The 116,884-nt window shown below is 37.5% G+C and overlaps 2 protein-coding genes and 1 long non-coding RNA gene across 5 annotated transcripts; 1 reads left to right on the top strand and 2 right to left on the bottom strand.

Annotated features, from left to right (window-relative positions):
* The first annotated feature begins 45,637 nt into the window (after window positions 1–45,637).
* RASA1 (RAS p21 protein activator 1) lies at window positions 45,638–93,753 on the top strand. Of its 3 annotated transcripts, none has more exons than XM_063181501.1 (25): window positions 45,638–46,017; window positions 54,648–54,797; window positions 56,050–56,185; window positions 56,951–57,021; window positions 59,752–59,869; window positions 60,734–60,765; window positions 62,227–62,279; window positions 62,907–63,057; window positions 66,011–66,089; window positions 68,976–69,096; window positions 74,335–74,491; window positions 75,307–75,394; window positions 77,496–77,573; window positions 78,640–78,797; window positions 79,083–79,159; window positions 83,017–83,189; window positions 83,438–83,597; window positions 83,780–83,922; window positions 84,663–84,778; window positions 85,885–85,971; window positions 88,327–88,394; window positions 89,979–90,067; window positions 90,877–90,954; window positions 92,072–92,206; window positions 92,871–93,753. In XM_063181501.1, exons 1-25 carry the CDS (start codon window positions 45,638–45,640, stop codon window positions 92,952–92,954), a joined length of 2,982 nt encoding a protein of 993 aa, XP_063037571.1. In that variant the 3' UTR covers window positions 92,955–93,753. The 3 variants fall into 3 exon arrangements, with proteins under 3 accessions (XP_063037571.1, XP_063037573.1, XP_063037572.1); XM_063181503.1 differs by having other exon boundaries at window positions 45,642–45,659; XM_063181502.1 differs by lacking the exon at window positions 45,638–46,017 and having other exon boundaries at window positions 54,648–54,748.
* Window positions 69,373–81,418, bottom strand: LOC134432616 (uncharacterized). Its single transcript, XR_010031371.1, has 3 exons — window positions 80,946–81,418; window positions 75,584–75,735; window positions 69,373–73,257 (listed from the first exon to the last, which is right to left on the bottom strand). It is a non-coding gene; the product is annotated as an uncharacterized LOC134432616 (long non-coding RNA).
* On the bottom strand, window positions 93,556–103,966 carry CCNH (cyclin H). The gene is made up of 9 exons (XM_063181504.1): window positions 103,835–103,966; window positions 103,631–103,753; window positions 102,453–102,526; window positions 102,012–102,222; window positions 101,549–101,712; window positions 99,784–99,854; window positions 97,218–97,329; window positions 96,629–96,689; window positions 93,556–95,263 (listed from the first exon to the last, which is right to left on the bottom strand). Exons 1-9 carry the CDS (start codon window positions 103,949–103,951, stop codon window positions 95,219–95,221), a joined length of 978 nt encoding a protein of 325 aa, XP_063037574.1. The 5' UTR covers window positions 103,952–103,966; the 3' UTR covers window positions 93,556–95,218.
* Window positions 103,967–116,884: the final 12,918 nt, after the last annotated feature.

The raw sequence follows: 116,884 nt of genomic DNA, 5'->3' as shown, positions 1-116,884 counted from the left end.
AACAACAACAAAAACCAAACAAACCAAACAACCAAACTAAAAACATCAACCAAAATCAAGTAAATAAAATAAAAATGCCACTAGCAGGAGGATGCCTACATTTCTGCTTGCTTGCCCTGCCTGTGTGAACTGCCAAGCACATTGTTGTGCCATGCCCTTAGAACTGTGCCACGCCCCTGTTGGCCCGCTTCTGTTAGCTGTGCTCTCTAGAGCCTTTTTTAATTGCACTTCTGATGGCTGGAGGAAGCCTCACCCCGCACCTGAATGGCTAGAGAGAACATCCCACTCAGCTTTAGTGTCATCCCACCTGCTTTAGTGTCAGAAAATTCTACAATCAGGGCTTGGTGGCAGAAACCTGTAAGAGAGAGGCAGGAGAGATAAGCTGCATCACTTCGTAAGTTCACAGTGAGTGCCGCACAACCCCCTCCTTCCCATGGCCAATTGTCTGACTGCTTGGCTGGGACTGGTTTCAGTGGCCTCCTTCTAGTGTTGTGGAATAAGGACTTCACAATTAATATTGTAAAGCAAGTATGTTTTATTCCAGCTGGGATGCATGAGGGATATTTCCACTACACATGAATACCTAGTCAAGACAGGTTTCAGGTTCAAGTATACATTGATCCCCCAAGCCCACAGCTCCCTGCCCCACCCATTCCCAGCCCATTCTCTGCCTCCTTGCGCTTCACTTTATAATTAGTCTTCTGTGGCCCCATGCCCCCTGAGGGTTATCGCAGGGGTTCTTCTGATGAAATAAGTCTTCCTCAGATATTTCCTACTTGACCTTGTCTCTGGGCAAGCACAGCAGATGTTTGCCTAACTCCCAGGTCAGTTTGTTCTGGCCAAAACCAGGAGCCTGGTTCTTGCTGGTTTGGATTCTGCTTTATGGATTTTAACAATACCTAAGTCTTGCTTTACTGAGCTTAGACAATATATTTTTATCACTTTTACCTAGCAACTAAATTCCTGCGTGTTCTCTTACAAATTGTTTCTACCTAACAAATAACATTCCTGTTACAAGCTGTATTCTGTACTTCTGCAAACTTGGTAAATAAGCTATATATTTCTGCTTCTCTCCACCCAGTACATTATGCTTCTAAAATTCTGAATAATCATAGACATACATGTTTCCCATATCACTTAATGTATAGTTTAGGAGAAGTTTAGGAGAAGAACCCTCTGGAATTAATGTTTCCTCTAACAAAAAATGAGGCCCCAACAATCCCTCTCTGCCAATGAGAAAATGAATACTAGTGGATGAAAGTGAAAAAACCCCAGCCATTTATTGACAGAGTGTCAAAATGGTACAGGGAAAAAAATGAACAAATGATGGATGTTGAATTATCAGAACCTCACCCGCCACCCACCGTCCCGACCTCCTTTCTCCAAATACACACACACCCACACTGAAACCAAAAAAACAAAAAAACCCAAAAAACAAAACAAAACAAAACAAAAAACCACAAAAAAACCCACAAAAAAAAACCCACAAAGAAAAAAAAAATAAAACCAAAAAAAACCCCAACAAACCAAAACCCACCAAAACAAAAAAAAACCCCACCCCAAAATACCACAGAAAGAAAAAAAAAAACAACAGCCAAGCACATCTCAAGGAGGAGGGGGAAATAAATGGTGACAGGTTTTGTCTCAGGAAGGAAAAAATAACCAAAAGTTTCACACACCAGTTGAGGAAAAAAATCAGATGGGAAACCTGGTAGATCTCTGTTGTTGGTCTCCTCTTCACAGCCACTAGATGAAGCTTGTGGTTTTAGGGTCTTTTCTTTCAATGGGTCAGCTTTTCCGAGGTCTGGGGCTAGGATGGAGTGGCTGCTTGGGTCCCCACCAGTCCCCTGCTTATCCCATCATTAATCTTCTTGACTTCACACCAAACTGAACAGTTCAGGAAAAAAACAAAGGCTGTCAAAGGATTGTTGTCACAGTCTGCAAGGCCAGGGAAAGGGAAAAAAATATTTTGCCTAAGCTAACAAAAAACTAAGCTAGCTAAGCAACAAAGAGAGCCCAGTCCACCCATACCATGGACACCTTTTGAAAAGGCTTTGAAAAGGCCTCCACAAGAGCCCCAAGGTTCCCCCTTGCCCTGGGCCCATTTTAAAGCTACCGCAACCATTTCTGAGCATAGAGCAGATGATCATAGGGATAAAAAACCACCCCAAGACGCTCCACCACCATTTCCTCCTGCCCAACATCATTCTACTTTAGTATTTTTACAAGCAGGTAAAATGAAATGGATTCTCAAGGCATATAAATGGATTCTCAAAGCATAAGACAGAAATGCAGGACAGATATGAGGATGGAGCAGCTCTCATCTGAAGAAAGGCCAAGAGAGCTTGTTCAGCCTGCAAAGGAGCAGGCCCTGGGGAAAATTTATTTCCACCCTTAAAGACAACATTGGACTGTGAGGGAAGCCACCTAGATAAGATAAAGGGGACACTTGTTCAATCATCTCAGGTCTAGGGAGAAGCAAACAAGGCAGAGGGAAAGGAATGCATCCACAAGAAAGCCAAGCACAGCAGAAAACCCTCCCTTGACAGAGACCACAGCCAACAGAGCTGTGGTTTACACAGTCATCCCCCTGAAACGCGGAGGGGGCAGAGGTTTCAAGTGTGTGGTGTAACCTCTGGTCAGAGGCACGGAACACCCATCCTCCCTTACAGAAACTGGCCCATCTGTGAAGCCCAAACCCTGGAAGGCCACATCAGTGGGACGTTCACATGGGAGGCAACTGATGGTGTGTAATAATCTAATAATCCATCAAAGCCTCCCCCCGGCTCCCCTGCAAGTACTCCTCAGACTCATTCCTGAGGCCTTGCACCACAGCGCTGCTCATGACTCAGGAGGCAAAGTAATGTCACCAACCCAGAGTCTGCTGCAGGGCAGTGTCAAACTGCATACCCCCGCACCCCACCCCCTCCAGGGGAGGTACCTGGGCATTCTCATCTGGCCTGAGCATATATTAATCCATTAGCTCCTATGCTTTTCGGGGGGACCCTCACCACCAAGAAGACCACCTGGAGAGGATCATCGGGATGCCAGTGAGATCCATGGAGTGGTGATATTTCCTTTAATCTGTCTCTGTCACTCTCTTTCTGTTCCCCCAGCCTCTCTTCTATTTTTCTCTCTCTCTTCCTTTTACTCTCCTTTTCTTGTTCTCTCTCATATTCATTACTAAATAAAACTTATACTATTGATGTTATCATATGGTTGCATTTGCACATTAATTCAGGCAGAGGTATTTCTAATAACTTTAAAAACTGGACCATGACACTCTTGTGATGGATGTGAGTTCCAATAGCTTCAGTTTGACCAGGTTGAACAGTGTATAGAACTGCAATTTGCATGAGTTGTTAGTATGAATGAAAATTTCTCTAAAGGTTATGGGCATTCCTGTATGAATTTGAACTTGGATAGTCAGAAAGGTAAGAGAGGCTAAGAACAGAACTCATTGCCATAAAGAAATCGTGATGAAATCTGAAAAAGTGAGAAGGTGATAAGTAAGCCATTTCACCATGTTATCCTCTATACCATGGTTAAAGAGTTTTTACTCAGATGAAAACTGGCTACATCCACTATGACAGCGAATGGTGATTTTTGGTTTCAAGACTTTCAAAACTTGGTGCATTTGTCTATTACAGCCTCTTTCAAGCATGTAAAAGCACATTCTGTATGCACCACTATAGTTTTTCTGAACTAGAATAGGTGGGAGATTTATTATTAAAGTGGTGGTAGTTTCTTCGTCCTTTCAGAGATGCTGGTATCTGATGCTCTAGGGAATCCATGGACCTCAGTAGACAAAAATTAACACATTTACTAGGGAAGACTTTTTCCCTTAATGTTCCTATACTTACAATGCTCTCTATGAAGTAACTTATTTTGCAGATTATGACAGGTGCAGATTATGCCCCAGTTCAGACTGACCAGTCTGTGCTATTCAGACACAGTCAGATACATATTTTTAGAATAAAATGCTGACACAGCCTGTTTCTGTTAAATGACTCATACAATTTTTATCATATTAGAGATTGTCTCTAATTTTAATATATAATTACCTCTTCACAGATTAATATCAGAGAAATTGAAGGAGTGAGCCATTTTTCATTGTAATTTTGTCACTTAGCAGAAGAATATAAGCTTTTCATTCATCTCTATTTAAATAGTTTGTAAGATAAGAATAAGAAAACAAAATACTCTGTAATAGAGTATTCATAATTATAAATGAAATATCAGTAAATGATTTTTTTTTCTACCTGGAAAACTATTTTTAAAAAATGGTTTGCAGATGGAGATTTTGTCAAAACTTGAGAAGTGGCTGGGCATCAGTTACTTAGTGGTGTGCAATTGTTTTTTGTGCATCACTGCTTCATCTTGTGTTTGGTGTTGTCTTGGGTTTTTCCCCCCAATTATTACTTACCTTAAGCCACAGGTTTTTGTACTTTTTGTCCTTCTGATTCTCTTGTCCATCCTTTTGGGTACAGTGATCAAGCTGTTCTGATGTTTATCAACAAAATGCTTTATCGGGAGAGCTGTGACTGTCCAAAAGTATTGTATTTAGAAGGTCAATGATCTTCCAAACCAAGAAAACGGCAGGGTTGGGCATAGTGAAAAGACATTTTCAGTTGACTGTTGTTATGATTAAAGGTAAAAAATATTAGGGATTGCTTTTAACATAGGCAATATAGGAATCACTACTCTCTGGAACTGTTGTTCCAGTTGAACATACTGTTGTCTTGTTGCAAACTTAGTAATCACAAAAGTTTGCATACCTAATAGAATACAGTATTTTTTAGAATATAATTTTTTGTTTCTGTATATAATTGCATATGTAGATTTAATGCAGTATCTTCTTCATATATTGGAAAATTTCATTTCCTTCTCAGTGAATTTGTCAGCTTATACCAAAAATACTGCAAAGGTGAAAATTTTGAGGTTTATATGTATAATGAGGTCCTATTTTAAAAACAAAATATAACTCTAATGAAAATCTAACTTTCTGGCCAGAAAAAAAACCCAAATAATTTTTTCATGTTTAATTTAATTTTACTGTAAACTAAATAGTACACAACTGGTACCTTTATACAAAACCTATTCATCAGTTAATGTCTTTCCTTGTTAAGAGACAAGAGCATGATTTAAAAAAAAAAAAAAAAAAAAGTGGAAAAATGGGCCCTTTTTGTTAGCCAAAACATGGTGTCAAAGGAAATACAACTGTGAGGGGAGTTCCAATTACTGTACTACTGTACCACCTACCACACATTTTAATTTTGAAACAGAATTTTTAATACCTTATCCATACCTCTGGCAATTCGCAGACTTTTGATGAAGCAGAATGGGCAGGAAAGCTGACCAATGGAAATATGATTACAGTTTCCACCACATTAGAGTGAGTGAGAGATAGCCAAGTAAGACTAGGGATGCCATAGAGACTTCATCCTCAACAATATTTGAAATTGAACAAAGCACTGAGCAGCCTCATTAACCTTGAGGCCTGTGCTGGTATTAGTGAGAGCAAGGCTTGATTAACACTGGAGGTGTTCTCCCACCTCTTCTTGACTCTCACTAAAGCTGCTTGCAAGCACATTGAACACAGAAGAGCAAGCACATTGAACACAGAAGAGCAATCTGTAATGAGTTTGTTGGTAAAAATACAAAATTCGAAAGAATGAAAATGGGTTTTAAAACCAAGCTTAAAATATTGATCAGAAACCAAAATAGTCAAAAAGGTTTGTTTTTTCTTTTATTCAGGAAGGCTACAAGTCCAAATGTTTTATTCAGTCAATTATTTAGACAAAATCATTAGTTCTCTTTAGCTGTGAAATAGGAATAACAGTAATTTCCCCTCTCTTTGGTGAAACTGATCCATAAGGCAAATCCCAGGTAGAAAACATGGGATTTCTGTTTGTGCACTCAGTATGTGAGGTATCCAGTCAGTTGTGGATGGTTGCTTTTGGCTGGCAGGTCTGATTCTGTGCTCTACTCTGACTACATCTCATTTTCTATAAAATGATCTGACCTTTGGTGCTATGGCTTTTTCAGAAGAAATCTGGGTAGATCTCTTACTATTAGCCAGCTTTAGTCCCAAGAGAGGAACACATGTCTGAGGCAGCACACATGAGACAGGAGTTGAGCAGCGAGAGCTAAAGGGGCAACCAGGACAGTCACACTAAACTCTGTTTCTTACAAGTAATTATCTGCATGAGAAATCGTTGCTTCACTTCAGTAGAAATTCTAGTAATCAATTACTTAGTTCAGTAATTCTTATTTCATTTATCCAGTGTACCACAGAAGACTGAATCTTCCAGTTAAACACTGCCTTTTGATTTAATTTTGATTACAGGAGTTGAAAATGCTTTCTTAAATGTAAGAAGTCAAAAATGTCCCAGAGTTGAAGAAAAACATTGCTTATTGGAAATAACATTTCCTTGTGACAAATGGTATAAATTGAAGCAATGCTTGCAACAGCATAACACTCATTTGGAAGAAATAGGCATGTTCAAAGGAAGATATGCTCTGTGCCAGGAACTTTACCTCACCACTCTGCCTCAGGTAGGATTGTGTGGTGCCATGTACTAGGAGGAAAAAAAAAAAAAGAGAGAGAGAGAGTGCTGAATACTAAGAAATGAAGTTTGGAATATATTCTTATGCCTTGCTGTGTGTTACATTGATTATTTTATCCGCAAATTATATCATTAAAAATTCTTAGACGTGTCTATTACATTTAATCCTTTTTTTTATTTAAAAGGAATTAAATAGTTTGAACTTCTACTGTTTTTAAATCCTATTCTAACAAACCAGTTGTTTTAGAAGTCAAACTACAAGAGGAGCCATTCTCTAAATACAGAGGAGTCATTCTTAAAGAAGTATAATAAAACAACCCTGGGAAAGCACTCACTTGCCTGAAGGAGAGTCCTGGTGTGTTCTGGCAAGAAGATGCTGGCTGCATCACTGTGTCATGCTCCACAGACTTTTAACACCTTGTCAGACACTGTTAACACTGTCCTCTCTTACCTTCCTCCCAGAACACCTGTCCAACCTGTCTTTTGTCTCTTATTGTTCATTTCACAGTTTTAAGATATCAACACTAATAATTAGGTTCAGGGTGCTGCATTTTTTAACAGAATGAAAAAACATGAGGAAGAACACATTCTGATTAGACATAACCAATGTTTATAATGAGCAATAACAATTATTTATAATATTAGACAAAATAATGATTTATAATATGCAATTATTTATCTGGGGTGATCTATGGGCAAGAACAAGACCTTGCTTTATTTTGGATCTTCTACTGTATTGCACTTTCTTTTTAAAGTTAGCTCATTCTCTCTTTAATATATAATGTGCAGTTTTCAGCATAGCTGCAGGATTCTGTAGCCCTCACCTGCACTGCTCCACATAATATGATGGGATTGGGTGTTGCCCCTAGTCCCACTAAATACTGAAATTTGGCCTTGTAGTGGTCAAGAAAAATGCACAGTTGAATAAATAGTTTCACATATAAAACAAGGTTTATTTGTGAGCTTAATTGGACAATAGTTCTGCAGTTAAGAGCTGTACCTGATACATCACTACAACTGTGCATGCCAAAAACTCCTCCTAATTCTTAGGAATGAGACAAATGTGCCAGTGCAGGAGGACTGGGGTGAAACCCAAAGAGCTTTTCCTGAATGATTACTTAATGTATTTGTTTGCCCATCATGTTTTTATACATATCCCACGTTGGCTTGCATCTGAAAACAACCTGAAATAATGTTGCATACTATGAATTGTAGAAATGGTACAATGTACCCTTTCTTTACAATCTTATGGCTCTCCTCCTTCACTTACCTTCCCTGACAGGCTGCTCCAGGATAGACCAATGCATGCAGTACCTCCCCATATCAAGTACTGTTAGGATGTACTGCCAGGAGACTGTAAAGTTATTGCAAGCACAAAGATTTCAATTGTTTTATTATCTTACAATAATTCCTTCTGAAAAATGCTCCTTGCCATGAGAAAACCTTTTCCTAGTGTTTGGAAATTCCTCATTTAGAATCAAAGAATCATAGAATCCTTAAGGTTGGAAAAGACCACCAAGATCATAAAGTCCAGTCTTTGACTAAACAACACAATCTCAGTTAAATCATAGCACTAAGTGCCACATCCAATCATTTCATAAACACCTCCAGGTATGGTGATTGTTCATATGTTCATAGAAAAAAATTGATCTCTACCATATGTAACTGAGAAGGAAGAGATTGCATGTCCATATATTTTTCTTTTCCTTGTTTTTTTTTTTGTTCTCTTAAGTATCCAAAATGATATTCAGCTGTTAAAACTGGGGAGGAAAGAATGTAAACAGGGTAAGCCACCAATTCCAGTTTTTTCCTTTAAAAATGGAAATTTAACTGGAACTTTAAATTTCCAGTTATTTCCTTATACCAGATGGTCACTGAGATGGTAGGCCCTGTTGAGCCCAGGCAGATGCTGAGTGAAGCCGGAGCCAGCTGATTCCTTGTCCCATAGCAGCACTGGGTGGCTGTGCATCCTCAGTGTGGCTGCAAACACCAGCATCGAGCTTGGGATGCAGGACGGCTCCTGGCTTTTCCATACCAACCAGTTTGGAAAAACGGTGTGAATGCTCTTTGATTTATGAAATATATTAGATTGGTGCCTGACTTCTTGCACATCCTAGCAGGGTGGAGGATTGTCTCTAGCGAGGCTTCTTGCAAATGGCCTCTTCAGTGGCATCAGGTCTCAGGGTAAGCACTGCTGGAAGCACTGGCTTCTGCATTCTCGAGGCTCAGGAAGGTGCTTGAGTCACCTTGCTGCAACCCAAGTGTCACCTCCATAAGAACGGTTCTATGTTAAGTGGCTGTGAACCAGAGCTTGTGGGATCACCTGGAGGGCACCCTGTTAGATGGCAGGGTCTCAATAGATTCAAAATGTGCCAAGCCCTTACCATGACAAGGTAAGGGCTGATACAGAAGGTGCCTGGGAGACTGGGATCCTGTTCTTTCCTAAGCTCCAGCTCAGAACGGTGGAGGAAGGACAGTATGTCCTCCAGCAGCTGCTCCCTCGTGCAGGGACACAGCAGGTTTGTGGAGAGAAGGAATGATACTATGCAGGTAGGCTTTCCTTGAGTGTTCAGCTGCAGTTGGAAGGAGAGCCCACAGCAGGGATTTAGGGGCACCAAGCAGGTGGTAGGCAGAGACAGCACCATCCATACAAGGACAATGTCTTTCCTGTTGAGAGGAGCCCAAAAGAAGCCAGGATTTGAGCTGCAGCCTCACCAAGTGCCCCCTACAGGGGGCAATCACTTCCTTGGTGTTGATGTTCACACTATTCTGATACAGGCCTGGAGGCCATTGGCCTTTCTGGCCACCTGGGCACATGCTGTTGACCAGCACTGCCAGGTCCTTTTCCACTGGGCAGCCTTCCTGACGTATTTTCCACAACTGGAGCATTGCCTAGGGCTGCTGTGAGTTGTGGCTGAGCATCTGATAGGGCAGGCAGGGGAACCACACTTGTTCAGGTCTTTATGTTACTGGTGGTGGGAATGCTGACAGGATATTAAATGGATTCTGGTCTTCAGCATGCTTAGAACATAATGGGTGTCTCAGTAGCTGACAGGGCAGGTACAGGAACCTCAGTTGTGAGGGTACTTGTGATGTTACATGTGGCACAGTTCCTCATGGTGCATACAAGGGAGCTCGTGCTGGTGTTTAGGTCACTGGTGGATGAAACATTGATCAGGTACTAAACAGAACTTAGTCATGCTGGTGCTTGATATCACACTTGGCAGAGGAACTGATGGAGAAAGTGAGGGAACAGCTGCACTTCACTTCTTGCCATACTTCACTTTGGGCTCATTAAAGAGCAACAAACATCATGTCCTTATGGTGTACCTGTGAACTGGAAAACCCCATCTCACATTCAAGAGAGTGAAGGTGCCTTGAAAAATAATTTGAAAAGTGATTTTGAAACAAAAAAAGTGATTTTGGTTATCTTGAAATACAAGATAACCAAAGTAAAGGACAAGACAATAGTACTAAAATGAAATCGGCCTTGCCTGTACTACTGATTAGCAGCCAACTACTTAATTCTAAAAATATCACCATCAGGACAAGCCCAGTCTGAGTTGTCCCCAAACCGCATCTGTACTGCATGCCCACTCCACTCTCTCCTTGAGCTGGAATGCCTCTTAAGTTTAGAAACACTTTACCTGAGATGGAGAGATTGTTCCTTATCCAAGGCAGAAAGATTCTTTACCCTTGACAAATCCTCAATAAGTGACTGATAGCATGTTGGATGCATGTTGGATAACTACTATGAAAAATTACTAATCCATTTATCTACTCAAAACTATAATAAACTTTGTATGGATAATTTCATCAGGCATAAATCATTGTCCAGATCTGAGACTGATTGCACCTAACTGCACCAAGGTTCCTTAAGGAGTTGAAAAAGCAAGAGGATCCACCATGAGCAAGAAGATCCCTTGTGACTCAATGGGAATTTACTCCTTACTCTTTTTGTCTGTGGTCTCTGTGTGAATCATTCTAGCTCAATTCTAGTGGCTGATTTTGAAGTTCCATACATCCTCATTTATTTAGCTAAACAACTTAAAATTCAGGTGCTTTGTCAGCCCTTACTGAATTTCCCTACTTTACTCCAATTCATTGTTTTTCATTCTGCTCACTCCAGGAATTTTAAAGCTTCAACTCTACATTGTCTCAAGGTGTTCCTCCCTGCTTCTGTACTATGATCCCATTTTAGGATGGCCATCTTTGTCTATGCTCCTGGATTGCATAGCCCATCTGCAGTTAACCTTTGATTATGTTCCTGGATTCATATACATATCCAGAGCAAGCATTGATTCAAGCAATTGTTGGAAATCTGCCCAAGTTGGATCATATGGTCTGAGAATACCCCAGAATGTCTACCCCAGAATGGACTACCTTTTTGCAGTCATCTCTGAGCCAAATATTTGTTGTTGCCATAAAAATAAATCATTATGGCTAAAAGGTACAGGAACAGTTCTGGAAGTCAGATGTGGGAGCAAATAAGGCCTTGACACTGTGTGCTCATTGTTCAGCTATAGCTCAAACAGTGTTGTGCTAGTGACACTGGTTTGGTCACAAATCCAAAACTTGGGTTGTGACCCAAAGGGAGGTCCTGCACTTCATCTTAATTGAACCTCATATGATTGACCTCGGCCCATCAATCCAGATCCCTCTAGAGACCTTTCAAACCCTCTAGCAGATCAACACTCCCACCCTTGATGGCATCTGCTAATTTACTGAGGGTGCATGCAATCTTCTCATCCAGGTTGCTGATAAAGATATTAAAAACAGGACTGGCCCACCTACTGAGTGCTGGGGAACACCACTAGTGACTGGCCACCAACTAGATGTCGCCTCCATTCACCACTAGTCTCTGGGATCAACCATCCAGAGGCAGTGTTTTAATCAGGGAAGAGTGCAGTTACCTGCCATGAGCAGCCAGTCTGTCCAGGAGAATGCTGTGGGAAACTGTCAAAATCTTGATTAAACTCCAGGTAGAAACATTCACATTTACATTTCCGTTATCCAATAGGCAGGTTACCTTGTCATAGAAAATCACGACCTGCCTTTTCTAAACCCTTGCTGCCTGGAACTGGTAGTCCTGTAGGTGCCTTGTGATCACACTCTGTGATAGATAGGTATGATTCGTGCTGATAAAAATTGAATCAGTAATCAATATTGATACAGTAATTAATATTTGAGAATAATAAAATAGTTAATAGTTAAAAGTTGTAATGCCAAGGAGGAGAGGGGGAGGAGGGGCTCCACCCCCACCTTCCCAGCAGATGTTCTTCAAGGACCACAGGAAAGAAGCTGAAGATACAGTTGCTAAAAATGACCAAGAACCTGGTTCGGTCCCAGAAAATGCTGATTATAAGGGATTTATTGCCTTGATATGTAGATGCAGTGATACTTTAGTCTTGGCTTACATTGTACTGGCTTGGTGCACATGTGTAACCCAAAGGTGAATTAAAGAACAACAAAGAAGACTACAGGGCCTTCATCAGTGACGACCCCCAAAGACTTGGGCGACCACCAAACCGAGTGGCGGTGCGTGCATGGTAAAGGTGGTGAGGAGGGCAGAGACAGAAAAATGATGAACCGAAAATGGGAGGAGATGGTATTGACATATGGCATATAAGGGGTGATTTTCACTTGGCAAGCTTGTACGTGAAGTGGCAAGGGTCATTGAACTCTGCCCTCCGTACCCCGCGGTTGCTTTTGCTTATGCGCTATTACTTGAACCAAATTATCCCTTATTTATACATTTTCTAAACTATTAAATTAAAATTGTTACTACTTTAATATTGTTTGGTTTTTTTATGATGGGATAATTGGGAAAACATAACAGCTCCATAACCTTACACTGCACTGAGGTCAGGCTGACAGGCCTGTAGTTCCCCATATTCTGCTTCCAGCCCTCTTGTAAATAGGCATCACATTTACCAACCTTCGGTCAACTGGGACTTCCATGGGTAGCTCCAGATAGTAAATGATGAAAAGGTCCTCATAGAGGACTTCTGCCATCTCCTTCACTACCTGATTCCACCAGGTCCTATAGACTTGTGTGTTTCTAACTGGTAGAACATCACTGACCATTAGCATTCATTGTATTGGTTTCATCATCCCTTTTTATTATGGTGATTGATTTTCTTACAGGGTTGTTGCCCTTTTTCTCAGAGTTGTGTTATACAAGACCTTAGTTGTAATGTGTGTTCCCTCTTGGGTGTTTTTCTGTTCTTTCCTTATTACTTGTGGAATTTCTTCTCATTGAGTTGCTGAGAAGCACTGATGGCTGGGTGCTTGAGAGAGGCAGTCAGGGGGACCTCCTTTGGTTTTTGGGAGTTTCTGTCGGGGGTGGGGGGACAAGTGGGAGTGGGGCAAAGATACTGTGACAACGGGAGCGGGTAAAAAGATATGGGGCTGGGGACAGCTGCTCTCTTGCTGCTGGGCTTTGTAGGAAGATGGTTGGACTTGCGGCTTGGGGAAAGTGAAATGGAGGTTTAGGGACATGGGGCGTTTGCTTAAGTTAGCAATATGAATTATGCATTTAAATTTCAGCTTGCAGAATTGTGTGTTGAATTTTAACCTTTTACTAAAGAAAGCTCTGCCATGGCACAAAGTGCATAGGAAAATGCAACTTTCTGAAACTTGCATTAAAAAACAATATCAGGAGACAAAGGAATGCAAGAAACCCGGAAAAAGGGGCTTCTCTGGTCTCCAAGCTGATCAAAATCGACAGACTTACTCAGATAAGCACTAAGGGACCATAGTGCATGCACAAAGAAGAAAAGTTCAAAAGTTCAACCATGAGGAAGCCCGGGGGAGGGTGGAAGGGGGGGGGGGGGGTGAGAAGGGCCTGGGCAGGGGTTGAATATGCATGAAAAGGTTGTGCATTTGGAGCACCTTTGTGAATAAAGATGTGGCTCAGACCAGGGCTTGGAGCCCAAGTTTTCATGAGAGCTATCTCACTTGTGCCCGGCACTGACAATACATACCCACCTCATAACTACATCAGGTTGTGGAGTCTATTTATTCCATGTATTGCTTCAAAAGGAGTGAGCTGCCACCACCATAACTCAGTGTGGACCTTTTCGTCTGCTGCTGAGCCCAACATCCCCCTGCCCTACCAGGATACCCTGCAGATTCCAGCTATTGCTGTGGAGTTTTACTACATTCTCCTCCCCGGAATTTCTGCTCATCCCTGCCGTTCCAGGCTCCTTCTTCTGAGAGAATCGCTAGGGGCACTGGGATTAGCTGTCTCAGGATTTTCTGAAGCAAAGCCTCTCTTCCATCCCTCCCTGGCATGGCTGAACCGCCATCACCACTTCCTCCCTGAGCCCGTGCTAGAGCGCCCCCTGCAGCCACGTGGGGATCACCGCACCTGCCCTGCCCTGCCCACCAGGAGTCTGCCAGCACCCCTGCTGGCTGTGACTGTAATTGCACCAAAGGGGAAAGTGATGCAGCTGAAAAGGCTGGGACTGGGTGCCTGGTTCTGTTTGTTGTTAATGCTGTGGGAAACAACTGCTCACTTTGCAAATTTAAAAAGGTTTATTAAACCTTGACAAAAATAGAACAAAAGGACTACATAAGGAAAAGGTTGCAGCATTGAGAACTGCTCTCGTGAATACCATGTCACCAGTTCACCTTCAGGATGAATGTTCTGTCTTTTATACCCCTGGGGGGGGGGGGGGGGGTGCATCAGCTAACTCTGGCCCCTCCCAAAGTCTGTCAGTCAGCTTTCTTTGCTATTTATTGGTGGAGACTGCTTTATTGTAACTTGATTGGAGGTCAGGTGTTGCCATGCTGCACCCCCTAAGCAGCCAGCTTTTCCATTCCCAGCTGCCCCAGGTAAGGGACACAAGTTGCGTGCCTGATTTTTTACCTGTCTTGGACAACCCAGGCTGTCTAATGGCAACAATACAGAGCAGGAAATGGGAACTATGGGAAGAACAGAGGACATCTAAACTATAATAACATAACTATACACCACTAAAGCCTTTCTTAATATTCACACAATAGTCATCCCTTAATTGCAAGAGCTAATAATCTCATTAACCAACTATACTTTAACACCTGACCAAAAAGACATAAATTGAGAATGAATGTTCCTGCTAACCTAACACAAAAGGTACCTAAACATGAGGTATAGTATTTATTTATGAGATGCTTAAATTCTTGTTTATGAAACATCAGGCTATTAGGGGAAATTATAGGGATTAAACAGTGTGAGAGAATTATTTCCAGAAGGCTTTTTCTTTCTGCTGCTGTAGCTGCTGGTGCTGGCATTTACACTTTTCCAGTTCAGTTGTTTTCTAGTACCCCCTAGTACAGTTAACAACAGAAATATTTTAAAGGGTTGCAATGCAGACTAAGATTGAGAATTAGTCACTCAAGCTAAAGGAGAATTTGGTAGGATATATTGGGTGTTTCAATCTCAGAAAGAAATAGGTTGTAGAACTAATATGAAACTAAAACAGGACTTTAAGAGTGAGAGAATTTTACAAACTGAGCCAGAACCAGCCAGGACACAGAGGAAAGCAATTCTTCAATACAGCATACAATACTTCCCTAATGATGAGGTTAATTTAATTATCTTAAAGTCTTTTTTTATATGTAACATTTGGCTCTGCTTTTCTTCTTCCTCAGTGGACTTCTTTGCAGACTCAAATGCATCAATGAGTTTTGAATATACTTTCTGACATGAAATCCTTTCATAATGATAAATTTACATTTCCAAGTAGAAGAATAAGGTATGTGTAGCACTTATTAACCATTGCAACATTGCCTACACCAGAAACATCAGAAACCATTAAAGAAAATTAAAAAATGAAAAGTAACTGAAAGGCCAGACCCAGCTAGAACAAGAGATGACATTCAGATGGATGAGATGTGGCAGATCTCAGCTTGTTCCTGCTGCTGTTCTATGTTTAGAAACTGGGGGTGGCTAGTTTCTAAAAGGAAAACTACAGACATAAATTAATTTCCTGGAATCTCCTACTCTTACTAGCTACTTTCACCATAAATATAAAGCCACTAGCTGCCACACATTTAATGTTGATGTCAGATGTGGAATAAAGGGATTTGTTTTACATTATTTCTAAGCAGAGGTCTGTTGAATCTGTTGGCTCTTCATCTTCATTTTCTTCCCACATGACGTTTTTCTGTGCTTTTTTCCTATCTTTTAGTCTCTGCTAGAAGGCTATAAAGAAGTCTTCTAGGAGGATGTAAAGAAGTCATCAACTTATCCCTGTTAAAGTTTTTTTTATCAGGATGTTGAGAAAATAATGCTTTGCCTGATCATCTAGAAAAATCTTAATTTGCTTTTGCATGTCTTACCCATGCCTGACACTTTCAAAATGTACACACCACTTTCTTGCAGTGTTTTCTTGCACACTAGTAAAGCTATTTGAGAAAAGTAACCCAAAGAAAATCTCTTAGATTTTTTTGTTGGGAACACAAAGCAGAAGTCTTCAGAACAAATGGACTCAGATCTTTAAGGCTGGACAAAAGATATTTTAGCTGAGCTGAAAAGAGTCACATGAGATGAAAACACAAATGGGAATGATAGATCATGTATGTTAGACACACTATATAATTAGTCACGAATTGTAAGACTGTTTACAGACATTAAGTCTGTAATTTACAAACTAATTTACTAATTTGCTATTAGTACACCTACTGTATCTCAGGACAGATCTGTTAACTGGAGAATTAGGGTAGAAATGTTTTTCAAACTAGTTTTCAGAGCTTAAACTGGAATTTATATCACTTCCCTTCTCAGCAGAAAAAAGAAATATTGCCATTCAGGCTTTATTTTCAAATTTCAGATGTTAACCTTAGATATTCGTCTGTGCAAAAGACTAAGTTCTCAATTTAAATGAATTCCATCCCTATTTTTTCGCTGTTGTACATAGCTGCATTTCTCAGCAGTTTGCCAACTTTTTTAGCTTAACCCTTTCTCTTAGCACATAAACTTTTCCTTATAATGGCACTTTGGATTTTTTCCTGGAAGAAGTAAATACCTCATTTTTATTGTTTATTTCTAATATTCTAGTAATCAACATTGAGCAGAGTGTTCCAGACAAGAAGGTGGCTCAAAAAGTGATCTTCTATGGCACTCTCTTTGCTTTATTTTTTGGCTTAAATGACCATAATATTTTATTGGATGTTCTTAATGACACAATTGTTTTGCCAAACCTATAGCTTGCATCTATGTGAATATATTAAAAATTACTTGGGCCTCTTCCTTCTGCAGTAAATTATGCCTGCATTGCAGCAATGCTGAATCCCATTTTTTAAAGCCTTCTGTTTAATGTGTGTGACATGAAAAGTGATTTTGGTTATAAGTACTAGGAAATATGATTGGAAATAAATAATTCAGTCTTGGAAAATATTTTCTCACGTAGTGCCTGTTAGCTGAAGTCATGTTTTGCAGCTTCACTTCCTCTTAGGTTCCTCACGCTCATGTTTCAAATTCATCCTAAAATAAAGCAGGTATAATTTTTTTAGTTGAATCAACCAGTATATAATTTGAGGTTTATGTTCCTTTGAGGTCCTTTTGTAGTATTCCTCTTTTTAAAAATCTTCCTGGCTTAGTAAAAAATAAGCACATTTCCTTAATGTGTTGTTTGTTCCCCTTTCTGGAAACCTAATGAAGTGAATGAATAAGACCATACCTTTTACTAATGACTAGTATCCACAGCTTGCCTGTCTGCAGAAATTAGTGTGTTGTGAACAAAGGTGTGAATTAACTTATTGATAATTGTTTTATATCCTTCTCTAGACAGATGTTGTGGATGCAAAGCAATGATGTATTTTGCTGATTTCTAGATCAGGGTTTGGCTGCTATTCTGAACACATCCTTCCTTACTTTCTCCACAGTTTGTAGCTAAACACAATGCCTGCAGACTGTTTTTTACAGGATATTTTTAGAATAAACAATTGAGAATTGTTGGATTGCTCCAACTTGTTGCCTACACCTCTAGCATGCATAGGAAATAATGGAGACAAAATGGGATGATCATCTCAGAAATGGAGTTACCAATCTGCCTAATATTCTCTGGTGGTTATGGGTCAGGTTGAACTGCTGTAGGGAACCAATAGCATATTGCTTTAAATTATGTTCAAAGAGAGAGAAATTGACTTTAAATATGTATAAAGAGAATGAAGAAACAACTTTTAAATTTTAGATTGAAATCTTTACAGTTTGTCTGAACATATTCTGTATGTAAAATAGTGGAAAAGTTAACATAAAAGCTGGATAGCTTGCATCCAGTCACAGCAGGTTCCTGAAAAACACTTGGTGTGCTACCTTGACTACTCACTTTACAGTCTAGGTAATGGTGGCATTGTAAATTCTGTGTATTAGCCTGTGTGAGCAGACTTTGCTAAGAAACAAAAAATATTCTGCTATTAGAGTGGAACTCCAAATGTTTGCAAGAAGAAGGGTTCCAGTGTCAATTCCAGTGGTGGAAGACCTGGCTATTTGATATCTTTAGGTCAGACCTAACCACAGTCAATGTTTGCATCACTGGAGACTCTGTCCCACAGTAGAATTTTCCATTATCTAACACTGGTCTCTGTGATGCCATGATGGTATCTTCCAAATAAATGAAACTGGCAGAATCAGAATCAGACCTGATTCTGATTCAGACACTGAAGTAAGTATCAGTCTGTGGGAGGATATTTTAAAACTTTCCCCAGCTGCTATTAAGAGAATCCTTAAGTAATTTGATTGCTTATTAATACATGTTTCTTTTGGGGCAATCCCAGCATAGAGACATTGTTCACAGTAAATGTGGGACTGTGGAGTAGGGCTTCAACAAAAGATCCATCTCATCATACAGGTGGCACTTCTCACCTATTTGAGTGAGACCCATTGATCTCAGTGTCCTTCAGTCTCAGAACTGCTCATTCATCTTATGACTAGTATTGAATCTTTCTGTGGCCTGAGGTTTGGAGCAATTTTGAACAATAGAAATGTGCACTGTGAACAAAGATGTTTGGTAAATTTAATCCAAATATGTGAATATTTCCCATCAGCCTGAACCAACAAACTGTAGAGAGCATTGAAAGACCAGTAATGAAAAAAAAAAAATACAGCTTTATTGACAAGCCACAGCTCTTCTGAGCTGAAAAGACAAGTAAGTATACCTTGCTGGTACATGACAGTATAATTTTTCCAATTTATTAGGCTGACAGTAGGTTACTTTTGTCAAATAAATAAAAAAAATCAGTAGTGAAAGCCCTTGGAGACTATACGCTAGGAAAGGTCGTGACATAATACAATGCACACGTCCACAGTGCAGAAACACAGAACCTTTCCCCTAGAAATAAACTTCAACAGGAAACACGGAGGACTTTTACTGCATTTTGTGTAGCAATATCAGACCAGTAGCTTGAAGAATATCAAATAATTGCCTATATTACTGCCTGGTGAATGAAAATTCTATCAAACCTAATGCATAATTTTTGATTCTGGTAAGACTGCTAACTTAAAAGAATTTTTTCCAGTTGAAAAGAAGGTAAAGTATTAGCAGAGCAGAATATTAACAGTAGCTATTGAAGCAAACACAACAAGCTTATATAAAAGTATTCTCAAACCCAAATAGAAAGTCTTCCATGGGTGTGGTTAACCAGTTGCTTTGGCTGCCATGCAGGAACCCATTTAAGCAGAGAAGATGAAAACAAGAGCTGTATGCATCTAGAGGTTACTCTTGCTGGGGATTTATTGACTGTGCACTGGAGAATGACATGCGGATGTTTGTTATGTATATGTAAAATACCCATAATTTTATATAATTGTGGATTGTTTATTTTTCTGCAGTATAATTTTGATTTATTTTATTATTATTTTATTATGTTCAATTAGGACTTGTAGAAATTTCAGCATAAAGATAATATTTAAATAGATCACCCACATAGAAATAAAACCCATCAATCTTTGTGTTATTTGCAAGAGACATTGTTCCAGTCATTACTTCGCCAAAAAGCCCTTTGTATTTTCATCACATCCAAACAAAACACCAGAACTTAGAATACTAAGCATAAATGTCTTCAGTATCTTTACTGTTCCTTTTATATCAATGAATTTCCTCTTCATGCTAGAAACATAATTGAGGACCACAAATGGCATTCCTTTTCAGACAAAAACCATAGCAATAATGTTTATTTTGAAGGCAGCCTATGATGGTTGTAGAGTTTTCAGTCCAGACACACAAACAAAATGAAAATTATCTGGTTACCCTAAAAAGGGTACACTCAAGTCCTATGAAATGACCATTAAAAATGGGTGGAATAAACGCTCCTTGGGGAACTAAAACCTGGCCTTTGGGAGCTGTAGAAATCTGTGTGCTAATGTAAAGTCTGAACACCTGTGAAATGACAAATCAAAACCCAAACAGGGAGTTAAATCCTAGTAAAAAAAGGGCAGTCTGCTACCATTATTTCTATAGAGAATATTTAAAGGAAAGGGAATTCAAATATCAGTACATGTGAAACAGAGCGCTTTTGCTTCTGAGTGGTTTAGATAGAGCCTGAGACCATTAGTCAGTGTAATTATCAGCATACTCTTTGAGAAGACATCTTCAAAGGCTTGAAAACAATTTCCCATTCAGGAATTTTAAGACCACCTTTTTTTCTGAAATAAGTATATTACTTGAAGGAGGGATATAAAATTTTGATTGGTAATGTGTGTAACCCTTCAATTTAATAACAGCAACAACATAAAATTGCTGTCCATTCAAACTTACGAGCTATTTCTAATTTAAATGGTATAATTCATCATTCTGTGACATTCTATTGCCTTCATGGATGCTCATTTGAATATTTAAATACTTGTTCTTTGGGGAGAAAAAATAAAGAAATTGTTATTCCAGGCACATTTCCAACAACTACAGTCTATAAATAAACAATTAAAGGTATATCAAGGTTCCACCCCAAGCATCCTAACAAATGATATTCTTTTTACAAAATGGTTAGCTGTGAACTAAAACCACAAAACTGCAATAATTTTGGAACCAGGGCAGTTGTGCTAACTCATTATGCAAGTCCCAGACACCTGCCTTCTCAAATAAAAGATTACAAATTGTAATTGTCATCTGCTGTCATTCTCATTGAATAGCATGTGTGTAGCAGGTATATTGCAGTTAGTGATAGAATGCACCAAGCCAGGCGTATCAGATTTGTATTCTTCTAAATATGACCAGTGTGAACACAGAAATTCCCAAGGCAACTTCCACCAATATGTTCTGAGACAAAACCAACAGAGCCAAAAATATTGCATAACCACACAAGAGATTATGTGTTATTTAATATAATTAAACAGAGGACAACACTGACTTTTTCTATCAAGGATATACAAGAGTCTTCTCTGTAATTATTTCCACCTTTAATAAGATCACAGATAATAAGGAATGTCACTGGGAATAAAGATGGCGATAGGCTGGCTTTAATACTGCTCCACTCAGCATGTTAATGAGGATTACAGAACAGATCCGTCTGGAGGGGACCTCAAGAGATCACTTCATCTAACCTTTCATGGAAAAGGATGAGATTGTCTAGCACCCTGTCTACATCTGAAAAACCTCTAGTGATGGAGACTCTTCAGTCTTACCTCCTTCTCCAACCCTTTGACACATCATGGCTTAGCTCACGTGCACCAAGCAGCGCAGCAAAGGCAAGGTGTCTGAAGGCAAGACAGTCCCGTTAGTGACACTAATATCATCCTTTGATTACAAGCCTGGGCATTTAGGGGGTTGATAGAACACCACAGATGTTCTATCAACTGAGATTCATATCTTTGAAAATTAAATATATGTAAACTGTTACCTTTTATGGCTCTAGAGTTGTTACCCCATGGCTCTAGGGATTCTGTTCAGTGTATGGACATTCAGAGGCTGCAAATACTCAGCACAAATTTTTTGAGCAGTAACTTTTAACAGTGAAAGCTCATCCTACCTATTAACTGGTTGAGGTTTCAGAACAGGACAAGGGAAAACAGAGGAATGCATTTCAGAAATGTGTGCAGAAGATAAAATACTCATGTCCTGATTTTTTTGAAATTTGTTGGATTATGCCCTTTTTTGACTTAGAGATGGGATAACTGAGAGGTGTTTTAAAAACTTATATTTTCAATCTCCTATGATGAGTGAGACAATACAAGTGTTATAATTCACGCTATTACAATTAGAAGCTAACTATTTTCTTATTACAATACATTATAAGTGTTTCTTAACTTATCAGCTTTTACTACATTATACTGTAAATGTCTTAAAGCTAGTAAGTTAAAATTATCCCTCATAAGTCTTACTACAATGTATCTTTCATAGTTTTATTTTTCTAAAGTATTTAGTCTTATTTATAAAACCATTCTTTAAAACTTGTTTCTAGTTCCATTTCTCTTTCAATAATATCTTATTCCATAACATTTCTAAATTAACATTTATCTCAAAGTTTATATACAAATACATACTATATAAGCCTTCTATCAAACTTTAAAAATTCTCCATAAATCCATTTCCCACAAAACTAAGCAGATATTCATGTATTCTTTGCGGTTTACTTTGGTAACTCAGCTCTTATCATGTGGGTGGATTTAATACTTACACTAGCATTGCTATGTTCACATAACTCTCAAAGCAAGTCCTGCTGCACAGTTCAACTGGAATATCCAACATATCATCAGAAACCACATTATTTCCCCTTCTTACATAAATACCTAAACAGAAAGAACTCCTCTTATTTTTTTAAAACTTTTTTTGTGTCTTGTGAGGGAATTCAAATGTTTCCAAAAGGACTCAAGAGTTGTCTATACTGAATCCAGACTTTAATTCCTTCTTGCTTAAAAGCAGCTTTGTAAATTGGGAAAAATGAGATTTTCCTCTCCACATATGAAACACAATAAACCAAGAAATATTTCTCAATTATTGCAACTTGTAGCATCAGGAACTGAGGTTGTGAATATATACGTGTACATGTGAATGTATCTAACTTGAAAATTTCACTTCATTTGCAATTTACTAATAAAGCAAACTGCTGTGTACAGCAAACTGCTGTATTGGGATAACAAACATACATATAAAATCTTTCATAGATGATAGATTTATCAGCTCTCACGTAAATAAAAAGCAGTTATAACTTTTCTTCACTTAAAGACCACAATGACTTCCTTCTCAGGGTCAGTAATGAATGGAACAATAAAAAAGGATAGAAAAATATTTCTATTTTTTTTTTCCTGAGGTTCTGACTGGATTCCAGATAGAATTAAAAAAAGATGAAAAATACTACAAATTTTAAACATCTAGGTCCTTCAAACAAGGAAAACTCTAGGTTGAGCATTGTAAATTTACTGTTTGAATGAATAGTAATTAAAAGCATCTGCTGTTTGAATAGAAATAATTACATTGGGGCTTTGAAGTGGCTTTCAAGTCTTAGAATTAGATTTTTCCTAATTTTCCATTGCCTTCGACTCTGTTCTTCAAATTTCTGACATTCAGCACTGAAAGACACTTATCTTTCATTGAGAAGCCATAATACTGCTAGTTGGAAAAACTTAAAGTATAAAAAATACTTAAACATATATAAAATCTCATAAAGCTGAATCAGATGAATTTTCATGAAAGTTTAAAATTTTAAGTTATCAATTGTCCCTAGGTTAGCAATCAGGATGTTTTTGTAATATCCTTCAACTCTGATATCAGCACCTGTGGACCTTGCACAAAATTTAAATTGGATTACAATATAAAGCTATGATTTAACTTTACACCGAATAAATTACACCTTATCCTAAACATTTTCCCTCTGTGCTATTTATATACTTCTTGGTATGCATTTTTATTTAGAGTTTTGAGGGATTTTGTGTGTGTTTTTTCTTTAAAATAATACATTGCTTTTATCTCACCTTGGAGTAACTAATAAAGATAACTAATTTGACAAGCATCCTCTTGCAAAAGTAATGAACTTGCTTTGCAATTTATTCCTCCTCACTATTAAGAAAATTACTTTTTTTCAGAAGAAATAAAGATTTGCTGAAATCTTCCACAAAAAGATAGTACTTTCAGCTGCCCCACAGAAAGTGGATGGAATATTTTTCATTATTTAAAAACAATTAAATGGCACATCACTAAAAAGAAATTGTAGGGCTCTACATAAAGTTTCCTCTTCTCTCCTATAGTAAGTGATTTTTCACTATTACTGATTGGACTGGATCTGGCTGGGATGGAGATCATTATCTCCACAGCAACCCATAAAGTCATGTGCTTTGGATTTCAGGCTAAAGAAGCTTTGACAGCAGATCAGTGTCAACAGTGCTCACAGTGCACTCATGTTTTCTCTGTTTACCCCTCTGCACCACAACAAACAAGCTGGGATGGGACACTGCCAGCACAGCTGACCCAATGTGACCAAAGTGATACCTCCCTACCATATGACATCATGACAGCATTAAAAATGCTTTAGCTGAGGCAAGAGAGAATGCTTTCTGAGATGGTTCCATGTCTGAAAACATGACTGATCCTAATCACTTAGCCCTACTGATCCCCTTCAAATAAACATTTTGTAGAAAAGCAGAGGGTAGACATTTGGGTCTACCAATTATTTCACTAATTTGTTTTGCTAAATATGATCCAGACTACACTAAATAAATAAAGGGAGGAAGATAAAGACAGGCAGAGCTTTAATATTAAAAAATGTTAAGATGTGGAAAGTAATGCCCTTTAGAAGAATAAGATCAAGTTAACCACAAGAATTCACTTTTAGTTGATGACTTTGATAGCTTCAGGAATACCTTGAGAGGGATCCATAGAGGACAAATGTTGAATCAGCAAAATCACTACAAGAGGCAGATTTTTTTGAGGTTAATAAATAAATAGTGGAAGCCAAAGCCTGAGAAGAAATGATTACTGAAATATTAGGAAAGCAAGGGGTGCCTGAAGAAAGAAAACTTAATCTCAATAACTGCTAAATAACACTTCAGAGTGAAGAAAATGCCCGAAAGGTCAAGCACCATCCAATGAGCTTGTAGAATTTTTTCTCTACTTGATTACAGAAGATGATTCCAGAGATACTTGCATTTGAAAGGGGAGTGAGGAAAAAAAGGTTGAATGAATCTGTTACTTGTTTCGTCAGAGCTGCATGCAGGCAGGGTATTTAAATGCCAAGGTGTTACTTCCTGCCAGTCTTGTAAAATAAACAGTATTGTAAATCAATATCAATGTGAATATATAGTCACATGAATGTCTGCTACATTCCAACTTAAGGCTTCATATCTTGTTTTGAAAGCAGAACCCAAAACTCAGAATTGTAAGGAGCAATGACAGCCGAAACATCTCGCAGCCAGTCCCAGAAGCACTGCTATAGTAAGCCCAATGGGGTTTACTTGCCGTCCTAAAAATAAAAACAAAACCAAAAAAGAATCCAAAACCACAACTATCCCAAAGTCCTTATCCAAATAAATCTCTTATATAACTCAGAATTTGGTTGAGTGATAAAGTATTGATAAACCAAATTTACAATAATAATAGCATCACAGAGAAGAAAGAAGTCTTTTGGTTGTTCGTTCAGTTTTTTTTTACTGTGTTATATTAGAGCCAGTCTAGAAATATTATTGATTCTTCTACAGAAAAAAAAATCCACAAGGGCTACAGGACTAGCAGATAGTTATGGCTCTGAAGAGTCACCCAGGCTGAAGAAGCAAAGGGGTAAATGAGTTATGCATATATGATGCAAATGTGCAAGGAAAAAAGGTCAGATTTCATAGAATAGGTTGGGTTGAAGGGACCTTAAAGATGATTTTTTTCCAAACCATATGTCATGGTAAGGGAAACCTTCCACTAGGTGTTTATTTATTTTCAGTAAGTATGAAATAAATAAAATTTAATTCATACCATAATTCTACATTGTGAAAGACACTGAGTATGAGAGGCTGAATCTAACAGCATTACTAAAAGGTATGCAAGGCTGCATGTCAGGCTTGGAGCAAAGAAAAACACTTTCATTTTAGAAGAAGATGGAACAGATCTTAAGAAACCAGGCTGCATACCTAAGGGATGTTAGTGTCTGCTTCTTGGCTTTGGTTCTTTTTAAAATATAAGTATTTCTATGTCTTTACAAAACAAGCAAAGGAAGGATTACTTGCTTTACATTTATTACTGTACTGTACACAGACAGTTCCTCAGTGACTAACAGACATGATTTTATTTAGCTTCACCCAGAGGAACATTTCCTCTTTTGCCGGAATATGACATTCCTCTGTTCAACCAGTCTCACAAAGCCTAAAACATAAAGTCTCAGAGACAGATGATCTGATGAGAAGAAGCATTCACAAATCTTGTGTATGAGTGCTAGTACTTGACAGTGTCAATACATCTATGCATATGGTGAACTCCCTTGATAAAATCTGAAGACAAGATTCAAAGTCTGCTGAAGTCAATGTACATATTTCCTTTTTCTGCATTTTGTTGGGGTTATAAAATCCTAATTAATATTTTTTTTAAAAAAGTTGCTTTTTCTCTTTTCCTATCATCAACACATCTTGGCAATAAGTGGTTTAGTGCTTCTGAATGAAAACAAATGAAGTTCATATTAGAGCAATCTAGAAGTTGACTTAGTTTACATTACAGTGGTGCCCTGTATTGTCACTAAATAATCTCCAAAGGATGATTCACCCCCTCTTTAAGATCTATCTCATGACACAGTGGAGGTCCTTATGAACCTCTATTGATTTTATAAAGAATTTCCCCAACTGCAATGGACAGGATAACAGTCTTATCTTTTCTGTCATTTAATTACAATATCATCTGTATACTAATGTTTTAAATACATGTGTGATTACAATCTATGATCTTTCTATCAGAGAACATAAGGGTGCAAAAGTCATATATATGTGAAAGTTGCATATTCTGGTGTAGCACATGGGATGAACAAAACCTGGACACTGCTCACAACTAGTTTATGGGAATTTTACTCTGGCCACTCTGATGCAAGTAGTTCTGCAGGTTATCTTGCAAGTTTTAAATTAATGATATACTTTTAAGTCTTCTAACATACACTGTGCATTTGAATATTGATGATTTAAAATATGTAAATAGAAACAGCTGAATGAAAGCCACCAGAGAAACATCAACCACGAGAACTCTGTTGCATAAAAATTAGGTATATGAAGGGCATAGCTTTTTTTACTATAAATGAAATCAGTTGCTTTGAACAAATACAAATAGGCAAGAGTAATTACAAAGTAATTAATTAAATAGTGGCTTAAAAGTGAAAGTCACATAGCACTACTGCATCTGACACCCTTCCACAAGCTGGAGACTAAAAGAGCATTATTTCAGTTTTTAAAGAAATCATGAATGGTCTAGAGCAGTTGGTTCATTCTCATAATAAAGAGAGGTGACATCATGCACATAGTGCTTCAATCTTCAGGTATTTTTTAACCAAAAGAATCGATTAATATATTATTGCATTGCTCTAATACCACCTGATTTTCTTCTTATTTCTTCTTCTTCATCTTAATTCATAAGTGATAGATGTGTGGATCACAACAAGCTCTGTTGTTCACAGGCAATCTCTCTGAGTGCTAATGCCCTTATGAATAGGAAAAAGCAATAAAAAGAAATTAATGCATCTTTTTGCAAAACCCAAAAAGGCATAAATAAAAGGAGACTGCCAGCATATGTGGTCTCCCAGAAATGTCCTAGAAGGCAGGGGAGGACAGAGATCATCCTTCAGTTACAACTGTCTGAAATGGCTGCTGTATGGGAAATCAGAAGCTGAATGGGATGCTAGCTTGAAGTTTGTATTAAACTGACAGGGTGTAGGTTTGCATCAAATATTAGGACAAAGTTCTTCCCTGTGAGGGTGTTAAGACCCTGCCACAGGTTGCCAAGAAAAGCTGTGTCTGCCCCATCCTTTGAACTGTTGAGGACCAGGCTGGACAGGGCTTAGAGCAACATGGTCTAGTGGAAGTTATCCTGTGGCAGGTGGGTGAGCTGGATAATCTGTAAGAACCCTTCCAACCCAAATCAGTCCATGATTTCATGCACACAAAACACTGAAATAGGAGTTCTGACATGAATCAGATAAAGAACTACACTACTGAAAGATGCTAACACAGTTTCCAAGATTCAAACAAAAGGACTTCCCTTCAAGGTCTGTTAGATATGGTGGTGGTCAAAGATACATGATGAAAGATGGACATATACTTGTATGAATACACACACATACGGAGTGGGGCTCATTTTATTTAGTTGTAGCTATTGATGACAGGGCATGTACATCTTCCAGTAGACCAGGTTGCTCCAAACCTCATCCAACTGGTCTTGAACACTTCAGTATAACTCAATACACCACTGATGCAAAATACTATGTAAAATGGACAAATCAAAACACCAGTTATTGTACTTTTTTTACACAGACTCTGGATATATCTAAAGGCTTGAATGTTTTTACCTATGCACTCAAAACACAAAAACAGTAGCCAGGACATGCTAATGATTACTGCTGTCATGTATTTATAAAAGCTTAAAGGCTTGTTAGTAAAATACTTGTTTCCTATGACTATAGGTGAACTGAAACTCCATATGAGCTGAGAGTAATTAGAGCTTAAGGTATCTGATGGAAACTCTGGCAGCTGTCCAGCTTTCTAGGATTTGAAAAGCAGCAAAACTTTCTTTCACCTGTAACAAAGAAAAAAATACCATCACTGAAGTATATGAGAGAAAAAGTGGGGAGGAGTGCCACACACAGTCCTGGAATAACAAAATACAAAAAAAACCCCAGTACTTCAAGAATATTTCATACAAGAAGAAAGGGTAAACTAACTTCATTTCAGCACAAGTGGCAGGAAGAAATTATTTCTTTGTTCTTCCTTATCTTTTCTATTTCAGAAAAGGTAAATAAACTGAGAACAAATTATTCAGGCTTCAAGCTCTAACTCATTAACTGTAACAAAAAAACCTCAGATAATAGATGATTAAAAAAAAATATAAATAGGACCAGTTACATGTTAGTCTTAGAGATCTTGACCTGACAGTGGCAAGAAGGGGAACAATTAAATTAATTTTTTAATTTGTGTGTTATATTTGGTCCCATTATTAAAGCAATTTCATAGGAAAGCCTAAATATGAGTGCCATAACTTATATTTATAAAAAAATCCCAGACTTTACAGTGTACCACACACAGAGATTTGGTATTTAGTAAAATAGAAAAAATATTTTTATATTTATATAAAATGTAAAACATATAAAATATTCCTTCAGCCTCTCCCCTCTCCCCCCCCAAAAAAAAAAAAAAAAAAAAAGAAAAAAGGGGAAAAAAAGAAAAAAAAAGAAAAAAATGGAAAAAAAGAGAAAAATAAGAAAAAAAGAGAAAAGCATTCTATTAATTTCAGGAAGTTATCACTAAGATTATCTTTACTCGATATAATCAAATGCTATGTAAGCTGGGTTTTTTCTTCTCTCTGAATGCCATTAATAGAGTTTGAAATATGTTTTCATTGTACAGCAGCTGTATCAACTCTTTGTTCTTTTGGTGTACTGTTCCTACATTTGAGGATTGCGAGTAAAAACATTAATGAAGTAAACAGAGTGCAATGAGTTCCATTGTGCTTCACAAACAAATGAGCTGCTGTATTTAATTCTTTGAGATTGTTCCAGGAATTTGTTCTGCGGAACATATACCTCTGGAAATTGCTTCCACAGATTTTCAGCAGAGGTACTGTGCCTAAGTTTAGCTACTTGTGTTAAGGAATACAATACTATGGAGAATCATTTACTTATGGAGATCGAACATGTTTGTTTCACAGTGGAATTACTCTTTCACTCTTTGATGCACTGCACCACCTTCTGCTGCCTTCAGAAGTCTATTACATTTCCAGATCTTGATTCTAAGTTTCTAGGTTTAGCTACAGTTTTTACCTGTCCCAAATCTGTCTTAAAATGAGTGCGTGGTCATGGGATATGTGCCTCAATGGCAGAGAGTCTATACTTACACTTCTTATAACTTAAGGCTAAAAAATTTAAGGTAATACTGTAACTATTGGGGAGTTATGCATTCAAAAATATTCTCTTGCAATGTTATCTTGCACAGAAAATATGTCAATATAATTATACAATATACAATATAATATACAAACTGAAATAACTTTAACATCTGTTAACTGGTAGATGGGCAAATATTTAAGTAAAACACGAGATAAGGATCGGATATTAAGCAGCTGAGTTAGGTGAGAAAGTGCAAAACACTTTCCTAGAAGAAGTAGTTATATACCTAAATGAAAGGGAGGGCAGGAAGTAATAGAGAGAATTCAAAGGCTGCACTACTTGTTTGTTTAATTGTTTTGGGCCTTTGATATAAAAAAGACAGTGAAGACACTGAATACATGATAGGAGAAGGAAGAGAAAGGTTACTGGAGGAAATTAAAAGCAGTTTGGTACTACTAAGGCACATGTAATATTTAATACATAAATAATAATAATTATTATTATTATTTAATAATCTATTCTATAGTTTTTAATAATGATGATGATGAGATGATGATGATGATAGTGATGATGATTATGTTGTCAATAGTAAAGAAGTTTAACTGGTAGTGCTAATTAAATCTATTTAACATGAAATTATGCTAGCTGATTTGCTCAGTAGGTTTCTTGGATTATTTAAGATTACCTTTACTCTTGTCGTAGAGAACAGCCTCATCCTCACAAATCATTGGTGAGAAAGCCAGATGACAATACTGGAGAGTGGAGGAACAGGGGAAGAGAATAATTCATAATATGTTATATTGAGTTTGGTCACATCCTGAATATTATGCTCACTTCTGATCTCCAGAGTACAAGAAAGACAAGTAATTACTGGAGAGGGTCCAGATGGGCCAACGCAAAGGTGATGAGGGGTCTGAAGCATGTCTCATGGGGAGAGATTGTAGGACCTGAGCTTGTTTAGTCTAAAGAGAAAACTGAGAGGGAATCTTGTTAATGAACATAAACATCCTGAGGTCATGTGCCAAGAGGAAGGAGCCAGACCCTTTTCAGTGATGCCCAGCAACAGGATGAGGAATAATGGCCATAAAATAAAACCCAAGAAGTCTCATCTCAACATAAGGAAGAACTTCTTTACCATGCGGGTGGCAGAGCACTGGAACAGGTTGCCCAATAAAGATGTAGAGTCTCTGGAGATATTCAAAACCCACCATTGCCTTGGCGTGGGAGAAGGGTTGGATCTGCAGAGATCCCTTCCAACCCTAACTATTCTGTGATTTTATGGTATTTTGTTTCAAAATATTAGCTACTTTTTTTCCTCTAGAGATTATAAGGACATGAATATAAAACTGAAGAAAGTTAGAGTAGATAACTCATATGTTAGGCAAACTACAAAAACAGCAACATGGTGGAAATAGCACTCTGAGACAGACCCTTAATGACTCAGATATTCTGAATTACTTTTAAAAAGGGACTGGTTAATTCTGTACTGGGAGAAAAGATATCAACTGTTGCACTGTGATTCTGCGATGATACTTCACTGTACTTGTACTCAGGGCTCTAATGAATCACCTATGGCTGCCTAAATATAAGCACAAAGTACTTAACACACTTCTCAATACTGCCATTACAGGAGTGGGAGAAAAACCCTTTAAATTTAATCTAATCTTAGTTCTCCTGCAACAGAGACATTATATCTTCCATTGTTTGTTTGGCACTGGCCCTCAAAGTCAGAAAGTACTGGCTTTAGAAAAGAAGTGCCAAACTCTTCTGATGAGAGATAATTCTTCCCCCTAACCATTTGCCTTAGAGAAAACCAGGATCAATGGATACATCAATGGGGCAGTGTTTACCTTGTCCGGTTGAATCTCCAGCCTGATGGGTTTCAGATGTTTAAGCTTACAGTTTCAAATTAGATGGAGGACTTGCTGAGTTCTCTTTTGCACATAGACTTGGAGAAGAAAAGTCAGGCTTTCACTCTCTATCATCGGACTGTGAAGGAAGACCATAGTACGGTAATATTATTATACAATTTTGTACATCAGACGTTTGTAAAATATTTTGCTCTTTGTAAAGTTTGTACATCAATAATTTTACATACAAACATCTTGTTAAACCAACCATTTGTTATTATTCTTATATGACTCTATTTTTATGCCTGACTTCTTGTAAGAACAGGTAGTAACTCATTAATTCAGTGCTTTCCTACCATCAAATCACATGACACGAGATTAAATATTTGCAAACAGGTTGGTGATAGAAAGTGCACCCTCAGTTTTCTGCTGATATTGCAATGGCAGATATTAGGCAGATATTAGGAGGAGTGGGTGATATGCCAGAGGTTTGTGCTGTCATCCAGAGGGATGGAGAAATGGGTTGACATAAAGATTACCTAGTTCAAGAAATGCAAACTCCTGAAGCTGGGAACAAGCCCAGGCATCAGCGTTTACTGGGACCACCCAGCTGGAAAGCAGCTCTGCTAGAAGTCCGGTTGGATTAGATGGTAATCTTCCGTAAGGTTGCTAAAGTAAGCATCCAAGAGTAATAAAATGGTAAAATGGCAGAATTTGGAGTAATAGTCTGTGACAGTGTTCACAGGGGTCCAAGGAAGAGGGACGACACGAGGATCTGACTCCATGTTTCAGAAGGCTTGATTTATTATTTTATGATACATATTATATTAAAACTATCTAAAAGAATAGAAGAAAGGATTTCATCAGAAGGCTAGCTAAGAATAGAAAAAGAAGGAATGAATAACAAAAGCTTGTGTCTCGGACAGATAGTCCAAGCCAGATGACTGTGATTGGCCATTAATTAGAAACAGCCCTATGAGACCAATTACCACCTGTTGCATTCCACAGTAGCAGATAACCATTGTTTACATTTTGCTCCTGAGGCCTTTCACCTTCTCTGAGGCCTTTCACCTTCTCAGGAGAAAAAATCCTAAGGAAAGGATTTTTCAGAAAATATCATGGCTACAATGGTCCAAACTTTTAAATTTCTTTTGGGGGGCAGGGTGTGTGCATGTGTGTGTATATGATATGAGATTGGTATTATTAAATACATTACAGAGTTTCTTCCCTACCCCTTCTGGAATTTTATACATGAAAAATACCTTGCGGCATTTTGTTCAGATTTGTAAATCTGCTGGTAACATTTGAAATAAAGAAAAGCTTTAATGTTTATAATGTATTTATATGAAAGTATTTATAATGACTTATAAACACATATCTCTAAATACAAGAAACTATAGGATTAGTCTTACAAACAGAATAAATACAACCTCCTTTAATGCTACAGTACTTAGGCATTTTTTATTCCCTTGACAGCTCTTTCCTTTTTAGGTTAATCTCCCAAAACAGTCAGACAACTGGGTCCTCTGTGTATTTCATTAGAAGCATTAGGTTTTCCCTTGCATTTATTAAAAGCTGGATATATTTCACTGAGAATGACTAGATTTACTATTTGTAGGAACTGATATTTCAAAATTGTAAAACAAAACTCAAGGTTGAAATATGTACTTAGGAAAGTACATGTTATCCTCATAAAAACTTCAAGACAGGAGAGAGGACCTGCTTTTCTACTTCTTTTTGCTTTTTCTTTAAAAAGTAATGAGATAGATCAAACCAAACCCATGAAAGACAAAAAATGGAAAGAAAAATTCCTATATTGTTAGATCAGCAATCAGGTATATTCCGAAGTATATGCGTGAACAAATCTCTCCCTTTTCTATAGTACTAGATTTTATTGAACAAAGAAATGCTTAAGTGATAATCCAGTATTATAGTAAATGTAAAATATAGACAAACACATAAAGCTGTGGTCTTTCATGGGTAAATATTAAACCTTTACAGTTTAGAACTAAATGGGAGAGAAAACTTTGAATACAAAACCCACTAATTCTCTCATCAGTGAGACACAGTGGCATTTTTCTGGAAGATAAGCATAACAAAAAAAAGTTACTGAGGTTTTCAGTGAAAAATAGTGCCTTTGTTCAATGGCATAATAGCTGACAAATGACAGTTATGTAGAACATCAAGAATACTTTGTGTTTTTAGTGAAAATTACAAAGCTGATTTAAGAGTACTCCCAAATAAGGGAATGAGCTAATACATTAACTTTACTGATGGTTTCCTCTACCGATAGACAGTGTGGGATATGGTTCTGTCAGACAAATGCCAGAGGGGCAGCAGAAAAAAGTCTTAAACACTTTTATATCAGTCTAGTTTTCAGTCCACTCACTTTCTACACAAGAAAACTTCACATGCTTCCCCATTTTAACTTCAGTGGAGTAGTTACATTGAGGTATAACCAAGTATGAGTAGATATATGAAATGTGTATATATGTATAGACATACAATGTATAGACATGTATAAACATGAAGTATGTATAGCCAAGAGCTAAAGAGAACAGATACAATCTTTCTTTGGTGTAATGTGATTTTGTCTGAGTCAGAATGCTTAAAATACAATTCCGTGTATCTGTTGTCATCTATTTTAAGAAATTGCAATAACACTTTTTAATTAAAAAATTTATTCCCACCTTTCAATGATTAAACATGAAGTATTGCTCCTCTTACGTGTGGTAACTCAGCATATTCCTCTGGATGTCCAGACTTGCCGAGGACCCCATCGGAGGGGCTCGGAGATCCTGGCAATTCTGCCTGGAACACCTGGTGGCTTGATTTTGATCCTTCCAATGAATTGCCAGCTTGGCATGAGGATGTGAAAGCCACACAGGTTTGAATGGAGTAAAAACAAGGTGTTCACAGGGTGTAAATGCAGGTTTTAGGATTTTTTGGTAGGGGGGTTATGGGGACAAGATGGAGGAATCAGGGTGTGTCTAGTCCTTCTTCTTTCTTCTTCTTGTTCTCCATTTTCTGCTGTGATATTGGCACTTGGGGATTGGTTTAGAATAGAAGTGCACTGTTTAACATAGGTGATGGGTATTGGGAATTAAAAGTAAATATGATGTACGTAGTTCGTAGTATAAAAAGACGACAGCGCCTCAGGGGTGGTCAGAGTGCCTGTGGCTGCCTTGCTGAGCAGATCTCGGCTGGGCAAAAAGAAAATTTTTGTAGATAAGAAATAATAAACAACCTGAAGACCGAAAAAGCGAAGAGTTCAGACTCGTTCTTCAAAAGCGCGGGCTGCCTCAGAACCATCCCACACATCTCGGGGCAGAGACAGACAGCTGACCCGAGACTTATGCAACGAGAATCAAGTATTAACTGCCAAGAGCAGAAAATTAACTTGCTATTAATAATTCAAGATATATAATTTTGCTGTTGTTGTACTTCTAATAGGAGGACATAGATTTAAAGCACTTTATCCAGTCTCTTCTTCATCTTCCTCAGTTACCTCCTTTTTATATTCATCTCACAGCTATTCAAATAACCACTGTTTTACATACTGGTTTTAGAGAATCTAGCCTGCTCTTAGAGGAACATTTCAATAGATTTAGTGCCATGTTTCACTGCACAGGATTTGAATGTTTTTGCATAAATTAGTTGGGGGTTTTGTTTGTTTGCTTGTTTTTTTAAATAGGTACTTGCACTGAAATAATTCAGTTCTTTTAAAGGAAAGATTGCAATATGGAGCAATGTTCAGATGGAGCATTTGTAAAATTTTTCTTCTAGGCAGTATTTAGGATTATTTCAATATCTGCTTTTACAACTATCTCTTCTATTATTTCTATGTAAATGCCAGTAGATATGACATGTGGGGAGATACATTCATGGCATACTATCACGCAGTTTTCATACTCTGAATAAGAGACACACTGATCTTCATTGAAAAAAAAAAACCCAACCAAAACCAAAAAGCATAATTATACATTCAGAGGGCATTAGCAATTCTGCAACACGTCCTCTCTAACTATGAGTCAAATTGCATGTGGTTTTCACTACAGAAAGCCTGTAGTAAATCAGATCCTATTTGAAACCAATTGTGAAAGCAGCTTATATCAGGGTGAGACTATAACGCCATTTTATTGAGTGGAAATCTGAAAAGGTTGAAATGTTTCTTAAACACATAGAGGCTTTGGTATTTGGCTTTGCTCTGTGTTAACTTCTCAAAATATCTGAAAAAGAAAATTCAAGGGACTGAATTCACCTTTTTAATTATGACAAAATATTATACTTATGTGCAACATGAAAATCAGAACAGAACTAAACTATTTCAAATTAACATAAACATTTATTTTCCAAAGCAAGAGAATCTTAAGCAATCAAAACAATGGTGAGTTGACATTCCTTCATTGTTCCAGATCTTGAAAATATGATGGTCCCACAAGCTTTTAAAATAGTTCAGTATTGACTTCTTTGCATTACTCTGATGTTCCATTGAAATGACTCTTCTAAACTGAGCAGGTCTATACAGTCATACTGTTAGCAGGCTTTGCTCCTTATCTTACCTAAACAGGTTTTAAGGAATGACACATTCCATCTGGATTTCTTAGGTTTCTTTCACCCTTCATTCTCCATTTCTATGAGCAGAGGGAATCTGTTCCTGAAAAATAAAATTATTTAGAATAGGTAAAAAAAAATTATCTGTCCCCTCTGCTTTGCTTTCTGCTTATCTGTCCCCTGCCTGTAGTGCTGTGTTCAGCACTAGGGTCCTGATTATAAAAAGGATCTAGATTTGTTGGAGCAAGTCCAGAGGAGGCCACAATGTGGGTCAGAGAGCCACAGCTCCTCTGCTATGGAAACAGGCTGAGAGAGTTGAGGGTGTTTAGCCTGGAAAAGTGGCTCTGAGGAAACCTTAGAGCCCCTTCCAGCACCTAAAGGGGCTCACAAGAACTAGAGAGGAACTGTTGGCAAGGGCATGGAGTGACAGGATGAGGAGGAATGGCTTTAAATTGTCAGAAGGCAGGGTTAGATTAAATATTAGGAAAATATTCTTCAGTGCAAGGGTGGTGAGACCCTGGCACAGGATACCCAGGGAAGCTGTGGTTGCACCATTCTTGGCATTGTTAAAGGCCAGGTTGAATAGGCCTTGGAGCAACGTGGGATACTGGACTATGTCCTTGCCCATGGCAAAGGGGTGGAATTAGATCTTTGAGTTCCCTTTTAACTCCAACCATTTTGTTGTTCTATGATTCCATGAACTGCTGAGTTAACTTTCCATGTTCTTGACAATTTTCAGAATTTCTGTTAGCCTTTTTTTTTTTTTTTTTTTTTTAACAAAATAAAGCAATGAAAGCAGTTAACATCAGTGACTTTCTGGATTTGGAGAAGAGTCTGCAATATCAAATTTCTGTAACACTAAAACCTCTGGAGAATGTTAGTACAATTTCTGTTTTCCCAGAATGCAATTTGTGGTTAGTTATTTGAGGTATATATATATATTTAAATATTTGAAGTATATCCCTTTCTACCTCTCTTTCTGTCTTCTTTAAAACATGCTGTGGAACAATCCATCTCGGAGACACCTCCATTAGCAGAGTACAGCCTATGTGCCATATTGGATACACATGATTATAGGTGAGCTGTTCTTCCTTTAAAATAAAGGTACATAAAGATGGCATAGGTCTCTTGGTGCTATCTTTCAATTAAAAATAATCACAGCATGGTATTGATTTAAGAGAAAGTTTCCTTTTGAGGCCTGTTTAATTCATCATTATACATGATTCTTAATATCGAAAGATATTTTGCTAATCTGTGCAACAAAACAGCAAAGGAAAATGTAACTCTTTATGAAGGCAGAGGAAGACATGACAAAAAATACAACTGAAGGTACAAAGTATACAAGCAAAGGTACAAAAAAACCCCTAAGAGAACAGTGTTTCCCATCTCCCTTCTTCCCCTTCCATTGGAAGAAAGTGTGATAATGGGTTTCATGACACATCTAAGTAACTCTCCTTCTAGGCGTGGGTGTGTCTTGGCCCTTCATACCAATTGCTATCACCCTGGAAGGTATTTGAGAAAGCAAGATGGAGACAGGCAGTTCCTACTGCTTTAATATAGTAATTTTTACATCTGAAACGTGGTATTTTGTACCCTGTGGCTGGATTAAAGCCTATGATAACAGGATTGCTGTTTTTCAATTAGTCTCAGCAATTTGAGATCTTAAGCAGCTGGCAATGTGCAAAACTCTTGATGTGACATTGATTATAAGGTTTTCATACTGCTGCTTATGGAATTGTTGGTACAGTACTCTCATTATAGCACTGCATAGCAATTAATCTGAGACCTTACTTCTCCACATACATCCTACTACTCTCAAATATGCCATATTTTCTGTACCTGACAGGTAGGATTTACTTTAATTTCTTCCTAGAGTCTGATATCCATGATCTTAAGTTAGGTGATAAGGTCTGGTAAAGCTCTAACAAAAATAGTGTATATTTTTGCTATGCTGGCATCCAAACAGAGGGATAGAAAAAGGCAGAATATGGCCAAATGCTGGTATTCACACAAGGAGGTAATGTCAAGCATTCCTGTTGTTCAGGTACTCTATTCCCTGGGAAACAAAGGTGATGCCAATAGGCGGATTGGCCTGTTAGGACAGTAGAGTGGAAGGGTGAGAAAGCAAAGGAGGAAGGAAAATGCAGAATTAATAGATAGTTTGGCAGATGTAACTAAACAAATTTATGTCAATGCAAATTTTCATTCCCACAAGAATACATTATCTGAGTTACAGATATGTGAGTTCAGTTGTAGACTGGAATAGTATCATGTGCACTGCTGTAAATCACATACACAAGCCCATAACTCCTTCAATTATTATCTGCTTTAACTGAGGCATGAAATAGCCAGGCTTTCAAAGGCAAGCCCAATTAAGAGTAGTACCACAGGAGGTGATCTGTCAGTCCTCCACTCCCCTGCTAATACACAAAACCTCAGAAGCACCAATACTAAGAAGCATCCTTTCTGAGTGAGATGGGGTACTGTCTTCTCTTGTGCAGATGTAACATGAGCTAATCTGCTGCTATAGAGAGATCTCTCCCTACAGTGAAAACCAGATTTAAAACATGGAGCAGTAGGCTCAAATACGTACATTGTGAAGACCAGTGAAGACCACTGCCAGCTATAAATCCATCAGAAAGGGACTGTAACCTTGTCTGAAATCTGCCAGTCTGAATTTGTTCCTCTGGGAATTGCTGACCACCATCTGGCATGAATTTCAGCAGAAGCCAGAACCCTTTATTCCCCTCATGGTGCCCCTATGCCCACCTCTTGCAGGGACTAAATGTGCCTATTCCTTGTGTATGCCAAGGCAGCTCCTTGTTTATTTTTACCATGTACACTGCAATTTCTCATTAGTTAGAAGAATACCAGTATTTAGCCTTTCCTAATTTTCTATTCACTGTGCTAAACCCTTGTTCCGGATTGCAATGCAAGATGTATACCATTACCATCTGTATGGTAGATTATCTTTTGTCAAGTGGGCAGCTTGCCTTATCTCTCTCTTTGAGTGACCACAATCACTCCTCCATCAGGAGGGGACATCTGTTGATAACAGGCTATTGAATGTCACTGCATGACTGATAAGAACTATAACATCCCATTGTGAGATGCTCCACTCAGAGGGAGGAGCCAAGCATTACTACCCAGATATAAGCCAGAGGTTTTGAGACACCAGCACGGCTTTCTCCACTGGATTTCTCAGAGGAACAGCAGCTGCCTCTTCTTCCACTGGATCTTCGGAGGAAGAATACATCCTTCTCTACAGGACCCCCTGCTCCAACAGAACCACCCCTGACATTTCAGGAGGACTGCAGCTGCATTTTCACTTGGACTGCTACCAACACTGTGACCCACAGGGTGTCAGGTTGGGTTCTGACTCTGTCAGTTTTGTTCCAGTGTACTGCATTGTTTATTTTATCCTTTTAATTTTCTTCCCTATTAAAGAATTGTTATTTCCTGCTCCCCTATTTTTTTGCCTGAGAGCCCCTTAATTTACAATGTATAGCAATTCGGAGGGGTAGGGAGGGTTTGCATTCTCCATTTCAGGGGAGGCTCCTGCCTTCCTTAGCAGACTCTTCCCAAACCAAGACAACCCTGCTACTTTTATAAGCACATATACTGCTGTTTACACAGTACAATTTCCAAAATACAGCCAAAGCCTCATATATTCAGATTATATATTCTGTGATTGATATACTTCTCCAAACAGCTCATCTTTCACTGTTTTACAGAAATAAAGTTAGAAAAATCAAAGTGTCATTGCTCCTTATGAGGAAATGGATATTGCTACAAATTGTGCAATATCAGTGAAGGTTGCAAAGCTATTCATGGGCACCAAAAAAGCAGCAAATGAACAACTATATACCAGCATATCTTGGAAAACCTTAGATTAAATTTCATCAGTGTTAATGAGTTACCAATTCAATGTCAAATTAAACTACTATTATTTGTAGCTAAGTACTGCTACAGTAATTGCCCCCATATAACAGGTGCCACACATGCAATGTTTGAACTTCCCCTTTTTCCTAACAATCATGAATCTCATATCGAAGCATATACATAAGACCTCTATACCTTTCAAAGTATTATCACCATTAAATCTTTAGGTACCTCTGATTTAAATATAACAGTGAAATGACAGGTAGTTTAATTGTTTAATACCTTTTAGAATTCAATCCACAGTAAGTTAAAATTGAATAATCACTGTGAGAGTATGTTTAGGTTATTCTAGAATGAGTTACTCCTTAAAAATATAGACGACGTATGTTCCTACTCCTAGTAGTTTCATGCTCTGGAACTGATTTAAAAGTCAACAACAGAAATACAACCAGCTTAAACAAATTGTTTCATACAAGTAAATTCTTACAAGTAAATTCTATCACAAGCAATCAACACAATAGTAATGGAAAAAGTGATAAGTAGACTATGTGAGAAGTAAATGTTTAGATTAACACATAATAAGGTCAAGAAGTTTAGGTGTCTGGGCAGTTACATAATATAAATCACAGCATTTTACCTATTAATCTTGCAGTTAGATTAGTGTCCTAAGCCATGGAATTCTAAAAAAATAGCTAAGAATTGGAGTTACCATATGGGATTTTAACAATCAAATTAAGAAACATATCTTAATGGAAAATTTCACCCCATGATGGAAGACATACAGAAATCAAACTGTAAGTAGAACAATAGGACACCTAAACTATCCCAGTGTAACATATGAGGGAACTTTTTCCACGTGAGTATATACAGAAGGAAATAGGAATCTTCATATACAGAATGGATGGTTTAGATGTGTAAATATTACCTTAGAAAGTCACTAATTTTGCAAATACATTTTATAAGTCTCACATGCAAATAATAGTTTCTGTACAGTTAGTAAGTGCATACAGAAGATTTGATGGCACCACATGAGCAGACATTTTAAAACTTAATTGGCTTCATATAGATCTGATGTCCAGGAAATTAGATCTGGCTACACCTTAGATAAAGAAACATCTGTTGCATGAATCAGCATTTTTTCTCCTTACTTTTCAGTTTTCAATGACACAATTCATGGAAACATTAATTTAAAAATATAATTTAAAAAGATTTTTTCCTGGTAACTTACACGAAAATTTTAAATTCAAAATAACTTCCACTATTATTATTTTGTAAGCTTCATTATATAAACATTCCTTGAGAAGACCAATCTATAGCTTATATATTACACTAAATTATATTACAGCTACATCTAGAGTTTTATTCTTTAATTGTTCTATTAAGCAAGACATAAATTTCTATCATCAAGGCAGAATATGATTAATACATGCATTAAAGAATTTTATTGATTTTTATACGCTATACATATAGCTATACCTGACAGAAATATCCTTTGTTTAAATACAAAATATAGGTAGGTGTTTTATATTAAGCCATTGGAACTAATAACCACAAACTGAAAATTTTTTTTATTGAAATGAGTGAGAATGATGCATTCCTCAATGGTGTTATTAACCCTTTATTTAAAAAGTTTCAAGTAAACAGCACAAAAATTAGCCAAATTTGTAATGAAAGACAGTCCTCCATGCAACAGCTGGGTTTATCCTGTGCAGTTACATCACTGTTCTCAGAGGAAGTTCTGTAGGTATTAAGAGTATAGTTATATTTTCCTGTTTGTTCATGCTTATCACCTTTTTTCCTTCCCCTAACTGCTGTATAAGCACTACCCCAAGGATCCCTAAGCAGCTGCAGTAATACTAAGATGTCTGTCAACATGTAACTTCTGTTCATCAACAGCCAGAGATATACTGTAGAAACCTAAGCTCCATCATTACTGAGAACCTTTATGGAAGTTAGATGCAATTAACTGAGCCCAGAAATTATTACATGCAAATACTGTCATGTTTAAAATGGAAAAAAAAAAGCTATCCTTTGCAACTCAGTTTTTCATTTCTTCCTATGGAAAAAACTCAATAACTAACAAATCAGCTTCCAAAGATGAGGATAATTTTAGTGTTTCTTAAAACATAACATAATTGTTCAGTGTATCTGTATTTGGAGTCGGTATATACAGGCTCATGGGAGAATGCAAACATGCTTTCTATGAAGGCATAAATTATAAATACAGGTAAGTATAAATAGTAAGGTTTCTCTTGCATTTAAACACAGACAATAATATGCAATTTTAATAAGAGGATCACAGTGACTAAGCAAGACTGATAGAGCAGTCATGTAGCACTTTTTTGTATACTACTACAGTTAAAGAGATGTCATGGTTTAAAAACCCTGCCAGAGGCCAAGCCCCAGGGAGCTGCTTGCTTACTGCCCCACCAGTAGGACTGGGAAGAGGATTGAAATGGTAAAAGCCAGAAAACTCATGGGCTGAGATACAGACAGTTTAAGAGGGAAAGCAAAACCCATGCTCACAGGCAAAACAAGGAATCAATCCACTGCTTCCCAAGGGAATGCAGGTGTTCAGACATCTCCAGGAGAGAGGGCCCCATCACCTGTAATGGTGACTTGGGAAAAAAAAATGTTATCACTCCGAATGTTTTCATTCGTCCTCTTTCTTATCTCTACTTTATACATTGAGCATGATGTCATATGGTCTGGAACACCCTTCTAGACAGTTGGGGTCACCTGTCCTGGTTGTGTCTCCTCCCAGCCCCCATGCACCCACAACTTCCTTGCTAGCATGGCAAGTGTATGAAAAGCAGAAAAGCAATATATGTAGCATGACAGCTATGCAGGTAGGGAGAAGCAACACTCTGTAAAGGTTCATTTTATACTTGTGGCAGTACAAGGGGAAGAACTGGAATAGTTGGAGCATTCCAGGTTCTTCATTACAGGAAAGCTGCTTTCTTATGACTCTGTCCTATGACAGAAAGACTGAAAATTCCCCTACTGCTATTAATTTCTGAAATGGGATAAAACTTTAGAAAGGCAGAAACTGTGCTCAAGCAAATAGAGAGAGGCAGGAAATAAGGAGTGAAAGGGAATGTTTGTGGTATTTGTATCTACTATAAAAGTAATACCTTCCCTTTTAATAACTGAAAGCCACTTTATGTGGCTTTTCACCCTAATAATTAGGATGTTTACCAGCTTTCAAATTTTGTAAAAAACCCTAATTGATTCTCTGACATATATGTGAAATAGCTTCTTACTTTACTGATGGAGAAAGAATAACCTTGCTCAAATTACTTGCCCAATGCCATACAACTCAGTGACTCCAGCCTGAACACCTGAGCTCCTAATAAGGCATACATCTGCCTGGAACACTCCCCCCTGCCACTGTTCTCAAAATATGTACTATTACATTAGCTCAAAATAGGGAACATGCAAATGTACTTTTCACGGAATCTAGCCTGACACCATTCTGACACAGCAGGGATGAAGGACTGACTATCCTAGTGTAAATTATACCAGGGATTTCAGAATAGACATATTTGCAGAAGCTCAAGAAATATCAAGAAAAATATTATTACACTTGCCCTAGCATCCAAAAACATCCATTTATAAAAAAGTTCCACGAAGGCTTGTAGCTGTAGTTTTGAGTGGTCCTGAGAGGAACAGGGAGTTGGACTCAATCCTTATAGAACACTTCCAATCTGAGATATTTCATGATTCTAAAGAGGCAGTCAAGTTGATGTGTAGTACCTCGAGCACCAACTAACTCAGGATGGCAGCTTTGCCTGCGAAGTGAACAGAAGAGGTGTGTCGGGTGCACAGAGAGGTAATAGCTCAGCTGACATTACTAGGAGCTCTTTCTCCACAGAATCCTTTTAAAATTTAAAACTGTTCTCACCAAAATAAACTTCCTGAAAGTGTGTTGTACACAATTACCCCCTCCTGAGTGAAAATCTTAGCACAGCTGTCCTTCCAACCCCCATGCACATGCTGCTGCCCTTGAAGGCACTTAGAAAATCTTTTATCATAAAGGGAATCTTTAAAATATTTACACTGTATTTCTGTATTTTGGCTTATTGCTACTGCTACAGTGACAAGGTTAAAATTATTTTGTTTAGAAATCTGTGAAAAAAAGCAAGAAGCAGTAAAGGGAAAGCCACAGAGAGAGCAGCAGCATGTGTGTGCCTACAATATTCCTTGAAACTACAATTTCTTAAAGCAGAAAACCAGCAGTAAATGGGTGTATTACAATGATATAGACTGAGGGCTAAAGCCAGCTTCTCTTTTCACTGTGACCCTAGGCACAAAACCAGCATAATTCCCCATGTCATAGTAGTGTAAGTTGGAAGCAGAGTTTGCCCTCAGAAGGAAAGATATGAAACAATTTCAGCAGATAAACAGAGCTTGAGAGCTCTGAAAGTGGGAGCAATAGTTTGTTTTAGTTGCCTCAGGAAAAATTCACTTAATACTTTTGGGTAATGCAAAGCTTTGAAAACCTGAATGTTTAGATGCCTTTTGAGAACTGTAGAGAAACATGCAAGTGTAAACGTGCTGCTATTTGTAAGCTCTTTTAACACTGGGAGAAAAATACAAAATCTAAAGATATCTACATACTGCACTGACTGGTAATGGTAATCACATGACGTCTTCTTGATCCCAGAGGTATTTAGTTGTGAACTGAAGCTGATGTACCAAATAATCCACTTTAGGGAGAAAAATGGTTGATGGTGAAGGTAGGTATAGATTTGCATAAAGTGGGATTGAGAGCTTGCAAGCTTCAGTAACAAGACAAAAGACAGTTTCAGGGAAGTACAGAGTAAACTAGACAAGGAGTCACAGTTCTTACAAGGTAAACAGTACCACTAGGATGTATTTTTAAATACTGTTAGAATTGAATCTGAATCATTAAGGCTGGAAAATATCACCAAGATCATCGAGTCTAACCATCAACCTAACACTGACAGGTCCACCATGAAACTATGTCCTCATGCACCATATCCACATGGTTTTTGAATACTTTCAAAGATGGCAAATCCACTGTTGCCCCAGGACTCTGTTCCAGTGCTTGACGACCCTTTCAGTGAAATATTTTTTCCTAATATCCAGTGTAATGCTCCCTTGACAAAAACATTTCCACTTGGTTTATAAATACTTGAAGGGAGGGCATAGTGAGGTGGGGACTGGTCTCTTCTATTGTATCTGCAATGGCAGGACCAGTCAAAACGGCTTCAAACCCAGATAGAGGAGACTCAGATTACAGAATAAGCTGATTGGAAGACACTCAATAGCGTTTCTTCACTGTTAGGGTGGTCAAGCATTGGAACGCCTTGCCTAGGGAGGTAATGAAGTCATCATCCCTGTAGGTGTTCAAAAGGCATGGCTCTGGTCCTGGATCATACGGGTTCAGAGCTGTGTTGTGCTCACGTTGTGTTAAACTAGTGAATCACCCTACTACCACACGCTCCCACCCCTCGGCCGCGGAACGAAACCTGTCCCCCTGGCCCGGCCGGGCCGCGCAGCCCGCGCAAGCGCAGAGATGCCGCGCAAGCGCGGAGCTCCCCGGGCGGGCGGCGCTTCCCTGGGGCGGCTGCGGGCCGAGGCAGCCGCGTAGGGCCCTGTGGAGCGGTCCAGCCCCCGCCCAGCCGGGCATTGTTCCCGGCCGTCTCTGCCGGGAAGTTTCAGCCGCGTCCCAGTCCACTGCCTGCCGGGTCGGGGGGGGGGGGGGGCGTGGTGGGGGCAGGGGCCCGGAGCCCGGAGCCCCTTTGTCGCCTCCTCCCCGGTGTAAAGCTGCCGGTGAGGCTCAACATGATGGCGGCCGAGGCCACGGGTGAGGAGGGCGGCTCGGGTGCTGTGGCCGGGACGGCGGGAGCCGCCGCGGCCGGTGAGCTGGGGCACTGCCCCGCCTTGTGCCGCGGTCGGGCGCCGGAGCCGCAAGGCTCCTTCCTTGTCGGCGGCGGCCCCCCAGGCGGGCCGGATTTGTGCTCAGTTCTGGAGCTACTGGAGCTGGGCGTGGGGCCAGCCCTTCCAGCGGCCGCTGCGGCTGCTGATCCCGGCTTCCCCCCGCTGCCGCCCCCCCCAGCGTTGGCCGGGGGGCTGGGGACAGTGGACGAGGGAGACTCACTGGACGGGCCGGAGTACGAGGAAGAGGAGGTGGCCATTCCGCTCAACGCGCCCCCCACCAATCAGTGAGTACCCGCCGCCCCCGCCTCAATCCTTGTGGGGAGTGGGTACCGCGCCCCCTGGCCCCCACCGCTGGCCGGGGAGACAGTGTGTCAAACTCGGCTGGCAGTCTCGCAGAAGTTTTGCGTCCCACCTCTTCACTTTCCCTCCCTCCTGCTGTTCCGTTCCAGCAGGAAGTTTGCTTCACGGGGACACTGCCCGTGGTCTATGGAGCGCAGCCCACCCGCAAGTCAGGAGACTGAACGGCGGCAACAGGGAGGTCGGACTCCTTCCCCTTCACGGGGAGCTGGTCCTCCGGTACTGAGTGGCATCAGCTCACGGGAAAAAGGCGGCTGAATTAGTTTTTAGCAAGTTTTCATAGCAGTACTGCAGAGGCTGCCAGGAAGAGTGAGTTATTCTGGTTATCGTTTAAACTACCTGTTGGGGAGACGTTTCCAGTCACTGGTAGCCCCTTCACGGTAGAGTAATAAACTTAATTTCTGTAAATAGTGTAAAAAAACCCCATCCATGGTATAAAAGACCTAATTTGCCATGTCATCATTTTGTGTTGCATTGCTTTCTGTTAAAAAAAAAAAAAAGAAGATAACTTATATTTTCCATTTCATATAGAAACAGCCAAAGTAATGCCCACTTGTTGGATCTTTTTAAAAATTCAGGCAGTCTTGAGTCATGGACTTAAAAGGAATTAAAATAATTTTCAATTTTAAAAGTGTTAACAGAGAGATTATTTTTTTAAATGTTTTAACTGCCTTGCTGCTCAGCCAATTTAAAGTTGTTTTCATAAAGGTTATGCTTGGAGAGAGGAGACATTTGGAATAAACTATAAACTTATAATTAAATTTTACTGTATTTATCCGTACATCACTTTAATTTGGATTCCTTTAGTGCTGGTACTAGAAAGAATCTTCCACTAGAGGCAGACTAGTTCTTTGTTTAAGTTGTGTGAAATATAAGATCAGATAATGTTATATAGAGTCCATGTAATTAGTAAATACTCTTAATACAACCTTTGGATTTCACTATAGAAAATCTGCAGGTTTACTCAAAGCACTTCCAAGGTGTGTGTTAGAATAGAAAATAAGCATTTTCTTCCATATCCTTATCATATTCTCCCCAAACTAAAATGGTTTCAGAGGCTTGCATTTTTTCATTAGTATAATTTCTATAAATGTGTTGTTTTTGTAGTTCTTGCGTATAGTGGATAATTTAGGGAATAACATACAGTTGTATTTTAAGAGACATATTTAGATAGGTAGAAAGTTAACTAATAATCTGTGTGAAATTTTGGATTTCTTCTTTATATTCTGTCATAACTTGACTAGCAGAGTTAACTTTGGGATTATGTTACGTACTCTTACGATTTCAGGAGCCATTTTCATTTTAAGTAGGACATAAAATTATAATAGCCTTTATAACAAGCTTCTATGAGCTTGTTTTGCAGATTAAAAAAACAAGCACAAAGCAAACAAAAAGGCTCAAACACAAACCAGACACAATATGAGTTCCTAGTCTTCCAATTTTAGGCTATAAAGATGTTACAAATGCTTTTTTAAACATGAGTATGCTTTGAAATAGTGTAGATTTGGCATTCTTGCTTTTGTAGTAACTAGTACAGAGACATGGGAAATGAAGCACCTGCAGGTTCTGCACTTCCCATGAGGATGCTGTAAATATGGTTTGCTCAGGGAGATCTGGGGAATATAGCATATAAGACCTTCTCTTTATTCGCAAACTCAGAATCTCACAGTAGTTGATTTTTTTAATCTTTGATCTGGAGTGAAGCTAATTTGAGGCTTGTCTATTCAGTATGTGTGTGTGTGTGTGTGTGTGCGCTTTCATTTTTAGAGAGCACAGCAGTCGTGTGTTTCTGTTGCAGCTTAATGCCAGGTGGGATGAACAGGATACTAGGGAATAAAGGTAATGCTGAGTTTGTTTAGGTCATCTTTCCCCTTGCTTTCTGCCCCATTTGCAGACCTCAGACAGAGGCTCAAATAGCATAAGGAAGTGCCTTGGGATTTAATGAATGAATGAATGCTGATTTTTTTATGTATTTGATTTAAAATTATTTTCTGTCCTAGCATTGCATTAATGTGGCAGGAGCCATTCCAGTATTGCTGCAAAACTTGCATTTTCATATAGTGTTTTTTGAGCAGTGCTTATCAGTTTGAAATGGAAATCAGTTGAAATCTGAAAGTGATCAACCACGCAAAATGAAATAGACTGTCAAAATACTCTTTGGTTAAAACAAATCTTGCCCAAAGCAGATATATTCTTACAGTCACTCTTGGAGTTTGTTCAGGCAGCATAATAAGAAAAAACTGAAGATGAAGACTGAGAAATACGAATAAGAATGGATTTCATTAAAGTAGACCATTTTCCTCATCATACAGTGAAGTTCTAGTATCTTCACATGAGTATTCGAGGTGGCAAGCTGAAAGTTCTGCATTTGTTTCAGTAACTCAAGAAAAAAATTTTTCTGAATAATTGCAGAAGGCCTTTTTCCAGACTAATGAAGGAATCTGTTGCACTATAAATTATCAGGAAATAATGTTGGTGTGTTTAGTTAGGTACCTGTATAAAGAAAATGAAATGGGATGTCAATAGATTTTAGCGTGTGAGGTTTCTTTGTTTACAGTTAATGTAGTTAGCATAGAATATTGTCTTTATTAGATAATGATTTTCTTCAGTAGTTCCTGTTGTGCATGGAAGACAACACCTTGTTTTTCAAAAGTCGGTGGGTAGTGTATTCTGGGCTGCTTCCGGTGAGCTGTGTGGTGTTAGAAGTAGTCTTAAATGAGTGGTTAAACACAGTGAAACAATATTGTACCTAACCTACTGCAGGAAGTGAAGCAGTAAGTAAACTGAGTGTGTTAGTTCATAAGTAAATGAAAACTTTAGATAAATAAAACCAGAAGTAGGACAGCATTTGAAGCCAGAAGTTTGAGGATGATTTTTCAGTAGTTTAGTCAGTATTTCTAGTTAACATTGGAGAATATAATTTTGTTTAAACAGTAACCAGAATGTCTTTACATGCTCTTTATTTAGTTTTTATTTTGTGTCATTGATTGAGTCCCATAATACCAGTGTGGGACTTTGGCAGTTCTTTTACTAGCCTACCCCATTGAGAAGTGTAATACTGTACTGTGTTTTTTCAAGTTTTTTTGTCTATATGTTCTGTGGTTGTGAAGGAAGGGTGAACACAGATTTTCTAGTGAGGGCTTAGGTCTCTTCAGAATAGGACTCCGTATTTTGGTTCAAGCATAAATCTGCAAAATTCCCATAGTAGTTTTCCAGTTTCTTTCATATCTTTCTCCCCAGAAAAATAAGCATATTGTAATATGTCTTGCTGGTAGGCATAGTGGAAGAGAGGAGAAGACATCTTGTTTTAACATAGTCTTTGTACTGCACATAAGTATTGCAGGGTTGGTTCCTCAGTGTCCCTCCAGTGTATGGTCAGTACTAGTAAAATGTTCAGAGCTTGACAGAGTTTATACACTTGACCTGCTTTATTTACTTTTATGCACTATTTAAAGACTGAAGGTGGTCTTGAATAGTTTTTATTTTTATATAAAATGTTTTCTCTATCAGTCTTGTTAGTGATGCAACAGAAAAAGGTTTCTGTTATTAAATTTTAATATATTTAATATATAATATATTTAAATGCTATTATCTTTTAATCATATTTTGTGCTGAAGGTGGTGAGAAGTAATCAGCATGGATTTATAATAGGAAAATTGTGCTTAATCAACCTAAGAGCTTTCTGTGATGTAGTCATTGACTTGGGGGAGAAAGGGAGAGAGTTTTCCATAACTTACTAAGGCTTTTGACACTGTCTTCCGTAGTCTTCTTGCAGGCAGACTGATGGAGTATAACTTAGGTTAAATGACATGAGGTGCATTGAAAACAGGTTGAATGACTAGGAACAGAGCATGGTGATCAGCAGCTTGAAGTCCAGATAGAAGCAAATTACTGGGAGTATTCCCTAGGGTGCCTTCATGGGCCAGTACTGTGACCTGCTTAGATAGAGTGCATGCACCCTTAGCAAGTTCACAGATAATGCAAAATTGAAAGAGGAGAAGCTGAAACATCAGGTAGCTGTGCTGACATCCAGGGTGATATGGACAGGCTGGAGAATTGGGCTGCGGGACAGCTTGTGTAGTTGGACAAAGGAAACACAGAGCTCTGGCACTAGGGAGTAGTAACACTAAGCACGTGGTGGGGCTAAACAGCTGGAAAGCAGCTCTGCAGAGAAGCATGTGGGCGTGAGGATGTGAACAAAGTCAGCAGTGTACCTGTGTGGCAAAACTTCACACGTGCTTTTCCCACATGTAAAAAGGAAATATGTAAATAAAGATTGGTTGTACAGTGTGACATGCTTCTACATGTAATACCAGCTGCCTCCTTCCATATAGTAAATTCACCATCTACTGCCTTTTTGTGAATGGCTTGTTCCTTGCACGGGTCTTGTGGTGGTGGGGGCCAGAAGCCATATAGCTATACTGCGAACTTGATAAATGCATCCCTCCTGACAGTAGAAATGGCTGGCTGGGCCTAATGGGGCTGGTGTGACTACCCAACATCTTCCATGTAGCTTGGGAAAATACAGGGATCTCTTGTTTGTGTGTGGACCAGAGGTCGCAGCTCTGACTGCAGTGCAGATCATTCCATGAGGTTCATGACTTGACCTATGGATGTCAGCCACTCAGTGTGGCGGTGGTATAGGCACCATTCTGTGCACCTGTATGTTGCATGTGTGGATATAGAGGCTCTTTGTGATATTGTGTCTTTGTCTGCATGTTGTAATTGAATTGTGATAGATAGAGTTGGAGTTCTGAACATGTTGTTTTTGAAATAAACTGGCAGATGGGAGTATTTTCATGCACAGTTTTGACAATTTTCTGAAACATGGAAGCCTTTTACTGGTATTCTTGTAGAAGCAAAATAAAGAACAATTACACAGGTTTCTTAAAGCAGGCAAGTTAAACAGGTAGTCACAGAAAAAAACACCTTAATTGCAGTCTATATTTGATAGGACATTTTATAGTTGAATAATTTTATAACATATGCTTGCAAGGCTACTTATACTTACTCTCTTTCAATGCATGTTATAACAGTAACTGCATTGTTAGAGTACTAGCTGTGATTCAGAATGTCATTGAATTATGTTTGCTCAAAACACAGTGAAAGGAGTGGATTGTCAGCATTTAAAAAAAATGCAAAGGTAATTTTAGAAATACAGAAGTGTTCCTAGGTAGGGTCAGGCAAACAAGCAGAGATGACTGATGAGAAATTATAGGGATCTTGTCTTTGGCAATGATGGAGGATGTACATCTAAGTAGTAGTGCGTTAGAATTTTGAGTGTAAGAACTTGTAAGTCACAGTCATTTGGCAACTTATTTATGATAAGCTAGGCAGGTTTTTAATGTGATACTTTCACATCCAAAATTTAATTCCTTTCATGAGACTTATAGTAGACCATACATAGCAATTCCTTTTGCATCCAGTAAGAATCTCTATGGTTGGCTTTGCTTTGGACTGAAAACAATAAATTTGAAATTGTTTTGATTGCAAAATATTGAAGTTGTAAATCTTGAGGTAGAAAACTCAGAGGGAGAGGTGGTTTCCTGTGATGTATTTTTGCCGAAATACTCAGGCTTCACTCAACTACCTGATTGGAGCTTAAAACGAAAGGATCTGGGAGTCACTTTATTTCATTTCAGAAATGATGGTAGCCTGTTTATTTCCATCAGAGTGTTCTGTGTTCTATTCTCTTAGTTAGGAGTATGGCTAGCTCTGTAGTTTACTCATTTCTGTTCTACTTTCTTTGGATAAAACTGACTATTGGATGGATCTTTCTTTGTAGTGCAGCATAAGAGATGTTAAAATCTTTCATTAGTGCTCATTGGATTAGTCAAAACCCTTAAATGAGATTGAGTACTGCAGTTTTGTAAAACAGTGTTTACTGTTTGCTATCAAAGTCCTTGAAGATTATGATGGGAAGTTGCAGAATGTATTTTTCTATAATACTGAAAACTGGTGATAGCAGGATGGGTTATATGACATTGATTCTGACAGTGATGTCTTTCAGTGCTCCTGGATTATGTATTATGTGAATAAACTGTTTTTATGTATTGATGAAACTGCTCTTTGAAAAAATGTAGTTATTTCTTGACAACCGTTTTGCATACTCTAAAGGTATTATACAAGTTTGCACTTAAATGTGTATCCTATTTTTTTAAAGATATGTAAAATCTACAAGGTTTCCTGAGTATATCACTTGAGCTGTTTTCTCATGTCATTGCTCAATATTGACTGCTTTACTGTCATTTGTATTAAATTTAGTGTTATGCTTATTTCTGTGACTAGTACTATACTGTAATTTGGTACATTACACTAATGCCGTGTGAGCTGTAAATACAGTGGTTTTTTGCATCAGAAGTTAACATTTTATATGTGAGTTCAGTGACACTGAATGTAATTGCACTCAGAAGTTAACTTAATATTTTTATTTCCAAAACCAAACTTTTCCTTAAATGTTTTACCAGGTATTAAATGTCTCCTGGTACACTTGATATAAAAGTGTTGAATGGGACAAAGTATAGCCTGTTCAGTGTTAAAGGATGTGGCATATAACAATATATGTATATTGCCATCACCAGCAACAAGGGTGTCTTTTTTGTTTGAAGCTCCTGAACTGAGAATTGGGGCACCTAAATTTGTGCTGTTGTTGTTAGAAATCCTGATCCTTTACAGAAAAATTCTTCTATCTGCTCCTGCCTTTCTGTTTATTCTGTAAAATTTTTTGTGTAATTTGCATTCTTATTGAGACTCTCACTTCTTCATTTTGAAATTGTGCCTTTCTTTAAATTTGGCATTTTAATGCAATGGGTCTCTCAATAGAATTAAGATTATTTTCCTCAAGTGTGTGATAAATAGGAGCAAATAAAAACTCAATTAATCTGTTATTAGTCTAGAATAGAAATGGAATGTTGAGGAGTTATATACTTCATGAAAGTCAGTCTGTCCAGGAAAGCAATGCCAGTTGCAACGTGCTGGGAGCAAACTCACTCAGGTTTCAGCTGCGCTGGGCACACTGACACACAGAATATTTAATCTTAATCTTACCTGATAATCAGCTGTCTTTGTTTTGCTTCATTTCCTAAAAGACTCTCCTTGTCGAGAAGGCATGACCATTTCTTTGTGTCTGTCTCTGAATGACAGATTTCTGCTCATGAATGAAGCTGCTTTGCTCTGGAATGGAATGACACAGGCTCTTGCTGATTTAACTAGGTCTGCAGTAGTTGCAAGTTTTAAATGTTGTACAGACACAACAGTGCTTCTACTGGTTTAGCTTGTTTTGATCAGGATGAGGAAGAGAAGCAAGGGGGAGCAATACTAGCAAGCACCCAGGTTGGTCAGGTTAAACAGTATTTATACTTGTGCTGCTCCAACTGGTGAAATGGTGTTTTTTGGTTTGGTTTATCAAGGTTTTGTTCTGATGAAAGCTCTCAAAGCTTTTTTTTTCCATTTCGTAGAAAAAAATTGCTTTTGTTCAGATTTTATCAACAGCTCAACTTTTAATTTTTTAAAATTTTGAAGCTGTCTGCTGTGAAGTATTTGATATTTTTGCATATATTGATTCAAGAGATCATTTACATATCTTCTAAACTGCATGTTTGTGAATCTTACAAAACAATCTGAAGTTTTAGAGCTAAATGGTATGTGATCTGAAGGGGTGAAGGATTTTAATTGTCTAAAACACTGGCTGTTTTGAAGCTGACAGTTTCTGAGTGTAAAAATTAAAGGTTTGATCAAGCAAAATTAGGTGGAGGAGCTAATGAATTATTGCAATATATAGCTCTGGACCATGCTGTGGCTTGGTGAAGGTAATGAGAAGAATGGCTGTCTTTGAAAACTGCTCTATATCACTACTTTCTTGAAAGAAGAACAAGTTAATCTTGATCATTTGAAGTAGAACAAGTGTTCTGACACAGGCTGTATAAATAAACTGAGAAAGGTGATTGAATGCTTGAATGGCAGCAGTAGATTAAAGATTTCCTTTGTCATATTTTGCAGTCTGTGATTGCCATGTATCAGCACTCACTTTTGATTGAGAGAGTGCACATTGTGATTAGAAAAGTTGATTTTGGGGCTGGATGGTGGCCTGGTGACTGCTGTCCAATTCTTTACTGGCTTTGCTGCAGCAGCATCACTGTCAGCTGAGGAACAGTCTGGTAGAATTCACTTCTGCGTTTGTGCTTTTGGGATACTGAGCCTGAACTGACATCTTCGTAGGCTTAAAATACAGTAATTCCAAGCCAGGTCAGTCACCTCAGTTTCTGTTTTTTAAAAGTAAACAAATTAAGGAGGAGATAAAAACTATGATATGTGTAGAGTCTCTGCCTCTTAGGGTTGTTCCTTGGGGAAAGTAGGTTATCTGGAAAACTCTGCTATGTTAAAAATACTGTTTTTGGAAATGAGTCATCTAGGAGGTTGAACTTGTAACAATGTGATTCACAAAGTTTTGGAGTTATATGGGTTTTGACTGAAAGATTTTCTTCCTTTCACAGGTCTATTTTCTGAAAGTAAACAAAACCCTTAAGTTCTAAGGATGCCCATTGTTACTCTTTTTCAGATGGTATCATGGAAAACTTGACAGAACAATTGCAGAAGAACGTCTTCGACAAGCGGGAAAACCTGGAAGTTACCTTATTCGAGAGAGTGATCGGAGACCAGGTTCATTTGTGCTTTCATTCCTTAGTAAAACAAATGTCAATCATTTTAGGTGAGAATTAAGTGTTTTATTTTGATCTATTTACTTTTTGTTTCAGAACACAATGAAGTGAACAATGATTGCATTATAATGCAGTATTTTTGGCTCTTAAAGCTTTAATTGTACAGCTTTTTACTTGTGTTTGGTTGTTTTAAATCATGCTACTTTAAAATTACTTTGTAGGGTGAAGAACCGAAGTGTGAGGAAACCAAAAATATCTGGATAGAGAAGCTTGCCTAAAGTGGTTTGAGTAGACTTAAAGCACCCTGCAGGTTTCATTAGTCAGTGAAAGAGATTGTTTTGTGTCTGTTCCATAGTAATCATTGTAGTTATCATAGTTAAAGTGTTAGCACGCCTTGTTGCTTCCTTAATTTTGAGGGGAAAAAACACACCCCAAACAAACAAACACTTCCCAAAACAAACAAAAAAACCTCAAACAAGCAAAAAAAAGCCCAAAGCAAAAGCCACAAATAGATTATATGTTTAGTAATTGAAAGGTTTGCTGGAAACAGCTTTCAGCATATGTCCTGAGCGTTGTTTTCTGACTTCTGTTGCAGTGTTATATGCTTATGAGCTTGGACTTAATATCTGAAGATTCATCTTTGTATGCATTTTACATTACTTCTTGGAAGAAACAGCTTAATTCAGATTATGCATTAACTACTGAAATGGTTGTGTGAGCTTTTTCCCATTAGATATAAATTTTTTAAATTGAGTTTCAGGAGATACTTTGATTATTCCAAAATAAATTTTTAACATTTAATATGGATGCTAAACTAACTGTAACGAAATGACTAATTTTTGATGGTGTTTGTTTTCCGCATTGTGTAGTTTTGAGGTGTAGTAATTTTTTGTTAAAGTACTTTGCTACTTTGTTCATTTTGTGCCTATTATAAAAGGTGTTTGTTGTGCATGATACAAGTAATAATGCTGTTGTGTAGTAGTGCATTATTTCAGTTTTCCAGGATGTTCACGCTTACTTTTTTTTATTTCATTTAGTTCTGACAAATGTGCTGTCTTTTTCTGTGAATCAGCACTTTCTTTAGATAAAAAACTGGTGGCTTATAAAATATATGTATGAATATTTTTGATAAAATATTCATTAGGTTTTTTTTACATGTTTACAGAGGGTATGTAATACTGTATTTTGCTGAATGTAGGCGCTGTTTTAAGAATTAAACGTGATGCTAATCTCCTTTTCTTAAAAAAAAAATTGGTAGCAAAATTTTTTCTAATGTCAAGCTTCTGTTTTTTTTATTAACAGGATTATTGCCATGTGTGGAGACTACTACATTGGTGGACGTCGCTTTGCTTCACTCTCAGACCTGATCGGTTATTACAGTCATGTGTCCTGCTTGCTGAAAGGGGAAAAGCTCTTATTTCCAGTAGCACCTCCAGAGGCAAGTAAAAAAAATTCCTGAAGACCAACTTACTAAAACGTTTGTAACTTTAATCACAATTCAAAATTTTCTTTGGGAAAAAAATTTTAGAAAGTTTCCTGTTGTTTGGCATAGGCATACGTGGGACTATAGGGAGTATAAAAATGCATTTTTACTGATACAAAGTAATGATGAAAAAAATTGCTATTTAATAAAAATACATAATGAGGAAGATATAGGTATTGCAGTTATTGCACAGTGTAGTAACATCATTTTAAGTAGACAGAGAAAACAAGACAATACTTGTTATCTTGTAATAAAGTTCAGTTCTTGTAATAAAGAGCACTGTTACTCTGTAACTATCACTATTCTGTCACATTTTGGATATCTAGCAATAGTTTCAAAATGCATCCTGTAGATAACCAAGGTTTCTTTCACATGCCCATCCTTAAAACAACAAAAGTAATTAAAATGATAAAAAACCACTGCAAAATATCCCCTGTAACAAAACCCGAAACCTGAATAAAGATGTTTCTGAATTTTAAAATTCGGGATGTTATTTCCACTCTAAGTGAAAAAAAATTTTAAGTAAGTGCTCTTAGTTCAACAAATTATATGTTTCTAGTTGACAGTGGTTTTGAGCTTTGGAAATAAAAAACTGGCAAGGTGGATATAAGTTCTGTTCTTTGCCTCAGAATAGCATAAGGCTGGGGAAAAAGATTCTACAGTATAGAATATACAGTACAGAGTAAAGAGAAAAAAACATTGCTCTTTTTTAAACTGTAGCCTGTGGAAGACAGAAGGCGAGTTCGAGCAATTCTGCCTTACACCAAAGTGCCAGAAACTGATGAAATAAGGTATGTTTGAGTAACAGCAGTAGCTGTGAAATTCTCAAGAGTATTCATAAATAGTTATAATTTACGTAGGTGTTTGTATGCAAATATTTTCCAGTTGCATCTTAAACTTGATGTGGTTAGATTAACAGATTATATCTCTCTGTTCTTTGGTTTGAAATAAGAGTAAGACATTTTGTTCTTGGTATATTTGTTTGCATTAATTGAATGGAAGGTACGTAAAGGTATATAGAATTAAAATCTTATAATTTTGAAATATGTTTATAAAGCCCTAGATTTTTACCAAAAGGACAAATTTATGTGTCAAAGAATTCTGTATGGAAATGCCTTATCTGAGTGTGTGAAAGAAATGAGCTAGGTTTTTTTCTAAACTGACACAGAACTATTAGATGTGTAGCTGAGGGAAACAATTCAGATTACTAGAAAGAGAAAGTGGGCCTTGGCTACTTACAAATTTAAGAATGGAAGAAGTGAGTATTTCAGTAGAAGACCATTTTCTGCTTACTTGGGATTGATACTGCTTTTTTGAGATAATTTTTTTCCTGCTGAAAAAATAGGAGGATTTGAAAATGATTTGTGGTGGTTTCTGATCTCTCTAATGCAACAGATTTCATAAACTGATGTAGTACACCAGTTGAATTGGGAATTTTCTTAGGTTTAAGATTATTATCGTATGAGAGCTTTATATCCTCATTTGGATGGAAATTTAGTCCAGGACTCACAGTCCAGTCTGATCCTTTAAAGGATGATATGAGGATATTTGTTTTTGTAATTATGTGTTTTACTAAGGTAATAGACTGGGAACGGGCTCTCTAATGCCACATTGCAACTAAGGCTTCCTACTGTGTGGGAGAACAACAAAAAATAATCTTTTACATGTCTTATTGCACCTGTCAGCTTCATAACAAAAATTATAGGCAATTAAACATTTTCTTCCTCTTTTAGGACAGAGCTGAAATGCAGAGTTGGTGTTTTGATGTCTACATGGCTAAAATAGTTCAGTTCATGGCATAGCTGAGACCAGAGTTCTCAAGTTTGTTCTAGATTGAATTAATATACTCTTGAAGTAATTATGTATTTCAGAGAATTTTGACTTAGAATTTTAATATCATAATAAATATTTCTTAAGTTTGAAGTATTACTGAGTTAATTTCAACATGTCTTCCATGCAGTAACTATGCAGTGATGGAGGGTGCTTTTGTTGTTTGTTACCTGTTAAAGCTGAATAGTTGAATTTATTCTTTGTTTTCAATAGTGGTTTGTTTTTTCTGTTAGCCTACTTCATATGAGAGCCATGCCACAGACATTTGCTATGAAATTTTTAATTGCAATGGTAGTTAATGAGCTTCACTCTTTATTGGTTTTCCTGTACCTCAATGCATCATGAAACATGGTTAAAAGTTCTGTGCTGCAGTGAAAGGTTTTCATGTGACCTGAGTTTGTGTTCCTAATATTTAAGGAGTAACTTACACAAGTCTCCAGAAATTAAAACTCCCTTAGACCAGGTGCTGGGTCCTGCACTTTGGCCACAGTAAACTCTCTGCAGGCCTAGACAGCTGCCCAGTGGAAATGGACCTGTGGGTGTTGTTCAGCAGCTCGCTGAGGATGAGCCAGCTGTGCCCCGGTGGCCAAGAGAGTCAAGGGCATCCTGACTTGGATCAGCAGTGCTGTAGCTAGTAGGACTAAGAAGGTCATTCTTTCCCTGTGCTCAACACTGGTGAGGCCACACCTTGAGAACCATGTCCAGTTTTGGGCCATTCAAGGAAAGACATTGAGGTCCTGAAGTGTGTCCAGAGAAGGGTAATAAATATCTGGTAAAATATCTGGAGTACAAGTCCTATTAGGAGCAGCTGCAGGGCCTCAGTCTGGAGAAAAGGAGTCTCAAGGGAGATCTCATTGCTCTCTACAACTCCCTAAAAGAAGCATGTAGCCAGATAGGGTTCAGTCTCTTCTGCCAGGCAACAGGTGGCAGGATAAGAGAACATAATCTTAAATTCCCCTTTAGTCTACAGGGTTGCTTTAGGTTGGTCATTAGGGGAAAATTTTTCACAGAAAGGGTGATGAGACATTGAAATGCTGCTCATGGAGGTGGTGGAATCACTGTCTCGGAAGATTATGGATGTTGCACTTAGTGCCATTATCTGGTTGACATGTGGTATTTGGTAGTCGGTTGGACTCAGTAATATCAGAGGTAATTTCCAACCCATTTGATTCTGTGATTCTCTGATTCTGAATGTTAATGCCTCTTATGCTTGTAGCTAATTGCATGGCATCTCTGGCAACTGCTCTGTATTCTCTTTGCATCACTTGTCTTCATATGTGAGAACATAATGAATAGGTATTCTACAACTTGCATTATGCAAGGTAATTTTTCAATGAAAGGAACATTACTTTCTTATAGACTGCTAAGGGTTATTTTACTTGTGTTGCATATTTGATCTCTCGATAAAAAAACAGTATTACTGTGTTTTAGCTATTTTTGTTTTATCCGTTAGCACATTTTGAAGTTGAGAGCACTGAAATATATGTTAGATACTAAACATAAATCAAAAGTATGAAAACTTGTATATGTGGCTACTTAACTGTGAGGAAAAATACCATGTGCTTGTAATATCAGTTCCTGCATTTTTTACGAATAGGTTTTCCCAAATATTTTATGGAAATTCATTGTGTTCTTTAAACTTTAAATTATGATTGTATCTCTGATTTAAATCTTGCTGTAACCTTCTTCAGTTTCCTTAAAGGAGACATGTTTATTGTCCATAATGAATTGGAAGATGGCTGGATGTGGGTTACAAACCTGCGGACAGATGAACAAGGTCTTATTGTGGAAGACCTGGTAGAAGAAGTGGTAAGTAATTTTTGTATTCAGATTTCTTAAATGAATGGGATTTTTTTATAAAATAATACTGAACAAAAACTAGTGGCATTTAATTGCCTGTTTTCTAATTGTGTAGTTTTCTGAATCTAGTAAATTCATCTAGTAGTTCTAAAAAACTAAAACAAAGTTTTAAACATAGTTTATTATCAGAAAATGTTTATTCATGTTGTCCAAAGATAAGTGCAAATAAATAGTACTGTAAATTTACTGGGCATTTCCCTAAAATCTACTGTCCTGGTGAAGAATCATTCAATTGTGTTTATTTTTACAATTGCCATGAAAAGTTCGCTAACTCAGCAGAATGTAATTTTGCATTGTGGTAGATCTTTCTCTTTATTCTAGGATGAAATTTGGGTTAAAAATTTATTGGTGAGAAGAAAAAAAAGAAAAAAAAAAGATTTTTTTATAATATCTTCTTACACAGCATGTGTGTTTTGCCAATAGCAATGTTACTTGAGATGCTTCTCATTGATGCCTGTGTCCGGATGTGAATAGCTAAACTGAAGTGACAATACTAGACTTTTGATCTGTGGACTGATAGGTCAGTGGTAATTTAACGCTAGGAAGGCTGAGAAGGTAGAAACTTTCTAAAAAGTTACCGCCTCTAAAGGACTTGAATCATGAATGAAGTAATCATCAGAAATAACATTTTTGCTGAATTTTCACCTAATGAATGAAGAGGGAAGCTTTTCATAGAGCTGCAGCAAGTCTTTTAGGTAAAAAATGCCTCAGATATCTAAAGGTAATTTTTTTTTATACAGGAGGTCTTACGACTTTTTTTTTTAAAGTGAGTTGTACTGTTGTCATTCACTTGATATGTTAATTTTCTCATAGGGAAGAGAAGAAGATCCCCATGAAGGCAAAATGTAAGGATTTTTTTTTTTTTTGTCGTTTGAAAGCAATCATAACTGTTTGTCAAGTTCCACTGTGAGATTTCTAAGTTTTTGAGAAAGTGACCAAAGAGATTTTTTTTTTCAATCTCAAGACTTCTTTATATACTAGCTGCTGCAGTTGCAGGGATAACTAATGTGAAAAAGTCCTGTAATGGACTTTTGGTAGAATTACCATCTCTGGATAGATTTAGAAGGTGTGTAGCTGTGGTACTTGGTGACATTGGTTTGGTGATGGCCTTGGCAGTCCTATGTTAAGGATTGGATGTGATGATCAACGGTATTTTCCAATGCAAAGGATTCTGTGTTCTGTACAGTTCTGTGATTCTTATAATGCTTAAAGTTTGAAGAAAAAATCACAGGACTGTGACTGTTCTTCCTTCTATTACTTAAATACTTAAAAAAATTTAAAAATTAAACTTAGAATCAGTAGTGTGTTGATATGTCTTTTAATAGATTACTTTCACAAGTGAAGATGAGTGGCAGATAGTTGTGAAAAATGTCTAGTGTCTTGATAACTGATCTGATGACCTCATTTGTTTGTCATATTTGTGCTTGCTGTTTTTTTGCTGTTTCCCACTTTCCAAGAGGCTGGTGGCAGAAGGAGACATTTCAGTGGTCTATTTGGTTTATTGAGTTCTGCTAGTCAATTTGGCAGTATGGATGTCTTCAAATGTGAAAATTTCGTATTTGGAAAGTAGCTTGTAGGGGATATGTGGAGCTTTGGTTCTGTCTTTCAGCTCTTGTTTACCTTTCATCGGAATCTATATTAATATCTGAAGATAGTATAGAAAGAAAGTCAGAAATTCGAGTCTTTTCTTATAAAAGCACCGTATCTTTAGCTTTCCTTTAAATACAGATTATTAAGTTGTAGTGTGTCAGGCTTTTTTAAATAGTGGTAAGTATCATGCCAAAACTAGGCAGAGGCTGTGAACTTTTGTGGGCTACTACTCTGACACAAGACTCCGGGAAGGTGCAAGGTGTGAGATCAAAGCAGTTTGTATTCATTAATCTAACAAACCTAGGTTTTGTTTCCACAGCTCTCGCAAATTTGAGTTTGAGGTTTTCTGTGTATAACTTCTTGTTTGAGCTTCAGATTTCATGATGCTAGTACATTGCTGTATGACTTCAAATAATGCCTATGAAATTACCTACTTTTTGGACAATTCATATCAATCTCTAAACTCACTTGTATTTGAACATCAGCTCCAAGTGTTTTATTGAAGTAATTTATTTATATACATATTAGTGTTAGTCTTTCATGTTGTTGGGAGGAGAGAATCATTAAATAGCATGGACATTGATTGTCTCATCCGTATATATTGGGTCTTTTAAAATAAAGATTAATTCATGGGTGCCAGAGTCTTGGATGTCAGCATAACCAAAAAAGAGAGAGGGTAGTCTTGCTTTCTAATTTTTCTCTTCATCTTTGTTAAGATGGTTCCATGGGAAGATCTCCAAACAAGAAGCTTACAATTTGCTGATGACAGGTATGTGTATTTCTGATGTGAAATACAGTGATAGTGAAATGACACAAAGCAATCCTGTTAATATTAAACTATGGCAAAACTTCTTTCTATATATAAGCATAAATGAGTGTTTTAGATTCTCCAATCCCTCTGGGTGCTACCTCAGTAGAATACTACATTGGACGAAAACTTTCATGGCTGTCAGTACTGAGTATGTTCTCAAGTAAAGTTAATCTAAGTTTTTTTTATTTAATTAATTTTTTAGATTGTTTTATGTGGAATCAATTATTTCACTTTCATAAAGCAAGTATTTTTTTAGTTGAAAACAGTACTTCTGACTCATTTTGTTTAATACCCTACTTTAAATATTGGCACAGAGATTTGAAAATGTTATCAAGCTTTTTTTTGTATGATGTTTTAAAGAGATGGCAAAGATATGGCTAGGTTGCAGCCTACAGTGGAACCGTTTTTCATTAATTCTGGTGGTTTAGTACTAGTTCTTCTAGTTTGAGATCACTACTGTAATTTACCTTTATAGGGTTTGTATCTCTTCAGGTGTGCAGTTCTTTCTAATTTATGTAGAAATAGATTTTCTAAGGGTTTACATATATCACTAAGAAAAATAACACTGTTATGATGTTTTTTCAGTTGGTCAGGTGTGCAGTTTTCTTGTGAGGCCTTCAGATAATACTCCTGGTGATTATTCACTTTATTTCCGGACCAGTGAAAATATTCAGCGTTTTAAAATATGTCCAACATCAAACAATCAATTTATGATGGGAGGCCGATACTATAATAGGTGAGTTTTTGTGGCAAAAGGAATTGTGCGTATTTTGTGCTTGCATAATTTGCTCCTGGTAATTATTTACTACTATGATTTTAAGACTGTAGTTTCCTTTATACTAAATATTTTCTCTAATTTCCGTAGTAGTTACTACTAACTGAGTAGATTCTTACAGCTTAAATAACCTAAGTGTAACTTGTTTCTCTTGAAGTATTTGTGCTTGTTCTGCCAAACAGTTGCTTCACTCTGTAAATTGTAGTTTGAATGGATCATGTGGATCCATAAATTGTGTATCTTTAATTAAGAGATTACTCTATTTGAAGCAGCTTGGAAGCTTCTACATGAGTTCTTGTCTATTTGAAAAGGGGAAAATAAAAATGCTAATTTTATCTGAGACAATCAATAGAGTTTTCAAATAATAGAAATTGGTATTTACAAGAAAGGTGATAAATCCCTTTGTTGTTGAAAAAATTACTAAATTACATTGAAGTATGTGCTTGGTACTTGGAGCAGAAATATTGATCAGTTCATTTAGAGTGAACAAACTTAAGATGTATTTCTTTTGCCATTGAGGCAAAAAAATAGTAATTTGTACAAAACAGAAAGAGAAATAATGAAGTCTTTCCCCTTTTATGGGAGAAACTATCAATACACCTTGGTCTTTCATAGTATTTTTTTAGAGTTGCTGTATCTGGAAGTATTTTCAGTAGTGAGAACTCACCTTCCTCCTTAAAAAGAGGTCACTGTCTGCCTTAAAAAAATCAGCATTTTTCCTGACCTGCTCACGTAGAACAAGGGCATTCTTACCCCAATAGAGAATTTCTGTCACTTCTGATTGGGTAGAGGTTTTTAGCAGCTGTGTGTGAGAAAATATCAAGGTCTCCTCATGAAGTTCAGTGGACTTTTTTATAAGACTTCACTCACATGATGCTGTGAGGCTAAATAATTGGATCCTTAGGAACCTATGCCAATTTCACACATAGGCTGCTGGAATACCTTCTTCATTAATCAATCTGGCCTTCAGCCATCCTTACTGAAAACTAAGCTAGCTGCAGGGTCAGCCTTTCATGGAAGTAAATGCCAATTTGTAGTTGCATGACTTAGGATGAGGATGATAGGCCCCGAGCCCCCCATCCTTGGTGATGCCAAATTAATCATCAAGTTAGTGAACTCTTATTAGTCTCAAATGGGTTTGTAGCAATAAATAATACACTTTCAGAAAAATACTACCTTGTTATTGCTTCAGATTACTTTATAATGCAGTGCTGGATTCACTTGGTGTGTAGATTATATTTGTCTGAAAGAGATCTATGCAGCCAAACAGAAAACAAGATTTTAAAGTTAAGCAGCAATAAATTATGACAAAGTGCTTTAAGAATTTCTTTTAGTATTTTGATATGTAGTTTTCTAGAGATCGTCCTTAATGTCAAAGGAAAATCTTTGTTTTTGTTGTATGTTTGGGAGAATTACCACTATACTCTTAAGGTGATATTCAGTTCAAATTTCTGTGTGTATAAGGTTGATAAATTTGCTGGAAGTTCAAACATATAATGAAAAACACAGCCCTTGGGTGCTTCATCAAGGCTTGGAATTCCTAGTCTAAACGTTAATCCAACTCCAGAAAGAGTTTTTAAATACAACTGACTTTATTCTTTGGCCTGTATTACAAAATTGCAGAAATTTTGCAGGCACCTGCTCCTTACATTGAGGAACTCCTAATGGCATTTTTAATCAAGGAAGTAGATGCTGCATTGAAGGTCAAGGTATTCCTAATTTGATGAGTCAGAAAGTTCATGTAATGCTGTTTGATCGATTAGCAAATGTTGGTAGTAGCTATTCAACCTGTCAAATGTAATGACTGAGTCATTGTGGTTTTTAGTGTGACACAGTTGCAATTCTTATGTAGAAAACAGCATATACAGACAGTATCTCAGTAAAAATTGAAATTAACTAGTTGATTTCATTAAAACGGAAAGAAACATTAACCTCATTTTACATATCTGAAAAATAAAACTGCTTGTGGGATGGTTATTTTATCAAGTTCATAGCTTCCGAATAAAATAGGAAAGCCAACCAAGATACCTTGATATAGCTTTATTTAAAAGTTTTTGAGATTTTTTACAGTATAAGCTATTGTTCCTGCATTGCACACATGCCTTATTTGTATCTTTGCGCACACAGCTGAGTATGCATGAACTGAGAAGTCACACTGAGTATATTTTTATCTATTTAATTACTTAGCTGTTTTTCTAGATGGATATTTGCATGTAAATGATTATATTCTGTTGATGTCCCTGTTGCTATTCTTTATTACAATGTGAATTTCAGTAGTGTGAAAATAAATTAGAGCAACTTAAATGCCTTGAATTTCAGCTTGTATCTGTCACTACGTCTCTCCTGAGCCTTCCAAATGCGATTGCAGTCTCAATCTGATGACTAGAATCAGTGCATCCCTGTAAAGGAGTGCTACTGACATGAGTATTTGAAAGAATAGCTCAGTGATGTCCAGTCGTAATCTGTATAAGCCCTACTACCAACCTTTTCTGTTTTCTATTCCTGTTCTTCTAGAAGGGGATTGCACTTCCCTCAGAATATGTCCCATTCCACTTATCTAATTATTCTAGGACTTGGAAAATTATTGCCAATGAAATAGTAATTTTTCAACTTGGTTGGAAAGCAGGTAATGCACATGTACTACCTGAATGTGGAAAGTGCAGTGTCCTAATGTGACATTTTAAGCAAGTCATTAAAATATTTTGCAGAGTTTAGGTTAATACATTCTGAATACAGTTTTATGAACTTTCTTGACTTCAGTATATTCCTGTCAAATAAGATTATGATGATTAACACTTGATTTTATTAAAACTTTGAGGGAACATTTTTTGTGGTTTTATGGAAAAGCAGATTCTCAAACGGTGGAAAAATTAATGTGTTTAACATTTCAATATTCTTTTTCTTATTGGAACAGTATTGCTGACATCATTGAGCACTACAGAAAAGAACAGATTGTTGAAGGATATTACTTAAAAGATCCTGTTCCAATGCAGGTAGGATTTAATCTCTGAGCCTTTGATGTTGAAGTCACACACTGAATCAACATCAAATCAATTTATGAACTAAATTACAGCAGAGATACAGTGGTAGTTAAACAGCATAATCTCCAGTAGTCAATCATCAACAACTTCAATGTTTTCAGCTCATCTGTTTCTTTTATTTTATCCTCAAATACATACACTTACTGAAGACTGGGTTATAGTAAACAGAAAGTATGGTAAGTTCTGTTTATGTTGTGAGGTGTTCGACCTCTACTCTGCACCCCTAGTTCCTGGGCTCATGCTTTGATTTAGTCCCATATTAAGGGGAGCCAGTCTGCCCTCTCTTCAGTGTCTGGGTTTTTTCCCCTGTCACAGGAAACCTATACACACCAAAAAGCTTCAGGAGTGATTGCGGGGCTGGGACTGCAGCACTTGTTCTGCAGCACACTTGCCCCATAGCAGAAATTGATTCTAAGAGATCACCAGTGATAAGCATACTACATCATTACCTTTTCATGAGCTTGTAACTAGTTGTAAAATTTACGTACCTGTTCTTTTCTTTTTCTGTTCTCGAGTTTTCCTGTTTCAGTGGAAATCAGAAATTTGCTCTTCCTGTCCCTAAAGAGAGTTGAAGGCAATTCATACCCCTTTGTGGCATCTTTTTTTATTAATCTGAGAGCATTTCTTCTGTTCACGAAGCTAAGCACACAGAAGCTGATCCTGTCTCTTTGTAATGTTTTCATAGTTGTCTTGCTGCTACCAATTTTGGTGTGAACTCAGCTTTCTTGAACATGTACCAGAACAATTTAGAGTAGTACCGTGTTATGCATAATTCCCTTTCCCTCTGGAAAGCACTTAACGAATATACATGTAATTTGCTGTGGTGGGTTGACCCTAGTGACTGCTAACCACCTGTACCTTTGTTTGCTCATTCTCTATTCTTGTGGAATGGGGCAAAAGCAAAAAGCTCCTGGGTTAAGATAAATACTGTTTTATAAGCAAAGGAAAGGGTGATACAAAGGCAACACTCAGCACCTCTCACAAGTAGGCTAATGCCCAGATGTTCTCTGAGACCTCCGTGTGCCCCCATGCTTATTGCTGATCATGATGTTACATGACAGGGAGTATCTCTCTAATAAATTGGCATCGCCTGTCCTGGCTATCTCTGTTCCCAGCATATTGTCTAGCAAGCCATCTTACTGAGGAAGGGGGCAGAGAGGGAAATGGAGAAAGTCTTGAGGCTATACAGGTACTGATCAACAAAAGCCAGAACACTATGCTATGTTACCAATACCATTACAGTCACAAAACCAAAACACAGCACCTTAGGCACTGCCATGGCAGAAGTTAAGTCCATCCGTGTGGGACGAGTATGTTAGCATAGCCAACTGTTCACAGCCCAGTCCTCCAATGAATGACTCAGCTGTTCACATCTCATTTTCTGTAAGTATCAACAGGTGTAACTGGTGTGTTTCACTAAGAGATACATTCCTTGTTATTGCAATCTTTCCTATTGTGTTGTGTCCTTGGTGCTTCCCCATTCTTTCCTGCTGTTAACTTGTGCTGAGTAATGTGCTTGGGTCAGAAAGCGAGTAAGAATTCTGAGACTGCTCCTTGGAAAATTTAATTACTAACTTTTTTTATTTTTTCTCTTAATAATGGCAATAAGTCTTCATTTTAGCTTTTCACATACATGAAACTTACAGTTTCTATATTAATCAACTCTTTATTGACTCATTTTCCATGTGAGAGTACTTCAGATTCTTTTAACCTAGCCAGATGCACTTGTGACTTTATTTGAAAATGTAGTGCTCAGTGGTGCAGTTAATGTTCAGCTTCACCTCCCTTCCATACTCTGTGCTTTTGAGGGGGAGAAAAGAATTCAAGAGTTTTGCATCATTTCAAAGTCAATCTGGTGGAATTCCTGTGTCTGATATGCTGTTTACTTAAAAGTATTTGCCACTAGATGTCTTCTTTTGTGCACTACTCCTTGTGCACTTAAGTTAAAAACATTATCTTGATAGATAATCATGTTATGTTATGTTATCATCTCATAACATATGGATATAGCTTCCTTTGTAGGTCCTGTAATTCCTATTAGTATTACCAAATTATTTTTCATCTTGCTGTTGTTTTGATCAAAATAATAATTCTTACAGATATATGCACAGGAAGAAATGTAGAATATTATGTAAGAATCAGTGCATATGTCTTTTCATCTCAGCGATGTCCTTACTACTTTATAGTCTTGCTTTTCTTGGGTTTTTTTATGGCTAAAGAACTTTTGTTCATCAGCTTACTTAGTAAAGTCAGACCTGGCTTGGTCATATTTATTACTTGCATTTCTAGATACTACCCTTTATTGTGTGAATTTATCAGTTTTTCTATTTCCTGTTTCTTCCTTTCTTCTCTTGTCCTGAATTCTGCTCAGTTACAACATGTGAGTTGTAAAGAGATTAATGGGGGACTGTGCCACTTTGAGTCGGTTTTAATTATGATCTGCACCATTTTTGTTGCTTCAGAGTTTATCCATGATATGTCAGGCCTCTGAGCTTTGGTAGAAGACAGTTACAAGCTAGATAAATCTTCAATGACTAGCATAAGTTTTAACACAGTGAAATCACCGTGAAACATCATGTTTTTTGTTTTTACATGGAGAAGACTTACTTTGTAGAAGATTGTCTGTATTGAAAACCCCTATTTTCTTTCAGTTTGGAAAATATGGAGAGTTATAATACATTTCTAGCATGTGTATTGTATGAAAAATGAATGCTTTAGTTAAATGCATGAGAGAACAATAGTAATGAGTTAGGTAGCATTCAGTAAGATGATCCTGATTGCAACTTCATAGTTGGCAATTTCTGAACTTAAAGTATGTTTTTCTGACATGTTTTCTAGCACCAAGAACAAGTGCTTAATGATACAGTGGACGGAAAAGAAATCTACAATACAATTCGTCGGAAAACAAAGGATGCTTTTTATAAAAATATTGTCAAAAAAGGTTATCTTCTGAAAAAAAGTGAGTTATGTTTGCCTCTATTATTCCTTTAAAGGAAAACAAAAAGCAAATGAGGATCATAGAATCATGCAGTATCTTAAACTGGCCGGGAGTCATAAAGATCATGCGCAGGTCTGCTGAAAACTAAACCACATGACTAAGAGCATTATCTGGACACTCCTTAAACCCTGACAGGCTGTGAGCATTTCCTGCATACCCTTTTCTAAGGACCAGCTTTTGCTGTCAGCAAACTATTTACAAGCACGAACGGAGACAGGACAATCTGAACCAGTGTTGTGAGCTGTTTATTTCACACATCAGTCTCAGTACATTGTTAGGACAATGGAGACAGTACGTTCACAGCTCTGTGATTCAAATGGAATGCTAAAGAAACATCACGTTACACGGTAGCATAAAGCCATCTCACCTTAGGTTTCAGCTAATCACACATAGAGCAAAACATATTGATAATAATTCTATCCAATCATGAAACACACGTAAGGGTAGTTAACACAATAGGGACTTGTTTTCTAACACAATAGCTCGTTGATGAGAGACAAAGCACAGAAACTCATTCATACTAACCTTCTAAAGATATACATTAAATAACCTTGTTGCAACCTATAAGGACAGATCCCAGGAGCTTATTGTTCTACTTCTCACGTGTGCTCTACTGCTTAGAAAACTTTTCCCTGTATTAGCAGTGTTTACCAGTCTGCTGTCTGAGGCCTGCTTTTTTAACCACTTTCTCAAAACTCTTTAATTTTATAAATCCAAACAATTCCCCCTCTCTGTTGACAATTCCCCCTCTCTGTCTGACTTCGCCGCACACACTGAAGTATGCAGGGTATTACTATCAATATCAATACTAGAACACTTAATACATAAAGACTTATCTTGCAAAGTTGCTTTAGCTAAGGTGCAAAGCTCCATTCTTGAAACAAATCATCTAGCTAGGAACTGTCATCTTGTTTAATTTGAGCTGTCAAATCTTTCAGTTTTTGTATGCTTTTGTGAATGGATTCAGAATGGTCAGACAAATTCATACAACACAGTCCTTCAAATTCTTCACAACTATGCCTTTGTGCCAGTAAAAGAAAATCAGTTGTTACTCTGTTTTGAAGAGTAGCATGTCTAACACTATCAAACTCGGTTAACATATCATTAATTGCAGAGGATGTGGCATTAGCTTGCTTGTTCAGCCAGCATCTAACTCGATCTAATTGTTTCAATGCCACTGCAGAAGCTAATTGGGGTAAAAACAAACCTGCTGAAACTCTTCTGGCAGCTTTCTAAGGCTAAAATCACTCTGACAGTTCTCTTCATAATGAGGAACAGCTTTCCTTCTCTTTTGTTTCTTTTTCATAACTGCTTTGGCAGTGGGTGCAATTATAGTGAGCATTCTAATGCTTCAAGGGCCACCTTCAAGGTGTGCTGGAATGCCTTGCTAAGATCTATCTCTACAAATGAACCAGTCCTTTTTTGGCAATTGCCGTAGATATTGATCAACCTCAGAAAGCACATCTCAACTGTTTGAAAAATTACACTAAAAACTCAAATTTCTATATGCGAAATAATGGGTAGTAACATTGTACTTTGGGGGATCACCTTTTTGCTAGGCACTAGCTATGGAAGTAAAGCAAAAATCTATGGTTAGAGAGCTAAAGATTTCTAATTGTTGAGGTTCAGATGCTGCCTTGGGAAATTTTTTGGACCAAACATTCCAATTCAATGAGGTATTGTTTTCATTGTCAATTCTACTTGGCTTACCATTGGATTGTTTTTGACAGAAGGCAGTTCTTTTACTGGCACACCAACAAGACAGGTTGAAAAAGGCTTTTCTGGTTCTGAGTTAGACAAACATATAGTATCTGAGCCGGCTGCCTTGGCTAAGGTCACTCACACATTTGTTTTTGGTTGTTCCACAGGCAAATCTGCATGACAAAAAACAATTAAAATCCACCAATACTAACATACAACTTGCATTTGCTCTATCTTTTTCATGAAAGTAGACTCTAAGTCAGTTTTTACTGTCTTTGCTTGTACAATTTTAGAACACACAGTTTCTTTATCACAAAACTTCTTTTAATCTCTCTTTTCTATGCATCTTACACTCTCTTCCAAACAAATTTCAAAAATTTTCACATTCTTGGAACATAATGAAAAGTCTGAACAGGCTCCTTGACACTGCAAGAGTTTATTTTTACTCGGAGGGACGGAAGGCTGTTTTCAACTGCAGGGATGCTGGAAGGCTTGGAAGACATAGAGGATGCAACACTGTCTACAGAGTCTGGAGATACACCCAATAAATTCTCTGAGAGGGACGCAGACTCTATTTTACTTGGATTTAAAGAGTCTGGGCAGGATACTTTGTTTTGTGAGTTAGAACTGTCTTGGTTAGTATCAGTTTGTGTAAAACACTCCATCAAAGCTCTGGAGGCAGGTATAAGTACATTTAGACTTTCATCTTTTTTGAGGGAGAACAAGTTAGAGATTTTGTAGTTTATCTGATCTTAAAAATCAAAGGTAAAAGCAGACTGTAAATTTATATTTTGAGTATTTGCTTTCACTCAGATGAGTAAATTTTTAAGCTCAGTTTTTGAGATGTCTGAATGCCCTTTTTCCTGTAACATTGTCTCAAGCTGGTAAAAGACGTTTCATTCTGTTTTAGATAGATGATTTCTTATTTTCGTCACTTAGGTGCTCTCTAGAAAAGGATTACTTACAAACACATCAGCTGCAGGCTACGAGGGGGATGGTATAGTCTTCTTGATTAATACCTGGGTCTCCGGCGGCTGAGATTTTCCACGATTTTCTTTTTTATTCTAGTCTACTTTCCTCACACGGGGCACCATTTTGCTGTCAGCAAACTATTTACAAGCACGAACGGAGATGGGACAATCTGAATCAGTGTCGTGAGCTGTTTATTTCACACATCAGTCTCAGTACATTGTTAGGACAATGGAGACAGTACGTTCGCAGCTCTATGATTCAAATGGAATGCTAAAGAAACATCACGTTACACGGTAGCATAAAGCCATCTCACCTTAGGTTTCAGCTAATCACACATAGAGCAAAACATATTGACAATAATTCTATCCAATCATATGAAACACACGTAAGGGTAGTTAACACAATAGGGACTTGTTTTCTAACACAATAGCTCGTTGATGAGAGACAAAGCACAGAAACTCATTCATACTAACCTTCTAAAGATATACATTAAATAACCTTGTTTCAACCTATAAAGACAAATCACAAGAGCTTATTGTTCTATTTCTCACTTGTGCTCTACTGCTTAGAAAACTTTTCCCTGTATTAGTGTTCACAAGTCTGCTGTCTGAGGCCTGCTTTTTTAACCTCTTTCTCAAAACTCTCTAATTTTATAAATCCCAACAATAGCCATCTCCTCAGTGAAGAACTTTTTCCTAAGGTCTAATCTGAAATTTCCCTGCATCAACTTTGTTCCATTTCCTTGTGCCCAAGTGTTGGTCACTAGAGGGCAGAGATCAACACCTTCTAGCTGAGTTTAATGAATTTAGCAGTACTAGAAAGGGAGAAATTGAAGCGGGCAAAAGGTTCTAGAAAGTGTGTAAGGAGTGTGAAGGATCTCTTTCCTTAAGTAGTAGATGAGTAGGACAGTGCGATACATGAAATTACATGCAGTATGAAAATTTAGGTTGAAAGTTCTGAAAAAATCAGCACAGCATAGAAACTAGGCATCCTTGTCAAAGGTAGCATTCAAAATCATGAAATGAAATATATTTTCATAAAGTGCTTGTATTTAATGTTGAAGTCACTAAGTTCTAGCTGATAGAGGTTTGAGAGAGCTAGAATAGTGTAAATCTGTACATTCACTGCAGAAAACAGTTGGTTTAGTTTTGTTATTCCAAGTCAGGTTGTATGTTTTCAATCTTAAATTTAATATGCGCAGTCTGCCATACAAAGGTTATAGTGACTTTTTAGGGTTCTAATGCTAACACAGCATAGCATGCAATAAGCACATTAAAAGCTGACAGCTTGACTTATTTCAGTGTAACCTTCAGTATTACCTTGAAGAGTTTCCATTGAACAAGTCTTTGAAGTTTTGAGGAAGCTGGTCCCTTGCCGAGTGTTATATTTCTACTTTTTGGAAAAATCAGCATTAATGGATGCAGAAAAACGGTATCAATAACAAGATTTCTGCAAATGACAAGAAGGATAATTTACAGGTGGTAATCTGGATAGTGACCAAATGCAAGAAAGAAGGTATGAGTTTACATATAGCCTAATACAAGAGACATTAAAAAACCCCAAACCACTCCAAACTATACCGTCTGAACCGAAAAAGGGAAGCATCTCATTTATTGAGAAGGTTTATTCTGAGAGGTGTAGAGAGATGCAATGGAATAAGGAATGAAAGGGGAATGGCTTGGAAAAAATAGGCTAAAAGAGGCAAATTAGAATACAGTCTTGTAGAAGGATGCACATAGTGTTAATGGACTAAATGGAATAAAATCACTCTTCCACCTAGGAGTCATAGTATAATAAATGAGTGTTAAATTTGTATTTTGAAATCAATTTTGCTACTAGTTTATTGAGACCCCAGTGGATTTATGATGATTGAAATGTGAAATAAAGGCTGAAAGTTTTTTCTAAACGGTGCTCTGATTTAAGCATTAATTTGTTGCAGAATGTTCCTAATCCACTGTAATTCAAAGAACCTTTCTCTGCAGCAAGTGGAACCTGCCAAATTCTTACATATGGTTGTGCTTGCAGGTTGATTCTGATTTAAGTTTGCATATAAAATATTTCCATTTCTGTTCTTCAGCTGTATGTTGTAAGGTATTGTAATGCAATCAATGGTCAGAGTTTAGGAGCAGCTTTCTAATGTTGAGTCCATTTTTTAAAAAAAAAATCTAATGAATGGGGTCCACATTGTCGCTATTTGCAATCTGTATAGATACAGGCATAACACTGAGAGGAGCTCATTGTTGGGGCAACTCATATGCGCTTTCATAATATTGTTGAAAACACTGAGGATGTTTGAAGAATCTTTTGCAACTCTACCTGCATCTGTGAAGAGGATCTGGTTTTAGTTACATGTTGTATAAAACAGAATGCGTATACTGATGTTATAACTCAAGTGTGATTATCTGTACATTGTTCTTCTCTTTGGAATTTGACAGAAGCTTTACTGCCCTCTTCTGTTTTCTTAATTTACAAAATTTACATGTTGTTTTAGACAGTATTATAACTATTTGCTTGATTCTTGTGCAGGTAAAGGAAAGAGATGGAAAAACTTGTACTTTATATTAGAGGGAAATGATGCCCAGCTTATTTATTTTGAAAGTGAAAAACGAGCCACAAAACCCAAAGGACTAATAGACCTTAGTGTGTGTTCTGTCTATGGAGTACATGACAGTTTATTTGGCAGGTAGGACATTGGGGTTTTTTTAATCCTATTGCACCAAGAGTTAATGAGATAAAGAATTTTTGTAAATTCGAAAAGTTCTACATTATTTTGGTAAGTATTTGAAAGCTAACTTTGTTAGAAGTCTGTGGGTTCTTTTCTGTTTAAAAACAAGTACTTTGTTTGTATTATACTACTTCATATAAGTAAACATCCTCAAAGATTGTTTTTGCACAATTACTATACTCAGAGTTACTTACACACTCAAGTGTTTTGAGTATGATCTAGTACACATCTTACTGGTCATAAGAGCTGTGGGACACATTCATATAGGGGATTCCTTAGGTTAATACTGTTTCTTGAAAGAAAAATCCTTTATGTATGATTAACTGGTTGTGAAAAAATGCTGAACTTCCACTGCTTTTAAACTCTCTAGGAATAGAGAGTTCACAAGTGTTTTGAGATGGCTGTTTTTTTTGCCTTAACTGTAAGCCAGCATACGTGCTTGTTCAGTACACACCATTCTAAAAATGTGTCAGTGTTCTGAAGCAGGTTGCATGTACTGTAGTTTTCTTAAAATGACACAATACATTCAAAACCAAAATGCAGTTTTTGAAGATCTGATAAATCTTGTTGGAAGTCTTTCTCTTTCCATTTGTGATGGTAACATGTAGATGAACAAACATTGATGCAGTTATTCAATGCATCTTACAGACAAACAGGAGAAATCTGTTACTTCAGTGTAAACTTTGTTTTGGCACAGATTAAGTGAAGGTGTCTGTTAATGTGTGAAGATTAATTAAACTTAATTTTTGTTTTTCTTTTTTTTTATTTTTAAGGCCAAACTGTTTTCAGATAGTAGTTCAGCACTTTAGTGAAGAGCATTACATCTTTTACTTTGCAGGCGAAACTCCAGAGCAAGCACAGGTGAGAGCTTTTATTTGCTACGTGTAAAAAAAGTAACTTTAAATCTTGTGTTGTTCAGTGATGTTCCCTTCTGAAGCAGGAAGCAAATATATCTCAAATATTTAGTCGTTACACAGCAGGTGTTAAAATTAACTGGTAGCAGATCTCTGAGGGGGAAGGTTGGTGCTGAAAATCCAGCACCTGTATTACCTGTTCTTCAGGGTTTTGGTTTTGACAAATTCCAGTCAGGCCCCATGTGCAGAACTTCCATTACTTTCTGTTACCTCTTTCTGGAGAACATACATGGTTTTTGACATAGTTCAATTCAGAAGAAAAAATTTACTCTCCAGGTCTTTTCCATGCTATAAAACACAGTACAGTAAGTTAGAGTTTTACTTCAGAGTGAAATAAATAAAATGCTAATGCATGTATGTGTGACCAAAGTGCATAGAACTGTCTTTTCCAGTCATTTGCCATGTATATAAACTGGTAGTTGTACATAGTCTTTGGCCCTGATGGTGCACAGAGTAAGATTTTCTGGGTTTATGTGGTGTCTTTAGTTACTAGCTCTCTTAACAGTTATGTTCACTGATTAGGAATTGTGGGATAGAAGCTTACTTCAGAGAAATTATTTTACCAGTAGATTGTATCTAAAATGATAGAGTGTTCTTGTTTAAGTTTTAAGCTCTGCAAGTTCACAGCTCTGATGTATGCATTGCATTAGAAGTTAAGGTTTGCATTTGATGTTATTTGAATGACATGAAAGCTTTTTAGAGCACTCATAACAGACTGTATTCACCAGAGCATGAAGTCTATATATTATTTTTTATGTTCTGTGTATAAAGGAAAGCACAGATTTTCTTTTTAAATTAATGCCAATTATTAAAAATTGTTAATGCAAATTGTTAAATTTGGAGAGATGACATAAGAATTATGTAGTGGAATTCATCATACAATTGTCAGTGTATTGACTTTGAGAGACAGTATGCTGTATCATAATTGAGAATATATAAATTAAATTCCATGCTTCTTAATTTTTGTCATATCTGTAAAATCTTTTGTTTTCAAAAAAGTAAAGTAATTAAGAATGTGTAGAAGATAGAATGTCCTGTTTTGTTTCCTGAACATTTGGTTTAATTTGATTTTGAAACTGCTTAACAAGCTGTTCACTGTGTTTATACAGAACACAGTTGTTTCAGATTTCTTTATAATATGGTTTTGGCCCAGAAAACTTTACAAAGAGATAACAAAGCTGAGAAAACTCAGCTTTCTTTACTTCTATCATTTCATAGAAAAATAGAACCTTGGTGGGGTGTAGCTGAAAGCTTTTCCTTGGAAGGAGTTGAAAACTGAAGCCTAACTCACAAAACTGAGAATAGATGCAGTACGTATTTCTGTATTTTTAAGATGCGGAAGATGCTGTGAAGAATGAGTGAAGCAGTATTGTGGGGGTTTTAACGACATTGTTAAACAGTACTTTGAGAGTAGATAGCATATCTTTGAGGTACTGACTGAAGAGAAGACTGTTGGTCAAAATCTAAATTTTGTGCTTTGCAAGAAATGTACAGGATTTAATGGTTGGGAAGACAGTAACTAGTGAATGAGGCTATAATACGTCTTCCACCTTCCGAAGACAAACTGGCGAATGTTGAATATATGCTCTGTATTTCTCTGTTAATTGTTCAGTCTTTGTTTGAAGTATACAGTGTTATGACTGCCATATGGGACTACTGGAGAGAATAATCAGACCTGTTTGGCTTGTTGAATGCAATTTTCTCAGAAGTAAACAACTTTTTCTTAATTTTATATACAATTTGTAACTTCTTGTAGTATCACTGCACTGGGAAATTGGCAAAGGTCACACTGTATATCCATTAGTAATGCTTGATAATACTGAAAGAGAAGATGGTTCAGATTTGCAAATTCTTTATGACGTTTTGCTTAGTAATGATAATAAATTTGCTTTAATATTCAGTCTTTCATACTGTGGAATTACAGAAAACTTAGGTTATGCCAAGCTAAAGGGAAAATTCAGATACTTTATACAGATATGTCTGTTCCACTGCAAGAAGCTGTATCTGACTTGGTTTTCGTTACATTCTTCTGCATCCTTCTCTCTTAGGATTGGATGAAAGCTCTGCAGGTGTTTTGCAGTTTAAGAAAATCCAGTCCAGGAACATCAAATAAACGTCTGCGTCAGGTGAAGCTGATATTGTGGGGTTGGAGGTGCATGTGGAGGAGTATTTTGCCTCCTCTGTGCAAAATGATATTAATAAGTCTCAGGATTTTTCCATTCAACAGTAGCAAATCCTAAATAAAAGTCTAAAGAAGTCAGCAGCTTTTTGAATATGCCTCACATGGGAAATTAAAAAAATTCATACAACATGTGAACAAAAAATGTGAAAAAAAATTATATTACACATACATAAAATACCCATTATTTACATTTTAGTTACATGTAAATACATGTTATTTAACTAATGATACTCATTTTATGTAACAAATACATGCTGAGCCAAGCTTGTGTCTTAATTTCTCTTGGTGTCTTGAAAATACATGCCAGAATTTCTTCAGAGAGAGAGGCCAATCTGTCTTAAATAGCTATGTCTGTAATGATTGGAGCATAACAGGGAAATACTTTAAGAATTTCTGATATTATTTAATCTAAGGAGCATTGAATGTCGTTGCTTGTTACAGGCAGTAGAGAATGGAATAAAACGGTGAGTAAAAAGTAATAAACCACAACTGTTTGGTTGTGAACATTAAAGAAATTTGGATACTTCTAAATAAATGAACTAAATTAGGTGAATTTACAGATAAAGTGACAGGTGCAGTTGGGAGCTTCAGGGTGCAAAAGCCAAACAAAAAGGGAATTCTTTTCTTCAAGAAGCAAAGACAGTGTTTATCTGCATAGAAGAATACAATATAATGTGTTGCACAAGAGAATTTCTGTTGGGAAAGCACCAAACAATAATCCACGGTATTTGGAATTGTTCATGGTTCTTACTCAAAGTGCCAGTCTTCCATTTCAGTAACTCCAAGATGTCTTAAAAACATGGGCCTGAATATTTGTTTTCACTAGTTATTTGAGTTAGTCTTACTTTGTTCCTTGTGCTTCTTAAAATGTTCCAATACATTTGGTCTGTACTGTTCTAATAAGGAGTTTGGTATTCAGTATTCACATTAGCCTCTGCATAGAGGATTAAAATAATTCATTAATGTGCTTTGTATTTCAGCAACAAAAAATAAATTTTTGTTTTTTTCAGGTCAGCAGTCTCATTTTGCATGTAGAAGAAGCTCATACACTCCCAGTAAAGCATTTTACAAATCCATATTGTAACATCTACCTGAACAGTGTCCAAGTAGCAAAAACACACATCAGGGAAGGACAGAACCCTGTGTGGTCTGAAGAATTTGTCTTTGAGTAAGTTTTAATTATCTTGAATTAGTGAATTTCACTTTCAGTTTGTGTTGGATTTAAGATTCTTAACACTTGTTTATAATTTTACAGTATTTTAAAAAATACTGTATATGTGCTTATACAGCAGCAATTTCAGACAAATTCTGCATGGGCAGAATTTTCTGTAGGTACTTATGTTTGCTTATTTAAGTCACTGATAATGATAACTGGGGATTGAAATGAAATTAGGAAAAGCTTAAATGCCAGCCATGTATAGTATTAATTAAGGCTCTCTCTCTTTACTCCTAGTGATCTTTCATCTGATATTAATAGATTTGAGATAAGTCTTAGTAACAAAACAAAGAAAAGTAAAGATCCAGATATATGTAAGTATTTTTTGGTAAAAGATGCTTATACATTACAACAATGGATACTTTGTGTGGTTATCATTGCTTTTGTTAAGGGTTGTCACAAGAGAATTAAGTAGGCTTTTATGTTCACCATGCTGCCTGTGTATGTTTTTGATGTCTGGTACTGGTTTTCCATTAATGTTTTTATAATGAGAACTTTCACTGATTTTAGTCATAAAATGCACTGTCCTGTATGGCTGACATAGTTTTGCTGCTATGGTAACTACTGCTAGATAATGAATGTGCTTATCAAAAAGCAAGAGCAAAGAGAAATTTTCTTTATTAGTCTGCTCCATAAAATGTTAAGTTCCATGGAATCTGACTACATGGAATTTCTTTTCAGGTTTTTGATTGCTTCCTGTGAGACAGGGAAAGATGCAATTCTTTATTAAAAAAATTTATCTTGGCAGCTTCTGAAGAAGCCTTTCCTTTTTTTCTTTCCATTTTACCGCATCTGTTTTTTTCCCTTATTACCACACTTTGGCTTAAATCTGAGGTTATCTTAGTATCACTTTGAATGGAAAAGGATCTGTATTTTCTTCTTGTATTAGCCAGATCAGTGCTTCTTTAATGTGGCTTTCTGTTCCAGTAAAAAAAGAAGAGTTTGAAGAGTGTGAATTTGAAGCTGTTAGGTAGAATTTTTTTCTAGGTCAGGTGTCTTCCTACACAATAATTTTAGGTTTCTTTTTCTTTTTTTGTAGTTTCCCCCCCCTCCCCCTTTCACTGTATCTTGTTTCCCAATATACTTGTTCTGGTGCAGATTCAGCCCTGTGCCCCCTGTTTGCTCCTTGCAGGGCAGGATGGCTCTCCATGTCCTCTTGACATTTGTTCCAGGATTTTTTTCTATTATGTTCCAAGCTGTCTGTTCCAAGTCAGTCAGAGTATATATAATCTAGTGCAATTGTTTTCACTTTGCATATATTGTGTTACTGGTCTGTAACTTACACCAGAGCTAATTTACTGATTTTTGGTTTTCTGGGGTTTATTAAGATCTGTAGGGAAACCTTAGCCAAAGTAGGTATTTACAACTCATTTTGCATGGTCTTGCAGAACCTGATTCAATTTCAGATCTCTTTCTCCTTCTCTCACTAGAAAAGTTTCTGCATAGCAGGAGGAATAAAGGTACATTCTCTCTGACAGACTAAGGAGCTATAAATGCAGTTGTGGACTTGGTCTTGAATTCATTTGAGCTGGAAAACTGATTACCTGTCTAAGCCTTGGCTAGGAAAAGAACCTTAAAAGGGTAGTTCTTGAGAGGGATACTTCAGTAGTTTCTTTGAAAGTATTTTTGTAGTTTCCTCCTTTCTGTCCTGATTAAGGAGATGCTGTTAGTTTTGTGCATTCAGGTGATGGAAGGCTTCGTGTTCTAGTTCAGGAGCAGGATTGGCTGAATTTCTTTACTGCAGTTATCTACACTCTTACAGCATAAGCATAATCCAGCATAACTCTTTCATTTTGATATAAAGATTACACTAAATCAACTTGAATGAACATACACCTCTGCTTACATCCTGAGCCCTATGAAGTATGTGAAATTCATTGGGGTAAAATGAGTTAAACCACATTTTCTCTGACATACATTGTGTTGCACTGCCAGAATAAACCTGTAACTCTTCAAAAGCAAGATAACTGGTTCCTTTCCTTAACCAATCATCTTTCCTTTCCTTTTCAGCCACAGATGTTACTTGTGGAATGCTATGAAGTGGCAGTCCTGTACAGCTGATGCTATTCATCTTGCCAGTTATTAATTGGGTTAACTCACCTTTTCTGCTTGCTTTTCCTTCCATCTAATGCAGATTAAAGGTCCAAAATGTAATTGTTGGATTCACTGCTTTGTTCCTTCATTGTAACACACAAAACCTAAATACCAAAGTAACACATGAATGAAGACTATCTTTTTCAGTATTTTAAAATATTTCCTGAGTTTTCTGGTCATTACATTGAAGTTTGTCTATTATGAATGTTCTGTAGTTACTTTGGATTTTTTTAAGCATTCCACATAGTCAGAAATTATACTAAACAGTTCAGCAACAATTGCATCAATTATATTAACTTTTTTTTTTCTGTTTCTCTAACTGTAAATTACTTAAGGACTTACTCAAATAAATATATAATATGGCTTGAAAAATCCAAAGTCCTAGAATTTACTAGTAGACTTTCGTCTGTTACTATTGACAGTTGAATTTGTAGGTTTCAAAGGACAATACCATAAGGTGTTGACCTGGAGATTCTGGTTTGGTTTTGCACTGCGGTGGTTAATTTCAAATTAATTCATATTGATAGAAATCTCTTACTGAAAGGGGCCTACCAATTCAATGTAACATTATAAACAGGAAAAAAGTCTTCCTACTTCAAAGTAATTTAATATAAATTTTGATAATTATTCTGCAGTCCTTGTACAGATATTTGGTATGATTTTTTTTTAAATCAAAGTCAAGTCATATTATTTATATTATAGCTATGAAGTGCTAGAATAACCACAGGGAAAAACTAAATCATCAGCTTATTCTAGTAGTTCATTCACCATTTGTCTGACTGTGGTACATTGTGCTTTATATGTGCAAGCAAATAAGAAGAAGAGCACATTGCTTAGTTGTGGATACTGAGTTTTGATGCCAGGGAGAAGTATGATAAGAAAGTAAATTTATTATGTAGGCTTATCACATTCCATCTGCACTGGTGATAAATAGCAGGTGGTGATGGGTTGTTTTTCATGCTGACTGATATAAATGCATGAACTTTTATTAGTTCATCAGCTCCAAAGACTATGAAATAGGCAGCAGGATTGTCCTGAATGAGGCATTATAAATATAATCTACTTCTGTTCCAGTATTAAATATTATCCTGCTATGTATTGCAACACTGGGACAATCTGCTGGAACTGTGGACGGTGTGTACTGGCTTTGCAGAAATGTAAAAAAAATAAGCTCTTGGTTTTATGGACTTTTTTGTTTTTTTCATGTGTGGAAAGTAAAAGCAAATAACCTTTCTCATGGAAAGAGAAGGTGTTTGACTGAGAGGGGCAGACTGGTAGGCTAAATGTAAAACTACTTGTGGACTCCTCTTGGAGCATGGTGAGTGTTTCAGAGGCACATTGTTGTGCCTGCCTCTGCAAGTGCCTGGCCCTTTCTTTGTGGGTAACACCCCTCCACTAGGGAGCACATTCCTGCTCTTGATGGGCCTGTCTTCCCCCCCAGCTGCTGTAGCTGGCTAGCCAGCTGCTGCACCAGACTTCTGCTGCAGTACAGGTCATTGCTTGGCAATTTTAGTGTAGCATCATCACCAGTTAATGATTTGGCTATTCTTGAGCTGACTTTCATTATCTAGTCAGCAAGTACTTGGGAACACTTTTTTTAACGTAATATGCATAAACTGTTACTTAGAGTAGAGTTATTATAAAAGTAAAACATATGTCAGTGTTTGGGAATACTATAGGAGCACTCTTAATCATAAACAGGAGCAGATCCTGATCATGGTGTCAGTGCAAGGCTGGAAAGGGAGTAGTGAACTCTAAAGATTTAACCTGTATTTTAGTTTCTGCTATCTGGATTTGCATCCTACTTGGGTGTTACAAGGAAAGCCATGTCAGTATTCATGTGGCATTTTTTTACAGATTGCCATGTATTTTTTCTTCAGCTTACAGGACACTGTTAAGCCATTGAAGAGAGAATGAATCCATTCATATATTGATAAAAAACTTTTTGTTTACTCTTGCTGGTATTTTTTTCCTGAAATAAGATGATATGTTAAAAATAAAACCATTTTTTATTTAATAGTAGCATTTATTTTGGTGGAGATAACCTACCTGAACAATGCTTCTTTTTTCTTTTAAGTGTTCATGCGTTGCCAATTAAGCCGATTACAAAAAGGACATGCAACAGATGAGTGGTTTCAACTCAGTTCCTATGTACCATTAAAGGGTATTGAGCCAGGATCTTTGCGCGTTCGAGCGCGATATTCCATGGAGAAGATCATGCCAGAAGAAGAATACAGTGAGTTTAAAGAGGTATGAACTTAAGTTTAACCATCCATTTATCTGGTTTATCTGTCAAAACTAGTATTTTTCAGTAGTTGAGAGGGATCTCAGTAACACCGGTCGCTGTAAATCAAATAATATTTTTAAGTGACAGCTATGTGTATATATATATATATATATATATATATATATATGTGTGTGTGTGTGTGTAGTATTTTTCCAAAACTGTTATATCTAAGGAGAAATTTCTAAATATTTTAAATTTGTTTTTCTTTCAGCTTATACTCCAGAAAGAACTTCATGTAGTCTATGCCTTATCACATGTTTGTGGACAGGATAGAACACTGTTGGCTGGCATTTTACTGAAGATTTTTCTTCATGAAAAGCTTGAGTCCTTGTTGTTACGAACACTAAATGACAGGGAGATAAGCATGGAAGGTACTGCACTAAATCCCACAAAAATTTACTGGAATTCTGGACAGGTGGGGAGGAAAGGGTTTGGGTGCTATCTTTTTTTTCTCCTCCTTTAGTTGCAGCTTATGTCAAAGAGTAATCATGTTCTTCCTCTCTTTTTCGTGTCTCCTTTTTTCAGTTTTTCTCTTTCCAATTTCTTTTTTCAGATGAAGCTACTACCTTGTTCCGTGCCACCACTTTAGCAAGCACACTTATGGAACAGTATATGAAAGCCACAGCAACAAGTTTCGTTCATCATGCGCTGAAAGACTCCATATTAAAGATCATGGAGAGCAAGCAGTCCTGTGAGGTGATACCTTAAACTGTGTTTTTAAACATTTTGGTTTGTTGACCCAATAATCCACTGGTTATTAACTATTGTGTTTACATTAAATATTAGTTGGAGAGACATTTAATACTTTTTTTAGAACTAGACATTTTTACATCAGAAATACAGAAACTGAATTAATTAAGAGATGTTTTTATATGTTTTCCTGGATTTTGGCTTCAAACATTATTATGAATAATGTAAGTAAAACTTACTAAGTTTTATAATCAAAATTTCTTTTAATCATTTAGCAGGGATTCTGCAGCTGTTACTGAATGTCCTAATCTAGGTAACTCTTGTTGCACTCAAGATATTGTAGAAATCAGGATCTGAACTTCTGTTTTAATTGTAAAATTCCATATTAAATGCTTGTTACTGATCCTGAAACTCTTTTAAAAATGACCCTCCTAACTCCTGTGTTTCACTTTAACTTCACTGTGGAAAAGATAGGAGTCATCAGAAATTTGCATTGAGAGAGATAAAAAGATGAAAAAATGGCGAATATCCAAGCTGATAAAAGCCACATATATATATTAGAACTTAAAACTGTTGCTTCACACTCCCTGACAACTTATTGAAACATTATTGATTTCTGTAAGAGACTTGTACGACTGCACAATATTTCATTTGCTTTGAAACACTACTCAGTGTGTAATATTCAGAAAAAAAAAAAAAAAAGTAGTTCTAGATACAAGAATAAACATATTCTTTTTCTGTTTTAGTTAAATCCCTCGAAGTTAGAAAAAAATGAAGATGTAAACACTAATTTGGCACATCTGCTCAGTATACTTTCAGAATTGGTAGAGAAGATATTCATGGCTGCAGAGATACTGCCCCCGTAAGTTTGCACTTTTCTGTTCAGATTTATATTTGAAAACTTGTGTTTCCATGAATAACATTGTACATTAAAATTATGTTCTTACTGATTTATCCTAATGTTGCTGTATAGAAACAGAGAAAAATAGATGGGGGAAAGTAACACTTCTGGCAATTAATAGTGTTTTACAAAAGCCTCTGGCTGGCACATTTGGTTTTCTTTTAAAGGAGAAACTACAAGACTTGAGATCAGGGACAAAATAGTAATAAAATAGTTAATTTCATATTTTTACAGAAAAGTAGAAGACGGTGGTAGTTAGCGGACAGTGATGTCTATTTGTTAGTCTTCCTCCTCTGAGATAGAGATGGAATTATTAACAGCATATTAATGATACCATTCTATGCCTCTTTTTGTCTGCTAGGGAAATGCAGAGGCTATTTCTCCCCTGCTTCTTTTAATTGATAAACTAACTTATTTTCACACCTCAGATTTGAATCCTCTAATATAAAGTGGATAATACAGAGTTTCCTTTCATAGTGTCATTAGCTTTTAAAGTATATGAAACCCTCAGTTTTGAGTCATTGCAGTAGCACGGAATTTTCTTTTGTGTTAGTGCTGGCAAGGTTAGCATTGAAAATTGCAGTCCTTTTAAGTATATGATGCAGTGATCAGCATTTTCTGAAATACACCACAAATGTCCTTTTATTTTTCTTTCATGGGAGAGAACTATTGCTGTGGTGCTTAACTTTCTTTTTTCACTGTATGTCATGTATGGAAAGAAAAACTTTTGTTTAGTTAAGAGAGAAACAAAAAGAAAATTCAACCATCAAAGCGGTCTTTTTTCAAAAAGGGAATACTACTTAAGCAAACAGTTACAAAACATTTAATTCACATCTGAATGATCACAGAATAGGTTTTCCTTTTGAAAACAACTTTTAAAATACAATTCTTATAAATTTGTTAACTTTAACTAAGAGGTAATTTATAATTTAAAGATTTGTCTAAGTTATTAATATAAAGTTGATAATAGTTCTGCATCAAGTAGGAGGTTGGTCTAAGTCCTTTCCGACCTGCTTTTTTGATTCTGTAAGTTTAATGGAAGGAGTAATTGGCTACTATTTCTGCAGGACATTGAGGTATATTTATGGGTGCCTGCAGAAGTCTGTTCAAAACAAATGGCCAGCTAACACTACCATGAGAACCAGGGTTGTTAGGTAAGTTGCTTGTCAACCTTATTCTGGAAATTTTTCTTTGAAGCCTTGTTGGAGACGTACTTCAGTATGCTTATCTATTTCTTTCAGTGACAAAACTGTATGAACTTACAAAGGTTACTGCAGTGCTTAAGATATTTATGATAATGAAGCACAATGTCCCAGTTAAAGGTTGAGCTTGCTGGATTCTTGGTCTTGTTCTTAGAGCCTTGTCAAAATAAAATGATAGAGTATAGAGGTCAGTATAGCTTTACCTAATGGTTTTCAGTTTGAATTTACAGTACTACAGGCCCAATCATTGAAATATTGAAATATTCTGGAGCTCCTCTGAAAATGCTGCTGGAGGTTACAGAACCTGGCTCTTCTGAACTCACACCAGCCACCAAAACTCCAGTCTACATTATTAAACCAGCACAATACAAAACTAACTCTAACTGTTCATTGCCAGGGCAGGTCAAACAAAAACCTTTGACAAAGCTGCAGTCTTGACACTTTTTTCTAAACGTGGCAGGGATTTTAAGGGTATCCGAGCCTCAGCTTTTCTTTTCCTGGTGTCAAGCAGTTGTATGGTTAGTTAAGGTTAATCTCCCATGGAGGGATCTTTCAGAGTATTTGTCTTCGGCTTGTATTTATCGTTTTGACACCAGAAGCCTTATGTGTTTCATTCTGTGAAGTGGCATTGCCTTCAAATGGAGACTGCTCCTACTTGAGAGCTTCTTTTACTCTGAAGGGCTAAGCTGCTGGAGGGCTGTAAAGGTCAGTAGTGAATTCCCTTTCTCTGGCTGTTCCTCCCCAGGTCCAATCTCTGGCTGTTCCTCCCCAGCTCCAGAGAGGACCATGTGGCTTTCCTTAGTGAACACGCAGCTCACTTTGTTTTCCCAGTAGTCTCCACTGGATGCTAAAATATTTTGTCACTTGCTTTTGTGGTGTTCCATTTTCACAAGTAGATACTAGAGATTTTTCTTTGGAGTGCAGTTTCACCGCCTTCAGTGATGTTTATTACCTTCCATTGTGCTATTTTTGGTTTAAGAATGATTCAATATTCAGAGCCAGATGGACAGTTTTTGATATCTGGGTATCTCTTCTCTATTGTATCAGTCATAATGTGCTACCATTTCTGTCTGGTTTAAAACTCTATTATAGATATTTGCTCGTTCCTAATTTAGGCAGGTTGACAAAGGTAAGGAATATTAGATCTTCCCTATCAGCAGGGTCTCTGCTAGATGTGTACCTTGTTGGCCTTCAATTTTGGGCACTTTTTTAAAAGAGTGACTGGTGTATGTGCCAAGACTTCAAAATTAATTACTGACTTGTAGCTTTGAATTCTCACCACAAAAATTATTTTAGCTTAACCTCTTGCCGAGAACTGTTTTCTTACCAGCCCATAACTGGTATTTCTTAAAGATACATGTATGGTGGAACATACTAGGTATCTTGGACTTACAAGAAGGTGCATCAACATCACTATATTTGTCTCTTTAAAGAAACGTGGACTAACTGTGTACTTAACAACAGGCAAAGTTCCCTTCCTCCTTTCATTACAAGTCAGGCTCTGATATTGCTGTGGTGAAATCCAGCCTGCTGGTGGTGTCCAAGGATAAAATTACAGATATTTTAGATTGACTTAATTGGTCTGTATGTCACTTCATTATACAACAATTAGCTGGAGTTGAGGTTAACGTGAGTGGTGATTTTTACTTCTGGTATTAACAGGAAAATAGATTTTTCTCATGCTGCTGAAACCTATTCTGGGTTCCTGCTGTAAGAATTCCTAGTTCTGCAGTTAGAACAGACCATTCTTTTTCCAGCTTTTAAAATGGCAGCAATTCTTTCATAGTGGCAAGCAGCAGATCCCTCATTTTGCTATTGAAGTGTAGATTGTCAGGATAAATGATCAGCTGAAGCTGACCTAAAGGTGTGTTCTGACAAGAGAGATCTTTTTGCTCATCCACTCCTGTTCTCCAGCTTACAGTGGCCTGGGGAAGTGGCTGGCTGTGAGATGGATGCAGTAGCAGACAGTGGAGACGTTTTTGGGAGGTCAGAGACCAAGGGTGGGTCCTTTTTGAGACAAGCATGGTCAGGGATTGGCTTCATAATTACTTGGCAATTAATTTCCTCCTACATGATTAAACAGTTCATTCACCTTTACTGGGAAATCAGTGTGCCTCTCTTTGAGATTTCATTGCAGTTCCTAGAATCGTAGCATGATGATCTTGATTTATATTTTTACATAGCACAGGCTAGTTTCTTGGTGATTGTCTCAACAAGATGCCACATTGTCTTTATTACTGAAAGACTACAGAATTTTACTTGTATTTTCTAATGGTTTTGAAAAAACACAATTTTATTTCATTTCAGTGGCTTTGTTTTTCTTCGACTGATTTGTCCTGCTATCCTGAATCCAAGGATGTTTAATATCATCTCAGGTGACTATGTGCTTCAGATCAAATCTATATTTTATGCAGCAGGAGACATGAAATCACTGTAGCATCTGATGTAGCAAAATAGGAAGTTTTTTTGAATGCTGTGTTTCAAATCAAGTTATCCACATCATTTGGCTAACTTCTTCTTAGGGTATAGGCTTTTCACCCTCAAAGGCTTGATTGCAGATACCCGCAGTATAATTTAAAGTAAAAAAAAGACATCTACTGTGATATTTAATAATAAAATTTTGAGTCAAGTCTAGCAATGTTTAATGTATTTTAGCACTGTGAAAAATGTAACTATGGGAACTTCAGACATCACTTTGAATACAGTGCAATGACAGAGTTAATAGCTGAATGCAGTGGTATTTCTGAAATGTACAAGATTTATAAAGTTGGTTTGTGTCTACAGAGCTTGGAATACATTGGTGCACCTAGAAAATTTTTCTTGAATAATTTGAATATCCTGCTTAGATGGCTTCCAGCCATTAAATACAGTAGATCTTAGATATAGAATCTTTAAGATGAGAAAGGGATGGCCTTCAAAAAGGCTGAAAAATAGGAAATATAGGAGAAAATAAAAAAATCCAGTTCAGAAGAGCTTTTTTTGTTATTCAAAGACAGTTTTTAAGATAATGTGGCTTGTTTTCTTATCATCAGTCTTTAAACTATTAAATAAGAAGGATTGTGTCAGACAAAGTTCCTTTCTCTCACAGAGCAATCATTCCTGTATACGCTTTGGAGAAAGCATTTGAGAAATATGACCTGGAACAAGTGATAATTTCTTTGGCATTCTATTATCTTTGTGTGGTTTGCAAGTTAGGTACCCTCCTAACTTGGGTTGCCATGTGACTGCAGGTGTAAAGAACTACTTAAAAATTTTGAGTAATGCCTTTTGAGCTTGTCCATTACAATCGTGCTGAGTTACCTCCAGCTAGTATTCTCGACTACTGTTAAGGGAAACTTACAGACCATAGAATCCTAAAACCCTATCAGTGGAATGTTTTCAACCAGGCCATTTACCTTAACTGGAGGGAAAAGTAATTTTCTTGGTAACATCACTTGTTGGAAAAATTCTGACTTCAGTGTTTAATGTGAAGTGTTTATAGTCACAGTCATTACAGACTGGAGTTTCATAGAAATACAGGCTATGATCACATGTAACATTGACTTTGTTTTCCTGCTGTCAGTAACTTGTCAGTGCTCACTTATGTGGGATGTGGGTTTAAGCAGATAAGAAAAATGTAAACTTTTTTTTTTTAAATTTCAAAGGTAAATATTTTAACAAGTTTCAGCAAAACTCAAGTTTTGAGCAAATGGTTATCATTTCTCCTAACTCTTAGTAACATTTATTTTGCCTTCTTGGTCTGTGCTACTGTTACAGAAAATAAGATTATCAGATTAACATGGCTTTTAGACATTACAAAAGCAATATATTTTACTTTACCAAGTGATATCTTTCAGATGCAGTTGTTTTATATTTTAAAAATCAATAAAAATATGCATGGGAAAAGAATTTATTTGCATGTTACTGCTGTTAATTTTAAATCGAATGGCCAGTGATTATCTACTGTGCATTCCTGCCAGATTCTCCTTCCCCCACTGCTGCAAGAACACTGACGCTGGTCGCCAAGTCTGTGCAGAATCTAGCAAATCTGGTTGAATTTGGAGCAAAGGTGAATATAATTTTACATACAGAGAACATCCTACAGAGAACTGTGTTTCCAGTATACCTTTCATATGTTCCTGTTCAACGCATGCAAAAAATCTGTTGCTATTTTCTCATGCAGAACCTATGACTTCCTCTTCTTTACTTTGACCGTGCATTTATCACTTGTTAGATTGGTGTTTTCTGTGGTAGAGCACTTCAAAGCTGTCCTGTTTATACTATCATACTGCTAGACATAATGAAAACTGTAAGTCAAGTGTATTTATTGCACTAATAAGCCCAAGCTTTCAATGAAGTTTCTATTAAGACATTAAGAGAATGCCAGCAGTGACTGGTCTCAATTTCCAGGCTGAAATATTGCTAAAAGTACATCTGTTGATTTAAGCATAATTAACATGACTTCAGGCTGGTGTGAGAAGGCTGTTTCTCTGACACACAGAACTTGGAATGTAAGAGTTAATGACAAAACATGAAAGAAAGCACTTGTTCCTGATGATACCTCTGAACACAGAGCATCTATTCACTGCAAGCAGGTATTTAGAGACAATCACCTTGATACAAATTTCTGTCTGTATGCATGTATAAGAAGAATTCTGAATCACAGGTTGTCTATCTTCTGAATACAAGAAAACCAAATTCTGTAGTCTTTTGACTGCCAGCACACTAGACATTAGAAATACACTAGAAAAAAGATATTATTATTTTTATTTACATAGTCGTTTTGCAGTGTCATTTGCCTGACTGCACTGTGTTCATCTCAGATGTGACAATTATCTTGGCAATGATTTGTTAATGAATACTTTTAAAAATTACTAGGAGCCATATATGGAAGGGGTAAATCCATTCATCAAGAGCAACAAACATCGCATGATCATGTTCTTGGATGAGCTTGGGGTAAGTGGTTAAAAAAATATTTGCTGAAGTTACATAGCAGAATTGTAAATTAAAATTTTTTACACCTCTTATTAACTAGCTCAGTAATGCATCAGCTGCCACATAGTTTTGAATGCTTTTATCTGTTTTTTAATACTTATTTAAAAATTGCTGGTCTGTCATATGGAATTAAAACCATCAATTACCTGCGCAAGATTTTATTAATTTAGTGCCTCTGTAAATGTGAGAAGCTGAAATTTCTGGTTTTTAAACCAGAAATTTTTATATATAACATGGTTTTAATCAGAGACTGAAAGTAATTTTTCTTTAAAAAATAGGTTGAATTTCAGTTAGAACTGGCAAAAGCTTCACTCCGTGCATTCTACATATTGTAGTTTGAAAGTGAAATGCTGTCACTCTGTTCTTATGAAACGTGACTATTTTGTGGGTGTGATTGCTGTAACAGGAGTTAGGTCATGTTTTATATGTAAGTATTTTAAATGCAGTAATTAATTTTAAAAAGTGAGATGAAAAAAAATATGCTAAGCATCCTGAATTAATAATTTTAAGAAGTATCCTAGAAGATATCTCAGAACACTTAAAAAAAAAAGGGTGGCATGTGGGTAGGTTTCAGATGTCATCCTTTTGTGATTAAATCACAACTTCTGCATATTATGATACATCAGTTTTCTTTAAATGACAGATTTTACATGAGGTCTCTGATAACTGTTGGTTTGAAAATACCTGTTGGATTATTCGGCTGTTTTAATTGCAGCATTACTGGTTTATCATCAGTTTAATGAATTACTTGACAGATAACAGCAGATTTTGCTGAATTTTGTTGCTTTTCTCTCATTTAGATTTAAAAAACCCTAAATGGATGGATTTTCCCTTCATTTAGAGGGTTTGAGTATCAAAATGCTGTAGGTTTCTGGTGAGCTCAAAGGTAGAGCAACACCAGATCTTGTAGTAAGAATTCTCCTAGCACTACAAATTGCAGCATCCTCACAAAACACATGCCTGTGAAGAGAAGAAAATAAACAGATAATAAATAATAGAAGGGTGGACTGGAGGTTTAGCTGGAAAGACCAAAGTTGGACTTGGCACCCTAAATCTGCTGTCTTCTACTTTGTTGAAGAATGTTCCTGAGCTCCCAGACACTGCAGAGCACTCCCGAACTGACCTCTCCCGTGACCTGGCAGCTTTGCATGAGATCTGTGTGGCACACTCAGATGAGCTACGGACACTCAGCAATGAACGAGGGGTGATGCAGGTGAGTTAACAGAAATCGTAGGTCATGGGTGCTGAGTCCTGAATTATTCCTCCATACTGACGGATTCTTTTGTGGTATTTCTGTTAGCAGTATGATGTTGTATTTCACCATGGGGTTATTAGCTGTGAAGGAAATACTTAATCCATAGTTTTGTTCTTCCATGCAACAAAACCAACTAGCTTTGGGTGTTTTATTTTATTTAAGTTTCTGGAGGAAGCCTTAAATCCACAAAATTACTGTCTCCTGACAGACTCTCTCGGTCTTAAGTTTTCAGATCTGGATTTTTTTTTTCAGTTGAGAACCAAATTCACTATCTTTAGCTTTCTATTAATACCTTATTTCTGCTTACTAGTTTGCCAGTACACCTGTATGCTTGGAAAACTGCTGGCAGATTTTGATAGTGTGTTGTATTAGCTGTACACTTCCTCTGCCTTCCTGTTAATTACAAAGAAGCAAGAACATCCATGGGAGGACAGGCAAAGTCCCTAACATCGTTTAAAGACTATCCTTATTGGCTAGGGAATCAGACATTTTCTCTTTTTAGTAATATATTTAAACTTCAAGTCGCAGGTCTGATAGACTGATGCTGAAAATGCTGCTCAGGCAGGCCTTTTCTCTCTTCAGTAGCTAACATGTAGTTTTACTGACTCACTCTTTTTTACAGCATGTTCTTAAGAAGCTTTTGGCCATTACTGAACTGCTACAACAAAAACAAAATCAGTATTCGGTGTCTAACAACATCAGGTAGCAGCTCTCGACTGAATTCTGCATGGATCCAGCATGCCCAACATGGCAACTCTCACCAGTATCACTTCCTTCTTGCTCTTGCCAAAAACAGCACACCCTGTCACATTCCCAGTGATGTGTGAACTATGCAAAAAGAAAACAAAGATCCTGTTGGTGAATGATTGTACCAGCAGCTTTTTTTTTAAGCTATCTGTGCAGGACATTTGCACTTTTTTTTTTTTCCACTTGGAAACAATGAAATTTCACAACCTCTGAGCCTTGGTGTACAGTTAACCTTCCGCAGAGAAAATGCTGTGACTGTGTCTAGGACTTTGAAATTTTCAGCACCTCTGATTGCCAAAGTTTTTGCTGTCTGATTGGAAAAGAATTATCAACTGACATGAGAAGAAAGATGTTGTTCTGACAACCACCTATAACTAACTGGATAACATTTCTTACTGTAATTTCTGACTGGTTACAATAATTATGACTTCTGACCGTTTCAACCACTTTTAAGTTGTATTTACAGTTTCCAGAATTTGATGTTATGGTAGGAACCACCTTTACTGTACATGTTTTATACCATGCTGTTTCTCTTGCTGGAATGATGTTGAAAGAGAATATGCAGAATGGGTCTTGTCAGCTTTATTTTTTTGATGTGCCACTGATTCATCTGAATAGTTTTTCCACCAAGAACTGTATATCCAGATAAGTCACAATGCTTTTGTAAAATGTTTACAACAGTAAATAATTTGAATTCAGTAAATTTATTGATCATTATATCAGACATGCATGCATTCATTAAACCATTTTATAAAATAGGTATCGTTTGGTCTTTTTTTGTACTGTAAGTTTAGCATAAATATTTTTATAAGTGAAAAGTAAGTTTTTAAAATAAATCAAGCTGCCTGTTTCTAACTCTATGAAAACTGGCTTCATGGCTACTGTGGAAATTTTTTAGTGTCAGCACTGGTGGTATACTTTGCAGTGTTTACAATGTGTCACTTTTTGAGCATGAGTCCTCAGACAGCATTACCTTGTCCTAATGCCTTAATTTGTACATTTTTGGGTGAGAAAATATATGTTAAAACTCCCTGCATAGGTTGAGATTTAATAAAAAGAAATTCTTTCCTGTGAGTGGGCTGAGGCACTGGCAGAGTGCCAGAGAAGCCAGAGAAGCCCCAGTCCACAGAAGTGTTGAAGGTGACATTGGACGAGGCTTGGAGCAACCTTGTCTAGTGTTCCTGCCCACCACAGTGCCATAAACTGTTAAAAAAATTAAGAAGTAAAATGTGCTGTTGATTTAAAGGGTATTTCATCATCACTGTGTGTTATGTTCTAGGCAGTGATATAATAATAGGGAATAAAAAGATTCACTGACAAGACCAATGAGATAACCACATAAATAATTTTAACATACAAACACTGTTGCAAATCTTTACAACACCTAGGATATTTTTCCTGTCTATCAGAACTGCCAAATCACTGTCACATAAAATCAGAGACTTTGCTTTTGCACCTTTGCTGGAATACTAAAGTGGCTCTTGCTGTGTTGCCCTGGTCTCCAGCTGGAACAGCTGCTTGAAGGTGACAGCTCCCAGATATCATATGTATGGCACTGGGCAGACACATGTGATGTTCCTCCATAGTGAAAATACATGTGTTTGCAACACCTTGTTACTAGAGAAGTCTTTTTCTTAGATTGTTCCATAACCATGTCAAGTCTATGTTAAACTGTATCTCAGACAAGTAAGTAATTTACCTTTCAGTGTGTCCTACTTAAAACTTTAACAGAGTGTATTAACAGGGATTCTTTTGTAGATTTGGTTGCTTTGGTACAGGCAATATAACATGGTAAAAATACAAACTGGAAGACAGAGCTGCCTACCTAATTTACCTGTTACACACAAAATGCAGCAAAGACAATCAAACTGGGAAACACCCAAAGCTGCATGTACGTGTTTGTATTGTAGAACTCTAACTGGGTATATGAAAAGGAAATAAATCACCTGGTGCTCATAACACTACACTGCAGCCACATCAAACTGTTTCTGAATCAAAAACAAGGGCCAGATTTCTTGAAGCTAATCTTACTAGTGTTGGACCTGTAATGGTTAATAATGTAATGGTTTAATTGAACCACAACTTTTTCTTTTAGGAAATTGAAAGGCTTTACTAAAATTAAAAGGTAAGAACTAACAGCACAAAGATCTTATGACACATAATAAGGAACCTGTGGCAGGCAGTCACACCTGACACCAGAGGGTGGTAGGAGTCCATCTTCCTTCAAAGTAATGCTGAATCCACAAGATCATCATCAGTCCACTCTTCCTAATAGAAGGAAAAACACAGCACCTTGAGCAACATTTGTGTGTGGTGGTGTGGTGCTTATGGGCTGGATTTAAGACCTTACTGAGAAATTCCATGAACAGAAGACTAAGAAATATTTTAACTTGGGGCAGTTCAGGCCTTTAACCTTAAAACTAGCTATCCATACCTATGCTTAACAGTCATGGACCCAGAGTCATGTTAGACACTCTTCAGCACCTGAGATAAAGAAGCATGAGCTTCATGTTGGATAACTATGTAGAGATTTCCAAAATAGCTCATATTGCACCTTCTGCTGAAGTCCTCTGCTTTTTACAGCTTTGTAGATTACAGTCTAATATCAGCTAACTACAGGATTAGTGAAGCCATTGTTAAGATATGAGCAGTCTGCACACACTGTAAGTTTTAAAAAAGTTAAGCACACTTTCTCCTTAATGTCCTGGCCAGTGGAGATCTGCTCTTTCATGTGGCTATTACTCAGCAAAATATACACAAGTAGAAACCCAGTTCAGATACATCACTAATGAAAAACCGTGAGTTTCAGGACCTTTGGAACTGTAAAAAAGTTGATCACAACGTGCTGTAGGCTATGTGAATATCCTATCAGGTTACTCCTTTAGGAAACAATTACAGATATAAATTAAAAAGAAGATCCAAAATCAAAATTGCCTCAGACCATAGCAGAGTAACTAATACAAATTAAACTGGGGCAGGAAACAAGTGAAACATCCAAAGCTCATACAGAGCTGTTAGTTCTAAGTCATTCTGTCATAAAGTGAACAGTTTTCCAAGTGCCTGTTTTATGGAGTTGCCAGTTTTAGTATACTTTTCAAGACTGGCATTTGGAATGAAAACTTACTAAAAATTTTTGCAGCAATAAAATTATAAAATAAGTTCAAGGTCCCGCATCTTGTTAGCATATTCCTTCAATGCCAATTTTATTATAATCTTGTCTTAATAATGTTTTAGAGTCTAATTTTACACTATAGCATCAACCTACTATGATAATCTCTAATAGCAAGACACAAATCTTGTCTTTTATCTTCACAATTTGGTAGGTGACCCTCTTTAGATGTTAGCAAGTTTTTCTAAATTCCATCCTTAGTGTGTCTTACACTATCAGTATCCAGCATCTTTAGTATCAAAATGAGTCCAATTAAAAAGGGTTCTACTCCACTGCCAGCATGGACTCTCTCCTAACCATTGTCCAAACAAAAGCTCTGGAAGAAAAGTTGAAAAAGGTTCAGTCTGCACAACAAATAAAATTGTAATACAGATGCATAAATTTATCTCAATAGCTGTGTCACTTTTGTCTTGGCATTAAGGGTGAAAAAAAACAGGAAAAACTTGTATAATAAGTTTACTAACCTCATCCATTTTACTTTTCTTTGTGACATATTCATCATCTTCATAACCTTTCCTCTTCTTCCTAACCCAGAAGAAAAGTGAAATGCTTAGGTATTTTTATAAGTTAAGACTGTCATCATTTGACACCAGGATTACAATATGGACATACCTGTTTCATAAAAAATGAATACCAATGCCTCAGCATGCATTTTGCTGGAAGTTCAGGGCGTAGTCCTTTCCATCCACATAATTCTTAAGAAAACATTAAGCCTTTACAGCATTCTTGTTTTAATCACCTGATTTTAAAGCCCTTAGTTCTCATCACATACAACATCAAATGGTCACACCTTAGAAGCCACCCAGTATTCCAGTTTTGTTTTACAAAATAATCAGCTTGCCATGCAGATCTGCACATAAGAACCTGTTCATGTATTAGTGAAAACACTACTTTGAGTCTTTGACCTCAGCTTCCAGCAGATACAGCAAGCAGGCAAACACTGTGTGCACATTTAAGGGTTTTCATTTTCCATCACTCACACAGGTAAGAAAATATTAATGTTCATATGCCAATAAAAAAGGCCAAAGTTTAACACATCCAAGATATACTTACGGGTTTGTATTAAATGAGAGGTCCAAGCTGTGACACTTTTCTAACTTCTTTTTTAGAGCAGCAACCTCTTCAGGCCTCGGCAGTTCATATTTTTTAATGAGATTTTTCATGCCTAAAATGGCAACAACACAGCTGTAAGCACACAGATAATTTCTGCTCTGCCTTGTTGTGTTGGGTCTGCATGGCAAGATGTTGGTAGTGGGGGGCCTATAGGAGTGGCTTCTATGAGACGCTGGTAGAGGCTCCCCCCATGCACAACAGAGGCAATGCTAGATGGTTCCAGGATGTATCCAGCACTGGTCAAGGCCAAGCCTATTAAGTGATAGTGGATGTACATCTGTGATAACACATGTTAAGGGCAAAATCCAAAAACTGATGCAACACTAATGGGTGCTGGAAAGAGGAATGAGAATATATGAGAACATCTACACCCTACATCTACCAGGGTCAGGGAGAAACATGAGGAAGGAAGTGCTCCAGGCACAGAAACAGATTCTCCTGGTGCAGACCATGGTGAAGCAGCTGTTTCCCTGCATGGAGGTCAGCAGGAGTGTGGAGTATGCAGCTGCACCTACAGCCTGTACAGGAGGCAACTTTGGAGCAGGTAGATGTGCCTGAAGGAGGCTGTGACCCCTTGGGAATACCATGCTATGTACTATACCATGTAGGGAAGAGAAACCTACACTACAGATGTTTGCTGGCAAGACTTGTGACCCCATGGGAGAATGGCACTGAAGCAGCCTATTTCTGAAGGGCTCTATCCCATGTAATGTACCCACATTAGAGCAGTTAATGAAGAACTGTAGCATGTGAGAAGGACTCATGTTGTAAAAATTTGTAGATAACTGTCTCTGTGGGAGGGACTCCACACTGCAATGGGGGAAGAATGTGAGGAGGAAGGAGCAACAGAAACATGATAAACATGATACACTGACTAGTCCCCCTGCACTGGAGGAAGAGAATTCATGAGTGAAATTGAACCCAGGAAGAAGGGAGGGGTGGGGAAAAGGTCTTTTTAAGATTTGGTTTTCACTTCTCATTACCCTACTCTGATCTGATTGGTGATTAATTAATTTCCCCCAGTTGTGTCTGTTTTGCCCATGATAGTAACTGTAAGTGACCTCTCTCCCTGCTCTTATCATGAACTTGCTATTTTTTTTCTCTCCCCTGCCCAGCTAGGGAGGTCAGTGATAGGGTCTTTGGTGGTCACTTGGCAACTTTGGTGGTCACCTGGCATCAAGCTGGGGTCAACCCACCACACTTGTGAATAACACAACCCTGTCCAGTCTCCAGTGTGGCTGAGTATTGCTTATGTCATAGCCAGGCTTGAGCCAAGAGGTCATCCTTCCTTTCCTCATTGTAACTACACTGAAACAAGTATCCAGCATCACCCACACTGGATTTCCTTAGGCAGAGTTCACATTATTCTGCTAACAAGTTCAAAATATACAGGTATTTTTTGTAATCAACACTGTACCTGCTGTCCTAAAAAAATACCAGTTCCAGTCTTTCTAATAGTGCAAATTAAATTTACAAGTTTTTTTTTCTCTACCACCAGTACTCTGTAGAAGTAATTTACAAATGTTTGAAAAATTTCCTTCCAATCATCTTATGTTTACAGAAGAGCTAGCTTTGGGCTAAAGCTACCATCCACAAAAACTGAAGAGTAAGTGATCCCAGCATTCCCTTCCATCTCAGCAATGGAAGTTTAAAGACCTGATTTGTTAGAAGACCAGAAAGTAAAGGACATCTTAAATTTTATAAATTAAAGGTAAATTGAATTTGTAGACCCTGGTTACTTGTATGGTGCATTCACTGCTCATGTCAGCCAGCCTAGTTTCACTGCCACCACTCCCACTTGAAGTGCATGCATTAGCTTAATGCATTCAGTAACTGATTACCTACTGAGAATTTCATATAACAGCCTTTTCATTTAAATACAAAAAGGTAATAATCAGTGTACTACACTTCCTTTTACCATGGTAGCATTCTTATTATTTGTAAAATATACACACACACACAAAGATATTTCTCACACTAGTGAAACTAAGCATCTTCTGAAACATCTTATAGCTGCAAACCAGATGTGCAGTATAAATACTGGCACATCACATTAGTCCTTTATCTGGTAGTAGTAGTTATTACATGCAGGCTTTGCCTGAAACTGCAATGTTTAAGATACAGTGACTTAAAAAGCAATTTCGTTCTGTCCTACAGATACCATTATCTAGTTCTCAAAATAAATTTCTCACTTCCGAATCAGTTGCTAGCACTTAACTGACTCTAGCACTTATGTTTGAAAGCATCAGGCAGGTCCTCTGCCTGTTAATTTTTTTATTTTGTTCATATTAATTTGTTTAATTTATTTGTTCATTTTGTTGTTTTTCCTCTTCTATCCACATCCTGGGTAGCTCATTCTACTGTCTGCAGCTTACTTATGCATGCCTTAAGGTGAAGAGAACCATTTGAAGCAGACCCTTCTATCTAAAGCTTTTGTAATTTGGAAAAAGATGGTTTTTCCTCATTTTGAGATATTCTTTAACATAATTTTCCAATGTTTACTTACATTTCATTTCATCTAGTAATCTGGATAAGGTTGATCTGTCCTCTTTCAGCATAAGACTTTCTGATAAATAGCTGCAAAGAGACATTGAAGAATAAATTTTTAAAGTGTCATAATAATTTATGGCAATCATTTGTAAGTTAGTAAAAAGTGTATTATTTTTAATTAACATCTCCTAGAGCTTTATAAGTAGATAAGTAAGAACGCTTTGTTTACTGAAGTGCTATAAAGTGATAAAAAAGCTAATCTGTCACTAAGAAGGTAACAAAAATATTCCACCAGTCATGAAGAAATAATACTGCCAAATTAAGTATTTCTAAGCCTCAGAGAGCTAAGTTAAATTAAGTTTATGACTTTATGACAACATCATGCTATTGTACAAAATGCCCACAGGACAAGCAATTACTATAGTGGTTTTCAGACTGAGCAACAGCAGAGCATGCAAGACAGGCCTGCTTCTTTTGGCAGCTGAAAGCTGTTACTAAATGCTGTCTTGCATGAGCCTATGGGTCCCTTCCTCTTTCCAATGAGATCAAACTTCTCTTTAGTAAGAACACTAATGCAGACTGCCTGGATAAAATGGACATGAGCAATCGTCCTCACCAACACCCACAACAACCAAGGAGTTCTATCCCTTCCCCCATAAGAGCAACAGGTATTCCAATTCCCACGTGTTCTGTACCATCTCTAGAGCTGCACCTGACCACAGACCATCAGCTTCTCTCACGTCTGGCAGCAAAAACTCATATCAAACAGTAAATGACAAGCTTATAACAACTGTATGGTGAAAACAGGTAACAAAGACTTGAATTCTTCCTGAATGTGCCAACCAAGTTCAGACACCTTGAATCACACATTATCTACAAATTATTTTCGTCCTTTTTGCAAGCACAGTTTTCTGAATTTTGGCATGAGCAGTACAGAACACAGATCTAAGAATGAGATCAACTTTCAAGTTAAAGTAAGCACCTGAATGTTTTTACACAATTCTCAGAAGACAGTGAATCCTGGAAGGAATACTCCCAACACTCCTTATTTTAGAACTAGAGAGATTTGAGATACATTTAGAACAGATGGAAGATTTTATTTTAAAAGAACATTTTGGATTTAGAACAGGTGTTACACTCCAGATGCAAAATGCTCACAGGTAGTGGCATGATATTAAAACATGCCAGGTACATCTCATTACAGCAACTACTTCAGCTCATCTGAAAACTATAAGAAAACTAAACCAAACTACACATTTCAGAAAAAGTATCAAAGTGTTTGACAGTACCTCTGCAGACACCAGTGTCAAGGACACAAAAGGGAAAGATAAGATTGATTTAAAGCAACACATTACCCCTGGTGCATATCCGTGGAAACTGAACAGTTGCAGCAGCCAAACACAGCATGATACAGCATGCCCATTAGCTGCCAGTTCAGTGTAATTTCAGTTGACTCTCAGTTTTTACCATATTTCCACTTTCTTCCCTGTGTAACCCTCAAACTGAGTCTGAAAATCCTATGCTATTCTAATTAAGGCAAAGTCATCAGTTTTTTTTAACTTCTTCCAAAGGAATATAAAAACCAGACAGCAACTGACTGCTTTCATCAGCTATTTGTGAAAATGAACAGTACCACTGCCATTCTAAAACATAAAGAACAGACAAGTCCTAGCAATCAGTAAATACACAATTCTAGTAGTTAAGAATGTCTAGAGCAGAACAATTTTACACAAGAAGCAAACAGATTGTTTAAATCACGCATATAAGAAAAAAAATACTACCTTTCCATATTAATTCCTGCTCTTGAGCCACTAGATAATATCGCAGTGAGAGCAATCTGTGAGGGAGTAAAGAGCAGGTATGCATCTGTCAGAGCCACTCGGTTAAGGAAGTCATCAGCTGTTTTCCTTAAAACTTCAGGATTTTCCAGCACTGGATAGCGAGTCTAAAAAGTAATGATTTAGAAAAAAAGGCATCTGTTTGTCATTCCTGTTCATAAGCTCAGAACACACAATTCAACAGTATTTTATAAAGTGGAAAAGTAGCAGACAATACCTTTATCCCAAAAAGATCCTAAATAACTTAAAGACCACAAGTAAAACAACTATCTTTCAGGTATCTATCACTATAGAAATTAGATCTTTTAAATCACAGGCACAAAAGGAAATAAAGTTTTTCAAGACAATGCATGACAGACTTGTATTACTTTACTACACAGAGCATAAGCATATCAGAGAATATTACCTTAATATCAATTAGAAATCCCTCAAATGGCCTGTATGGATTGTGGATGATGAGATGGAAGTTCAGTTGCTGAATAAGTAGCAGCTCATATTCCAGTATTTGTTCAAGAGCTTTTTCCTGTCCAAGAGGACTTTCTCGAAGGTTACCAACAAACTGTGCACTGGATACATTAAATTCATCTACTTTGCAGGCCAAAAATGTGCATGTTAGCCTTGAGGAGGGAAAAAACCAAAAAAGCAAACAATTGACATATGCAGCATCCATTCATCCATTTGTTCTGAATACAGCAAAAATACAGTGAAACTGCCCATATTTTGTCTTTACTCCTATTTAAGATCTCAGATTTTCTTTCTTGTTTTTTTTTCAGGACTTTAAAAATATAAAGATCATATCTTTAATATTTCATTTGACAGAGTAACTAAAGAAGTGTTGATAACTCACATTATTATCCGAGGATGATGCTCCATCACTGAATTATTGAGGTAAAAACGTTTGAAATACATGCAAGCTGTTCCCTAAATTGAAAAAAATGGGGAGGGAAAAAAATGGATTAAAAAAAAAAATATAAATACATAAAAATAAAAAAAGCACCCACAAACCACAAAAGTTTGGATATATACTACAGGCATACAGGATACACTGAGCCACTAAGACACATACAGCCATTAAATGTCATTAAGTATTTCAAACTCTTTACTTTTGCCTGCAAGAACCTTACATTACAACTGTAATACAAACTAATTTTCGTTTTTTATACATGCTTAAAAAGCCAACAGTATCTTCATGAAAAGAAGTGGGTGTTTTAATGAAATTAAAAATCAAAGGCTGAAAAAAATTATCCAGAAAGCTGCAAGCAATTCAAACCATTTGACTTTTTACATCAGTAAATTTTGCAGCACGTTTATCAGCATGAAAGCTGATGCTTTCCAAAACGAGACTCTGCAGGAGCTACTTCTCAAACATCAGTCTGGCTTCACAGAACATGCCATGGCAGTGACTGCCATCTTTCAAAGGCACCCTCAAGCACGGTGCTCTTCAGCACACCTGCGTGGAAAAGGGAGGATTAACAGGGGACAATGTAAATCATACACCTTAATGTCTTAGTGAGAGAGAGAGAGACAATTTCACTCCATTCTTCAGCTCTACATCCCCACTTCTCCCTTCTGAAAGACGCTCTTTTGCATTCAAGACATATAAGTTCAAGGTAATTCTGCTTTTCCTTTGTAGGATAATATTTTGCCAGTATACAATCCAGCTTATTTTGTGGTCAGAGAAGCACAAATGATGGAGAAACATCTGAAGGCGACCCCAAATTTCGGATCGTCTCCTTTAGCGACTGGGAGATTGTTTCAGTCACCCAAACAAGTTTAAGAGCCACAAGCAAAAGATCACGTTGAAAAACATCAGATTCTGAAATGGCTACACGTATCAGAAAACGAAATAAAAAAAAAAAAACAAACAACAAAACAACCCAAAAAGCGGCCACATACTGTAGTGCTAGAAAAGAGAAGAGAGATAAAGAGATTTAAAGATATCCGCGCCCTCAAGAACAAGCCAAGCAGGCAGCAGGCGATGGAATAAGGAGGGCCGAGGCGGCGGCTCCTCCTCGCCTCGCTTACCACAACGGACCGCGGCATCGCGGGCTTGAATGCGGCGCAGAAATCCAGCAGCCTCTTCTCGTAGTACTTGCATAGCGCCAGCTCCTCGTGCGGCTCCAGCAGCAGCGGGTCGCCCGGCGGCACCTTGGGAGAAGCAAAGCCGCACCTGAGTTCGCCGCAGTCTCACCCTGCCGCCCCGCCCGCAACTCCTGTGTCCCCGCGCACCTTCCCGCTGGCCGCTGCCCTGGCCCGGGCCCGGCGGTTCCCCTCAGCGCGGCGCCGCGCCAGTTCACCCTCGCCATGGAAGGTCCAGTGCTGGCGCTGCGTGCTGGTGTGGAACATTGCGCAGCAACATGGCCGCATTCGCGCGCGGCACGCCGGGAGCCGCCCTAGCGCGTGAGGCGCGGCGGAGCGGGCCCAGGACACTCCCTCCTGGGAGAGGGGTACTTCCGTTTCCTTTTCCAAACTTTTCCGTTTTAAGGAAGAGCCGTGGCAAAGCAATATGTTGTAAACTTTTGCAGAATAGCAGCACTCTTGTGTTTCTCTTTCGGTTTTATTCATATATACTTGCAAATTTGCATTGCACTTGTGCAGCCTTACGTTGAGTGCTGGGGACAGTTTTGGGCACCGCAATGTAAGACATTAAGCTATTGTAGAGCATGCAAAGGAAGGCAATCAGGATGCTGAGGGCCTGGAGCGGAAGCCATATGAGGAGTAGCTGAGGTCGCTTGAAATGTTCAGCCTGGAAGAGACTGAGGGGAGACCTCATCATTGCAGCCTACAACTTCCTTGTAGGGAAGAGGAGGGGTAGATATTGATGTCTTCTCTGTGATGACCAGTGACAGGACTTGAGTAAGTTAAGTCATTGGAGGTTTAGGTTGGATATCAGGAAAAAGTTTTTGACCCACAGGGTAATCGAGCACTGAAACAAACTCCCCAAGGAAGTGGTCACATCACCCAGTCTGACGGATTCGAGAAGTGTTTGGACAACGCTCTCAGGCACATGGTGTGATTTTTGTAGTGTCCTGTGCAGGCCCAGGAACTGAACTTAATGATTGTGGTGGATCTCTGCCAAGTCAGAATATTCTGTGGTTCTGCTCCTTTAAGTTCCTTCAGTAGTCTTCTGCTTTCCCCAGATAACCACTAGATATAAAATCCAATTATGCTTTTAAGGAAGCAGCATTTCACAACCTCCATGCTTCAGCCAGAAATTTTAGATATTACTGTGTAGTATCTAATATTTGTGTTTGAAGTATATGCGGAAAGGATGTAGAACATACTTTTGTGGACAGTCATAGGCCTTGTAGTTAAAAGTGTTACCCATCAAGTTGTGTTCTTTTAAAAGGAGTTTATGCAGCAGTGGGGGAAAATTCTTTTAACCTTAGCACAACAGCGTTTGATCCCTATTTAGGATTAATGCTTTGTTTCGTATCATGCAGTGCTTACTACAAACAGTAGGGATAAATGTGGCTTTGTTTTAACTCTCTACATCTGTGACTAATAAGCCTTGTGCCAGCTAGTGTGGGAAATGACATAACTTTACTCATAATTTTTAAAATTAATTATTTTAATTATCTCTTCTAATTAATTGTTTTAATTATTTTGAGGCAATGTAACTTTACACTTTATCATATGCCACTAGAGCCAGCATTTAGCAAGGTTGTGATAAGCCTGTATTGTGGGAACATGGTTTGGGAAAATTACTGAAACTTTAAGTTTCGCAGAAACAAGTGTAATCAACACTGATCTAATTCAATTATCTCAGATCTAGAAGGATGTTAACAAAGCCTTGCAGACACATCTGTTTTTGAAAGTGGACACAAGTAATGCAAAATTCATGAACCGTAAGGACATTTTGCAGAAACTTAAGATAAGGAAGAAAATAACCAAGTCAGTACAGCAGTTGTACTGGATGTGCTGTTTGGGAAAAAGATAATAAAAGACTGAAGAACTGGGCTAATTAGCATGAGAAGTGAGAAAACAAACAGGAGATAGAACACTAATTAATGAAGAGAAATATGTAACTTACAGCAAATGAACATTAATTTCTTTATTTGCTACAGTGTATATATAGTGAGAAGTTTTGAAAGTGGATGTGTGTATTAGGTGAAGCTATCACCATGCACCCAACATATTGAAGAAATACCAGCTTTCTAACATAACAAGACATAACAAACTGATTAGAGAGTTTCTTTCCTGGTTTTTAGTGACAGAGTGGTTCCTTGCAAGCAGACATGACAAAGGTCCTTTCCCTAAACTACACAAGAAATAATTATCTATATAGTCTGAATCCATCAATACTTTGCCTTAAATTACAGTAATCAGCACATCCAACATATATACAGTTTCAAATCTGACCAAATCTGAGTTCCAAGAGCCATATGTAGAAAAATACCAAAAGGGCGTTGTTGTGCATCTGATTGTGACAGTTCCGTCCCAAATTAGGGACTCCTAAATAGTGCACATTATTATAGCAATTGGTTTACTGAGTAGTATTGTAAATATGTTATTTGACAACATCACTCTAAGAGTAAAATGTAAGAATAGGAATGAAAATTTCTAAAAAGAGCAGTGCAGAGAATAAAGCAGATTTTTTTTTCTGTCATTTTTTTATGATTCCATTTATTTTACAGTTTCACTTTTCGGAATCTGTACTTCAAAGGTGTTTGGGTTTAAGGATACCGAACAACTACGGACTTCACTGACTGTAGTTCTTCCTTAACTTTAAATGGTATGATGAATTATTAGTGATTCTAAAATTCAATCTGAAAGTGGACAAAGGTAGATTTAAAATATCTGGAAATGTAATCATAAAATACTCAGAAAAACCTTCGTGTGCTTGCTCTGTGAGCAAGCTATGAACAGAACCAAGAATTTACTGTTTCTAGTTCTCTATTGTTTCTTTTCACAGTAATGCTTTTCACAACATCTTTACCCACAAGGCAATTTTGATATATTATCTTGTAGCCAAAGAGGTTAATTAAAAGATGCAATGTGATTTTTGTGCAAGTAATAAGGTTTACAAAGAATGACATAGAATGCACTAATAAAGTGCAGAGTGAGTATAAAATGTTTTACTACATTCAGAAAGATAATTACAAGAACTGAAAGTTTTTTGGAAAGTGGAGTTATATGAGTTATAAATCAGTTGCTCAACTCAGTCAAATTTAAATGTTTGATGTCTGTCTTTTATGCTGGTTTTAAACATGTTATATGCAGAGATATTTGTTCAGAATTATGCAAGTAGCAAGGTAACCAAGCAAAACAACTTACAAGCTAATAAAAGCTCTCCAGTAGCCTAGGTATTTCAGCATGTTTAGCAATTTCTCAGAAAAATTGCCCAAAGGTGTAAATAAGTACCTACCACCGAAATGTGGAAAACATTTTCCTGCTTGTATCAACAAATACCACAGAGGTATTCCTCCTGATGTTTTTTATGACAGCCATGGATGCTGTAAGTGTTCTTTATTTTTCTGTTTGGGGCATATAGGGAATCAGAATCTCTTGGAGGCTATAGAGAGGACCAAAAAAGAACCAAGAGGCAGAACACACATTATCTAAGAAGGGGAAGATACCTGAAACACAGAGGCTTAGTCTGTATAGTTTACTGTTGAAAATAAACATTCATAAAACCATTCAACTTTGATGCTGGTAGTGTCTTCTTAGAATAATATGTGAGGAAGGGGATTGTGAACACAAGAGTACAGCCCTTCAGCTAAGTTATAATTAACACAAATAAATTAACATAATAGATTTCCTGCTTTTTATTACCTTTTACTATCATTATCATTAAGCCTAACTGCAGATGTTCAGTAGCCTAAAACATTCAAAGAAAGGGTTAACCTTGCTGATGCTACTGGGAGAATAAAAAGCTTTAGAGGTGAAAACACATTGATTTATTCTCATATGATTTTAGTATTTGCTATATTTCATGCTGCTGAGAATTTATGAGTAGAACTAAATTTAAAACATCGTTTTAATTGCTATGTTTTAGTTCTCACTTTTTGAATATACTTATATCACAGGGACTTCTTGATTTTGCGGTGTTTGGCTATCAATTGTCCTAGCACAGAAGCTAATTAAAATCAGATTACCTTTCTTGCTTTGCTAAGTAGTATTTTACTTTTATTTGATCTCACTGATATCAGTGAGATTATTTCATTGAAGATACATTATTCTATATTCTTAAAGTGTCCTTGTCATTCAAAGCATTACAAAGTATGCATATATAGCTATAACTCTTTATATTGAATATGCAGTTCAGGGACATAAGCTTTAAAATCCTCAGCAGAAACACAGACTTTAAATAAGCAAAAAAGGATGAGAAACAACAGTTTGGAAGTCATGACCTCTGGATTTTTAATAATTTGCATTTGATAATTTACAACTTCAGAAATACATTAAGCGTACAGTCTCAAATCACAAATCATACTAGCAAAACTGAAATATGATGAAGTAGAGATGTTTGTTTGTTCTTAAATTTGGAGCATTCAATTCATTCAGCAGGGAGGGCTGAATTCCTATGGAGCAATCAGAATTGAATATTCCTTTTGACACCATGCAAGACATCTGTTGGAGTCAGCACAAGATTTGCCTAAAGCTTAAGAACCAAAGCCGGTTTTTGTGGAGAAGAGTGGTTATTTTTGCCATTTTTCACTGATGTGTCTTCAGTCATCCATAGAGAAAGTTCTGTTGCTTCTGTCCCTTGTTTCTTATTTTTCTTCTGTGTTTCTCCCATACTGTCTTTATCCTGGTATTCTTGACATTTGTTTTTAATTTCTTCACAACTGCATTTTTCCCACACACTTCACTCCCAGTGTGTCATCTTGTAAGAATATAATGTAATTATTGATAATGTAATTATTGATACTGGTGCTAAAAAGTCATCACTGGATTTCTGGATGGGTTAAGAAACTGAGAACTCCCTGGAGTAAAAAACGTGGACTTCTGAGTCACTCATGCGATTGTGTTCATATTCACGAAGTGCAGTTTGCGAAGTGGCATGTTTGCAAAGATTTCTTTGGAACCCAGCGTCCCTGAAACGTACTTTCAAAGTGAGAGCCATCCCTTTAGCAGCATGCCACACTCTTTCCCTCCCTCCCCCATTGCCACTACTTAAACCAGGCCACGAACCATGAACCCAATACATAAGCATACTTCCAATACAAAATAAGCAGGTTAATTAGAACTATCTCCTCCTTGAGCACCTGGATGCAGGGTCTCTCAGCTTAAGCACACCATGAGAGCAGCTCTCTGAGGGATATGGGTGGCCCAGACCACCATCACCTGGCAGAAATTAGATGCTAAAACCCCCAAAAAACAAAACAAAACAAAACCAAAAAAACCCACCCCAAAAAACCCCAAAGCCCCCCAAAAAACAACAACAAAAAGTTTTTTTAACTAAGTCAGACATTCCTCCTGTTTCCTTGAATGGAGCACCTCACGACCAGCCTGACCCACAGCGGAGAGGCAGATCTCAGGTCTCAGGAGCTTCTTTTGCAGCAGGGCAGCTCCAGAGCAAGGGAGCCTGAGGGGATTCAGCAGCTCTAGGGGAGCCCCTGAGGAAGAATCAGGTCTGCTACAAAAACGTTGGTGATAGCAGAGACAGAGAGGACTGGCTCTGGAGCCTACCAAACCACAAGGAGTGATCCATCCCCGGCCAGGAGAGGAGGAGTTTGCAGCACCTGCAGACAGCAAGTGCAGTGGCTGAAGAGGCGGTTGCTGTCCAGCTGCCAGCTCCTGGCAGTTGTTGTCATCATATTGTGAAGCTCCCATACCTTCTCAGTGATTTCTCATGGTCATTTCCTCACAGCACTGACTCCTCCTTCTTTACAGCACAACCAACAAATTCCAACTCTCTCTTCAACCAGCTAAGCCACTCTTTTGTAGCACTCGTCTTATTGGACACAGCTGTGGCCTATTAAGGGCAGGCCTGTTCCTAATCTTTGGTGATTAGTACAGCTGCAACCCCTCAGGTGTGAGACTACCTTCTGCACTATTTCCTTACATTCTATCCCTCCACAGGCAGTGACTCTGTGTTGTGTTCCCTACTAAAAGAGCTTCTGTGCTACAGAAACTCAAGTCATACTGCAACACACTGAATGTTTTGCACTTGTGTGCTTTGTTCTAGAATACAGTTTCCTCAGAAACAGGTGTCATCTTTAAGAAATGGTAGCAATGCTGAAACCTCTCACATGTATTGGCGCAACATGACACTGAGTGTTCCCCACAGGGATTAATTCAAACAAAAATGTAATAGTGAGAAAAGATATGTGGTCTGAACTTACTGCACGTTTTCCATGACTTCTGGGCGTTGTCTTATAACATTCAGATTCCCTCTAAATGAGGTATTCTAGAAAAAGACATTCCATGTAATCCAGAGATAGACAGTTATTTTCTAGGTTTATCCAGTTCATGTTCTACATCCTCATACTGAGGCAGAATTCCTGATCTGAGACTGAGAAAACTTTTATGAAAAATTCTCTCTAAGTATTTCAAATGACATATGTTTTCTCTTAATTTTGCCTGGTGTAGGTACATCAGTCAGGTGGAGATGATTTGGAAAACCCCAAAAAAATTAAAACCATTATTATTTTATTTAGTGAATAATTAATTTAATTACTTTCACCTGCAGTAAAAGTCTAGCTGAATTTGGATTAAAACAATGGTTTAGGACTACAGAGATCTAAATTTCAGTGCCATCTTTGACAGAGAAATCCCATTCTGAAATATTTTAGTTTTTTCAGCTATGAATCTCAATTCCTGCTTGTTTCCCTTCAGAAAAATGAAGAATGAGGGCATGAACTATTATATTACTATGGAAATGAGTACCACAAAAGACCCTGGAATAAATATTGGAAAAATATGCAGCCATTACCTTATCATCTCCTCAATATATCCTACCTCTCCTACCCCATACAATTTTGACAGTAGTATGTTAAGGAAAGATATATACATTTCAGATGTTGAGACTTATATAAGGCAATTCCATCATATATAAACACAAGCTAATAAGGACATAAAGACATAGAGAATGTACAAATTCTATAGAATATTGTCAATATGCCTTACTCTGATACAAACACAGCAATATGTAAGCATACTAATTATCCATATACAGCCTTTTTTTTCCTGAGGAAGACAAATAAATCCTTATTTTCAAAATCTACCTCAAGTTTTGCTAATTCCTGTGCATTCAAACAGATTGTTCAAGCTAAATAAATTCCCTGTTTTTCTTAGATTATCTCACATGGCTCTGTGCACTGAGGTTCATTTCAGTGAGGGAATATCCATGTGTGATTTTCAGTTTCTGAATGGAAACAGTGGCCAATGGTTGCAATAAAACATGTCTGAAGTAAAGGCCTGGACATGGTATTAGCAAGCAGCTATTCTTACTCCTAACCTTCTTCAATAAATTCACAGGTCTCCTGCCACGTGTACTAATATATATGGGTTTTTCAATTAGACCTGTGCTTTAGAGATTAATATGAAGTGAATACTACTGCATGTATAAATGAAGACAGTGGCTAAGTTCTGTAAGTTGCTATTGGCATATATATAGCTGCTTAGGTAATCAGAATGCAACTACAGCTATCTGAGATAACATGGCAATGCACACAGTGGGTAGTCACAGCACAGCAGCTCAGCTTTTTAAACAAGACAAAACATTCAGTTGGTCTTAAGTGCTAAAGGTATATCCTAATGTCAGAGCAATATTAATTTGATCTAGTTGAATACCGTAATTATTTAAGGACCTTTCTGTGTTTCTAGTGGTATGTAACTAAATATACATTTATATAACCATAAGATAGGAGACTAATTGATCAACAAAAACTTGGAGAAGAGTTACGAGTACTCTAAAATGCAATGTTTACCAAAAGCTTTATATACTTTAGTAATAGCAGAGTCTGGTTTCATTATAGAAAAAAGCTAAGAATACTTTAATTTCCCTTATTAAGACCTGCAGTCTTAATAAATGTAAAAAAAAATAAATAAAATAGCAGGACATTTCCCCATCATGTCCTTCTACTATGTCCAGAACTGGTAAAAATTTGGAAGAATAGTTAATTAAAAGTGCATCTATAGCTTCTCTGGGGTTAGATCTATGCTTAGCATTTGAAGAGCTGCAGTCCTTTTAATATTTTATACAATAAAGTCTGGATGTATATAAACCACTAGTAAAAATATTTTTTACTTCATAATACAAAAAAAAAAAAAAAGAAAAAGTTTTTTTGGGTCTGAATTCACACGTGAGGAGGGAAAAGCCACCAAACTTTTGCTTCTGAAACAAGATCTCTGAACAACCTAAACATCAAATACTTCAGATTAGAGAACAAGTTTCCTTTAATTCCAGTGTAGTTTGAAACTGTCTTCTGTCATATCAGAAGTGTATTAAGGAAAAACTCCTAATTTGTAATCTCCAACAACAATGAAGGTGAGCGTTCCCAGACTTGCAAGAGGCCTTGTGGACTCCTGCCAAGTGTGCATATTGGGTCTGGATGACGGATCCATGATATTCCTGATGCTGGGTGGTGCATTGAAAGTTGCCATCAGCTACCAGTGCCCATCCAGAAGCCATTGTCTCTGTTTCCCCATCAACGTGTTTCCCTAGTTCAGGTAGCCAGGTACCACTGAATGCTCATAACAGTGCAGGTGAGCTGTGCAAGGAAATGCTTCCCTGAGGCTGGCCTTGGGGTGAGTTTGAGGCTTGGTGAATGAGGAGGATGTCATTACTGAGGGTCTAGACATTTCTTGAATTTTTTCCATTTCCAGGTGTTGACCATGAGTAAGACCATGATCCTTCAGCAATGTGTGACACCAGTGAGATGTAGCAGCTCTTCATTCTCTGCTCTCTCCAATCTGTCACAAGAAACAAGGCAAGGATGGAGTGCCATAATGCTCCAGATCATGAAGCACTTATGAGAAAGCACAGGGGTGATACTTGGAGAGGAGCCATGAGCAGCAGAGAAAACCAGGCAGGTCAATATTGTTGGAATGTCAGGCTTTGGAGGGTCACAGTCTGCCACTCTGTGATGCCAGCCTCCACAGTTCAGTGATGCACAAGGGATGTCTGTCCCAATGTTCCATTGCACTTCTGCACATATCTGGGACTACTGCAGTTCCACTTTCTACTTCTCTTCTTCTCACCCACGTCTTCTGCACACCATAGGTATTTTATGCCAGTCACCAAAGGCTCTGTCTTTTCTTCCCCTCCTCATATGCCCTTGCACTTCACTTTCTCCAGTCGTACCTCTACTGACATAAACAACTCCACCCCGATGACCCTTTTCCCCATTGCTTCCAACATGGATTGATCTGGTGCTAGACTTGGGATTTGGGACAGCATTATTTTAGTCAATGTCAAACTTACATGATATTGCATATATAGCTGCACTGATGCTTCTCTCTTGCAAGGCTCCCCTCCCCAACATGTGTCTAGTTCTCCTATCCAGGTTATCTGTGCATTTTGGCCATCTCTTGGGAAACACTCCTTCATGGATTGTGAAATCCAGCCATTCCTCTTAGCACCATCTGAAACTTTTCCTGGTTTCCTGAACCCCCCATGTTGAATTTCTGATGATCTGTGATATATCAAACTTTAACCTTGCTGTTTTTCCATAGCCATGAATCCATTAACTCAGATCTCATTGTTTGGTGATGCCCTCCTTTCCAAGGTTCAGCAGAGACTCCTGCAGAGGGCAGCATCCAACTAGCAGTCTATTTCCAAGAGTCACAGGAGCAGACATCACATTGTAACATTATTGGGTGGTAGACGTGATAGTAATCCTAATAATAATCCTAGGAATAATCATAATCCTGGTGGTAGATTAATGACTGTGACCTCACATCCGTTGCTCTGTAAATTCAGATGCTGTCAGAGCCTGGGTGAACCTGTGGGAACAAGCACATATGGCCACGGGGAAGGAGTGGAGCTGCCCCATCTGCTGCGATGCACCAGATGATGTCGCTTACGCGATGCCCTGTGGCCACCGATTCTGCCTTGGCTGCATCCTGCGTTGGGCAGAAAGAAACCCTGCCTGCCCACTCTGCAGAAGATCCATCTTGACAGTGAAGTTTTCTGACCATGGTGGAGATGACTACCTACACTGTGTTATCACACCTCCCAGAGAGTTGTCAGAGATGAGCAGCCAGGCAGCAGAAGCTCCTAGACACCTGGCTGAAAACAGATCCCTTGGCCCTGCAGATTCCCTTGCTTCCTCTCCACAAGGAATAACAGGCCCTGCTCAGCAGCAGGCTGCAGAAGCAGAGGCTGTGGGTGGCATCCTGCCTGAGCTTTGGGCAGAACTTTTCCGAAGACGACGGAACCTCCTGGACCCTGTGAGGCCATGGCTGCGCCAGGGGCTGGAGATGATATATGGGGGTGAGTGGTATCAGGTGAAGAGTGCAGAAAGCGGCATCGTGCTTGCACTCTGTGTCTATGGTCCAGACAGAGAAGTCTTGGTCCAGAGATTGCAGCCCCGTCTCCAGCAATACACTGCATCATTGGTCCATGGCATCCTCAATATCATTGAGACCCAGTGCAGTGAGGAGGTTCAGAGGCTGCGGCGCTCTCACACTGCCACGGAGGAGGATGAGATCCCTGCTGCCAGCTCTGATCCCCTTGCCTCACAGGAGGGTGCTCCTGCCCTCAGCCAGGCCCCACCCAGTGGCATTGCAAATTTCAACATGGAGGAGGAAGGCAGCACATTGGAGACTGCTCTTCATGGACATCCCAGCCATTCCCCATCTGTGTCCATCCCTGTAGAGCAGGAGCAGCTCCAGGAAGAGCTGGGGGAAACAAGAATGGCTGCAGGTTCCTCTGCTCCCAGCCAGGGCAGTGACCCCCCACCTGTGACATCCCAGTGCCGCCGAAAGAGAAGGACCCCTGGGTCCCCAGATGCCTCCCATTCCAGCAAGAGGCAGCGCCATGATCAGCTCTAGAAAGGCCACAGCAAGCCTTTACTCAAGAAAAAAAAATAAATGGCTATTTCCTTAATGCACCCTCAGGTTGCTTTTTCCTTCCTCTTCTCCTGAAAACATTTTCCTTTACCCTTACACCCAAGTGTCCACCAAAGACTTCTGGATCCCTAGGGCCATATTGGCAGAGCCACCTACCCCAGGAAATGCTGCTGCAGCCACAATGATGGAAGAGCTTGTGAGAAAACACTGGGGTGGATGCTTACAGAGAAAAGGGAAAGACTGATCAAGACTGATTCCATTCCAAGCAAGCAATGGAAAGCCATGGAAATGCCTTGCACCATTTCTGCTCTGTGCCTTAGGGAGAAATGTACATCTTGCTGAGGTAGGTGGGGAGAATCACATTGCTTGTCTTGCTGAGCATCCTTTGTTTAATACAGACCAGGGTACACAATGGCTGCATGAGGCTCGGAGGAAGGAAAAATCATTTGCATCCTCATTTTTGCAGCTATGTGTCTTGTTTGCTGATGAATGAGAGTTCATTTGTGTGTGTTTGTTGATTATCCCTCTTAGTCTCAGACTAGGGGTGTCCAATACATAAGGTGCTGTGTGGTGCTTTTGTGTCAAAAAAAAATGAGTAAGGATTATAAAAACTCATTGACCATATTTTCAAAACTGTACTTTTTTGCCAAGTAATAGGAGTAACTCTTTATGTGTTATTTGGTCTGGACCTTTAGAGAAGCTCTTATTCTCTTGAATTTGAGAATCTGAGGAATGAGGAGTTCATAGAATTCCTATCTGCTGGAGGCTGAGGAAAGCACAAGAGGCTTTGCCCTCACAGACATAATTTCTGAGGTGGGCCAGCAGAAGAGAACACCAGGAAAGTTAGTATTGTTGAAAGGCCAGGCTTTGGTGTGTCACAATCTGTCCCTCTGTGACACCACCCTCCACCATTCAGTGATGCATAAGTGTCTTGGTTTGAAAAGACCTGTCTGCTAAGTAAGGTAGGAGTGTCCCTTGAAATGGAAAATGTAAATCCCCTCCCTCTGAATTATTATAATTTTGAAATTAAGTGGCTTTCAGGTAAAGATATGAGAATAGGAATAACAGTTCTTTACTAAGAATGTTAAAGTACAAATGCAATAGTACAAAAAAAACCCCCAAAAACATTGACAGAGTCAGAATGCAACCTGACACTCTGTTGGTCAGGGTGTAGATATCAATCTGATTAAATGTTGGCTGCAGTCCTCCTGAAGTGACAGATGTGGTTCTGTTGAAGCAGTGATCCTCTAGAAGGGTATAGTTTTCTTTTGAAGATTCAGTGGTGGTGTAGATGGGCCTTCCTCTGGGAATGCAGTGGAAAATAAAGATACTCCTCTGGGAATTCAGGCAGAAAGGGCTGACTGTGGTGTTCTAAATTTCAGATTATATCCAGGTAGGAATGCTTGGCTCCTCCCCCTGGGTAGAGCACCTTCCAAGGGGATGATGTAATTTTATCAGTCCTGCAGTGAGACTCAATGGCCCATTAACAGGGGATACCTCCCCTGAGGGAGGATGGGTTGTGGAAGAGATAAAGAAAACTGCCCCACCTGGTTTCAACAGATAGCCCAAATAACTGCCCCACCTCTAACAGATGGTAATAGAATACACACCCTGACCACATCCTGCATTTGCAACCTAAGACGAGAAGTTATAACATGTAGCAAAACTTAATGATTTTTTTTTTCCCCTGTGGAAAGGTATCTGTGATGCAGGGTACAGGTTACTGGGATACAAGTGGGTTTGTCCTTCACTGGAATTTCATGTATTTTGAAGTTCTTCTATTGTTTTGGAAAATCTGGATTTTGCAATGTAAATGTGACTCCATGGTTGGATGAATCTCTGGCCTTTGAAGTATTTTATCTTCTGCCCTTGCTGCCAAGTGTTTAGTGAGTTCACAGAACAGTAAAATAAGATTTTTTTCAAACAGGGAATTGACTTTCCAAAATGGTTTTGCCAGAGAAATTTCAGATTTTGAATACCTGAGGAGATATCAGCTGTTGTGCATTATTGAAAATCTGTAGAAACAGGTTATGTGACAGTTATATTAACAAATGTGTTGTAGCCTATTCACCCATACTAAAAAAAATTCTCTATGTGTTTTCTCATTGAATTAAATTCTAATGTTTTCCACAATTTTTATTCTATTTTCACATGAAAAAAAGTGAAAAATCTAGTCAGTGTCTTGCAGGTAGGTGTCTATCACATGAAGGATTTTTAAAAACTGTGTTTTGCAGTGTAATTATTATAGAATTTGTTTTACTGATACTATGAATAAAGCACAATTTAGTGGAATCTAAGTTCTGTAAAACTGATACA

Source organism: Melospiza melodia, chromosome Z (assembly GCF_035770615.1).
Source record: "Melospiza melodia melodia isolate bMelMel2 chromosome Z, bMelMel2.pri, whole genome shotgun sequence".
Lineage (NCBI taxonomy): Eukaryota > Metazoa > Chordata > Aves > Passeriformes > Passerellidae > Melospiza > Melospiza melodia.
The sequence above is the reverse complement of the archived record's forward strand: the minus strand, read 5'-3'. Positions and strand labels throughout refer to the sequence as shown.

Bases quoted from the DNA above. Each gene is read 5' to 3' on its own strand.
- RASA1 (XM_063181501.1), top strand. From the start codon at position 45,638: ATGATGGCGGCCGAGGCCACGGGTGAGGAGGGCGGCTCGGGTGCTGTG. The intron at 83,190-83,437 runs GTATGAACTTAA...TTTTTCTTTCAG, and splicing joins AATACAGTGAGTTTAAAGAG to CTTATACTCCAGAAAGAACT. The intron at 83,598-83,779 runs GTACTGCACTAA...TTCTTTTTTCAG, and splicing joins CAGGGAGATAAGCATGGAAG to ATGAAGCTACTACCTTGTTC.
- CCNH (XM_063181504.1), bottom strand. From the start codon at position 103,951: ATGTTCCACACCAGCACGCAGCGCCAGCACTGGACCTTCCATGGCGAG. The intron at 99,855-101,548 runs GTAGTATTTTTT...GTCTCTTTGCAG, and splicing joins GCAGGAATTAATATGGAAAG to CTATTTATCAGAAAGTCTTA. The intron at 95,264-96,628 runs GTTAGTAAACTT...TCCTTCTATTAG, and splicing joins AGAAAAGTAAAATGGATGAG to GAAGAGTGGACTGATGATGA.